This window comes from Rhinoderma darwinii, chromosome 7 (genome assembly GCF_050947455.1).
Source record: "Rhinoderma darwinii isolate aRhiDar2 chromosome 7, aRhiDar2.hap1, whole genome shotgun sequence".
Classification (NCBI taxonomy): domain Eukaryota; kingdom Metazoa; phylum Chordata; class Amphibia; order Anura; family Rhinodermatidae; genus Rhinoderma; species Rhinoderma darwinii.
Genome location: NC_134693.1, coordinates 44,233,536 through 44,353,876, shown reverse-complemented (window position 1 = coordinate 44,353,876; position 120,341 = coordinate 44,233,536). Strand labels below are relative to the sequence as shown.

The 120,341-nt window shown below is 41.7% G+C and overlaps 2 protein-coding genes across 2 annotated transcripts; both read left to right on the top strand.

Moving 5' to 3' along the window:
- Positions 1 to 5,088: 5,088 nt before the first annotated feature.
- On the top strand, positions 5,089 to 46,918 carry LOC142657150 (calcium-activated chloride channel regulator 2-like). The gene is made up of 14 exons (XM_075832199.1): positions 5,089 to 5,244; positions 9,112 to 9,249; positions 27,392 to 27,542; positions 27,731 to 27,839; positions 31,535 to 31,703; positions 33,096 to 33,323; positions 34,086 to 34,304; positions 35,740 to 35,917; positions 37,567 to 37,673; positions 37,758 to 37,982; positions 39,066 to 39,336; positions 44,383 to 44,547; positions 44,626 to 44,859; positions 46,445 to 46,918. Exons 1-14 carry the CDS (start codon positions 5,089 to 5,091, stop codon positions 46,816 to 46,818), a joined length of 2,724 nt encoding a protein of 907 aa, XP_075688314.1. The 3' UTR covers positions 46,819 to 46,918.
- An 8,278-nt stretch (positions 46,919 to 55,196) lies between these two features.
- LOC142657449 (calcium-activated chloride channel regulator 1-like) lies at positions 55,197 to 105,971 on the top strand. The gene is made up of 15 exons (XM_075832480.1): positions 55,197 to 55,352; positions 55,847 to 55,984; positions 61,929 to 62,079; positions 66,618 to 66,726; positions 77,309 to 77,492; positions 81,095 to 81,319; positions 89,810 to 90,031; positions 90,145 to 90,325; positions 91,356 to 91,462; positions 92,520 to 92,741; positions 93,132 to 93,402; positions 94,471 to 94,635; positions 102,074 to 102,304; positions 105,373 to 105,723; positions 105,865 to 105,971. Exons 1-15 carry the CDS (start codon positions 55,197 to 55,199, stop codon positions 105,969 to 105,971), a joined length of 2,820 nt encoding a protein of 939 aa, XP_075688595.1.
- Positions 105,972 to 120,341: the final 14,370 nt, after the last annotated feature.

Sequence of the window (120,341 nt, the reverse complement as noted above, 5' to 3'; positions counted from 1 at the left end):
TTTGTTCACTGTGTGGAAAATTTCTGCGTGGAAATTGAACTACAGTGTTTTTTGTTTTTTTTTAACCCACAGTATTTCAACTTCTGCTGTGGAATGGTTGTGGATTTTCCCCATTGAGTTCAATAAGAAAGTCATTATACGCAACCAATGCATATTTTTCTAAAGATCCACAGCAAAACGGCAAGTCCCCCAAAAAATCCCCTATTTTCTTCAAATTTAAATATAATAAGAAAAATACTACCCTCTCCTGGTGCTACCGTTGTAACGGGTCCCTGGTTGGTCTCTATAGAGTCTACCTCCTGTGATGACATTTAGTCACATGTGACTGCTGCAGCTGTTGTCAGGGATTATTACCATGTATATTGTTTGCAAAAATATTATCCTCACATATATGTATGTATATATCAGTATATTACACAAAGAACTGGAATCTAACAAAATGGAAAATGTATCGGGCATGCCTATGGAGACACCGCCCCTGGAATGCAAGAAGAGTGTACAGAAGAACTTACAGCTGAGGAGCCAATGGGGCTTAAGCACGTCCCACATCTCTAGGGAGGGAACTTTTTGTGTTTCTTTGTTCAAATAAAGTTAGTTCACTTTCTACTTGACTGAGGGAAAGATATCTACCAACACTTGTCTGTCTGGTGTACTTTTTTTCCATGCATGCTTTCAGTTTTCAATTTACAGAGGTGGTTATTCGGTGTGAGATAACAGGGGAAAAGGGAGTTTTACCCTGACATTGTCACATCTGCTGAAACATCATCACATGAAACTGGCTGTGTAGAGACCACCGGGGGACAAGGGGTGGTTAATACGGGAGCTTCAGGGGGAGCTGAGTGTAGTATTACTTTGGCTATATAATTCATACTGGTGTGTGGATTATATAGAAAGCCTAAGGGTGAATTCAGACGACCGTGATATACGTCCGTGTGATGGCCGTTAAAACAACGTCCGCCACAGGGTCGCATGTATTTCAATGGGACCGTATACACGGCCGATGTTTCAACGGACTGTGTGAAGGGTTCGTTGAAAAATAGAACATGTCCTATTTTGTACCGCTTTCCTGGATCCCTCGATAGACTCAAGTCTATGGGGAAGCGTGAAAACAGGACCCGCACGAGGGCAACTCAGACGAGAAGAACGTCTTTTTCACGTCTGATTTCCCCCCTTTCGTCTGAATTCAACCTAGCGGCAATTTCTGCAACAAAATCTGCTGTGTGTGAATCCATCAACTTCTCAGCTCCCCTTCTACTTACCCAGCTAAACGAACACTCTCACCTCACACACCTGCAACCCAGTCTGCAACAAAAATAAAACACGAGCGTTCTGGTAAAATCTGAAGGGCATATGCATGAAAGGTGAAGACTATAGATAATTTACACCTTTTATCATCTGATTTTTTTTTCCCAGCACGTGTAAAGAAAAATGTTAGCATAAAGCAAATGTTATTGCTCTACGCATACACACACCTGCTATTATGTTGTTAAATGTTGAGGTGTAGACAAACTGTCACGTTGATGAAACGCCTATAGCCTTGAAAATGTGTAGATTTAGAAAACACACTTTTTTTCCCCCAGGTATATAGATCCTAAAGCTGGCCATACACATTACAGGTGTTATGTGGGGTCCAAAAATTATTAGCAATGCACTAACTGCAGTATGTGAGTACACTCGCTAATATATGTTCTGGTCCCCTTTCGTGCTGATTATAAGATTTTAATAAATCTTTACAGTGCTGCCGCGGGAACCGTGGCACAGTCTTCCTTCATGACGACACGACTCTTTGTCATGTGACTGGCCCCGCTGTACTCTATGTACAAGCAGTAGCGGTAGTACAGCAATTACATGACGAGTCTTGTCGTCATGAAGTTAAACTGTGCCACTAGTCTGGAATGTATAGTAGCCGTGTACACCGTAAGTACACTGCTAATAATTTTCGGTCTCCGTATAACACCATTTAAGTAAATGTCGGCCAAACCTGTTTATTTCAGGCCCCCGCATTATCCCCAAACTGGAGATGGGGAGAAGACTAATTGGGCATGTTGAACGGCAACATTACTTTTTTTTTTTTTCCCCTCCTATGGGAGATACGGTTCTAAGAGTGGTTTCTGGCGTGTCTGTTAAAGTCAAATGAAATACCTGTCGGCGGAACAACGGTTTAACAGACAGCTATTGCATGTGTATGGTTGCCTTAAATCTGTTCTACCATGGGTAGAGCTTTGCTGTCCCATAACTATGTGCAACTTGTTTAAAGAGGACCTGCTGCTCCATTCATTCTCTATGGCACTGCCTGAGATAGCTGAGCATTATACTCGTCTACCTCCAGCAGTCCCATAGACAGTGAATGGGGTGGTTGTGCACATGCTCGACCTGCCCCTCCATTCATTTAGAGAAATGGGTTCCCTGTTCTCGTCATCAGTGGGGCTCCCAGCGGTTGGAATATTTAATCTTGGGACCACCGCTTTAAGTAATGAAGTAGGACTAAGAATTATTGTTAACAGATTAATATAGTATTCAGAAAAAACAAAACACAAAATTCTTTACAAAATGCTTGATTATGAAAAAACACAAAAAAAGGATAAAAAAATTAGCATCTGTAACGACCTGCGTGATCAAACTTTTATCCAGCATGGTAAACACCTTTAAGAAAAAAAAAATATATATATATATATATATATATATATATATACACTGTTAACCCCCCCCTCCCCCCTGAAAAAAGGAAAAAAAAAAGTAACCAAAAAGTTGCATTTACCCAAAATGTTACCAATGCAAACTACAACTTGGCTCCCAGAAACAGGCCCCATAAGGCTACGTCAATGGAAAATAGAAATGTTATGGCTCTTGGAATTCTCTGACACCAAAACAAATGATTTCCTGAAAAATTGCTTATATTGTGAAAACAAACGATTATTACCATAATCATAACGACCTGCAGAATAAAGTTATTTATACCACACCGTAAAAACAAGTCCCAAAACATAATGGCTGAATTGCTTCCCCCCCCCCCCCCCCCCTCCGTTCATAGATGTGTCCACCATTGAATTTGATTAAGAACTCCAATTTTTCATGAAACCAATTCAATACGATATGGTAATTAGAGAGATCAATAAATAAATTTTCCTTTTTAAAATGTTTTTTAATTAAATCAATAGTATTTCCTTCTGAGGTGATTAACACCAGTCATGCCTTAACTGTATAAGCGCGTCTCCACATCCATGTCCCACATTGTCCAGCTTTAGACTACCCCCTTCAAATAAATGTTTTATACGTCGTTTAACTCATAAAAGTGAGAGTTTACGTGGGGACCCTCCATTTGCTAAAAGCCAAGAAAAAATTGATATGAAGTAAATTTCACTAGAGGACCATTGGTAAAAAAAATAAATAGCACTATACCCTGAATGGCCACTTTATTAGAGACACCTGCCCTTTCACAATTGGAGGTTCTCCATATGGAAATTAGATACGTGACTGTAGTGAAGCATAAAGTTAAGGTAGCAAATTTTCCGTGGTTTCCGTTTCAGTGTTCATCTACATTAGAATGGGAAAATTAAGTGATCTGAGCGACTTTGACCGAGGCATTGTAATCGGGGCTACTATTTCAAAACCTATCATTCTTCTGGAATTTTCCAGTGCAACGGAGTCGAAAGTATACAGAGATTGGTAGGATCGAGGAAAAATATCCAGTGAAAGGGAATCCTGCGAACGCTAAAAACTCGTTGACAAAAGGGTTCAGAGGAGGATGTCCAGGATCGTTTGGACAAGCAGTCGGTTCGCAGTCGAGCAATTTGCAGCCGCATACAATGCTGGTGCTCGAACTAACATGTCCGAATGTACAACTCATTGTTCCTTAGCACGGATGGGCTATAACCGCAGACGACCTGTTCGAGTGCCATTGCTAAGACTGGAATCACTCAGCGTTTTGCTGCATTTTCCGGGGGATTGTTTGCTGCGGTCAGATATCTATAAAATATGTCTGTTAAAGGCTATAGTAAAATATTAAATGCGCTACATATGACTGCGTTTTGGTTTGTGACATTTTTTAAGCAATTTTGTGAGTCAGTGGTGTTTTTTTTGTTTTTAGCAAAACGCAGCATGCCCTTTGAGGTAGGGGTGGTCTGGACATACATGTAGTCTGCAGGACAGGGCAGAATCGTAAATTATCATGTGGCAACAGACTTGTAACACTGGTTAAATTGTGGAACCAATAACTGATATAATCATACCAATTACAGTTAAGCCCGGTTCACGTCTGCATTTGAGGCTCCGTTATGGGCCTCTGTCAGATCGAAACGAAATACCATAAAAATAGCACAGCAGGCTGCGCTACTGTTTCAGGTAACCATGCAGAAAGTCTAAAGTCAATGGGTTACTTCGGATGCCAATGGTGTCTGTCATACAACAGAACCTGCAATTCTGGTATTTTTGTTCTGCTTCAGTCTCGGAGAAAAACAACGGAAATAATGACGCAGATGTGAACGAGGCCTTAATGACTCCGTTCTTTCACCAGTTTTACAAGTGTGTTGCCTACAATACCTTTGATTCTGCCCTGTTCTTCAGACGACACGTGATGGGATGGGAAAAAGATGATGGATTTGGTTCTGTCCATGTTACGTTTTAGAAAGCTGAAAGAAAAGAAAAAGGACATAGCGGAATAGAACCTGCGTAGATCGTTCACCCATAAGATAAGATTCCTTTCTAGCTGTAGTAATTAATGATCTGTCTCTACTAATTCAAGGGTTTATACAACATCAGAAATAAATGCGCATTTCCAGCACTGTCTGTTTTAGATAAATGAACATAGTGCTTTTTAGAGATTATATATATATATATATATATATAGTCACCGTATAGTTTTCTTTATTGATTTATGAAAAGCATTAAATCTTGTGCATCACACAGCAGCCAGTTGTGCACATGGAGAAGGAAACTTTAGGTAAGAAAAAAAAAAAAAAGGAATGTAACTCCCCAAAAAAAAACAAGCCTAAAAACCGGTCTTTTACACTGGCACACCCTGAATTACACAATTCAATGCTGAGACAGAATTACCTTCGATACAGAACAGTATGAAGATTTCCAGGGATCATGCAGGCAGCCATTTATCTCCTGAGTTTGGTTTTAATGCACTTGAAGTTACCGACCGTATCAATCGTGCGGCTGAAAGACCATGGCTATGAGAACGTGATTATTGCTGTCCACCCACAAGTGCCAGAAAATCCACTAATAATCCCAGCCATTAAGGTAAGGAGCGGATATTTTGAGATTTCGTCACCGCAAATAATCTTTAAACTTTTTATATGCACAGGAAGGGCTGTAAATAAATTCTAAAACTAATATGCCAATAAAAGGAATTTTGGTTCTAGACGATAACACTTGAAAGGAGGCCCAAAGTGTTGCACCAGCTTCATCTATTTCTAGACCTATTGATGACAATGGTGGGTGGTTCTGTGACCGGAGTTGCTAGAACATAAGGACCCACGACACAGTGTCACTTACTTAACACGCTTATTTGGCTTTTGGCTCATAATTTTCTGAAACTCCGCGCTATGTTGACAATTGATTTTTAGCAGCGTGTAATCTATAGAATGGAGCTGTTATCAACATAGCTAGAAGATACACAACCTGCCACTATATTCTGATGATATTGGGGTCCGAGCTCGCAGACCCCCATGTATTGCTACAAACATTTTCTTATGTGGATATCTGCGGCCTGCATAGCAATGATACCCATATAATGGTGCTACTACACCGATCAAATGTTTCTTAACTTCCCTTACAACCATGAGCCACCGCCTCCACACACTCATCTAGTGTCTCTTCCATGTAACTTGTGGTGCCAAGGTGCCGGAGTCTATGCATCATAATGGCAGGGCTGTTACGTGGCTATGAAGGAGGGGCTGGTAGGGCATGTTCCCTGGTTGCCAGGAGATGTGCCTACAAGCCACTTTGCCTTGGCCAGAGTATTTAGAAAGCTAAACTATGGCTGTCAGATGAACTGGTGCTGTCCAGAAACCGTAGCAACTGGATCTTATTAAACACTGTAGGATGCCGTACTAATAATTTGCAGGTGAGGTTAGGGTGATGGAATCCTGATTTAGGCCCATGCTTCTGCAATCTAGTTGAGTTTGAACAATTGGAATGTAAAAACTGGTGGAAATTGGTCAAATATCACCGCTTTGAGGCTATGTTCACATATCACAGTCCATTTAGTCACAATTTTGAGAAAATCACAGCAAAAAACGGAATTTGACAGATGTGCGAACATTTATTAAGACTGGTGTTTCATAAGGCAGTCTAAATATATAGAGCAATGTAGTAAAATTTATTAAGAGGTGCATGTCTTTTAATAAATTAGACGCATCTCTGGCTGTTTGTGCGCCAGAATGTAAAATTTTTGAGCTGCGGTAGAATTCTGTTATAATTGACGTCGGTTTTTGTCGTAAATGATAGTGAATTTGTCTGGCCGTGAGTGGCCATGCTTATTCATACTAAGCCCCACACACTTTTAAAAAAAAAAAAAAAAAGACCGGAGTAAAAATCGCTGCAGAAAACGTAGTAAATCCCCCATAAGTGTCCATGTCCTTGTGAGTTTTGGATTTTTTTTTATCACTTTGCACAATAAATTTCTGAAGCACCTGTGAGTTAAAGGGTAGCTAAACTTTTCAAAAACTTCTGACATGTCATAGTGACATGTCAGAAGTTTTGCTCGATGGGGGGCCTGAGCTCTGAAACCCCCACAGATCCTTAAATAGAAGCTGCAGAAGTACTCGGGTGGTGTACGGAATCATAGACTTTCTACACCCTTCTGAGGAAAGCCGATCAGAAACGAAACGGCACAGTGCTCACCCAAGCACTTCTGTCGCTTTGTTTTAGTGATCGGTTGAGGTCTCAGTGTTTGGACCCCCATCGAGCAAAACTTCTGACATGTCAATATGACATGTCAAAAGTTCTTTTAAAAGTTTAGTTGCACTTTAATCAAGAGCATACTTCATACTCCGCTTAACCTTGTCCCCAGTCTTCCACCCATGTCCATCTACTCTGTTTGTCTTCATAGTTCTGTCAGCACTTAACACACAATGCTTACTCTCCTACAAACATGCTTTCCATTAAAAAATTGTTATCTTCGACATTAAATGCCCCCATTGACTGTATCATCAAGAAAATGTATTGGACCATTTGTAATAGGACCGTATCACAAGAAATATATTAAAGGAACACTCAAGGAAAAATGAATAGACTCTATTATGCCAAGTGTGAGGCCTAAGGGGGTGGTTCATGACTCGGAGGATTAAAGTAAACCAATGATCAAAGTCATGCATCAGACCCGGCACAAGGCATATCAGTTTTTCTTATAGTGTTCCTTTAAACACACATACTTCCTACTTTGATCAATTATTTGGCACTAAACAAAGCATGCTGTTGGCAGTCACTTTTTGTATTAAATCTTTTATAACACAAATTTTTTTTTTTGCAATTATGCAAAGGCTTGTGACTCATAAACTATATTTTATGAGACAGACATAAAGGCGCTATATCGCTTCTTACCATAACTTTATTTCTGTATAATATAATATTGTAATGTTTATGGTTATAATTGTGGATGTTAAAATCTAAAAAAAGAAAGGATACCAAGTGGCACATTTGTCTCCTATGATTCATCACAAGTGGCACATTATTTCGACTCGTGATTTTATTTCTCCTGGGTAATACATAGTTTAGTATGTTTCCTGTTGTTGGAAATGTCACATCTGAGAAAAAAAATAATACAAAAAAGTTAAAGTGTACCTTTGAACATCGTTTCATTATTTGGTCCTGAATTCTGTGCTGATTAATTACATAATATATCTTTAAAAGAGTTGGAGTCTTCTGTTTCTGATACAGAGCTACATAACAACTTCATAGTAATAGGGTGAGATTTACAAAAACTTGTAAAAAGAGAAGTGGAGTAGTTTCTCCTGGCAACCAATGAGGATGTTGCTTGCTTTTTTTTTTTTAGTACTTAACCATATAGAGTGAAGTAATTTGCCAAAAGCGGATTGCCATCTAAAACAAGATTCAGAAACAGACGCTCCCAATCTCTGAAGCCTGACCAGAGTATAGTAAATCTGGTGCAGAAAACGAGAGTCTCTTGAACTCTCTACTGAATCAAAAAAGGAGAGCTCCACCTCCCTCCACTCCTCCGCCAGTCAGGGATATCACCACGCCACTTAGCAAACGCCCTGTTAGACTATGACCACAAAAATGTATGCTTTGCTACACTTTCCTGAAGTCCTTAGGACACCAAGGAGCTTTTCCAACTTAGCTCAGGGGTTAAAGAACCAAATTGAGCCACACAGGCATGTCGTAATTGAAGGTAATGAGAAAAGGCCATTTCTCGAGACCCCATAGCGTTCCTCAAGGTCAGAAAAGGACACCAAACCAGTATCAGTAGAGTAAAGTTGACCCAAGAATTTAACCCCTGCCCGGCAGAGACTCCAGGTGAGCCAGACATGGATTACACCATAGTGGGGTTCTGGGTGAATATATTGTAGCAGTAGAGTCCTGTAACATAACCTGTGTGGTCCTCCAGGTGCTAGCTACAGTCTGGAGCGGGAGGAGTGCTAAGCAAGGATATTTAAATCTATATAAAAAATTCGTAAAGGCTTTCATATAAGCTCATTAATGCTCCCGCAAGAGCAGTAGCTGCATTGCTTCGATCAATATCGATCCACCAGTGGGCGTATACAAATTGGGAGGTCAGGTAATACAAGTAAAGATTAGGCGCCGCCATTCCACCCAGTTGTTTAGGGGCTTATTGTAGATTGAGAAGTCTAGGAGTACGGTCTTGCCAATAAAATGACTGCCTGTAGCCACCCCTAGAGGAAGCTCAGGCGCTTGCTGAATACAGTTTAATTGGGGCTGTATAAACCTTCAATAAGCTCCCCCCAGTGGCAATTTCAGGCAGCCATAGTTATGGTTGTGTGAAGGGTAACCGTGGATTTTGAGCTCTGTATCAGAAAAATAAAGTTTTGATCATTAGCTTTATTATCAAATTAATCAGAATTTTGTACCTGAAAACTATGTGGTGTTTGACGTGCACATTTCTTTATGATTTATTTCTGTTTTCAGGATATGGTTTCTGAGGCATCATTTTACATGTTCAATGCCACTAAGAGAAGGTTTTTTTACAGAGAGGTAAAGATTCTAATACCAAAAACATGGCAATCTTTACATTTCCAAAGACCGCAATATGAAGTACATCAAAAGGTATTTCACGGTTATGTTTTGCGCTTTCTTTTTTGTTCTATACATTGCCCCATAGATGCCCCCATACAGTATAAAGACAACACAGATGACCCCATACAGAATAATGTCCACACAAATTCCCCCATAGACTATAATGGCCCATATCTGCCCCATACAGTATAATGCCCCCACAGCTTCCCCTATATAGTATAATGCCCACACAGATGCCCATATACAGTATAATGCACACACAAATTCTCCCATACAGTATTATGCCCCCATAGCTGCCCCATACAGCATAATGCCTCATACATTATAAAACCCCCTTAGCGGCCACCATACAGTATAATGTCTCCTTAGCTGTCACCATACACAGGGGCGTAGCTAAAAGCTCATGAGCCCCGATGCAAAGGTTCTTCTTGGGCCCCCCAAACTTCTCATGGCCGACGGTCCGCAGCTTTCAGCTGCATCGCTGGGTCTCCTAAGTGACTAAACAATGAAGCACTAGCAGCCAGGGGCATCACTAAGGACTTAAAACATCAGGGAGAATAGCCACAACACATATGTGCCCCCCCCCCCCAAAAAAAAATTTGTGCGTGTATGAATATGTGCATATGTATATATGAGACAGTATATCTATAGCACTACGACCCTAAAGCTATGAATAAGATTAGATACAGTGGCTTAGCAGACAGTAGCACACATTATAGGATTAGATACAGTGGCTCAACAAAAAATATCACACATGATAGGATTAGACACAGTGGCTCAGCAGACAGTATCACACATGATAGGAATAGATACACAGCTCAACAGACATTATCACATATTATAGGATTAGATATAGGGCCCAGCAGACAGTATCACACATGATCGGATTAGATATAGGGCCCAGCAGACAGTATCACACATGATTGGATTAGATATAGGGCCCAGCAGACAGTATCACACATGATTGGATTAGATATAGGGCCCAGCTCGCTGACATTGCAGCTCCAGCACTGGACCCAGGAAAGGTAAGGATAATAATGATTTTCCTTTTTGACGTGATACTAATTATTTTTGTGTGTTTGTTTTTTTACAAGTTCGGTTGTTGGACTACTTCAGATTCGAGAACTACTCCGATAACTGCGTTTTTTTTATTCTCAATAAAATGGATAACGAGGGTTGTGTGGAATTTTTATTTCAATAACATATTTTTTCTCTGTCTTTGTATTTGTTTAAATTTTATAAATACCGCCCTAGTAATTGTCGCTGGCTGATTCACAATGCCCATTACTAAGGGGGGGAGGGGGGACTTATATGTTAGACATGAAGAGGTTAACACTAATCCCAATTATTACCCTGGTACCCAGCGCCACCAAGAAGAGCCGGGTATGATCTAGTACCTGACCATCTGTAGTGACAGAGGGGCACTGGGGCGGACGCAGTTTGGTATTATTAGGCTGGGAAAGGCCAAAAATTGTGACCCTTCCCACACTGGTAATGCTAGGCTGCTGCTGCTACTGCTATTTTGCATCTGGCTAGTTATAAAAATGGGGGAACCCCACATCGTGCTGTCCAATTATTTATAAAAAAAAATGACGTGGGGTCCTCCCCATTTTTCATAACCAGCCAGATACAACACAGCAGCAGCAGGCTAGCATTACCAGGGTGGGAAGTGCCGCTGTTTTTGGCCTTTCCCAGCCTAATAATACCAGCCTTTAGCCACCCCAGTGCCCGACCATCACTACAGATGGTTGGGTACTGGATCGTACCGGGCTCTCCCTGGCACCCCTGGTGGTGGTGGGTACCGGGGTAATAATGGGGGTTAGTGTTAGCCTTTTCACCGGCTAACACTAAGCCCCGCCTTAGTAATGGACGCTATCAATCTGTCAGCGGCCATTAGTAAGTTGGCAGTGATAAAGTTAAAAAAATACAAATACAAAGACATAGAAAGAATAGATTTATTGAAATAAAACACCCCCACACAACCCTCATTAACGATTTTATTGAGAATAAAAAAAGCTGTCATCGAAGTAGTCCTCAAATCCAACGTAGTCCAACAACCGAACCTGTAAAAAAACGCAAAAAAACATTAGTAAGGGCCTGTTCACATCACCGCTGCCCTTCCGTTGATCGGTTCCGTCGGGTTAACCTCTCAATAGAGAGGCAAACTGAAACCTCCACTTCAGTTTCCCTCACCATTGATCTCAATGGTGACGGAAACATTGCTAAAGATTTCCGTTTCTCACCGTTGTGGCAGGGTTCCGTTGTTTTGCATTGTCGACTGCGCTATTGATTCCGCCGAAACAACGGAACCCATACAAAACAAAATTGCCTTTACATAGAGGGGTTAACCAGACGGAACCCCTCAACGGAAGGGCAGCAGTGATGTGAACAGGGCCTTAGATACAGGGCCCATGTGCATGTGTGATACTGTTTGTTGGACCCTGTATCTAAGCCTAATGTAGGTTTAGATACCGGGTCCAGCAGACAGTATTCTTATGCAGTATAAGATGGGGCCCTGTATCTAAGCCTAACAGACGGTAGGCTTTAAAGGTTGTCCAGTCCCTAAACATTGATGGCCTATCTTCAGTATAGGCCATCAATAGCTGATGGGTCGGGGTCCCACTCCCGGGAGCCCCGCCAATCAGCTGTCTTGTAGGGGGTGCAGAGCTCGTACGAGTGCTGCTTCACCTTCATTTCCCTTACTTGCTCACACTGTGAATTGCTGACACGTCCGTGTCGGCGATTCAGTGTGAGAAAATGACCGGAATGAAGGGGAAGTAGCGCTCGTACGAGCGGCTGCAACCCGTTCAAAACAGCTGATTGGCGGGGGTCCCGGGTGTCTGACCCCAACCCATCAGCAAGACACTAAAATTAAGCTTACCTCCTCTTCGGCCGCAGGTCCTCACTCCAAGTGTCGGGATGCTGTGCGCAGCGCATAGCATCGTGACGTTATGCGCTGCGCATAGCGCTGTGACGTCAGAACCTCTGATTCGCTCCAGGAAGAGGAGGGGTAAGTACTGTCAGTTACTATAGTAACTGGGGCCAGTGTAGTTTATTACACAGGCCCCAGTTACTAAAGTAACTTTTCATTGATGGGGTGCGGGGGGCTGTGGGCCCCCCTGGCTTCTGGGCCCGGTCACAATTGCGACTGCTGAGACCCCTATAGCTACGCCACTGGCCATACAGTACAATGCCCTCTTAGCTGCCCCCATTCAGTGTAATTCCCCATAGCTGCCCCATACAGTATATTGCTGCCTTAGCTGCCCCCATATAGTATAATGCTCCCTTAGCTGCCCTTAGTGCCAGTGCCCATAAAGATAGTGCCACAGTGCCCATGTACATAGCGTCACAGTGTCCCTTGTATATAGTGCCCATAAAGTGCCACAGTGCCCATGTAGATAGTGCCACACCTCCTTGTAGATAGCACTATCCCCCCTGCAGATGGTGCCATTGAGGTTCTCTCTAGGAGAGGAGTCCATGGCCAGAGCATCGGTCAATCTGTGGCCGGGAATTCTGCTCCAGGAGGAGCCCCTGATGTCCCTGTCCATATATGGACAGTGATGTCAGGGGCTCGTTCTAGGAGTGGAATTCCCGACCAGAGCGTCGTCAAGCTCTGGCCAGGGATTCCGCTCCAGGATTAGCCCCTGATGTCACTATCCATATATGATAATTGGGGAAAAGTGAAAAAGGGAGGATCTTGTAAGGAGCTGCTACGTGGCTGTTAGAAAGTACGGGAAATGATAAACAAAATAATTAGAAATATATCTATTTATTGTAAACAATGGTGGCTACGCGTTTTAATGCTGTACCAGCGTCTTCCTCAGGCCATATATATAGCACGTACAATACATCATCTTAAATAACATAGGGTATTTGGATTCAAAGGGAGAAAAAAAAACGCCAAGAAGGAAAAAGGTGTGACTGTGACGTCATAAACGGCATTTGCGGTAAAATTAAAACATATCAATTCACTTAAAAACTGATAATATTGTTGGTGACAATCGTACCAATACACTACATTATAGAATGATATATAATATATAATATATAAAAAAATCTTAGTAATATACATTAATTAGAAAACAATCAGAAGAATGACCAGCCAACAAATCAATAAAAACATACATTATCTAAATATCTATAAAACATGTTTAGTAAATAATAATGAATAACTTACTCTAAAATGGAAACATAAGAATGATTCTTCGGAGCAAAAGAAAGGTGCCGCTGGTTGCTAGGTTACCCAGAGAACGCCAAGACTCGTCTAGGCAACCAAAGTGGCTACGCAAGCCGAGAAGGGTCAAAAAGACATACAAATTGACACAAAAAAAGCTGTTAATCGGTAAAAAATTTATATGTATGTGTATGTATTTCTAGAAGCATATATTGTATGATAGTATTCTTTGAAGATGTTTATTGTAGTTAAGACAAATGAACTGCGTGTAATCAAATAATCAAACAAGATATAGTAAAACTGTGTTTACACTTCAAATTTTAATGTTTTGGTGTAATCAATAGGCAGAAACTCATCTTTTCTCCTTAATCGTAAGGATGGAAGGTTAAGGGGTATACTTTTAGTTAAAATAGTGTTTATGAAAATTAAAGGTTTTTGTGTTACAGCCAGATAAAATGAATCGCTGATATACAATTAGATAAATAAATAAAATATGTATAGATATACATCAATCCAAAGATGATTCTGAGATATCATTTAAGCCTCCTGGATTTAATGTTTGGAGCTTGAAAATCCAGCAGTTCTCCCTTTGTTTTAGTTTGCAAAATCTGTTGGGAACATCAGACGGAATATGTTCAATGGGAGTGATGTTAATTGTTTCAAATTGTCGGTTATGTGCATAAGTACAATGCCGAGAGAGACTATGTTTGAGAAAGCCTGTGTTAACGTTAAACCTGTGTTTATTGATTCTAGTGCGCAGACATTGTGTCGTCCTGCCTATATGCTGTAAATGGCGGGGGCATTCTAATAGGTATATCACATAGCAGCTACCGCAATTGAGGAATGATTTGATAGGAAAAGATTCGTTAGTAACTGTAGATATGTATGTGTCTTTCCTATGAGTAATATTGTTGAACCAAAAAAATTAGGAAACATTTTCGGACTCGGTTGTTTGGACTGCTGGGAGCAAGAATATTCTTGAGTGTTTGGGAACGTCTAAACGTAATGTTTGGTTTGTCTGGTAATTCATTCTTTAGGTATGGGTCATTTCTCAGAATGCATATATGAGGACGCAGATACAGTTGACACCGGGACATACAACCCGGGGCAGCGGGACACCGCCCGGAAACCGGGACTGTCCCGCTGAATCCGGGACGGTTGGAAGGTATAGAAAGAATTATACATCACGTCAAATAAAAGTTACTATATTAACTGGGGCCTATGTAATAGACTACACGGGCCCCTGTTACTATAGTAACAGTGAACTTACCCTCCTCATTCCCAGCGCAGCAGAGGTCCCAATGTCTTTGACGTCACAACGCTGTGCGCTGCGCACAATGTCGCAACGTTGGATAGAGTCAGGACCTCTGCTGCGCCCAAAGCCGAAGAGGAGGGTAAGTTTAACGTTAACGCCTGCTGGGGCCTTGTTCCAAAACCTACCATGTAAAAACGCCCCGTGGGAACAAAACACTGTTTTTCCCATTGAAATGGGCAGATGTTTGGAGGCATTTAGTCCCCCGTATTTTCAGCCGTTTTTCAGGGCGTTTATGGCCCGAAAAACAGCTGAAAATAGGCCGTGTGAACATACCCTAACACTAACCACTAACCCCCATTATTATCCCGGTACCGACTGCCATCATTTTTCATAACCAGCCAAATACAACATAGCAGCAGCAGGATAGCAGGGTTGGAAAGGCAAGGTTTCTGGCCTTTCTCAGTCTAATAATACCAGCCTGCGGACGACCCAGTGACTGTCCATCACTACAGATGGTCGTGTACTGGATCGCACCTAGCTCTTCCCAGTAACCCTGGTGGACCAATAATGCGGGTAAGTGCTAGCCTTTTCACCGGCTAACATTAAGCCCCGCCTTAGTAATGGACGCTGTCAATCAGCCAGCGTACATTACTAAGGCGGTAGTAATAAAGTTTAAAAAACTACAAACACATAGAAAAAATATTTTATTGAAATAAAAAATCCCTACACAACCCTCGTTAACCATTTTATTGAAAATAAAAAAAGCTGCCATCGAAGTAGTACTCGAATCCAAAGTAGTCCAACAACCGAACCTGTAAAAGAACACACACACACACACACACACACACACACACACCAAAAATTTGTAACACATAAAAAAGCAAAGCAATTATTATGTTTACTTTTCCTGGGTCCAACACTGGAGCCGCAATGTCAGCGAGCTGGGCCCTATATCTAAGCCCATCATATGTGATAAAGTCTGCTGAGCCAATGTATCTAATGCAATCCATAGAGCACACAAAAAATGGCGACAGCACACTGCGAACACTAATGCCACCTAAGTAGGTAAATATAAATAAATATGCATTACTGCATTACTGCTAAATCTACTTACAATAGTGAGGTTTTTAGCGCACGTTTTGATTCAATTGTTCAGCCCACCTGCCACTACAAGGCGACCCCTAAGGTGGAAACCTACGCTGCACATACACCCAGAACTGGGACTAAGCCTACATATATCTGGGGATGGTAGGAACCAGCATGAAATAAATTAAAATCACACAGGGCAGAATGGGAGGAGTGCAAGATCAAAAAATGGAGGCAGTCACTAACCCCACATACAGTTAGGTCCAAAATTATTTGGACAGTGACAAGCTTTGGTATTTTAGCTGTTTACTAAAACATTTTGAATATACAGTTATATAAGAAATATGGGCTTAAAGTGCAGACTCTCAGCTTTAATTTGAGGGTATTCACATACTAATTTCAGGAAGGGTTTAGGAATTACAGCTCTTTAATATGTAGCTGCCTCTTTTTCAAGGGACCAAAGGTAATTAGGCAATTATCTCAAAAGCTATTTAATGGACTGCATGGGCTCTTCCTTCGTTAATCCATCTATTGAGCAGGTAAAAGGTCTGGAGTTGATTCCAGGTGTGACATTTGTATTTGGAAGCTGTTGCTGTGAACCCACAACATCGTCAAAGGAACTCTCAATGCAAGTGAAACAGACCATCGTTCGGCTGAAAAAAATTAAGAGATCCATCAGAGAGATAGCAAAAATGTTACGAGTGGCCAAATCAACAGTTTGGTACATTCTTGAAAGGGAACGCACTTGTGATCTCGTGAACTCCAAAAGGCCTGGATGTCCACAAAAGACAACAGTGGTTGGTGGATGATCACAGAATCCTCATAATGGTCAAGAAAAACCCCTTCACAACATCTACCCAAGTGAAGAACACTCTCCTGGAAGTAAGTCAGTGGCGTAGCTATAAGGGTTGCAGCAGTCGCAATTGCGACCGGGCCCCGAAGCCAGGGTGCCCACGGCCCCCCGCACCACATCAATAAAAAGTTACTATAGTAACTCGGGCTGCGGACCCCTGTTACTATAGTAACTGACAGTACTTATCTTCCTGGTTCCGGAGCGCAGCAGAGGTCCTGACGTCACAGCACTATGCGAAGCGCACAACATCGTGATCCCGGATAGAGTCAGGACAGAACTTCCGCCACGGCTGAAGAGGAGGGTAAGATTACTGTCGCTGTCTGCTGAAGCTGAATGGCGGGGTCCGACTCCCGGGAGCCGGCCAATCAGCTGTTTTGAAGGGGCCACAGCACTCTACGAGAGCTGCTTCCCCTTCATTCTGGTCACTTCATTCCGGTCACTTACTCACACTGTGAATCCGTGTCGGCGATTCACAGTGTGAGCGAGCAAGGGAAATGAAGGGGAAGCAGCTCTCGTACGAGTGCTTGCGGCCCCTTCAAAATAGCTGATTGGCGGGTCCCGGGAGATGGACCCCGACACATCAGCTATTGATGGCCTATCCTGAGGACAGGCCATCAATGTTTAGGGACTGGACAACCCCTTTAAGCCTACGATGTAGCAGGCTTAGAGGGCCCATGAGACAGGATCACAGATTGTGTGATGTTGTCTGCTGGGCCCTGTATCTAAGGCAATCACATGGTAGGCTTAGATACATGGCACATGTGTGATACTGTCTGTGGGACCCTGTATCTAAGCCTACCACACGCTAGGTTTAGATACAGGGCCCCAGCACACAGTAATCTTATACTTTATAAGATTACTGTCTGCTGGAACCTGTATCTAAGCCTACCTTGTGGTAGGCTTAGATACAGGGCCCCACAGACAGTATCACACATGGGCCCTGTATCTAAGCCTACTATGTGTTACTAAAAAAAAATTTGTGTGTTTTCTTACAGGTTCGGTCGTTGGACTACGTCGGACTCGAGGACTACTTCGATGACGGCTTTTTTTATTATCAATAAAATGGTCAATGAGGGTTGTGTGGGTTTTTTTATTTCAATAAAATATTTTTTCTATGTCTGTGTCTTTTTTTAAACTATATTACTACCGCCTTCGTAATGGCCACCTTCTGATTGACAGCGTCCATTGCTAAGACGGGGCTTAGTGTTGTGCAGAGGCTAACACTAACCCACATTATTAACCCGGTACTCACCGCCACCAGGGGTGCTGGGAAGAGCCGGGTACGATCCAGTACTTGACCATCTGTAGTGATGGTCGGGCAATGGGGCGGCCGGAAGAAGCTGATTTTACATCAGCGAAACGTACGTCGGGACTATACTGACTAGAGATAGGGAAAGTCACCAGTGGGAGAGAAATAGTGTAGAATTCCAACCTACCTGTCAACTGCTTTTGGCTGTAGCGAACATGAGCGAGGAACGGTGTGGACATCGCTTGCTCACGCCGTGTGAGCGGCGAGTCTTGATGACGTCACAGTCATCCACCTTCTATACACAAGCCGCTGGTTGCTAGCGACTCAGGACGCACTCGTGGCTTTAGTCCCGCTACTGGGAGGACAGGATCAGCACAGCGACGCAGTGAGACTTCACGGCTGACACTCAGCCACAATAGTGTTGTGCTGTAGCTCAGGTTTCACTATCGGGGAGATAACAAGAAAATTTTGTGCAGCGAGATTGTGTGATATCGCTGCATGTGCCTCCAGGTCCGAGCAACGATCTCGGTCCCTGGATGTGAGTTTACAACTGCAGTGAAAAAGATTGTCTACATATCTACATGACCCATTCACAAAGGTCAAGCCAGGCAACCTGATGTGGGTTTGGGTAATAATAAAAATAAATAAATAAAAAAATTATAAATACAAAACACACCATTCAAGCTATATTGAGCACTCCCTCTTTAGTCCTGGTGATACAGACACAACCTGCCACACAAAAGGGTGTCTAAAATCACTGGGAATTGAAAAATATAAAAATTACACAAAAAATTACATATATATAAATAATATAAGTTAAAATAAAAGCAATAAAAAAATAATAAAATAAAAAACTTTGAATACAAATGAAATAAATACTATTTAAGGTAATTTCCCAGTGAAATTTAAAGGGGACATTGCATTGGAATTTCTTTCCCTGTTAAATTGTTGGTATCAATACTTAATTGAAGGCGACCTAACATAATAACAGTCTTGCCCCCTTTCTTCCTTTCCCTTACCTAACATTTCATGATTTACATTGGTAGTGTACACCTGGGCAAGAACTGATATTTCAACGAAAATAATAGGAGGTTCTCTCTCTTTTTTCCCTGCCTAATACTACCAGCCTGTGGTCGGCCCGGTGCCTGACCGTCACTACGGATGGTCAGGTACTAGTTCGTATCGGGCTCTAACCCAGTACCCCTGGTGGTGGTGGGTACTGGGGTAATAATGGGGGTTAGTGTTAGCCTCTGCACCTGCTAACATTAAGATTAGACGCGAAGTCTCACAGGACATAGGTATAAAGGTGGGAGAAGAAATCTCAACCACCCATTTACACAATTAGAGATAAAGACTCTAACAATACATAATAAACCAGAGAAAAAGAGTCCGTATATATCCACATATGAAGAAATTACACATCTTTATTGATAATAAATACACAGAATAACAAAAAACAGAGAATCTAAAAATGAGTCCTTGACTAAGTCACAGTTACCAATATTGAACGGAATATTAAGTCACATAAGAGTATACAGGTTTAATTGATAATCAGAATTACTCCTACACAGGGTATATCTATAAAAATGTATAAATAATAAGATGTAAATACAAAGAGTACAGCAGACCAGACCATTAGACCGTTTGCCTAAGTGAACTAGTGTTCCTAAGGAAGTAGCAAGTGTCCCTATGAATCCAGTAAATGCACTTACCCATATTGAGGAGAATCGTGTGACCCAGAGTGTGGAAGTGCGCCCCGACGCGCGTTTCGCTTATAGCTTTCTCAAGGGGTGCCGGTATTATGGTTGTGCCTAGTTTAAGTAAAGGTCTTCGCTGTCCTTTAATCATAGTAAGCCAATCAGGCGCCGATATGAGCGGCGCCTAATTGACAGTGGTGGCGCCCAGGGATGACGCACAGGGATACACTACCGATGAACGTCACTATCCCACTGCGCATGCGCGAATCCCGGGACGCGTCACCAGGGAAACAGCGCAGGCGCAGAGCCGGAAAGACAGCCCATCGGCAGGAATCGGCGTCCCATCTACTTATTCTACCTAACGATCCCAGTAGGAAAGTGAGTATGTGTATGTAAAAGGCAATTAAAAGGAGAAAGGCCCCCCCAGAATTGCAACTCTCTTCATGAATCCATTATACATACAAAGTTACTCACTCTTAGGCTATGTTCACACGGAGTATTTTGGGGGAGGAATATCTGCCTCAAAGCTCCAAACGGAATTTTGAGGCAGATATTCCTCCCCCAAAATACTCCGTGTGAATAGCAATTATCGCGCCGTTTTTCGCCCGCGGCCATTGAGCGCCGCGGGCATAAAACACGCTTTCTCCTGCCTCCCATTGAAGTCAATGGGAGGTCGGAGGCGGAAGCGCCCGAAGATAGGGCATGTCGCTTCTTTTTCCCGCGAGGCAGTTTTACTGCTCGCGGGAAAAAGACGCCGACGCCTCCCATTGAAATCAATAGGAGGCGTTCTCGGGCCGTTTCTGCCGAGTTTTGCGACGCGGATTCCGCGTCAAAAAACTCGGCAAAAGACCCCGTGTGAACATAGCCTTATAGTCGGTCCTAAACAGTGCCATCTAGTGGATAAATTGAAAAATAAAAAGACTAACTAAATCTCGAGACATAGTGCATTGTGAGTAGATTTTAGGATATAAATCTCATTAATTGTATTCAAATTTAATACACAAGTGTTATTGTACATGATCAATAATACAAATAAATAATTAAATAAATACATATTGCAAGTGCATATACATTAGATAATATAAAGGAATTTTTGTTGTATACAGTGAATATTATAATAAAGTGTAATCATCAATTTCATAAATTAAATTAAATGATATGACCATAACATTCAATTTACGTTATATAAGAAACAAACAAAAAAACAAACAGTGAATAAGGCAATACAGAGTATGCAAATAAAGGAAGTGTACGAGTGCATATTAAAGCACAAATAAGAAATATATACATAATAAAATATGAAAAGTAAAATAGAATAATATAAAAAGCAACAACAAAGAAGCACAGACAACCACAATAGTGTTTATGACTAAAAGACTCAATAACATAAGTACATATATGCATGTAAAGTATAATAAATTACATTAGTAATAGAGAGTATATAGTAAAAAATACTACAAAATACTAAGGAGAGTGAAGATGGAGTGAACGCTTCTTATATCCATGATTCGTCCTGGACTTCACGTTGGTGGCATATATATAGGACAGAGATACCGAACTTTAATAGGTATTCAGATCTAGGCACAATCTAAAATAAGACAGAAAGCACTTTAATATCATATTAAAAAGTTAAAAGAATAAAAACCGGTAGAAATATCACAGGAAGGCTGCAAAGCTCAAGTTTTCATTTAAACCTATAGGCGTCATGGTGTTCAGAACTGAAATCCATCTGTATTCTTTTTGGGCCAACAATGTCTTCGCATCTCCACCTCTGACACCACAGTGTACCCGTTCAATCCCCCTAACCTTAAAGCTCTTAGGGTCTCCCCCGTGCCAGAGCTTAAAGTGTTTGGGGATGGTTTTGAGTGATGTTAGGTCCTCAATTTCCCTTGCCGCTATTATGTCCCTAACGTGTTCTCTGATGCGAATTTTCAATTGTCTGGTGGTCAGGCCCACATAAACTTTAGGACAACCACATGTAGCATAGTAAACCACGTAACTAGTATTACATGATATGTAGTCCAGAATTTTAAAAGTTCGTTCGCCACCTGTAGATGTGAACGTGGTTGATCTAACCACATTGACACAGGCCACACAGTCACCGCATGGGTAACAGCCCTGGATAGGGCCTCTGGTTGAGAAAGGGTGCATTTGTTTGGGCACGTAGTGACTTTTGATGAGGATATCCTTGAGGTTTTTAGACCTCCTAGCCGTCATCTGGGGTTTTTTGGCAGTGAGGTTGAAAAGGCGTGTTCAGTCTGCAGGACCGGCCAATGTTTCTTTAATATTGACCGCATTGTTTCCCATTGGTTATTAAAAGTTGAAATTAATCTAACCACGTTCTTGTCCTTAGTCCCGGTCTTAACAGGGTGTAAAAGTGTCGTCCTGTCAATATTTTTAGCCCGTCTGTAGCCGTTCTTGATACATCTATTACTATACCCTCTTTCTTGGAAGCGTGATTTTAAATCCCTAGCCTGCCTCTCAAAGCTGGCATCTGAAGAGCAAATCCGCCTCATCCTAAGGAACTGACCAACCGGGACAGCCTTAAAAGTGGAATGCACGTGTGCCGATGTGGCGTGTAGTAAAGAATTAGTAGATGTCTCCTTTCTGAACAGATCCATCTGCAGTATCCCGTGGGTATCTGCCTCGATGGATATGTCCAGAAAGTTGACCTTGTGTGCATTGGCCACATACGTCAATTTGATATTGCGGTCATTGACATTCAGTTCTTGCATGAAACCGAGAAGCATTTCCTCCGTCCCCTGCCAGATGAATAGTATATCGTCAATATACCGCAACCAGCACTGCACATGGTCCACGGCGTGGGCCCCGTCACCATGCAAAACCTGCCTCTCCCAAGCTCCGAGAAACAGGTTAGCATATGACGGTGCGCACGCCGCCCCCATGGCAGTGCCTTGTTTCTGTAAGTAAAATACATCCCTAAACACAAAAAGATTGTGAGTCAGGATGTACCTTAGCAAATCCACAATCAAGTCACAAGTTTGGCTGTCCCAGTTGCTCATCCCCAGGAAGAGGCGGACAGCTTCAATTCCATCCTCATGTCTGATGGAAGTGTAGAGGGACTCCACATCCGCCGTTACCAGGATCATGTTCGGTTCTAAGGTGATCCCGTCCAAATGGGTAAGTACGTCTGTGGTGTCCCTTACAAATGAGGGCAAGCATTCGACCAGTGGTTTCAAGTAATAGTCAATGAACTTACAGATTGGTTCACAAAGACCACCAATTCCCGACACAATCGGTCTTCCGGGTGGATTTGTCAGATCCTGTGAACCTTCGGCAGCAAGTAGAAAGTCGGGATTTTGGGGTAAGTCACAGTTAAACCTTCAAGGATTTTTTTAGAAATTATTCCCTTTTCAAAAGCCAAGTTCAAGATCTGTCCTAATTCAGAGGAAAAGGCCCCTATTGGGTTATATGTTATCTTAGAGTATGTCTGTTTATCCCTAAGTTGCCTAAAGACCTCTTTTTCATACAATGTAACGGGCCAGATAACGATATTTCCCCCTTTATCCGCTGCCTTGTATACGACATCGTCATATGCCTGTAATTCCTTCAAGGCAGTCCGTTGGGAGATTGTTAGATTATCGTAATGTCTATTGGTTGTAATGAGTTTAAAGTCACTTATTACCAATTTAGTAAAAATCTCCACTTGTGGACAGATCGTCAAAGGGGGAAATCTCGTTGAACGTGGTAATATAGATCGTGGGAACGTACCTTGTTCTGGGCTTTGTTCGAGTAATAAGTCCTCAAGGGCCAGTAATGCTTCGCGCTCCACATCGCTATTTAGTCCCAGATCTCTTTCACCCCTGCTGTGTAGTTTTTTTAAAATCAGTTTGCGTGCGAATAGGTGTAAATCTTTTAGTGCTGTGAAGAAGTCAAAGGGGTTACTTGGGGAGAAGGTTAGTCCCTTACTTAAGACGAAATGCTGTGTGTCAGAGAGGACATGCGAAGACAAGTTAATTACCTCTAGACTGTTCTTGTATTTCTTCCCGCCCTGGAATGCAGATGGCGTTTTCCGTTTCGTGGCTTGTCTCTCCCTATTCCGTCTAGGGAAGGCTATCTCTTGAGGGTTCTGGGATATGTCTCCATTGCGTCCACCCCTTACAAGCTCCTCATTGGAGGCCGCAGAAGAAACTGAACCCGACCTCGAACGAGAGAGTGAATGAGTCCTGTGTCGTCGCCACTTATAGACTCTATTTTGTTGAAAATCATTAGTATCTCTCTGGAATTTAGTGGTTTTAATTGAGCAAATTTCCTGCTCCCATTTTTGAAATTCTTTGTCGAGGTCAGTGTTCAGTTTCTCCAGCGCCTCATTTGATAGATCCTGTTTAATCTTGGTCTGGATTTCCTCAATCTCAATTTCCAAACCAGTTAAGGTTTTTGAGTTTGCTTGAATCAGCAGACCCATATAGCCTTTTGAACATGTGGAAGATAATTCTTCCCATTTGTTTTTAAAAATATCATCCTCTATGGGGAATGAGGGGAAGACTTGAACCCTAAGTCCTCTTGGTATAAGGCCTTTTGTAAGGTATTGGTCCAAAAAGGCCCTATTCCACCATACCCTGGTTCTTTGTCTCAGCAGCTCTTTCAATCTGTTGATATATTCCCTCATATCTCTACCGTTAGTATCTAAAAGCACATTTGGATTCTCTTTAAAAACCTCATTAATTTGCGAGAGCCAGGATTGGTCTCGCGTACGGAAGTCCATAGTGGGCCTGGAGCCAACTGCTGTGGGAAGCACACAGAAAAACAATATGATTAGACGCGAAGTCTCACAGGACATAGGTATAAAGGTGGGAGAAGAAATCTCAACCACCCATTTACACAATTAGAGATAAAGACTCTAACAATACATAGCTATACAATACAAGCTATATTGAGCACTCCCTCTTTAGTCCTGGTGATACAGACACAACCTGCCACACAAAAGGGTGTCTAAAATCACTGGGAATTGAAAAATATAAAAATTACACAAAAAATTACATATATATATATATAATATAAGTTAAAATAAAAGCAATAAAAAAATAATAAAATAAAAAACTTTGAATACAAATGAAATAAATACTATTTAAGGTAATTTCCCAGTGAAATTTAAAGGGGACATTGCATTGGAATTTCTTTCCCTGTTAAATTGTTGGTATCAATACTTAATTGAAGGCGACCTAACATAATAACAGTCTTGCCCCCTTTCTTCCTTTCCCTTACCTAACATTTCATGATTTACATTGGTAGTGTACACCTGGGCAAGAAATGATATTTCAACGAAAATAATAGGAGGTTCTCTCTCTTTTTTCCCTGCCTAATACTACCAGCCTGTGGTCGGCCCGGTGCCTGACCGTCACTACGGATGGTCAGGTACTAGTTCGTATCGGGCTCTAACCCAGTACCCCTGGTGGTGGTGGGTACTGGGGTAATAATGGGGGTTAGTGTTAGCCTCTGCACCTGCTAACATTAAGCCTCGCCTTAGTAATGGAGGTTGTCAATCAGCCAGCGGCCATTACTAAGGCGGTAATAATCAAGTTTAAGAAAATACAAGCACATAGAAAAAATATTTTATTGAAATAAAAAAAACACAACCCCCATTAACCATTTTATTGAGAATAAAAATACGATGTCATTGAAGTTGTCCACGAATCCGAAGTAGTCCAACAACCAAACCTGTAAAAAAACACAAACACACAAAAAAAATTAGCAACACATAAAGAAGCAAAACAATTATTATTCTTAGCTTTCCTGGGTCCAGCACTGGGGCCACAATGTCAGCGAGCTGGGCCCTATATCTAATCCAATCATTTATTTTAGTTACTTATATAGCACCAACATATTACACAGCACTGTACAGAGGTCCTCTTTTTTTTTTACTGTCCCCATTGGGGCTCACAATCTAAATCCTCTATTGGTATGTTTTTGCAGTGTGGGAGGAAACCAGAGTACCTGGAGCAAACCCATGCAAACTCCATGCAGATGTTGTCCTTGGTTGGATTTGAACCCAGGACCCCAGCACTGCAAGGCAATAGTGCTAACCACTGGGCCACCGTGCATGTGTGATACTGTCTGCTGAGCCCTGTATCTAATCCTATAATGTGTGATACTGTCTGATGAGCTACTGCATCTAATCCCATCATGTGTGATACTGTCTGCTGAGCTTTGTATCTAATCCCATCATGTGTGATACTGACTGCTGAGCCACTGTATCTAATCTATCATGTGTGATACTGTCTGCTGAGCCACTGTATCTAATCCTATCATGTGTGATGCTGTCTGCTGAGCCGCTGTATCTAATCCTATCATGTGTGATACTGTCTGTTGGGCCTTATATCTAATCCTTTCATGTGTGATACTGTCTGCTGAACCACTGTATCTAAGCCTATCATGTGTGATACTGTCTGCTGAGCCGCTGTATCTAATCCTATCATGTGTGATACTGTCTGCTGGGCCTTATATCTTATCCCATCATGTGTGATACTGTCTGCTGGGCCCTATCTCTAATCCTATCATGTGTAATAGTAGCTACATCATGTGTAATAGTAGCTACATCGACTTACCTGCAAACGCTAATGCTGCTGCAGAATCAACTGTAGCCTCTGGTGCCGGTGTCCTCGCTCGTCTGACACGATGCAGGACCTGTGAGTGACGACACAGCGTGATCTGCCAGAAGCTGGGCGTTCCGAAGAGAAGTGGATGATACTTCTCGTCAGAACGCCCAGCTAGTAAAAGTAGTAAACACGCCCCGATGTACGCACATAATACATGCCCACTTGGACTTTTACTTTTCAACACGCCCAGTTGTACTTTTGCAAGCCTCATTTGCATAAATACAAAAATGGTCATAACTTGGCCAAAAATGCTCGTTTTTTAAAAATAAAAACGTTACTGTAATCTACATTGCAGCGCCGATCTGCTGCAATAGCAGATAGGGGCTGCAAAATCTGGTGACAGAGCCTCTTTAAGACAAAACTTAAGGCAGAAAGACCCACAAACAAAGGAGGAAACCCAGCGTGTGGTGTTGTCCATGGGTTCCAGACTTCAGGCAGTCATTGCCTGCAAAGGATTCTCTACAAAGTATTAAAAAAAACATTTGATTTATGGTAATGTTAATATGTCCAATTACTTTTGAGCCCCTGAAATGAGGCGGCTGTGTAGAAAAATGGTTGCAATTCCTAAACGTTTCACAGGATATTTTTGTTCAACCCCTTGAATTAAACCTGAAAGTCTACACTTCAATTGCATCTCAGTTGTTTCATATCAAATCCAATGTGGTGGCATGCAGAGCCCAAATCATGAAGATTGTGTCACTGTCCAAATAATTCTGGACCTAACTGTATATGAATCACATAAACAACACAAATGTTTGAAAACTACATTCAATGAAACAGAACGTGAATACAGGTGCAAGAACGCCTGTGACTGCAAATCCTATCCATGGCTATAGGGTTGTAGTGCTATAGATATGCTGTCTCCCCTCACCTTTTAAGACCTTAGTGACGCCCCTGGCTGCTGGTGCTGCGTCGTTGGGTCACTTAGGAGACCCTGTGATGCAGCTAAAAGCTGCGGGCCATCAACCATGAGAAGAAGTTGGGGGGGGGGGGGGCAAGAAGAACTTTTGCACCAGGGCCCATAAGGCATTAGCTACGCCCCTGTGACAGAGGGACTATTGATGACGTGGGAGCATCAAATATTACGACAGCTGCATAGGAGCTGTAGTGAAATTTGGACAAAGTATGGCAGTATAAAATATTTCTATAGCTTTGGGGTATAGCCCATCTTCAATTCAGTGCAGAATTATGTTGTCTTTTTTCTATAATTTACTAATCATTTTTTATACATTACTTTTAAGGCAAGTGTGATTATCAGCAGCCCTAATGTTAATGATGGAAATGATCCTTACACTTTACATTATAAAGGATGTGGGAAAAAGGGAAAATATATACATTTAACACCTGAATTTTTAACAAATGATAACCTTCTTCCAGTTTATGGACCAAGAGGTAAGACTTTAAAATTGACTAAAATATTATCTTGCAGCATTTTCTGTCTGCGTATAGTCCACTTTGGATGAAATTCCAAGCATCTTTTGTATAAATGTATATAAGTTCTTTTAATTTTTTATTCTTGTGTTTTTTTTCTTGGACTTTACAATTTTTTTTTTATAAAGTCTATTTGTCACTTTCTTCAGGGAAGGTATTTCTCCATGAATGGGCCCATTTTCAGTGGGGTGTTTTTGATGAATATAATTATGAAGAGCCCTTCTTCGTTTCAGTTGACAATAAAATTAAAGCAACACGGTAAGTTGTTTAGTTGTACATTGATAGATAAATAGCCTTTATGGCATTGTGAATGATTTTGTCCTTCATTGACGTAGTTACATAGTATGAAAACAGACACAGGTCCATCAAGTTTAACCTTTCTAATGAACCATTATTAATTTTAGATAAAAAGTTTTAAGTAATTAACATTGGGTTAAACATGTGACACACAACACAACACAACACAATCATATTGTAGGACCGCTTTTCATTGACGGAAACATTTAGAATTCAATCACACCAGAAGTTATAAATAACGCTATCGACACGTTTTACATTCGCTTGGGACACTGTCAAGTTGTTGAAGGACATCAGTAACACTTTGTTTCACTGAAATTCTAGGGAGTGCTGCCTGATTATTTTTCTTTATATATATATATATATATATATATATATATATATATATATATATGTATAAATCTTTTCCTTTTATTAGCCAGTCTCAGATATGGCTTTTTCTTTGCCACTCTGCCCTGAAGGCCAGCATCCCGGAGTCGCCTCTTCACTGTAGACGTTGACACTGGCGTTTTGCGGGTACTATTTAATGAAGCTGCCAGTTGAGGACCTGTGAGGCGTCTATTTCTCAAACTAGAAACTCTAATGTACTTTTCTTGTTGCTCAGTTGTGCAGCGGGGCCTCCCACTTCTCTTTCTACTCTGGTTAGAGCCGGTTTGTGCTGTCTTCTGAAGGGAGTAGTACACACCGTTGTAGGAAATCTTCAGTTTCTTGGCAATTTCTCGCATGGAATAGCCTTAATTTCTAAGAACAAGAATAGACTGTCGAGCTTCACATGAAAGCTCTCTTTTTCTAGCCATTTTGAGAGTTTAATCGAACTCACAAATGTAATGCTCCAGATTCTCAACTAGCTCAAAGGAAGGTCAGTTTTATAGCTCCTCTAAACAGCAAAACTGTTTACAGCGGTGCTAACATAATTGCACAAGGGGTTTCAAGTGTTTTCTAATCATCCATTAGCCTTCTAACACAGTTAGCAAACACAATGTACCATTAGAACACTGAAGTGATGGTTGCTGGAAATGGGCCTCTATACACCTATGTATATATTGCATTAAAAAACAGACGTTTGCAGCTAGAATAGTCATTTAGCACATTAGCAATGTATAGAGTGTATTTCTGATTAATTTTATGTTATCTTCATTGAAAAAAACTGTGCTTTTCTTGCAAAAATAAGGAAATTTCTAAGCGACCCTAAACTTTTGAACGGTAGTGTGTATATATATATATATATATATATATATATATATATATATGTAGCTTGAGAAAGGTTCAGGTGTGAACCGAAACGTCGCTCATTCTTTCCACCTGGTGGTGTATAAACCAACATCTCCCCAACATTGAAGTCCTGGTGCCGTTACTTGTTCTTTATTCCTGCTATATATATATATATATATATATATATATATATATACACAAAAAAAAGAACGTGAAGCAGCACTCAAATAAAGTGAATTTGTTCATCCAACATAGAACCACAACGTTTCACCTCCTCTGTAAAGGCATTCTCAAGTAGTGTGTGTTAGGAATACATACGTATATATAAGGGGTACAATCCAAAACAATCAGTGCAATCAATCATTATACAATAAAATAATTTTTTGTCATCATACAATGATATAAAGTGACTAGTGACATAAGTATCAATGGTGCAAAAGATACAACATGATATAACATATTGCTTTTCATAGAGTGTAATATCCTCGTGTTACAAAAAGTGTTAAAAAGTTAATTAAAGAGGCTCTGTCACCAGATTTTGCAACCCCTATCTGCTATTGCAGCAGATCGGCGCTACAATGTAGATTACAGTAACGTTTTTATTTTAAAAAAACGAGCATTTTTGGCCAAGTTATGACCATTTTTGTAATTATGCAAATGAGGCTTGCAAAAGTCCAAGTGGGTGTGTTTAAAAGTAAAAGTCCAAGTGGGCGTGTATTAGGTGCGTACATCGGGGCGTTTTTAATACTTTCACTAGCTGGGCGCTCTGATGAGAAGTAACATCCTCTTCTCTTCAGAACGCCCAGCTTGTGACAGTGCAGATCTGTGACGTCACTCACAGGTCCTGCATCGTGACGGCCACATCGGCACCAGAGGCTACAGTTGATTCTGCAGCAGCATCAGCGTTTGCAGGTAAGTCGATCTTACCTGCAAACGCTGATGCTGCTGCAGAATCAACTGTAGCCTCTGCTGCCGATGTGGCCGTCACGATGCAGGACCTGTGAGTGACGTCACAGATCTGCACTGTCAGAAATTGACTGCCTCGGCAAAGAAGTGCAGGACACTTCTTTGCTACATAATTTGAGCCGTTCTTCATTGAAGTCAATGAAGAGCAGCTCAAGATTTACGAGCGTCACAGACGCCTCGCATAATACGAGGAGGAGCGAGGACGAGCGAGGACACATCGGCACCAGAGGCTACAGTTGATTCTGCAGCAGCATCGGCGTTTGCAGGTAAGTCGATGTAGCTACTTACCTGCAAACGCTGATGCTGCTGCAGAATCAACTGTAGCCTCTGGTGCCGATGTGGTCGACACGATGCAGGACCTGGGGCAGGAAGTGAGTGACGTCACAGCGTGATCTCTCGAGAACACGGCTGTGTCTGCACTGCCAGAAGCTGGGCGTTCTGAAGAGAAGTGGATGATACTTCTCGTCAGAACGCCCAGCTAGTAAAAGTAGTAAAAACTCCCCGATGTACGCACATAATACACGCCCACTTGGACTTTTACTTTAAACACGCCCACTTGGACTTTTGCAAGCCTCATTTGCATAAATACAAAAATGGTCATAACTTGGCCAAAAATGCTTGTTTTTTAAAAATAAAAACGTTACTGTAATCTACATTGCAGCGCCTATCTGCTGCAATAGCAGATAGGGGTTGCAAAATCTGGTGACAGAGCCTCTTTAAGGACATAGCCAGTTTTGTTCTTGAGGGCAAGAAGCATTGTATTTATTTTTGTCTCCTGTCTTATCACAGTAATAACCTAGTTCTTACATGTTGTTAAAGTGTCCCTATCATTTCGTCCACACCCGATCTAAGATCATGCATGGAGAGTCACACATAGCACCCTGCATTAATATTCCGATTAATATTGAGCAGGAAAACGAAATGATAAGAAAACTTAAGTCTGGTTTGCATTAAGTGGTAAAGCCTTTTATACATTAATATTACAATAACAAAGGATAATTTTGGTGGACTACTTTATACCTAAACAGCACCACATTGGACCATGACTGAAGACTGTGGCAAAACAGAGGCCCACATTTATTATTCAGTGTACGCCTGACTTTGGTGGAAATTGCACATGTTGAAAGGTTGCTTTCAAAATTGTGCCAAATTTGCAAAAAAAATTTCTCACTCCATAAAAGAAACATTATCCCGGTCAAGCTGTAAATATACTTTTAGACTCTTTCTTCAAAGGCAAAGGTTAAAAGAGGCACAAATTAGTCGTGAAAATGTGAGGCTACTTATAGCAGGTGTAAAAAAAATATGCCAATATTAATAAATGTAGGCCACAGACTCTTTTTGTACATTAGCGCCAATAGCGAATGTCATGTTACTTGCTCGCAACTTTTGACATTTTTATTGATATAATTTTTGCTCAGTCACATGAAGATTTCATGCATTAACATTTTCCGTTTCTCTTTTGTTGTATTTTGTTCTAGGTGTTCCTCAGACATGGTGGGCATGTATATTTGTAAGAAACGCTTCTGTTCTGATGGAGAATGTATTATTGACCCTCAGACTGGGAGTTTGGAAGAAGGCTGCATGTTCCTAGTTGACAGTACTCAAAAAGTGAAATCATCGATAATGTACATGCAATCTTTATCTTCAGTAAGTCACTACAATGTATGACGTTTTGGTTTAAAAATAGAATGCATCTTCTCTCATGTGTTTTTGTCCCTGGCACAGATCTTCGAAAAAATAAACCATGTGCTAATTCTTTGTGTTGACCTATTTTTTCCACATTAATGGGGTTTTCCAGGACTATAAGTTAAGCTAAGTTCTATTTACTTGCATGGGACTGGGCTGCAGTATCAGACCCAGTCATTATCAAATGTATACTAGATCGCCACTGCTCTTTCAGTCAGCTGGTTGGCCATGTGCCAGGAGTCGGACCCTCACCAATCTGATATTGATGACCTATTCTAAGAATGATTAGAGATTTCAGCTTTGAAGCATGCAGAATTGTGAAAGCAGTTTTGGATTACGATACAGGCTGTAATTCAGTAACAGCATAACAGTATGGAGGTAATATTCATCAACTGTATGGTGGTAATATTTACTGTATGGTGGTAATATTTACAAAGTTACTCTACTTTGTAAGTAACTTTATCCCATATGCACCCTAAAAAACACTGTATTCTGTTCACATTGTTATTATCATCAATGAAGAATAACCACCAAAAAAGCAGTAGACCCAAGCAGGATTTCATCTCAATGTGCGGTTATCCTCTGCTAGACTTCATGTGCTAGGGCTGTTCTTTTTGATGCTCTGGTGGGCCAGTGTGACCCTGATAATTACCCAACAAATTTATCTTCCTGAGTTGAAGGTGGAAATGTCTTTCAGTCACGTTGGACATTCTCCGATGACTTGTAGCAATAGTAGTTGGTCAGAGAGTTTTCCATACTGTCCTCTGTCTTTTGTAAAAAAGGATAAGGTATACATTTGATCAACTCTGTAACTAGTGTAAATAACCCATATTTGTTAGGGGCTTATTCACACCGACGGGAGTCAAATCGGACATAAAAAATGGCTGTTTTTTACGGCCGATTGCATCCATGCGGGACTTGCTTTCACGGATCCCTTATAGACTTGAATCTATTAAGGGATCCATAAATAGGCATGTCCTATTTTTTCACGGGCCGCTCCCACGGTCCGTAAACAAAATGGCTGTGTGAATAGCCCCATAAAATAGCCCCATAAAAAACAGTCGTCACACGGCCGATTATGCCGTTCGTGTGAATAACTTCTAAGTCTTCCCTTATAACTTCAATCTTCTTCTCCTATTATTAATGATAAACATGCCCATTTCTGAACTCCAGAACACCAGCTCTGTCATATTATTACTTTTATTTCCTTTATATAAATTGGATTTGGCAGCAATATCCTGAAATTCACCACTACTAGGACACATCTTGAGGTCTCTTCAAGTGCACACTCTTAAAGAATGATATGCGTTTTATCAAACTGACTTACAAATCTCACTATTACATTATTTGTAGGTTGTGGAATTTTGTTCTGAACTTGACCACGATAAGGAAGCACCAAATATGCAGAACAAAATATGCAGCTATCGTAGCACTTGGGATGTTATTAAAAGTACAGCTGACTTTAAAAGCACAGGACCAATGTCAGGCACAGATCTTCCACCACCTCCTTCTTTCTTATTGCTACAGTCCAGACCAAGAGTGATTTGTCTGGTTCTGGATGTCTCTGACAATATGGCCACGGTAATTACCACTATTATTATTACTACCACTCTTACTGTTTCACATGTGAAAAAAAAAGAGCATAGGTTAGGCCCTGTTCACATCATATTTTTACCCTACATTTAGTGTATACGTGTAGGACAGCTCTGATGTACACGCTAAATGTGCCCATAGTGCTCCATTAGCCGAACGGAGGTCAAAGGAGTATATTTTTGGCGTCCATCAGGCTGGTATACGTCGTAATACCTTTTTTTCTGAGGTATGGAATAGTGTGGTAGACTATCCAACGGGATCCTGCAAAACAAGTACATTGGGCTGTATGAGCCTATGAGTGACGTATGGCACTTTATGGCATATGTCACAGGTATCTGTTTAACGAAACGTCATGAGATTTAAAATAGCTTTTCATGACGTAATACAGTGTTGCTGATATCCTTTACACATATCTATATAAAGGTAGAGGCATGGAAGATAGTGATGCCCACTTGGATGAGGATTTCATAGTTACATAGTTATTTAGTTTAAAAAACGACACTCATGCATCAAGTTTGCTTCAGGAAGGCCTCAAAAAGAACAAGTATCCACTCCAACCCCTGGATCCCCTGTTGAGTCCAGTGACATTAGCTGGAGGAAACTTCTCCATACAAAGCGTTAGGGGTAACTGGCATATGTATATTTAGACAAGATAAGTGGTGAGCTGATCTTAACAATAAAGGTTACGATTTATCATTGCTTTATTACTAATTCACATAAAATGCTTCACTATTCTATAAGTAGGGTCAGCGATTCCACCGACTACGGCAAGCAGCAGCCATCTTCATTCAGCAATTGGTAGAGCCTGGCTCTTATGTTGGAATTGTCACATTTAATGAAACAACAGATGTCAAAAGTCCCTTACTTCATATTGTCAGTGACGATGTACGATGGAATCTTACTTCAAATCTTCCAGATAAATTTAGCGGGGGTCTGTCTATCTGTGGAGGCATCTCAGCTGGCTTGCAGGTAAATATCTAAAAGAAAATGTGTCTGCTTATGAAACAAAAAACAGACCTCCTGTCAACTATCTCATAAAGCTCTGTCACTCCATCATTCTTTTTTTTTTTTTAAATAGCATTTTAGCAGATCACATTGCATTTTGCTATTATTTTTGTCATTTATCCTCCATGCACATAATGGTTCCTAATAGATGTCCTCCGTTTTCATTCATTGCTCCATTGACATCAAAAATCTTCTACAACTGAATATATCACAGTATGTAGACCTTGCTTTTTACTAAAACAAACAGAGGAAAAGGAATAATTTCAACTGGAACCTAAAGTTGGAGGTCACATAAGTCATCCTGATACATGACGGTGGCACCATAAGTAGGCAGAGAGAAGTGTGATGATTTCTCACGCATTATATAATAATATTCGATGGAGCCATCTGACTATACTAATCTATATTTAATTTTTACGATGTATATACTGTACATCCTGTGTTGAGATGTATTTCACATATATGGTTCTTGTGCTTTCATAGCCTTGCCCCTGTAAACAAAATACTACTTCTTATACATTTACATATTCATTTATTTGCTATATTTTACTTATATAGCACCAACACATTCCGTAGCATGCCTTTGGAGAGTGCAGGGCTGGATTATAGGGAGAGGACAATGGGCACATTTCTCCACCACCTTAGGGACCTAGGGGTCTCTACCATCTACCCTCCCTGACCAGACTGGTTCTGTCTGTCTGTCTGTTAATCAATCAATAATTTTTTAGTTACACTCCTGGCAGTCACTATTTATGTAGGTAGTGTATACACTGCTCACCCTTGAGACCCCCACCTCTCTGGAACATCAGGATACTCCGATGGCTATTCGGCAATTCAGCCAAGAAGAGGTGGAGATGCATGTGTATTGCTCGCTCTCTTGAAGTTTAAGTGTCACTGGCTCAACTTTCTCCATAACTTCAGTAGACTTCAGTGTAGAGGGCCATGTGCATGCGTAGCCACCTTTTCTATATTTGGCTGCTATAAAGGGTCAAGTGGTCCAGGTTCCGGTGGGGGGATGGGGCTCCACCAAATTTTCGCCCATGAGCCTCCATCAGCCTTAATCCATTCCTTGGAGAACCTGAAGGAATGCACACAGACATAGGGAAACCATACAAAGTCCAGTGTGAGCCATGGAGCCACCATGCTGACCAATGTTTCTCTTTTTATTTTTCCTAAGGGAAAATGTAAGTTTTTATTTCAGATGTGAGACACACCAGTGCACACGTAGTTAATATAAAAAGGAAATTCTTGTCTTCTGGCTTGCAAAACCTTCTAGTCATAAAAGAATAAAAATAAAACACAGTATACCATAAACATCATGAATTGTGAAGTAAAATAGGACAAATGTACATTTAATAAACAAAGAAGGAAGTTATCAACCGATATTCTGTTTTTACAGGTGACCAAAGGTCTTGATGGAATTACAGAAGGCTCTGAAATCATCTTGGCAGTCAGTGGAAGTGATTCAAATTTTTATACGTGTTTATCAAAAATTTCAGGGAGTGGCTCAGTTATTCACACCATTGCAATAGGACCCAATGCTGACCTTGAACTGGAATCCTTAGCACAACGCACAGGTGTGTTTGTAGATACAGACGATTATTCATACTGCTGGTAAGACTATAGCCTGCAAATTCCGGCTCCAATGCTAAGCTATGAATGAGCGAAAAGATAATCTTCCCAGTATAATGATGGCACGGAAGCCAGTATTGGATTATATAAATATTTCAATGCAACATTCCGGAAATCTAGCATCCTGTATATAAAACACAACTTTTGACTGTAAGATCGGCAGGTCATGCTTACAATTAGAATTAATATAGACATGTTCCAAGCTGGTAAGGGAGCAACATGCAAGCTGCACTGTCAAAACTATTGTTGGAAGAAGCCTTCTTGGGGTCATTTTTTAATACAAATGACACTAGCGAAAGAATAATTTGAATTAATTTTTATAAGATTTCCGTAATATAAATAATTACATATTTTATGAACTCTTTATGTATAGTGGTATTGTAGTCAGTGTAGTTTTAAAACTGGCAGGGCTATATATATATATATATATATATATATATATATATATATATATATATATATATTGTATGTATACATATATATTTGTTTATATATAGTATATGTACGCGTGTTTTTAGGTTCAGTAGGAAAGACTGTTTGTAGGTGGGGGAAAGTGGTCAGCTCACACATGAGGAAATATGAAATATACAGTAAGAGCAAGTCTTCAAAGGGTATGGTTATGACCCCTAGTCTAAATACCACTGCTCATAAAGACTTAGGGTAAGGCCCCTTGGAGCCGCATTGAACCGACAGCTGCAAAGGTACCCTGTTCGGCCCGGTTGTCAAATTGCTCGTTAGTAGCCATGCGTTGCTGCTGGTAAAACGTCTGTTAACCTGCAAAATCGTGTGCCCATATATTGACGCACGCGACCATTCGCAACGAATTTGACAACCATGTGCCAGTTTGGCTGTTGGCTTCGTCAATGCAGCTCTCTGGGGCCTTACACTCATGCATCTGGGAGAGAAAGCAACTTGAAGTTCCATAGACTTTTTCTGTCTTCAGATGAGTGGTTGTTGCAACTAGACAACCCTAAAGTAAGCTGCACCAACAAAGCCTCTAGCAATCATCTGCCATCACCAAGGGAGGTTTCAGGTGGCCTGACAGTTAAAGGAGTTGGACAACCCACTCCTATCAGCCCTGGCAATCAACTGATTACCTAGGGTTCAACGGTTGTTACCACTAGTGTTCAGGTGTAAATGCCAGAGGAAGATGCGAGGGGCCTTGCTTAAATGTCATCCATTTAAATGACAGAGAAACCATTTATAGAGGCTTTGGCTAATAGTGGGGTCCTTGTATACCATCTACTTCCCGTAAAAGGGACAAACCACTTGGTCTCCTTATGTTTATTAGAGAAAGAACCGACCTTTACAGCACTCCATTCACCTCCCTTTATGAAGTCCATGTTCCCTAATGTAGCATATGGATAGGGGATATTCAGTTGGGACAACACCTTTAACTTTGATGCAATCCAAACTTTCTTTCTTTTTCTCTCTCTCTCTATCTCTCTCTTTTCTGTAAATTACTTCTTTAATTAGCAACACACAATTCTCAAGCTATGATAAGATTTAGGTTCAAGGTGTACTATGTGTACTATGTGTATGAAGAACTCACTCTGTCATATACTGAATTCTGTTCTGTATTTATTGAATGTAGGAGGAAAAATGTTCTTCGCCTTAGACAGTAATGATTCAGACAATTTGATTGGAGCTTTTACTGAAATATTTCCTGTAATTCAAGACACACCAGATCCATTTATAAAGGTGAGGTCACAGAGAAGTATCAGACCCATTCTGTTATGAATTCATGTTTTTATCATAATAGTGATTGTATTTCTTTGGTTGCAGATTACAAGCGTCCAGAGACTTATCCAGGCAGAAGGTCGGTTATCTGGCTCTGTCATTGTGGACGGGACTGTGGGGAATGATACAATGTTCATTATTACCTGGCAGGCTGTTAATCCTCCTGATGTTATTATCCAGGACCCATCAGGATACAATTATACCAATAAAAACCTTGACAACGACCTAATATCTCAAGTATCTTATCTAAAAGTTACAGGTGATTCACAGGTAAAATGACATTCAACCCAAAAATTTTTATTTAAAATTATTGTTAATTCACTTGGTTTTTATCTTATATTTAAAAAAAAATAAAAATATTCCCACCAAAAACATAACACTAGGGTATACAGTACACTCCCCCTCCAATTAATTTTTATGCATCTACTTTATATTGACTATGCAACGAAACATCCCACTGTGATTGTTGCCTATAATTATATTTCCTTTATTTTCATTTAAAGGGATATTTCCAAGATGGGATCTCCTGACAGAAGATCACAGTGATTTCGGTCAGGTTTAGATTATAGGGAAGGCAAAAGGGACTATTTCTCAGAGGCCTTCACCACTTAGGGGCCTTCACAAACCACTTCAACCCTACCCAACAGCAAAGCAGGGGACTTTGAAAAGATTTAAAGAACAATATAAACATTTTACTATGTGGAAGAAGAGGTTATTATACAACTTTTACTAATATTTAATACTAGGGGTCAAAGCTCCATAATACTGCCTGCACTGTTAACGAAAAGAAATCTGGTGGCCAAGCACGTATGTTTATTGCCATAGTGAGAGAGAGAGATAAGCAGCTACAATATTCATCTGTTGATACTTATCCCCTGGTTGAAGTACAACTTGGGCATGTTAAAACCCTACATGCCAAACCTTGTTTCTATCATTAGCAGACACCGGGGGACAGTGGCATTGCTCTCATACGCATTCGATTGTCGTCAGGTCCTGTTGATGCCAGAAGAATCTTCAGATATGATATGGCCAGCATTAGTATCCATGCATTATAAAACACTGCTACTGGGGAAGGGGACCTTGCCATTGACCTCTACAAATCGTGATCTGGCCCTGGTGGATGCTCATGATCACTATGACAGTTCTCCAAACATTTTATTGATATTCTCGCTAAGGTAATTGCAAAGTAATGTGTAAATATTAAATCTTCTGATCCTACAAAAAAATTGCACCATGTAAGGCCAGCCTAAAGCAAAAAGATACGTTATTCAATCTCAACAAAAACATTTTTTATCTCCCCTCTACAATTCTGATTATGGTCACTTTCAATCCATTTCTATTTTTCTTATTTAGGTCGGCTCTTGGTTATATATAATAACTAACTCTTTAAACAGCAGCCAGGTTCTTGGTATTTTAGTGACCTCAAGACCATCCTCATATACTATACCTCCCGTGACTATTGCTGGTGAAGCGATTGATGAAAGGATCACTTCTCCACAGCCGGTGACTGTCTTTGCAGAACTTAAACAAGGAAACAGAGCAGTACTGGGAGCTAATCTGACGGCTGTCATTGAACCAGAATCCGGAGATCCTATCATTTTGACACTTAGTGATAATGGTGCAGGTAAAGCATCTCATTGACACTTTAACCACTAAAATATTTGTTGCTGACAGTGGCATAGCTATAAGTGAGGAGCAGACATTGCAGTCACACTAGAGCCCTGGTTCCTCTAAAGCACCTATTTTACAATAGGGGATATCTGTAGTATAAAGGTGGACAGGGGTGTGATCAGTGCCGCACCTGCCATGAGGCGAGTTGAGCTGACAGCCACAGGCGGCGCCACGTGTGATCATGTGTCATGATAAAGACAATATAATGTAATAACTGCAGACAGAAAGTTCTATGGGTATGTGCACATGATAACGTCAATTACGGCTGAAATTACGGAGCTGTTTTCAGGAGAAAACAGCTCCTGGATTTCAGACATAATTGCTCGTACTCGCGTTTTGCGAGGCGTCAATTCCGGCCATAATTTGGAGCTGTTCTTCATTGAAGTCAATGAAAAACAGCTCAAATTACGTCCCAAGAAGTGTCCTGCACTTCTTTGACGATGCTGTTATTTTATGCGCCGTCTTTTGACAGCGACGCGTAAAATGACAGGTCGTCGGCACAGTATGTCGGCAAACCCATTGAAATGAATGGGCAGATGTTTGCCGACGTATTTGAGCTGTGTTTTCAGGCGTAATTCGAGGCGTAAAACGCCTTAAAATAGGTCGTGTGAACCCAGCCTTATAGTGCAATTAAATAACTCACTTTTTATAATGTATATAGATGCTACATACAGTGGCGGATTAAGTAGACCATGGGCCCTGGGCTGTTACCCAAACTTGGGCCCCCCTTCTTCACCGCCGCCCTGCCGCGCCGTAACTATTTTTAACACTACCTTTTTGGGCAAGCATTAACAGTGTTACGATTTCCCTTGTCACAGGGCTGTGTCCATACATACTGAGAGTATCACACTGTGCAGGGACACAACCTCCTGACAAGGGGAATTGTCTATCAGTCCTGGACTGCAGAAAGACTTTTTGTGAAATACAAGGATTCCTATAATAAACATGTCAGGAGAGGTGACAGATTCTCTATAAATCTAGTGACTCACAGGTGACGACGTCTCAGATTCTAGTAGTTTTTTTCCTCTTTTCTTCTCCATCCGGTCCAGCGCTCATGACGACGTCTCCCGGCCATGACTCATTTCTGCAGAATTTGCCACTCAGACGTCTCCTCACTTTTCCAACATTTCCACACCTATAAACGAAAATAACGTTATCATGGTGCCACATACTGTGCCCCTAAATATAATAGCACCAAACACTGCGTGCCTGAATATAATAATACCACACACTGTAAAACACCACATACACACAGCCCCCTGTACATAGTGCCACACACAGCCCCTGTAGATATTACACACCCCCATAGATATCGCCATACACAGCCCCCTCTATATATCACACATCCCCCTCGTAGAGAGCGTTACACACAGCCCCATATAGATAGTGCCTTACAGCCCCCTGTAGAGAGCGCCACACAGCCCTCCCCCTCTTGTAAATAGCACCAAAAAGCCCCCCTATAAAGAGCGCCACACGCATACCACTGTGGATAGCACTACACAGCCCCCCCTTGTATATAGTGCCACACAGCACTCCCCTTGTATATAGTGCCACACAGCGCTCCCCCTTGTATATAGTGGAACACAGCGCTCCCCCTTGTATATAGTGGCACACAGCGCTCCCCCTTGTATATAGTGGCACACAGTGCCCCCCCTTGTATATAGTGCCACAAGGTTATGTACACATTTAAAAACTTTATATCATAATTTAGTATGTGTGTGATTGATTTTATTAAAAAATATTTTCACTTTTTGAGATACAGCTGCTTTGTATCCTGTATCCGTCAGGTCAGCAGGACTGACAGGATCAGTGACACGCAGGATCCACCTCAAATCTATCACATCTAAGATTATAATTTAGCGCAGGGCCCGTTTCACTGATCCCGTCAGTCCTGCTGACCTGACGGATACAGGATACAAAGCAGCTGTATCTCAAAAAGTGAAAATATTTTTTAATAAAACGTAATTACAAAGTTGCACCAAACACACATTTTTATAAAAAATAAATAAAAACGACGTGATTTTTGCGACGTTTTTTCCGTAGACAATGCAGGTTTCATTTTTTATCGTTTTCATACACACCTTTTTTGCTATTTTAGAATTTTTATTTATAAAGTTTGAAAATAATAGTAAAAAATAAGCTTTTTTACGTTTCAGCTATTTTTTTTGGGTAATAACATAGTTTTACCCTAAAATAGACCTTTTATTTGTGATCGTCATTGTCTATATAAATTTTTATATATTACATGTCTATATTAGGGTAATTGGGTCAGCGCTAGCGTTACCACAATGATTGGCGGGGGGAACGTTTTTTTTGGGGTGGGTATTTTATGTGTATTTATTATTAAATTTTTTTTTGCACTTTACTTTATTATTTTTTTATTACTGTGGTCTGATCCTCAAAGGTCAAAAAAGACCTTTGGGGAACTTTATATATACTTTTTCTTTCTTTTACACCATGTTTTTCCACTGTAACTGGAGCTGCACAGCAGCCCCAGTTACAGGGGAAATCAGCCCTCTCATAGTGACGATTGTCACTAATAGGGCTGTGCTGGGTCTAGTTAGACCCAGCAACAGTCTGCCACTAACGGCACCCGGCGATCATGTGACCAGTCACATGATCACCGGAGGAATAGAGACAGCGCCGCTGCTGCTGTCTCTATTCCTATACACAGCGCGCATTGAACGCTGTGTAAGAAGACATCGGAGAAGACAGAAGCAGCGAAAGCTGCTCCTATCTTCTCCTCAGGGTCCCCGGCAGTCACTGACAGCCGGAGACCCAACATTCAGCTGCCCGATCGCGCGGGCAGCAAGTTAAAACCCGAGCCGTAGAAAGTCTATGGCTCGGGTTTTAAGGACCCGTCCCTGACCGCTGGCCGTAAAAATACAGCCAGCGGTCGGGAACCAGTTGGGCAGGAGGATAAGCCAACTAACCTCAGCGCCGGTGACCGCCCGCCCGGCTCTTCTTGCAGCTTTGGAGTAACAGAACAGCCGTCCGTCGCTGTTCTGTTACTCAATGGCGGCGCCCGCACTTGTCAGGGAGGCGTGTCCTACCCCTGGATCCCGGCCAATTCCCTGCTCCTCCCCTCCTCATCTTCGGCTTGTAGCAGCGCTAGCGCGCTGAATAGGTTTGTAAAATGATGTGCGGTTCGGGCTGCCATGGGCCCCCTGGGAGCCTCGGGCCCCCGGGCGGCCGCCCGAATCGCCCATATGATAATCCGCCACTGATAGTGTAACGTCATTACACGTTACAGTTGGTGGTGGAGGGGTTGGCTACTACAGACTTTGCTTTAGGGCCCAGGAGCTCCAAGCTATGTCTCTGATGATTCAGTCTATTCAATTTAATACGCAGTGTGTTACCACTCACCATATATACTATATACAGTAGACTAAAACATTTGCTGTCAGGTAGTTTAATTCTCCAGTCATAATTTCTTAACTGGAAAAAGATTCTATTCTTAAAGGCTATGTAAACCTTTGAAGACTGTTTTAGTAAAAACAAAAAAACTCCCACTGTATTTTAGTTTTTAGAGCAACTTTGCAATTTGTTTTTATTAAAAATTATTTTAACTTTTTCAGATACAGCTTTATATGTATCCTGGATACATAGATGCTGTACCTTGCTCTGAAACCTAAATTCGTCAAGTCAGCGGGACTGACGGCTTCGGTGACAGCAGTTGCTGCTGTCAACGAACGTGATTGATAACAGGTGGATCCTTCGTGTAAAAGACATGCAAGACCTACTGTCATTGAAGCCGTCAGTCCAGTCAGTCTTCAAAGGTTTACATAGCCTTTAATATACTGTATATCTGATACAGCCCCCTTTAAAGTATTTGCACTTCCATTGTCTTTGAATATCTGTTCCTGAGGAGACCATGGGCTGTTGAGCTGCCTTATGCACTGCCTGTATACTATGCACTTCTTTTTTGGACACAAGCAGAGACGAGGAACTTTTTTTCACTTCTTGACACTCCACTATATGCTACACAGTCATCATTAGGCGACGCCACTTCAGTTATTCCCTATGGAAAAACGAGTTAAAACATTTATGATATTAGCATGATCAGACTATCTTTCTCATAATAAACAACCGTGATTTTACCGCAAATCATGCACAACTTCATGTCATTACGTAGCCCAAGCCTAAGGTGCATGAGCAGAGTAAGTGTTACTTTTCTTACCAGAGAAATGGATCATTTAAGACGCAGTTGGTTGGTATTGGCTAATTTGAGGTGCAGAGTCTAAGGAATCACCTTGTTTTTCACTCTTAACACCCTTACAAGGGGGTATGTTCTTCCCCAGTCGGATACCCAGGTCTTGATTTCCAGAGTAGTCACAGATTAGCGGCAGGTGCGCTTAGGTAATGGCTAAAGCATAGTCAGGAATGGAGCCAAGGTTTTTCATCAGAAGAGCTGGATGAGAAGAGGATATAGTTAGAGGACGGACCAGGTGACAAATCCAAAGGAACGAAACCAGAGCAGAATCTAGTAACAAGGTCAAAGTCAAGGTCTCAGTCAGAATCAAGATTAGTCAGGAAAAATACAGAAAAATAAAGAAGGTACCTCAATGCACATGCAAGGGATTACAGACTGGGATCCTCTTTAAATAAGCTGCCAAGCCTATATTAATCAATGGGCGCTGGTTGGCATGGCAACCTGACGTGGCTGGTAGGAGGGTGCGGCGACTGTGAGCAAGAGGACAACACTGGAGTTAGGTGGAGTAAAATAGACTCCTTAGCAACCAGAAAGGACCAGCAGCTGGAGGCAGGAGACCTAAATACAAGCCTAAAGGTTGCCTTCTTCTGACAGTAAGAGGCAGTGGTAGTCAAATCAAGTCAGTTTTTATTTTTTAATTTTGTCGGGAAGTCTCCTCTCTGTTTAAAAGAAATAATTATTAGCAATAATATATTTATAGTATAATTAGCAGCCATTAATATGTAACCAAAATGGCAGAAGATTTTGCGCTATTAATATGAACCATTATTCTTATATGCAATTTAGGTGCTGACGCTGTCAAGAGTGATGGTATATATTCCAGATACGTATTTTGGTTTCCTACAAATGGCAGATATGCACTAAAAATTCTTGCCACATGGACAAATACTACGTCACTGGTGCCTGCATTTAATAGCCAAGCAATGTATGTTCCTGGACACATAGAAAATGGTGAGCATAGAACACTAAGAAATTCTGTTACACTTATGATAAATATGTGTTGTACTTTATCATTTGTGTTTACTGCAGGCACCATCAACATGAATCCTCCTAAACCACTGATCAGTAATGCACTAAGTGTCCAACAATCGTTCAGCAGATTCCTCTTTCTTCAAAGTTTTAGCGTGACTAATGTCTCAGAGAATACAGTGAATAAGGATGTTTTCCCTCCATGTAAAACAGTTGACCTTGAAGCAAGACTAGAAAATGACGATGCAGTGTTATATTGGACAGCACCAGGAGACAACTATGACCAAGGATCTGGTAGGTTTTCTTTAATATGCTATTTTTATACATAGACATATATTACATTTTTTAATTTGTAGAAGGTTCGAATATTTTTATTTCCCAGATCATGTATCTGGATGCCGCCAGCTTTAAAAGTCGATTTGGGTAACTGGTAATCACAAATATAGTGAATATTTTAGAAATATATAACAATATTACTATAGAAAGGTACAGTAAAGCCTCATTCACATCTCATTTCTTCCTTCCGTTGGAGGTATATGGTGGTAAGAGTCCGAACGTACGCCTTTGAAGGAAGGTAGTGACGTAGCCCAGTGTAAAGACATAAAGTAGGATACTTTGCCCGCGCTTCCTGTGCAGAGCAGTACCTGAACACTATCCCCACGGAAGCATCTGATGTCACTGTCAGCTACAATGCTTTGGTCAGATCATCGCAAGCGCTCTGGCCGGGGACTCTGGTCCTGGGGAAGCCCTTGACTTCAACGATCCACATACTGTATGGCATCCACCACACATAGTCTGTCATCTTAAAAAAACTTACATCATGTGGTGTACGTTTTTTTTGCGGGATCCCTCAGGATGGAGAGCAAATTATTTTCAAACACAGCAGGGAAAACTGGGAGATTTTAGCTGAGCAGCCATAATTTTACATGCAGCAGAAGAAAATATCAGGCCCTTCGAAGGAAAGCAATTTAGGTAGCTATACCATATATACAACTGTTAAATAGGGTTCAAAGGTGAACCAAAACTGTAATGCAAATAAAAGAGTTATGCTAGCTGGCGAGGTCAGGGGAAATACTGTATCTTAAAATAGTACTTCAAACCATTAAAGCTTTAGGTTGGGTTAAAGTAGTTCTCCCAGACTTAAACATAAATGGCCTATTCTTAAGCCCATTGGCTTTTACATATGGGTAGCTGTGACTAATAATTCAGCTCATCCCATTCACTTGAACGGGACGAGCTAGAGTACCAGTCACAACCGCATTTATGGATAACTGATGTGCCTGTGTAAACAATAATGGTGGCGTGACTCAGGAGCACTGCAACCCCTTCAATGGGCTGATCAGCAGGGGTCTCTGAGGTTGGACCCAAAAAGATCAAGCAGTGATGGCCTATCGGTCGGTACAGCAGCTCATCCATACAGGTGGCTGTGCCGTGTACTGCAGCTCACCCCAATCACTTGAACCAGACAAGCTGCAGTACAGGCTACAACCACCCATATGGACATGCCGCTGTACCTGCGTAAAGAATGAAGAGGACTCCGGTGAGCGCCACGACCCCTTCAATGTGCTGATCATTGGCTTTCCAGGTCAGATCCTTAACATCTAAACATTAATGGCCTACCTAAGGAGAACCCTTTTATTGGGTGAATTTAAACCCCTCGTATGTTCTTACTTGGACTATAGCAAAAATTTACATTTTAAACAGGCAGTAAATGGGGAAATAAAGCCTAAAAAAACACATAGTTCCCTGATCTCTGCCAGGGCAGGCCCAATGTGAGTTAAAATTTGGGAACTATATCGGAATGAAGTGGATATATACTGGAATGTATACCGCATTTAAATAATCAATATTATAAGCAGCAACTTATTTTCTTTTTCAGCATCCAGTTATGACATCCGAATGAGCAGTAGTCCATTAGATTTACGGCAACACTTTTCCAGGGCTGTGTCCGTTAATGCCTCATCTCTACAGCCAAAGAATGCCGGCAGCAGAGAAACTTTTTCATTTAAACTTCAAAACATGACTGAAGACAGGGACATCATCATTTACATTGCAATCCGCTCAACAGATAAAGCATCGCAACAATCAGAAATATCGAATCTAGTTCATGTGACTAGACGTATGCTCCAGGAAGAAAACATAGACTTTGCTCATTCATCAGCTGTTGCTAAGTATAATACAAGAACTGTCATTGTTATTATTGTATCTGTGCTTTCTCTATATCTTACATTAGGCGCTGGTCTGTACTGCTAGAGGAAACAAGACTCATTTAACTCCTCCCCTCCTCAGACATTTTTTGGTCTTTCATTTTCGGCTTTATTGTACCATATAATGTACTGGGAAACTGGAAAAATTATTTATTTGTGGGGTGGAATAGGAAAAACAACAGTGATTACTCCATTGTTTTTTAGGTTTAGCTTTTACTTTTCGTTCACCGTGCGGGTCAATACGATTATGGCGATACCAAATTTATACAGTTTATTTGATGTTTTACTACTTTTAACAAGGAAAAACTTATTGTTAAAGCTAAAATGTATTTTGTGTCGCCATAGTCTGAGAGTCATAATTTTTTAATTTTTCCGTCGTTTTTAGCAGTGTAATGGCTTGTTTTTTGAGATAACCAAAATACAGCTTTTCTGCAGTTTTCTGGAGTAGAGAACAGCTGCAAAGAGAGAGCGGGGGAGAGAAAGAACGGCATAGACACGTAGAGACACTGCTGCTTCTTCTTCTAGTAAGTGTTCTACTGTCTCACCCCAGAGCTGGATTCACAGCAACACTGCTCATTACATCTATATAATATCATCTATGTTCTCCCCTAGCGACAGAAAGGGGAGCAGGATCTCCTCATCTCCCTGTGCTATGTATGGGAGATATCATCTCATAGTCTCATCTCCACTGGAGCTGAGTTCAGGGATAACTGTACTTAGTATCAGAAAACGGAGACGCTCCTAAAGGATAACTCTTAATAATGTGCAATAAAATGTAATTCAAATACACAAAGCACTAATATATCAAAGAGTTAAAAACAATCTCATACAAACACTGGATCCTGGAATTACACTCTTCAGATCAGATAGTCATATCCAGTAATCAAAGGAAGGGAACCGTCCTACCGGGGTTCAGTCAAAAGCGCAGAGTTCTAGATCCAAGGTTTAATAAGTGGGGACGTCATAGTTCCATATGCTACACCCTAAAAAGAGTATAATACTCTGGTATTAAGCACTTTACATTGGTTGCTATAAAAAAAACAAAAGAAAAGAGAGAGATGGCGCTCCTCTAAGGTGATAACGTACTTTAAGAGAATAAAATCTGTACAAGTGAATCTGATTGACTCATCTGATAATGTTATGCAGGATCGTCGGCACAACTCAACTTTGATGCATATCGGGTGTATTCACTCTGGTATCGGCACACTGAGCAAGCACCCGGAGCAGACCCTCGGTGTGTAGCTCCAAGATTGGAGTGCCGTAGTCAGGTAATTGTCAGATGAAGAACGTAAAAAAGATACTCCCTTTATCGGGCGCTCTTGTGTGGATAGTTCAGTGAGTCCACATGTCCTGGGGACTCACTAAACTATCCACACAAGAGTGCCCGATACAAGGAGCATCTTTCCTACGTTCTTCATCTGGCACTTCACATTGGGTGAGCTGTTAATTTATTGTACCAAGGTCTCTCTCTAAAGAGAGGTTTAGAAGTTAAAGCCCGTCCACTCTTCCAGCAGAACTGGCTGCACCAGACTATAAGCAGTCAGGACCTTTGTTTTGGCCAACTGATTCTAGCAAGCCGTGCCATAATGAGCATCTCTAATTCCAACTTACCTCTCCATCTGGAGGTGTGTGTGATTACGTGGTACCTAATAAAAGGTACAATGCGCACCAGAAGTCGTTATTCAAAGATAGATTTTTAATATTAGTAATTATGCCAGTATAAGTGCGACGTTTTGGCCATGTCTCTGACCTTCATCAGGCACTGTAATATCCTGGGTCCTGCGTAATGGCGCTTAGTGTATGGCGGCTTGCCGCATGTGGAGGCGCTTCCACATGCAGAGACATGACCGAAACGTCGCACTTATACTGGCATAATTACTAATACTAAAAATCTATCTTTGGATAACGACTTCTGGTATGCATTGTACCTTTTCTTATACTATACGGGTTGGGCCCCTACGCATGCACCCATACGAAGACCTAGTGAGGCCTGAACACCTTCAAATTACGTGGTACCTGTTATTGGTCCAAGGTGGAGGTCGCCATTGGTATGGCAGTGTGTCCTCCATCTCGATCGCTGTCCACACTTCCCTGAGAGTACTTCTGGAGGCACAGTTTTCTTTTTATTGACCAGGTCCTTCCTACTTGGGATCCAGGTAATAGGATATCTATATGTTACTTGGGACCAGCTCTTGGTACTGGTTAATAGACGATCGTGCCCCACTTAGTTTGAGTGGTTCAAGAGCTGCTATTTATTGCTCCTAATTTGTAATATTATTAATAATATTATTGTTATTACCACTAAGGTTCTGAGTGTATGTTTGCAAAGGAATTTATCCTTAAACTTTGTATGTTCAATACCACTGGGGAAAATACATTTACATGTTCTTCAGCATACACTGTGTACAATTCATTGTATGATTTATTTATTCATAAAGAATGGTCTTAAACATTACCCATAAAAAGTTGATTGTCCAATTTTATCAGTTGATTGGACAATCCATTATGCAGAGCATCTCACAAAAAACATTGATAAAGCATTAGCTCATTCAGGTCCATCAGGAGCTATCGTATCAAGCCTAAAGATCCATTCAGTTTCTCTTTGTAAAAGCCTCTTATCAAAATTACCTCTTCTCGGAGAGTAAAGACGTTTATATGCCTACAAATGTTAATACATCTGGGTTCCCATTATGATATTGGTGGACATGCCTTGACAACGATGTATTGGATTTGTGATTAATATAGCTGACATTTTCTGCAATGCACCTCTGTAGTTGACTAGTTGTTTTACCTATTAACTCTGATCGACATGTGCACATCTCACAGTAAACAACTCCAGTTGTACTGCAATTTATAAAATCTTTAATATGAAATGTTTTCTCTATTTTCACACTTGTAAAGTTAATATCTGAACCAAAGTATTTACAGGCCACACAGTGCCCACATTTGTAACAGAGTGTTACTTTTTTGTATTTGTCTAACAAGGTTTCCTGTATCGTTTGAGAAGGGGAAAAATGGCCGTGGACTAGTCATTCCTCTCCGGTGTTTAATATGAGGTTTTTCTCCAACCACGCACCAGAGATCATGATCCATTATCAAGATATTCCATTACCTGGAAATAATCTTTGTTACTTCTTTACTCCCATTGTCGAATGTGGTTATCAATCTCATTGTATCTGATTGATCTGATTGTGTTTTAGGGATTTACATGGAGGAACGTTCTACATTAAGTTTTTATTACATTAATATCCAAAAATTGAATTTGTATTCCCCTCACCTCATAGGTAAACTTAAGACTGATTCAGTTGGTATTCAGGGATGTCACAAAGTCTATAAATTACTGTTTTTAACCATTCTAGTTGATTATTTTGTCATCTATGTACCGTGCCCATGGTGAGACTCTCTCCATTAGATCCGATCTTTCCTCGGTAAAAACCATCATAACCTCCCACCAACCAAATTTCCTAATGCATGTGCACAAGGACTGTCCATCGCAGTGCCACTGAGCTGGTAGTAAATCCTTCCATTAAAAAGGAATTGTTTCCTAGTTAGTATGAATTCTAAGAGTTCGATCACTAACTCTAATCACTAAACTGTGGATGTGGTATGGACAACCTTGGGATGACAAAAAGGAATCTACAGCCCTTTTGCCCCACTTGTGGGGAATTGATGAGTAAAAGCCTAGACATCTATATTCCCTAAGAGACGGATACCATACTATTGAGATATCATGTATTTTTCTTAGAGATCTATGGTGTCCCAAGTGTATGATGGCAGTCTTTATACAAATCCCCTTATTACTCTATCAGTGTATTGTAGATCCCTGCATTTTGGATGATAAAACCCATCCCTGATACTATGGAACATCCTCTTAGGGAATCTGTGTCCTTGTACACTTTAGGGAGGCTATACAAAGTGAGCATCTGAGGATCTGTGAGTAGTAGAAACTGGAACTCATTGGCATCAATTAACCTGTGTGATTTGGCTTCAGGTAATATCTGAAGGGGGTTTTACACTGGACGATTATTGAGCAGATGAGCGTTCATAGAACGCTCTTTGCCGATAATTGCCCTGTGTAAATAGGGGAACGATCAGCAGAAGAACGAGCAAACGTCTGCTGGACGTATCGTTTTAAAAAAGTGAAATATTATCATTGTCGGCAGCACATCTCCCTGTGTAAACAGGGAGACGCGCTGCCGACGTGATAATAATGTATGATCGGAGCAATGACTGCTTGTCCCCATCCATAGCTCTGTGTGACCGGAGCAAACAAGCGCGGATCAACGATAGCTCGTTGATCGGCGCTCGCTGCTCCTGCCAGTGTAAAAGGGCCTTAACTAAATTCCTTTGGATTCTCATGCAGTGTCTTTTATCCGACAAGATGGACATACACAATTTCTATATTGCTCATGATCCGTGATGTAATGATACTGGTCCTCGGGTCTGGAATCAATAGGCGAGGCAACGATACAGTTCACAATAGTCAGTAGAAATGCAGAGTTCGTAGCACTTTAGGAGTTGCACTTCAAGGAGCCGTAATTAAGTTGGCACAGGCTAACCTAGGGTGCAGAGTCTAGGTAATCTCTTGGTCTTCATCCTGAACCCCCTGACATATGATTATATTATTGCCCCCTTGTCAGATGATTTTATAACCAGAGAGCTATCACTCCAGGTTATTTACTTCTCTCGTGAGGTTCGGCCTCGTTCCATATGGTGGAACATTGTTGAGGTGAGGTCCGCAATGACCTTATTTGTTAAGACTAAAATGCCTTAACTATCCCTCTGTGGTTGCATTTTAACACATAAGTTACTCCCTAAGAAACATTGAGATACAATGAGATTGATAACCCTGTTCGACAGTAGGAGTAAAGAAGAAAGAATGATTATTTCTAGATATTGTAATATCTTGAGGATTGTTGATTCTCTAAGGAAGGTGGTTGCAGAGAAACCTCACATTGGTCTTGACAAATGTAAACATAGGGAAAACATTTGGAATGAAAGATTTTATAAATTGCAGTACTGAAGTTCTTTACCGTGCAATATGCACATGTTTTTTTATAGTATATAGGCTAAACAACTATACAACTACAAACATTGCAAAACTATTATTGTCAACGCATGTCCACCAACATTATAATGGAAGCTCCGATTTATTGGCATATGGATCATTGGCTACCTGCTTGTTGACTTATTCCACAGTGCAGGTGTTAAAGGAAGGGTGTCGCAATTTTTTTTTTTTTTTATATATATCAATTAGCTTTTAGTGTTTTATTAAAAAATGTTTTATTTATTTGTGTGTTTATGTTTTACTTTTTTTTATTTTTGAACTTTTTCTTGTCTATGGGGGCTGCCATTTTTTTTTCATCTCTGTATGTGTCGATTAACGACACATACAGACATGGAATACGGCACATACAGCCCCATAGTGAATGCGAACGGGACCCGTTCCATCCACTATGCTGTACGCCGTCTGTGTGGGAACGGCGCATGCGCCGCTCCCACACAGTCCAAATGGAAGGTCTTCGGCCGAGCGACATCCGGCGCCATTTTCTTGTGGACCGGAAGCCGCGGCCGGACAGTAAGATTACTACTTCCGGTCGCGGCTTCCGGACTTGTGTTCTACTGCAAGCACTTGGAGCGGAGGGAGCAGACGGAGCGGACGGACCAGAGGGAGCGGCGGCGGCAGGAGCAGGTAAGTTATTTCTGTGTATGTACGTGTTTTAGTGTGTGATTACTACTGTATGTAAACCTACTACACTGTGTGTGTTCGCTCAAAAAATTGCGACACACAGTGTAGGAGGTTTGAACGTTCAATCGCCTCCTTTCTCCTGGCACTAGCCAGGATAAGGGAGGGGGGATTCTGTGAGCTCACTAGAGCGAGTGTGTCTTCTCAAATTTTGCAGCATAAAGCAATGTGGTTGCTTTACCACATGCCAATGCTGCAATTTTGGGAATTGCTCCATCTAGTGACCAGCACTGGGAAATGTTATAAATTAGAATCTAATTTATAATATTTCCTGACTCGTGAAAAAATAAAAAAAATTAGAACAATGTTTAATCATTTATACACTAACTGTTTAACTAAAAAAAAATAAAAAATATAATAATTCTAGCGACACATTCCCTTTAAGAAGTTTGTTTTCTTCAGAGTCCATCCTTACCTCTCTCCCTCCTACCAATGCCTTTCCTTGTCCTCCCGCCCTAACATCCCTCCTCATGAACACATTATTGACGTATAGTGATCGTTTTTTTTTAAAAAGCTACGTCTTAACCCCCTCGTATCCTGAAGGACTACATAGGTCATTCTTCTGCTCTCAGCCTAAATCTTCACACACAACCATCTGCCACATTTTGAATTGATGCCTTACTGCGTCCTTGTTTCAGACGAGACCACTGGTGGAGTTTGGCTTCTGCACCAGCAGCTAGTTTATATCGCTCTCTATTACCTAACACACATCCTTTAGAAAGAATACGTTTTTTTTTTAACAACTTTGCACTCAGAACAATTTCTCCTCGGTCTATGGATTGCTGAAGGAAGAGCCGACTAAGACTGAACCCCCTGTCCGGACTTGGGGCACACCTTGAATAGCTGCTGAGTGGGATAGGATCTTTCTTCTCACGCATAAATCATCTATCTCTGAATACATGCAGGAAAATAACTATCTGGCATTATGATCTGATACATAAAATATACACTTCCATCTCTGGTATTTGTTGGTGTTGCAACAACGTCTCGGGCATGTATTACCATATTTGCTGGGAATATCCTAATATCCAAATTTTATGGAAAAGGGTCTTTTCACTCTATAACACATTCTCCCCAGCTGTTTCCTTATTTTCTAGATATCTCCATGCTGTGTTTGATCTCTCGTCCCTTACCTTTGGCTAAAAAACGTTTGTTAAGACATTTCCTGGCAGCAGCTTGGCAGACTACAGCAGGTCACTGAAAGCAATTTGGGATCTTGTAACTGTGGCCACTTTTCCTGGAACGTTTTAATCACATACTGAGAATGAAGGAGTTGACCCTTACTGAGGCGGACAAGTTCTCTTTTTTCTTATCAGCGTGGCAGCCCTGGCTTCTGTTTGGAGATTCTAATGGGGTCGAGTCATGTCTGGCCTCTAATTGCGCATAGGCGACATGTTCACCAGAACCTCAGCTACAACCTTTTTTATTTTTTTGCATTTATCTCCCTTCTCATTAGTTCTTTCCTCCTATGTCTTTTTATTGTTTGTTGTCTTTGACAAATAAAAAAGGTTGTAGCTGAGGTTCTGGTGAACATGTCGCCTATGCGGAATTAGAGGCCAGGCATGACTCGACCCCATTAGAAACTCCAAACAGCAGCCAGTCCTGCCACGCTGATAAGAAAAAAGAGAACTTGTCCGCCTCAGTAGGGGTCAACTCCTTCATTCTCAGTATGTGATTAAAACGTTCCCCCGAAAAGTGCCCACAGTTACAAGATCCCAAATTGCTTTCAGTGACCTGCTGTAGTCTGCCAAGCTGCTGCCAGGAAATGTCTTAACAAATGCTTTTTAGACAAATAGTAAGGGACGAGAGATCAAACACAGCATGGCGATATCTAGTAGATAAGGAAACAGCTGGGGAGAATGTGTTATAGAGTGAAAAGACCCTATATATTGCAGTCTCATTCATTTCTATGGGCCCATGCACACAACCGTGGTTTCCACGGTTCGTGCATTGCCCGGGAGTCTGGACCGCAAAATGATGTCTTGTTACGGAAGCATTTTGCGGTCCAGGCTCATTGAAATGAATGTACACGGTCATGTGCACGGCCCATGATTTGCGGGCGGCCCTTAGGTGACACTCCGCGGCCGTCCGAGCCGCAAATCACGGGCCGTGCACACCACTACGGTCATGTACATGAGCCCTTAGAGTGCCAACACTCATACTATAGAGTTTGCGGTGACTTTTCTTTACTACCGTAGACTTCATTTTTCAGCTGTTATTGGACGGACTCCCAATTTGCTTTAAGTGGTTATTGCATAGGTTCTGCTATTTTTAAATTTAAATACGTCAATATTTCTTGCATCGTTTATTGTTCTCTGTGTAAACTACTGTATAAACTTTGAAAGTTTTGAATAAACACTGATTTAACCTGAAGGCCTCAGTATATCCGGAGCTCCAAACCCATAAAAAAATATGTTCATGGGCACTGTGTTTGCAAAGTTACTCACCTTTTTTTATGTAATTCCTATTCTAACCAGTAACATGAAAGTTACGTTCAAGCGAAGCAATAAAACTGGAATTTATAGCAAACATGTAATAAATTTAGACTCAACAAGTAGAAACCACCAATAGTAAAAAAGATTATATATTTGACCACCGGGAGGTGGTTCCCAATACATTAACAGAGGAGTACATAAGCCACCACCAGACTGAGGTTCCAATCCACCATCAGACTAAGAATGGGATTCTGGTTGGTTGCTGTGATCTTCCTATTTCAGGTGTTCTCTCCTGCTGAAAGTTCTATGATTAAACTTAATGATGGAGGGTATGAAGATATTGTTATAGCTATTCACCCTGGACTACCTGAAAATGTCAAGATCATTGAGAAAATTAAGGTAAATATTATTCTTTAAAGTAGATAATAATGGTGTATATAACTTATCCCACAGACATAGTGCAGCCGCCTTTCAATTCAGTCTGTGATTAGGTGAGTCTGCCTCACTTGGTGAGGGTACCTCCATTCTCCCAATAGGTAGAGATCTCTGTATATATCATCAATGTCTGAAATGGGAATACCCCTTTAAGAAGCCAGAAGTGATAAAAAAGGCTTCTGGTCTTGTCTCTAAGGAGTCTACCACTGCACATTCCCTCAAGGCTAAGAGTGGACTGCTCAGATGTATGTACTCTATGGGCAGTCCGGAAGTAGCCAACAAAATAACGTATACACAGAGTGATATAAATTTTAACCTTCTATACAATTTCCCTTTCAGATATAGTGTACTTATGCCACATGTGCTTGTATTCAAATCTACAACCACAATAAGAGAGGTAATTCTACTTATAGTAATCCTCTGTTAATCTAAAATTTGGTCTTATTTCCAAATAATAGGATATGGTGAATGAAGCTACACATTACCTGTTTAATGCTACACAGAAAAGACTTTTCATAAAAAGTGCAAAAATCTTACTTCCTTTGACTTGGTCTAAGGGAAACTATGCCAAACGAAAAACAGAGACATATGACAAGGTAAGAAACGAAATAAAAAAAAACATATTAGATATGAAACATTAATAGGTTAATCTTTATTTTATTTCTTCATGATATATTTTTAGTACTATAACTTGCATGGACATCAATTCAGAGTAATAACTGAGACACATACTGTAACTTTAAATGTAAAGTCTATTATAAACAATGGAGTAATAAGAATAGATATATATAAGATTTAGGAATAGGTAGATATAAGATAATACATATCGGCTGCATTTCCCCTTATCTAAAATGACGGATTTAGGTAAAGTTTTGGAAGAAAAGGGTAATGACAATTTTATTTTGGATATTTTTTGCTACACGTTACACGATTCATTATGCTCAAGCAGGGCCAGTAAAAGTTATTTTATTGTGCAAAAAGTTGTAAAACATAAAAAAGTACTATAAATTAGGTATCGCTGGAATCGTACTGACCCGCAGTATAAAGGTAACATCTAGTTTATAACGCATGGTGAACGCTGTATAAAAAAACGAAGTAACTGTGCCAGAATTGCTGTTTTTTGGTCACCTTGCCTCCCAAAAAATAGCATAAAACGTGATCAAAAAGTCGCATGTACCCCAAAATGGTACCAAAAATAACTACAGCTCGTCCCGCAAAAAAACAGTCCTCATACCACTACGTCTATGAAAAAAAAAATTAGTTAAGGCTCCAATAAGTCAGGAAATAAAAAATATGCAGTTGTGCAGATCAGAGGGGAACATTTCTTCTGTTTCAAGAGGCGATATATCAAGGCCCTAAAATTAGGGAGCCAGGAAGGGTTGGGTCCAAACATATCTGCTGGAAGCGAGGGCGCCCATATTATACCAGGACAACACTTCCCAGCAAAATTCCCCAAACTGCAAATGTGCGGAGTGTGGACCAAAAGGGGGATAAGGACACAATTTATCAGTGCGACCCTAGCCTGTGCATAAAGGATTGCTTCACAGTGTAACACACATCTATGGACCCATTATTATACCAACTGACTATGCCCCTGATGTACTCTGCCCAGCTTACATATGCCCCCACATTATAAATTGAAATACCAGCAATACTCCAAACAAAACTACTACCAAGCAAAATCCACGCTCCAAAAGCCAAATGGCGCTCCCTCCCTTCTGAGCCCTACACTGTGCCCAAACAACTGTTTACTTCCACATATACGTCATCGCCATACCCGGGAGGACCCTTTTAACAATTTTTTGAATGTCTCCAGTGGCAAAAGCTGGGCACGACATATGTGCCACTGAAATGGCATACCTAGGGAAAAATGAAATTTTTTACTTTGCACCATCCGCAGCGCAATCATTCAAGGAAAAGGACTGTGGGGTGAAAATGCTCACTACATCCCTTAATAAATGCCTTGAGGGGGTGTAGTTTCCAAAATGGGGATCTCTTCTCAGGGGTTTCTTTTATTATTTCACATCAGAGCCTCTGCAGTTGTGAACCAATACTTTGTAAGTTGCCAAATTAGGCCTCAACTTCGCATGGTACTCTCTCGCTCCTGAGGCTGGTTGAATGTCCAGGCAAAACATTAGGGCCACATGTAGGTGTTTCTAAAACCGGGAAATACAGCATAATAATTAGAGAGCTGTCTTGTTATGGTGGCACAAGCTGGGCACCACATATTGGTATATCTATGGAAAAAAATCACATTTTCACTCTGCAACATCGAGTGCACACTAATTTCTGCAAATACACCTGTGGGGTTAACATGCTCACTATACCCCTAGGTGAATACCTTGAGGGGTGTAGTTTCCAAAATGAGGTTTCTGGGGGGTTTCCACTGATTTGGTCCCACAGGGGCTTTGCAAATGCGATATAGCGACCAGAAACCAATCCAGCAAAATCTGCACTGCAAAAGCCAAATGGCGCTCCTTCCCTTCTGCACCCTACTGTTGCCCAAACAGCAGTTTATGACCACATATGGGGTATTGCCATACTCGGGAGAAAGTACATTACAAATGTTGGGGTTATTTTTCTCCTTTATTTGTTGAGAAATATAACATTTTTGAGCTAAAGCTACGTCTTATTGAAGCAAAAGGATTGTTTTTAGTTTCACTGCCAAATTCTAATAAAATCTGTAAAACTCCTGTGGGGTCAAAATGCTCCCTACACCCGTAGATGAATTCCTAAAGGGGTGTTGTTCCCTAAATGGAATCACTTTTTGGGCTTTTTCTCTGTTTTGGTCCTTCAGGGGCTTTGCAAATGCGACATGGCCTCCGCAAACCATTCCTGCTACATTTGAGATCCAAAAGCCAAATGGCGCTCTTTCCATTCTAAGCCCAGCCATGTGTCCAAACAGCCGTTTATGACCACATGTGGGGTATTGTTTTACTCGGGAGAAATTGATTTACAAATGTTGCAGTGTTTTTTCTCCTTTAGTCCTTGTGGAAATTAGAAAAATTAGCTAAACCTACATTTTCTTTGAAAAATGTAGATTTTAATTTTCACTGCCTAATTCCAATCATTTCTGCAATAAACCTGTGGGGTCAAAATGCTCACTATACCCTAGATAATTTCCTTGAGAGGTGTAGTTTCCCAAATGGGGTAACTTTTGGGGGATTTCCACTGTTCTGGCACCGCAAGAGCCCTTCAAACCGGACATAAAATAAATTCTAAAAAAAGAAGACCCCAAAATCCACTAGGTGCTCCTTTGCTTCTGAGGCATGTGTTTCAGTCCATAAGCACACTAGGAACATATGTGGGATTTTTCTAAAAACTGCAGAATATGGGAAATAAATATCGAGTTGCGTTTCTCTGGTAAAAATGTCTTTGTTACAAAAAAAAAAATGGATTAAAAATGAATCTCTGCAAAAAAAAAAATAACATTTGTAAATTTCACCTCTACTTTGCTTTAATCCCTGTGAAACCTCTAAAAGGTTAAGAAACTTTCTAAATGCTGTTTTGAATACTTTGAGGGGTGAAGTTTTTAAAATGGGGTGACTTATTGGGCGTTTTTAATATATAAGGACCTAAAAACCACTTCACAACTGTCTTACAAGCAGATACATTTAAACGTATAAAAATGCAAATTTTTGCAATTTTTCGCAAATTTTTATTGTTTTTCACAATTAAATACTGAATGTATCGAGCAAATTAAATTAAAGTCCAATGTGTCAAGAGAAAACAGTCTCAGAATCGCTTCGATAGGTAAAAGCATTCCAAAGTGATTACCACATAAGGTGAAAAATGTCAGATTTGAAAAATTAGGTTCTGTCAGGAGGGTCAAAAGTGGCCGAAGCAGGGAAGGGGTTAATAGAGTGTATGGAAAAAAAGGGGATTTGCGCATTGTTTTGTATTTTTTTTTCCAGAAATTTAAACTTTACTTTGCATTTTTTTAGTCTCAGGGGATTAGGGAGCTTTTACCTTTAATCTTTTTACTATCTGTACTGGTATTTCTCTATATGTCTCTATGTATTACTTTATTTCTATTATATTATACAGTATAATATGTCTGAGAATAATAATATTATTAGGGAATTTAGACCTTATTCACATGAGCGTATTTCATGTCTGCGTGCTGTCCGTTTAAATAACTGACAGCACAATGACCAATGCGTTTCAATAAGGTTATTCACACGTCTGTGTTTTTTCACAGAGCGTGTGTCCGTTGGGTGAAACTTACTGCATGTCCTATTTTGGACCCCGTCGCCCATTGAAGTCAATGGGTGCGTGAAAACAACAGACATCACATGGACTGTCCCATGTGCTGCCCATGTTTCACGCATCAGTTGCTAAAGAGATGCAGAGAAAAAAAATGTAAACCAGGAAGTGCTTGCAGAGGAGAAACACGGGTGAATAAAACGGATGCCTCAGGGAAACCGCACTGACGCCATCCAGACAGTCATGTGCGTGAAACACGGTACATTTTTTGCGCACGGAAATCGGACACTCATGTAAATGAGGCCTTAGAGAGAGAACATTTTCTCATTAATATCAGTGCAGCCTGTGGTCACTACTAGCGATTCTGCCTCTCATAGACAAGGTTCTGACTAGTTTGTAACTCAGCTGGGACAAGGACAGGTTGAAAATAATTAAATATAGAGAGGCATCCCCTGAGCACTGAGAAAGTGCCTGAAGTGCCCCCCTAATGTGAATTAGGTGACAGGTTCCCCCCTACCCCAATGTCAGAGAAGTGTCAGGGCTCCAATCTCTTGTGCAGGAGATAAGAACACTGCAGCCTTCTCATTGCTATCAGGCATGGCGCCATACATTCGGTAGTGGCTGTGCCTGGTGCTGCAGCCCTTCGCCTGATAAGCGATGAAGGGGCCACAGCGCTTTACCTTTAATCAGCTGATCGGTGGAGGTGCTGGGGGTTGGACCCTCACCGATCTGATATTGTTTACCTATCCTAATGATATGTCATTAATCTCAAAATCCTGGAAAACCCATTTAATAATAGGGTCCTTGTTTTTGAACTAGTATTCGTATAGTAAAGGGTCCTTGATACTTCTCCAATTCTACAGGGTGAGTGATAAATATTTTTATGTAATTGATATCACCCAAATTCACTTGTACAAGACAGTCAATGAGAAGCAGATGTTAAAACACTCAACACAGACTGTCGTGAATTGGGCTAGCCATGTAGTCAAAAAGGGACATACTCCAAGGGGAGCCCCTACCTGATTGTTTCTTCAACAATTCACTATACCAGTTGGAAAGTAAATCTAAAGTCAAGTTACTCATTAAGTTTCTTTCTGTGTAAGTTATGTTGTTAGTCTGTATTGTATTATATGAATTGCCACTGTCCTTCCAAAAATTTAAATTTTCAAAATTGCAAATTTCCATTTTTATTTCCTGCTATGGGATTATACATCTTCTTCTCTTCACTCACTGTTTTATGAGGAGCAGTAGCTTTTTACAGCAGTTTCTTCTGTATAATCTTATACAACCTTTGCTATTGCACTGATTTATGATCATTTTCACACACATCTGACCTTGGTCAACCTTCTTTTATTGCACAATTTCTTTAAAGATCGACCTGTAACCTACTATGAACATTATGTAAAAATTGTACATGTCTATTGATTAGCATCTTATTTGCTGCTTTCTAGAAATGTGATATGAACATATATAAAGTAATATTAGTAAGCGTAGTAAATCCACAAAACATATCACATATTTTCACAGTAGGAAGGAAATAAATAAATAAATCACTTGCATCAAATGTTGGGTCTATTTAGGTTGAAAACAGTGTATAAAAATGCAAGTGATGATAAGCTGTGCAGGGATTCCCTCTCCACAGGATCTAAGAACAAGAATATGGGGCATTAACCAAAGAATCATGAAAAGCAGATGGGGACGAACGAGCACCAAGTCCTCCTGCGCCTGGCAGTTAGGGGGAGGATAGTATTAACCAGCAACAGAAGTAGGCCCCATTTTAATCTTTACTATAGGGGTCCCTCACCACTATGCAACCTATTGTATAATTAGGATAGGGGTGGTGGTAGATAACCTAATACCTTAACCCCTTCAGTTGAGACAAAAGAAGGAACCATTAACAAAAAAGGAAAATCTTTTTTCAGCTTCAAAAGGTTGATCAGGTTTCAGTTATTGTTCATTTGCTATTCATCTGGAGGTCAAAGTTTGGTTGCATATCTGGGTAGCTCTCAAGGGACAATGTCATGCCCAGAGGTTTAGTTGTATACTTTATATTCTGTTGCTTTTGGTGGGTCAACTGAAAATGACTAAAGACATTAGTTCCGGAAATAAAGGTAGAACGATGATCACTTTCTTCCCTTAGTAAATGTTTGAGCACTTTTTGTGGGCCAAATTACTACAATATATAAGTTGGAATATTTTTTTTTAAAAATGTCTATATATTCAAAAGACTACATAGAGAAAAAAAAGGTAAACATTTTAAACAGTTATTGTTTCAAAGATCTCTAATCTGTGTATTGGGCATGTGTAAAATATGCTGAACCTTTTGGATTTTAGGCCGACGTCATTATTGCCAACCCATACCTGAAATTTGGAGATGATCCATACACTTTACAATATGGAAGCTGTGGAGAGCCAGCCAAATATATCCATTTCACACCAAATTTCCTGCTAGATGACAACCTGATGTCAGTGTATGGACCGAGAGGTAATAAAATACATTTTGTTTGACGAGTGTAGGACTTGTAGCCTTTGCATTTAATATTTCATTTTGCTAGTGTAAAGGAATAAGTAAATTCTGTTTTTGATTTATCTGAATCTACCACAGCCAGGTATTAATGTTGGCATTGTCATGTGAGGTAAATTGAAAAAAACTTGTATACCTTGTCTTGTTCTGAGTTTTAACTTAGAGTAAAATATACAATAAAACAACCTACGTCTGCCGGTTATCGGCAGGGGAAGGGCAAGAATTTTAAATTAATTTGCAGATCAGCAAGTAGTGGACCGCTTCAAAAGTTACAACGTCAGTGAAATACACCGTTCTGCCATAACATTAAAACAAGTGAATTATACATATTAAAGAGGCTCTGTCACCAGATTTTGCAGCCCCTATCTGCTATTGTAGCAGATAGGCGCTGCAATGTAGATTACAGTAACGTTTTTATTTTTAAAAAACGAGCATTTTTGGCCAAGTTATGACCATTTTTGTAGTTATGCAAATGAGGCTTGCAAAAGTCCAAGTGGGTGTGTTTAAAAGTAAAAGTCCAAGTGGGCGTGTATTATGTGCGTACATCGGGGCGTTTTTAATACTTTTACTAGCTGGGCGTTCTGATGAGAAGTATCATCCACTTCTCTTCAGAACGCCCAGCTTCTGCCAGATCACGCTGTGACGTCACTCACAGGTCCTGCATCGTGTCAGACGAGCGAGGACACATCGGCACCAGAGGCTACAGTTGATTCTGCAGCAGCATCAGCGTTTGCAGGTAAGTAGCTACATCGACTTACCTGCTAACGCCGATGCTGCTGCAGAATCAACTGAAGCCTCTGGTGCCGATGTGTCCTCGCTCGTCTGACACGATGCAGGACCTGTGAGTGACGTCACAGCGTGATCTGGCAGAAGCTGGGCGTTCTGAAGAGAAGTGGATGATACTTCTCGTCAGAACGCCCAGCTAGTAAAAGTATTAAAAACGCCCCGATGTACGCACATAATACACGCCCACTTGGACTTTTACTTTTAAACACACCCACTTGGACTTTTGCAAGCCTCATTTGCATAACTACAAAAATGGTCATAACTTGGCCAAAAATGCTCGTTTTTTTAAAAATAAAAACGTTACTGTAATCTACATTGCAGCACCTATCTGCTGCAATAGCAGATAGGGGTTGCAAAATCTGGTGACAGAGCCTCTTTAAGCAGCAAGTGAAATGTCACTTCATGAAGTTGATGTGTTGGAAGCTGGAAAAAAGGGCAAATGTAAGGATCTGAGCAACTTTGAAAAGGGTCAAATTGTGATAGCTAGACAACTGGGTCAGAGCATCTTCAAAACTACAGGTCTTGTGGGTTGTTCCTGGTATAAAGTGGTTAGTACCTACCAAAATTGGTTCAAGGAAGGACAACCGGTGACAGGTTCATGTACCCCTCCAAGGCTCTTTGATGTGCGTGGGGAGCGAAGGCTAGCCCATCTGGTCCAATACCACACAAGAGCTACAGTAGCACAAATTGCTGAAAAAGGTACAGGGTTATTCCCATCTCCATAAATGTAGCTATTAAGCTCAACCTGTTAAAGTTATTCATTTTTGTAAATACCTTTCTTTATGCAAACAATGTCATTTTCTTGATATCCGTGCTCCATGTCGCTGTCAGTCCCTTTTTGTTTATTGCTCGTTGTCTAGGGATCCGGCCGCCATTGTTTTCCTATAGCAGTGGCCGCGCTTGCGCAATGATATCCTCTCCATCCTTAGGAGAGGATGTCATTGTTATCGTGAATGCGCATATCAGCACATGCGCATTAGATACCGGCCTAGCCACCTCTCGTGTGAATACATTTGTCGTCGGCTCTAGGTACTGCATGGGGGAAGTGTTGCCGCGATGGGGGGAATGCAACTTATTGCGACGGGGGGAAGTGGGTTACAGAGAAGGGTGACGGGGGGTTGCAGTGAGGAGTGGCGTGGGTGCGTTGAAATTCAAGGTGTTAGTATAAAACTATCTAGGGAATTGGGGGGGTGGTTCGTCTCAGCCACGCTTACCATGCCTAGTTGAGACAATCGTTCGCCCGATTCTGCTAGAGCTATATTATCTAGCAACGTCGGGAGCACGCACAGTGCAGATCAACTTGATTGACATCGAGCCGCTCACGACCCTTTTTATAAAAGATAACCAGCACTAGCTGAGTTATCTAGTTTGAAAAAATGTTGTTAAGGAAGGAATTTTTCAAAATTTTAACAACAATAGTTTTATAATTTAATTTCGGATTAGGATAAAAAAAATATAACCCAATTTGGGAATAACCCTTTAATGCTGGCTGTGATAGAAAGTTGTCTGAACACACAGTGCATCACAGCTTGCCACGTTTGGTAGAGTGACCCTTCTGACCACTGTCCACTACCAAAAATGCCTACAATGGGCATGTGAGCATCAGAACTGGACCATGTACAGAAGGTGGCCTACTCTGATGAATCACATTTTCTTTTACATAATGTGGACGGCTGGGTGCATGTGTGTCGCTTACCTGGGGAACAGATGGCACCAGGATGCACTAGAAGCCAGTAGATGCAGTGTGATGCTCTGGGCAATGCTCTGCTGGGAAACCTTGGGTCTTGGCATTCATGTGGATGTTACATGAAGGCCTCATCACACAAATTTACAGGACTAAAATGAACCGCTGCTAATGTATTAGTGCCAGAAACCACAGGACACCTTCAGAGGTCTTGTGAAGTCCATGCCTCGACGGGTCATAGTTGTTTTTGCGGCACGAGGGGGACCTACACAATATTGAGCAGATAGTTTTAATGTAATGGCCTAACGGTGTATATCATTATGGAATTATGTAACTTCCTAATATATTATTTCAAAGTGTGCTATGCTCTGGATAGTTAGTGCATTTTAATAAACACACTATTTTGTAATTTGCTACTTTTGTACTATGGTCCCAAGTCAAGACCTCAAGGACCTTGGTGATGTATGAGCAGGTTAACCAATGTTCGCCCATACTGTATGGATGAGCAGTACACATAGATCTCTGTGTTCTCAGCTCTCTGAATGGAGAAGCCATGCACAAGTTGCATACATAGAGACGATTTATATACGTGCTGCTAGAGCATAAGGTGATAATCATGCTCCCCATACAGCACTAGTCCACAAAATCTCAGCTCAGGGATTAATTTTTAATAGCAGTAAGTAAATAAATAAATTGTGGAACATGAAGTATTCTCTAAAAGATGGAGCTTCTCTTTTTATAACATTTGCTTAGTTCCGCATGGTACTAATTTGCTGTACTGCGCTTAAAGAAGCACTCTGTAGATTTGTTTTGCCTATATAGTGCAAAATAGGCTATTACTAAAGAATAATGTAGAGCGTATGCCTTGTTTAGCATTTACCTATTTTAGTTAATGTGCCATTTGTGGGTTGTTTGTCATCTTGGTTCATTCTTCAGCTCTGATATGGTTCCCCTAATGCAGCCTACATATCCCATGATGTTTCTAGATTTACAGAGGTAGATGGGGTGGAGTCTCATCACATGGCACTTGCTTCGCTCTCAATCTTATCTAAGTACAGCAAGTGATAGATCAGTGAGATAGAACTTCTGTCCCCTAACTGAGTCTCAGTTCCTATGTGATGCAGTTTCACACTGCTCCCCCTGCCTCCTGTTAGTGATATATTTCTCTCAGTTTTTACACAGGAGACAGTGAGGAGCAGCATTTCATAGAAATACACTGGACTCTCTGCACACAGCACTTAGAGATAGATAGTACAGACAGTCATTGTAAGTCACAGAAGATTTATAACTCTGCTGCTAATCATTGCAAAGACTCACCTATTATATCAATGCACTCCTGTTCCCTTATATAGGGCAGAAAACAGCAGCACTATGTGCATGGGGGGACATACAGAGGAACAAGGAGGGTTGAGCTGTGAAGGTGGGAGATGTCTCATAGCTGCCAGGAGGGATTTGATAAGTGATGTAATCCTGTAGTTCACAGGAAGTCATCTACATAGGGGGCAGTGACCTCCTGTCTACACATGAGAGCACAATCTATTTTGGTGGTTGGTCAGACTGAGATCACATGACACAGCTGCCCAAAATGAAAGGGCTCAAAATGTATAGTTGCAACTCAGCTGGAAAGAAACAAATGACACTGCTAGACTATTTTGTGTGAGTTAGCAGGATGTGTGCAAAAAAAAATAACAAATTGCCGTAGTGCTTCTTTAATTGTGATGCTTTCTGAGTTGCCAATATCATCCCTGAATTACTTTTTGTGCCAAACATATTCATACATGTTTTGTTCTAAATATATGTAATTTTCCCAAACCTTAACATTTTGCCCCAACTATATTGTGGTGTAATATTATCGTTCTTTTGCATTGAAAGGTTTGACTTTTCAGTCTCAATGTATTTGATATCCTTGCAATTACAATGCTTTATTCTCGAAACCCATAATACTATAATCAGTGATTAAACCGGTAATGATGTATGAAATACAGAAATAATGTGTAGACTTCAATTTCTCTATTTAAATATTTCTCAGGAAGAGTGTTTGTTCATGAATGGGCTCATCTTCGTTGGGGAGTATATGATGAATATAACCTTGAGAAACCCTACTATGTATCAACGGACCTCAAAGTAGAAGCAACAAGGTAAGATGTTATAATGTTTTCAATCCACCTGATATTGATCACATCTAAATTGATCAACTTAGAGGTAATCAATATTAGGTGGATTATGTGTGACAGATTCACACATTACCCATTCTTAGTCAAGTTATCAGTTCAGCTAAACTGACAGAATCGACTGAGAAAGAACAATAATCTCCTATGTATATAGGATACATAGAAAACCAAATTGTACACATGCAGCAAACGTATGCACTCCCCATCAAAAAAGATACTATAGATATATATCTTGGTAAGTACCGGTAACAGTCAAAGTGACATAAATAACCAAGATTATGAGGTAGGAGGAACATACATGTAAACCCAACATGACCTGGTACTCTGACCATGAATATATACTGAGAAACCTAAAGAAAAAGAGGTCAAGTACATTCAAAATAATGTGTAATAGAAAAACTTTCTTTATTAACAGATAGAAAGACAAACAGTTAAAAATGAGTCATACAGTGTAAAAGGGCGTCAGCCCACACGGAATACATGAAAAGATACTGATGATGGTATTAAATAACAAAGACCCAGGGTTAAATGTTAATTCGGTGAACAGCTCAGTACATGTAGCATAGGTGTAAGGGAATAAATCAAGTGATTCTAGTGTCTATAGCACCATTAGCTGGTATATATTTATTGATTACAATTACCAATACCAGCCAATGGTGCTATAGACACTAGAATCACTTGATTTATTCCCTTACACCTATGCTACATGTACTGAGCTGTTCACCGAATTAACATTTAACCCTGGGTCTTTGTTATTTAATACCATCATCAGTATCTTTTCATGTATTCCGTGTGGGCTGACGCCCTTTTACACTGTATGACTCATTTTTAACTGTTTGTCTTTCTATCTGTTAATAAAGAAAGTTTTTCTATTACACATTATTTTGAATGTACTTGACCTCTTTTTCTTTAGGTTTCTCAGTATATAGGATACATAGAAGATGTATTGTAAAAGTACATGCACCTGCATATTTTTCATTTTGTTAGGATGTGCTGACTAACATTCTTGTGTTTTGTATTGTTCATTTTGGGGTGGTAACCAGTAAAGCTGTTTACTACCTACCAAAAGGATATTCAGCAGGCTTAGTCCCAGAAAAGTGGTGTATTTTTAGGTTAGGGATCCACTTAAAAGAAGTCGCGTTGTCGTGGCAGGTGGACTCACATAATTTGATCAAAATGTGCGCTAAGAACCTCATATTTGTAATTAAACCTAACAATATTGCAAATTAACCTAGGTACAGTGCATTCGGTAGTCTCAGCAATTGCAGTACTTTTGAAATGTTTTTTTTTGTTGTTTTTCTTACGTGTGTTGTTTGTAGTCACAGCGTACATGCACCTGAACATTTTTCATTTTATATATATACATTTTTTAATATATATATTAAAAAATACACACACACACACACACACACACACACACACACACACACACACACACACACACACACACACACACACACACACCTGCTTCAGTAGGCACTTACATCCTCCATTTCTGCTCAGACATCGAAGCTTCTTGGGAAGATCTTCCCATCTCACTGGTTCCTTAATTTTTTGCTTCCTCAATTCCTGTCTTGTCTCCGGCCTGTGTGGACAGGAGCAAAGTATGAATGTTTCCCTGCGGAAAATCGACAACTAAACCACAGGTAATTTCGCAGGTAAAATCCGCACTTAATATTGTGTTTTTAGATGAGTTTTATATTTTGATGTGGAAACAGGTGTGGATTATCTGCTGCGGAATTTAATATGTTTTTTTAACCCCTTAAAGACCAGGCCAATTTGAGTTTTTCATTTTTGTTTTTTTCCTCCCCGTCTTCCAAAAGCCATAACTTTTTTATTTCTTCGTCGACATAGCCGTATGAGGGCTTGTTTTTTTGCGGGACAAGTTGTAGTTTTTCAAGGCACCATTTATTGTACCGCATAATGTACTTGGAATCTGAAAAACAATTATTTGTTGGGTGAAATGGGCAAAAAACAGAGATTACACCAGTTTTTGGAGGGTTTTGTTTTTACGGTGTCCATCAAGCGGTTAAATCTACACATTCACCTTATTCTACAGGTTGATACGATTACAGCAATACCAAATTTATATGTTTTGTTTTATGTTGTACCACTTTTTTTTTAAACATTACATTTGTATTTTTTTTAATAGAAATTAAATGACCAAATAAATGTACATATACAAATGGATAGTGTTTGGTTTACATACATATGATCGGAAAACATTTGCAATATCAGTTCCATTTACATCAAAATTGCATGTATTATAAGCAGTACAACTAGATGAATAGAACAAGAAATAACAAGAGAACATAAACTTGTTTACCATGGTATGGTATGGTGTAAGAAAACCTGAATTTCAATTATACTGTCACATCCATTTTGGACATCAATGGTGAACATCGGTAGGGTTTTATACTATCAGATTCTAGGAGAGTTGGTGGAATGGTTGTATTTACTCCTGAGCCAAACGTCCCATCTTTTCTGAAACATGTCAGATTTTTTAACTACAGATGCAGAGTCAGGGCCGCAATCAGGGGGGTATTACTGGTACTCCCGTCAGGGGCCCGGCCACATGGATGAAGAAAAGGGGCCCGCCGGGCTGCCGTCGCCCCCCCCCTCGGACTGTTGCCCCCCCTCGCAACGCTCACGGGCCCCCCCTCGCAACGCCCGCGGCACCTCCCTAGCAACGCCCGCGGCACCCCCCTAGCAACGCTCGCGGCGCCCCCTGCATACCTGTTGAAGATGCAGCATGTGCAGAAGCTGTGTGTGGAGATCCCACCCCCCAGCCAGCTCCTCTACACTGCCGACAGGACTTGCAGGCTGGTGAGTATTTTCCCCTATCCATCCTGCTTCCCATCCCCCGGACCCCGTTTGTAGTATGTATAAAGTTGGTTAAAATGTTTTTTGGTATTTTTTCGTCTTCCTAGCGTTTTTTTTGCCGCGATTTTCGTAATCGCGGCAAAAATGGCGCAGTTTATATTATATAAAAATCGCGGCAAAACCGCTTGATTTGTGCCCCAATTACGAAAATTGCATAAAAAAAGGATTCAAGACATGAAAAGTGCTGTTAGGCTATATTCTCACAGTGCGGTCGAATCACGTTTTTGCCGCGATTTTGCAAAAATTGTGGCAAAAAAATGGGATTTCACCGCACTGTGTAACTAGACTAAGGTCTTATTCAGACGGCCGCGTTCGGTCCGTGACACACTGAGCGTGTATCGGCCGTATTTCCCAGGCTGACCACAATTCATGGAGCCAGACTCCTAGCATCATAGTTATCAATGTTGCTGGGAGTCCCTGCCTCTCCGCGGGAATACTGCCCCATACTGTAATGATGCTTTCAGTGCGGGACTGGGGACAGTATTCCGACGGGAAGGGAGGGACTATGATCATAGATAACTGTGATGCTAGAAACCCGGCTCCCTGAACTATGGTCGGTCCGGGAAATATGGCCGATACACGCTCCGTATTTCACAAACCGAACATGGACGTCTGAATAAGGCCACTTACTTGACTCCTATTTTTGGTGCGGATTGCGCACTAAAAATTCACTACAAATTACAATATAAGGCCTTATTCACACAAACGTGTTATACGTCCGTGCAACTAGCGTGATTTTCACGGGCATCGCACGGACTTATGTTAGTGAATGGGACCGTTCAGACTGTCAGTGAATTTCACGCCGCGTATGTGCGCTGTGTAAAACTCACGACATGTCCTATACTTTGCCCGTGTTTCGCGCAGCACGCACCCATTGAAGTCATTGGGTGCGTGCAAATCGCGCACGGCACACGGAAGCGCTACAACTGGTAAAGAAGAGAAGGGAAACATAAAAGCCCCTCCTTCTTTACTGTGTTGTAACATCAAAACAGAGTGTCATAATGATGCCGGCTGCGCGAAAATCACGCAGCCACGCACCATATGCTGCTGACACACCGAACTTTTGCTCGCGCAAAACTCAGCGTTTTTTGCGCGTGCAAAACGGACACGTTCGTGTGAATAAGGCCTAAGGAGATATTCAGACCAACGTGTGTAAAAACAGACGTGAAGAACGGCCGATTTGCAGCCGTTCGGGACCCGTTTTCACAGACTTGAGTCTATTGAGGGATCCGTGAAAACGCACAAAAATAGGACATGTCCTATTTTTTTTACAGGCCCTTCACACGGTCTGTTAGAACAACGACCATGTGAATAACCCCATAGAAATACATGCAGCCGTGTGACGGCCATTAAAAAAAACGTCCTTCACACGGACGATTAACACGTTAGTCTGAATAAGCCCTAACTCATGTGAATGGGGTTTGTCAGAACGTCATGCACGTGCAGCATTTCACCCCACAAATAATTTATTTTCAGCTTCCCAGTACATTATGCGGCACAATAAATGGTGCCATGAAAAACTACAACTTGTACCGCAAAAAACAAGCCCTCAAGTAAAAAAATTATAGCTTTTGGAGGGTGGAGAGGAAAAAACAAAAGTTAAAATCCAAAAAATGGCTGAGAAGGGAAGGGGTTAAATAAGCTGCATGCCTATTAGGGTATGTTCACACAATTAGCAAAAACAGTCTGAAAATACGGAGATATTGAAGCGAAAACCGCTGATTTTCAGAAGTTTTTTACGGCCGTTTTTGGAGCTGTTTTTCTATAGAGTCAATGAAAAACGGCTCCAGAAACGTCTGAAGAAGTGACCTGCACTTCTTTTTCGCGGCCGTTTTTTTATGCGGCCGTTGTAAAAAGAACGGCCCATCGGAACACAACGCCGTTTTTTTCTCATTGAAATCAATGGGCAGATGTTTGGAGGCGTTCTGCTTCTGATATTTCAGACGTTTACGGCCAAAAAAACGGCAGAAAATAAGCTGTGTGAACATAACCTAATGTTGCAGAGTTACAATGTAAAGGGTTAATTTGCTGTAAATCCCCAGCAAATTCTGTAACGCACACATTGAGGAATTTGGTGCACAAAATCCGTATCAAAACCGCAGGTAATTCCGCAGGTAAAATCTGCACCTAATAGTGCGTTTTTTTATAACTTTTTAGGTGCGGTTTTTACTTTTTGATGCGGAAATAGGTGCAGGTTTTATGCTGCAGATTTTTTTTATTATTTTTTAAACTAGTCAGAAACAATTCGCAAGCGGAAACGCAAGATAAAGTGACATGTAGCATATTTTCAAATACGCACCGCAGGTCAGTTTTTGTGCAGAAAATGCGACATGTAAATGAGATTTCTTGATCTCATTTACTTTGCTGGTCCTGTATTACACTGAGGATTTGCCGCACGAAAATACCCGCGACAAATTTGCACGTAATAATTATCGTGTGCATTTGGCCTGACAGAGATTTTTTTTAACTCCCACTAAGGCCCCGTTCACACATGTTGGATTTGATACGGATTCCGATGACATGTCGATGATTCTGCATCCCATGCATATGAGGTTTTCGCAACCCAGTTCACATGCTGTGAAAAATTTTCCACGTGTATTTTTGTCCGCACCATGAAAAGAAATCCGCCACCGCAATAAGTAGCATGCGACTTATATTACATGGAAAAGCCGAGGATGAGCAACTTTGAATGACAATGGGACTTAGGCCTTGTTCACACAGCTTTTTGCAGGCAGAAAAATCTGCCTTGAAATTCCTTCAGGCTTTCTCTGCCTCCCATTGATGTCAATGGGAGGTCAGAGACGGAAATGCCTGAAGAAAGAGATTGTCGCTTCTTTCTCTCGCAGGAAAAAAACACCTTTCGGACGTTTTTTGCCGCGGTTTCCGCTGAAAAAAATGTGGCAAAAAAACTCTGTGTGAACAGGGCCTTATTCTCGTGCGGATCTGCTACACGCTTGTAGCATCTGTGCCAGGAATCAAAGGGAAAGCCTCCGATTTTTGCTGTGGAAAAACACATTGAACTTTAATGGCAACGTAAGAGCGGAGCATTAGTGCTCCTTACTTCCTCACAAGCGCTTCCCCCTCCCTTCCCCCTTCACATCGTGTTGTTGCCCTAAGTTTATCGTGTAGTCAGGAAATCTCCTACCTTACAGTATAAACAACGTAGATGATAATTCACAGGGCTCCATTATGTCCTTTTAGCCTCTGTCGGGCTGGTGGACGTCGGTTTACCTTATTTTTGAAGGATGAAATGGCGTAGTAGACTTTGTTATTCCGGAGTCCCCAGGCAGCATCACGAGTGCTCTACCCGTGGACTTTGTCCCTGGGAAAGCTCCTGACATCACTGTCCATATGTGTAAAGTGACATCAGAGGTCTCGAGGGCCAGAATCCCTGGCCAGAGCATTGTCGACGCTCCGGACGTGTACTCAGGCTTTGCAAAGCTTCGAACGTCACTTTATGTATATGGACATCCCTGGGCAGAGCGCTAGTAGAAGGCTCCAGCTCTGTTCATGGGCAGTGACTTCAGGAGTTTCCCCTGGGCCATTCCCCAGGTGACGTATCCCACTGTATGCCATACAGTCGGATACGTTTTAGCTAAATAGATCAAAATCCGGAGCATTAACCGGTCACTGTCGGCTCCATGGTTTCCTTCACTGTAATTTTAAACCTACAAAGAACCTCAAAACAGGGTAAAGCGAAAAGGAGAATCCCCAATATGACTCTGAAACAACCTACAAAGTGCGAAAGCGCAAGGGACATAGCATCCCAATAGAATATGAAGATAACTACCATGAATAGTAAAAAATATACATCTTTATTATTACATAACGATACATGGTATTACAATAATAAATACAACAAGAGTAAGGCGGGATTCACACGACCGTGTCCCACCCGAGCCCGAATATCGGCCGGTAAAATCGGCCATTTTTCCCGGCCAGTTTGCATTATTTTTGCATCCGTTCCGGGCCGGGCAGATCTGGACAGTGACATCAGCGGCAACTCCTGAAGGGGAATCCCCATGTGTTCGGGGATTCCGCTTCAGGAGTTTCCCCTGATGTCACTGCCCAGATATGGACAGAGACATCAAGCGCTCTGTCCAGGAGCGGAATCCCCGAACACACAGGGATTCCGCTCCTTCAGGGAGCTAAAATGGAGCTAGCACATAGCAGAGCGGGAAGATACCTCCCTGCTCTGCTATAGTGGCGTCGCTAAAGCAGCCGCAGCAGCAGCAGCTGCTAGCGGCGCCATGGAAGGTGTCGCCGGGCCAGGGCGCTTTTAAAACAAGCAGGGGAAGGGAGCCAGCGCAGCGCTTCCTTCCACCTGCTGTACACCCCGGCCCTGCCACACAGTGTACAGCCATTTGTCCGAATGGCATAAACTCCTCCTCCTCACATGCACTCTGCGCTGTGAGGAGGAGGAGATAGAGCGCAAGCGACGGAAAACCCGGCCATCACTCGGGACACATTCCGGTGATGGCCGTGTATTACCCGGCCCCATAGACTTCTATGGGAGCCGGGCGGCCGGGTACCCGGTCGAAAATAGAGCATGTCCTATTTTTTGACGGCCGGTTTTCCCAGCCGTCAAAAAATCGGTCGTGTGAATAGCCCCATTAGGGGTCTATTATTCCTAATGCAGCCGGGTACCGGCCGATTTATGAACGGCCGGCACCCGGCCGGGAAACCCTGTCGTGTGAATGAGGCCTAACGGATCATATATCAGGAGAAATAGCAATCAGGTACAGATGACAACATACCATGAGGGAAACAAGAGACAACCAAACTCTGAAACATGTCCCAATACTAGACATGCCATGCGCACAAGTATAATATAATGCCAATAGGGTATACAAAATATATGTATATGAGGCTACATCTATAAAAGAAATGCTGCCCGTTGCAAAATGTGCATAGCAAGTGCCCGCTACAGATCACTGGCGCAGATACAGGCAAAAGTTACAGATATATGCCAAAAAAGGTAGTGTGAAAACGGATATACCTGTGGACATGATGGCAGCACGGGACGTGGAGAGACGGCACAGGAACGCCTCGACGCGCGTTTCGCATGCGACCTGCTTCATCAGGCGAAACGCGCGCCAGTGATCTGTAGCGGGCACTTGCTCCATTTCTTGAGTAAGCGAGCTGCTTCTTTGGGAGAGGAGAGAGTGAGTCATTCCATTGTTCCGAATTATCAATTTGACTGGAAAGCCCCACTTGTAGGGTATGTTATGTTGCCTCAAAATCTGAGTGGTTGAAGCAAATTCTCTTCTTCTAGCCAGTGTGGCTATGGATAAGTCTGCATATAGTGAAATGTCTTGAAATCGTTCAGGAAGATTTTTTGTAGTAGCTGCAGCCTTAAGCAGCGCATCTTTGAAATAAAAAAAATGTATTCTAGCCAGAACATCCCGAGGAATTGCAGGAGCCAGGTGTCTGGGTTTAGGGACCCTTTGGGCCCTGTCGATGAGTAGATCTCTTTCTAAGGCGTTGGGAATCAATGCTGTGAATAAGTCAGTTAAATATTCTCGCAGTTTGTCATCTGTGATATTTTCAGGGATGTTCCTGAATCGAATATTGTGCCTCCTAGAACGGTCTTCTAGGTCAGCTAGTTTCAGCTTGATAAGTGTTAGATCATCGTCTGCAGCATTATGAGCGTCCACCAAACTGTTGTGAGCCGTGGGGAAATCCTCCATCTTGTCCTCTAAATGTGCTGTTCTTTCTCCTATAGCGATCAGCTCAGTGTGGAGAGATGATATTGCACCATGAATATCTGCGTGTATGGTGTCTTTCAACTCTTTCAACAGACATTTCATGTTAGAGACAGTTATAGGGAGCTCTGCAGAGGACATGGACTGTATGGGAGTATCCCTGTATGGGGAAGATGTTGTAGCAAATTCCCCCATGGATTTATTGCAGCGTAATTTGATAGGCAAAGGATATTGACTGTAGGTCTCACCTTGGCTGGATTTCTGAAGGACCGGGTTCGAGATCCTCACATTTCTGGCCGCGTTGGAGCGAGGCAGTGACTGGGGGCTTCCCGCCCACAGCGAGGAGGCCGAAGCACCATGTGGTCCGACGCCATCTTGATTCTGTGCCGCGCTGGAGAAGAAGGAGGTAAGTTTGGTCGGGCTTCCCAGCTTACGTCTCGTCCTGGGCATGTCGGCGGGTGCACTGGGCTAACAGCTTAGTAGCGATGGTATGTAGGGTTCTTTTTGGTCAGTTACGTGCCTGCTTTGAGCCGATTTATCCCCCTGATGCATGGAGCTAACATTTCTTGCTGCAATTCGCATGTTTATATATTTATTTTTTTACGTCGTTCACCGATATCGCTATATTGTGATAGTTCGGACTTTTACAGACGTGGTGATACCAGTTATGTTAACTTTTATTTTTTTTAACATTGCCTTAGGGAAAAAATGGGAAAAGGGGTGTTTTTGAACTTTTAATATTTTTTTTTTTTTTTTAAATTATTTAAATCTTTATTTAACAGTTTTTTTACTTTTTTTTATTAGTCCCCCTAGGAGACTTGAAGTAGCGATCGTTGGATCGCTTGTATGATATACTGCAATACTAATGTATTGCAGTATATCGTGATTCTGACAACCTCCTTTGAGGAGTACAAAGATGGCAGACCTGGGGGCCTTTATTAGGCCCCCAGGCTGGCATAACAACCACTATAAACAACCGCTCGCGTGTTTGAGGGGGTGCCGCCCTGATTCTAACTATTTAAATGCCGCGGTCTCGATTGAGACCTGATTTAAGGTGTTAAACGGGCGGAATCATAGTGAACTTTGATTCCGCCCATTGCAGTGAGGTGTCGGCTGTGTAACACAGCCGTCACCCACTGTGTATGGAGCTCGCTCCATACATCCCCTTAACGGCTTCCGCGCACTAGTATGTGACATGTAGTTAAATAAAACTTATTAGATACAATTCTTAGACAAAAACGCAAGATAAATCGACATGCAGTAAATTATAAAATATGCACTGCGGTCAATTTACTTGCAGAAAAATTCTGCAACGTGTAGATGATTGCTTGAAATCGTATTTTAATTTCTCGTACTGTATTACTAGCAAATACGCACGTAATATGCATCGTGTGGATGTGGCCATAATGGCCAGCTTGCAGGAAGCAAGAGAGGAAGCATTACCATGCAGAGCAGAGGTAGACGTACTATTGGTGCACAGGGGCCCACTGCGTAATGGGGCCCACTGCTACCTTATAAGCAGCTAGCATCTTCCTACTGTCTATAGCTCACAATTAATGGTGTATTGTTAGAGACATAAGGGGGGTGCTCTATGATGAGTTATTAGAGAGCGAGGGCCCAAATACTGTTGTTTCTTAGGCGCCCTCTGAGGTTTGTGTCCGCCCCTAATGCAGCACCCCCTTTTATGCCAGAAAGTGCAGCGTCCTGTGCAACTTCACAGGTCGCACATGCTTAAGACCTGCTTTGCCTATAATTTACCGTAGAGGGTACATAGTCTTATATATAAAATGTACATTTTGCAGTATGTGGTCTTCTATAATAATACTTTTTCCAGTGCACTTGTATGTCCAAACTTTTTCAATGTATTTTATATACAAAGTAGATATCATAGGCTTATTCTTGTTACCACCAGTATTCACATTTTTTCAATACCTTGATGTTATCTGATTTCTCCACACTAGGTGTTCTCGTGACATTCTTGGCATCAATGTGAAAAGAACAGACCAATGCCAAGGCAATTCCTGTAAATTGCAGCCCTGCTTCTTTGACCCCAACACTGGTCTGTACGAGGAGGGATGTATTTTTTTGCCTGAGAAAAACCAGTTTGTCAAACAATCCATTATGTATTTGCAAGCTCTACCTTCTGTAAGTATTAACTGCCTTCTGACCTCAACTATTGGCAGTAGCAGTAGTATAAAGAATCTTATAAAAAGTACATTTAATATATTTTAACAGTTGTGCAGGAAAGTGTATAACTTTTGTAGAAATTTCGTATGTAGATTGGTATAAATAAGAGGAGTAGAAGGAGGGGATCTGGGAAAGAGGTGCAATAAGGAGAAAAGGTGAGGAAGATAGAACTGAACAGCAAGATCTAACAAGTGTATTTACATTGACAGCCGTTTTCAGCATTAAAGGGGTTTTTCACGAAAATGTTTAATATACCTCCCTTATTGATTCTGTGCTGTTCCTGCGCCTCTCTCGTTTTCCTGTTTACAAAGTGTATTTAATAAAATGGCATCCATGTAACATCATGTGATTGCAGCTACCAATCGAGGCCTGATGTCACATCATGTAGTGAAGATTGGCCGCCATTGTCACATGATGTAATGTCACATCATCCTGTACAGTTTGTGAACAGGAAGGACTGGCGGAGACCAGTGGTATAGGAATGGTAGAGGATCAATAAGGTTCAAAGTAGATTACAATATTTAAAATTTTAAGTATAATAAATAGAGATGAGTGAATCGATTCTAAACAAATCAAATTTGTTATGAATTTGCCAAAAGTTTTGAATTTTCGCAAATCCAAAACTTCTGGAATTCGTTCTGCACAAATCGCTCAAAATGGTGGCCTCCACTTTACAGATCAGGAGAAGACAAGAAGACGGAGAAGAAGGATGACATGACTTTGGGCGGTGGCCTGGCAGACTTCTCCATAAAGTCTTGTTGGCATCCCTTCCTCTAGCACAGCCAATCGTTAGGGTATAGGTGTGAGTCACTGATGACTCAGTGGATGACAGTCATATGAGTCATAACCACTATAAACAGCCAAATCAGGAAATGCTGCTGCTTTGTGAGGATACAGATAAAAGAGAGAGGACGTCAGACAGACATGAAAGATAGTAAAACACAGAATAGAGATAGATAGTGGATTAGTGTCAGAGAGTGTGTTTCATAGTGAGGGAAAATAGAGAGGTAGGAGTCAGTGTCAGGGTGTTAAGGGGGTTTTACACAGGACGATTATCGGGCAGACGAGTGTTAATATATCGCTCCTTGCCGATAATTGCCCTGTGTAAACGGGAACGATCATCTGCTGATCGTATCGTTTTAAAAAAGTAAAAGATTATCGTTGACTGCAGCACATCTCCCTGTGTAAACAGTGAGACGCGCTGCCGACATGATAATAATGTATGTGGATGAGCGATCGGAGTAACGACCGCTCGTCCCCATTCATAGCTCTGTGTGACAGGAGCAAACGAGCGCCGATCAACGATGTCTCGTTGATCGGTGCTCGCTGCACTGGCCGATTGTTGGCCGTTGTGAAAGGGCCTTTAGTTAGGCATCCAGAGGCAGCCATTGCTGTGAGTGAGTGCTGCTGCAACTATACAATTTTTACATTCATTTGTGAATCACCAATTTTCGTCACATCATTCACAAATATAAATCCTGGTGCCAATATCGTGCTATTGCTTCCTGAAACAAAAAATCAACTACGTGATCTCACTCATTGATTTGCATACATCTAATAGTGCCACCAAAAATTAGCGTATTGTTTTTCGGCAAGCATTTATACAGCGCCGTTATACTTCAGTCTGTGTCCAGCTGACAATTTTTTTATAATAAATAGATTTTAATATAAAATTAAATTCTGGTGCTGATAACGTTCTCCTGCCTGCCGATATAGATGTCACGGATGCAATTTCCCTCATTGTTTTGTATATATCTAATTGCTAATAACAGTGCCACCAAAAATTGGCGTGTTAGTCTGCAGTTATGAGTTATAAAGCGTCATTATATATCAGTCTGAGTCCAAGTGACAAGTTGTTTTAAAAAAAAACATAAAATAGAGTAAAAAGCCATTACTTCTTCACTTTCCAGGATAATCAGACTACTTCTTCCGATACCTCCGTGTGTCTGTTTAAACACCGGCAGGCATCTGCCACCAAAAAGGGATAATCTTTGGACCGCTTGGTAAAAAAGCCATTGCTTCTTCTGATACCATCATGTGTAATTTTTAGACCATTTTTTAATTTGAAAAAGCATAAAAAAATCTGTGTGTTTTCAAACAGGCTGTTTTTTTTTTTTTTCCACCACTGACTACCATGCGTTTACCCATAGCCATGTATGTTGCTTACACTTTGATGTTACTAATGTTGTCTTGGCATTAAAGAGCTTGAAAGGGGTTGGATACATTCCTTGAGGACCTCAAAGTGTCATACACGACTTTTCAGGGCAATTGGGGCACTTTCGATTTGTGACTAATTTATTAGATCCAAATTGTATCTGACAGCCGTTTTGAGACTCAATCGGACCTGAAATGATTTTTGGGAAATTCGCTTATATCTAAGGGCTCATTCAAACGAGCGTGTATCACGTCTGTGTGACGGCCATTAAAACAACGGCCGTCACACGGACTCCTGTATTTCAATGGGGCTGTTCACATGATCGTTGTTTCAACGGAGCGTGTGAAGGGTCCGTAAAAAAATAGGACATGTCTTTAGTCTATTGGGGGATGAGTGATTGGTCTATCCCCCCATAAACAAATAAGGAGAGACCTGTCAATCGAGCTGAGCTGGGTGGGGAGAAGCCAGAGGGGAGCCCCCTAACAGACTCTTCTCCCCAAGCCTGGCACTTATTAAAACGACAATTTCTCTAAAACATTGCAGCAGTGTAGAGTAAAACAGAGTTTAGTGTAATCACGGCACCGGTCACTATATCATTCTACCCGTAGTTCAGGCAGCATGAATGTGCTACAGGTTCCATTTAAGAGTGTTAAAGCAGTTTTCTGGGACTTTAAAATTGATTACCTATCCTTAGGAAAGGCCATCAATATTAAATCAGTGGGGACACAACTCCTGACACTCTCACCAATCCCATTCTTTGTTTACCAGGCACAGCTCCGCACATTTGGTTGTGATCGTGCCTGGTATTACAGCTCACTATGGTACAGTCCTATTCACGTGAATGGGAGTGAGCTGCAATGCCAGACACACCCGCTACCAAAGCCGGAGCTCCACATCCTCTTAAATCATCTGGTTGGTGGTGGTGCCAGGAATTGGATTCCCACCAATCTGATATTGATGACCTATCCTAAGTATAAAGTAGAGAGTTACCACAGCACCGAACCGCCAGGAGGGTGCACGCCTCTTCAGAACCTGGTCCAAGGTCCTCAATATCAGGCAGAAAAATGGACAAGGAGGCAGCACTTCCAAAATGTAGAAAAACCTTTATTCACCCATGCAACGTTTCAATCCCTCAGGATCTTTCTCATGCTTGAGAAAGATCCTGAGGGATTGAAACGTTGCATGGGTGAATAAAGGTTTTTCTACATTTTGGAAGTGCTGCCTCCTTGTCCATTTTTCTGCCTATCCTAAGTATAGTCCATCAATATAAAAGTCCTGGAAAACAATTTAAGAAACAGTAAGGAGTAATTTTCTTCATGGATGTTTAACCATATGATTCTGCCTTACCAAGTCCACTAATTGCGTTGCCAATGTATTAATATTTGTTTTTACCCGTTATTCCAAGGTTTCAGAATTCTGTGATTCCAGTAATCATAATATTGAAGCTCCAACATTACAGAACAGAATGTGTAACTCTCGTAGTACATGGGACATTATCAGGAACTCCACTGATATAAACTCCACCCAACCATCAGAAAATACCACAATTCCTGTTCCCACCATATCTGTCATACAGTTTAAAGACAGGGTGGTCACTCTTGTACTGGATGTGTCAGGCAGCATGTCAGGTGTAAGTTTTCTTTATTATGCAAATTATTTTAAAAGAGAAAGTGTGACATTTTAAATAGGATGAAAATGAATCATTTGTTACATATATGGTTTATTGTATATAGCGAATTGCCAATTTTCTTACATTTAGGCTATGTTCACACTGAGTGTTTTGACGAGTTTTTTGACGCGGAAACGGCCCTAAAACGCCTCCCATTGATTTCAATGTGAGGCGGAGGCGTCTTTTTCCCACGAGCGGTAAAACCGTCTAGCAGGAGAAAGAAGGGACATGCTCTATCTTCGGGCGTTTACGCCTCTGACCTCCCATTGACTTCAATGTGTATTTCTCTGCGTTTTATGCCCGCGGCGCTCAATGGCTGGGGGCGAAAAACGCAGCGAAAATCGACGTGGAGGGAGAGGAAAATTTGGCTCAAACTTCCAAACGGAATTTTGAGGCAGAAATTCCGCCTGCAAAAAACTCTGTGTGAACATAGCCTTAAGGATGCAACCTATATTAGGCCTTCGGTATGCATTCATTTTTGACATTTTTTTTCATTCAAAGAGCCATAACTTTTCCCATTGACATAGCCATATGAGGGTTTGTTTTTTGCAGAGCGAGTTGAATTTGTTCAATGGCACCATTTTAGGGTACATTTAATTTATTGATTAAAGAGGTTGTCCGGTTGTTGAAAAAATAATAAAAAAGGCACCAATGTTATAAAGTAACAAAATAAAACACGTCTCAACTCTTCAAACCCCTGCCGATCCGGTGCAGTAATCAGCTTTGTGTAAACAAAGATGGGTGGGGGACCGCCAGATCATCTGTACTGAATCGGCACGAGAATGAATAGTAGTAACGAGTAGTGATTTTTTTGTTGCTTTAAAAAAATACTTTTTTTACAACCGGATAATTTCTTTAACTTTTATTTTTTTTTTTTTTCTTATTCAAATTTTTATTGAGTTTCAGAACACAAAATTTACAAAACATAGTGGAGGGAAGGCCTCCACACCTAAATAAAAACAAACAAGGTCAGTGGACCAAAGCAAAAACAAACAAAACACCAAAAGGAAAATCAATAATGTGCAACACATCTCAACATGAAAAAGAGTGGTCGGTGTACAACAGTAGCATGAGTAATCCTAGAGGCATAACAACAGAATGTACAGCGAGACCACTTAATTCAAACAGAGAAGAAGAGGCACATTACCCTAGACAGGGGAAGAGAAAGTATAGAAAAAGGCCCCAAGAGAGGGAGGGATAGGAGGGAGGGGAGAGGACAAGGGGATCCTGGACTCCAGTTCTGGCGTATTATGAATGAAAATCAGCAGCGCGCAAAAGCCATAGTACATTTCACAGGGGCATAGGCCGACTCAGGTTACCGCCGTGAGGTAGGAAGGAGAAGAAAGAAACACTATCCAAGGAGACCATGTAGACGTGTATTTTACCACAGATGCCGGGGAGTGAGCCACCAAGTGTTCCATTCGCTGTATCAAGGCAACCTCCCGAAACCACTCATCTAATGTTGGGGGTATTGCCGTTTTCCACCTGCGCGGGATTACTGACTTTGCTGCCTGAAGGAGATGTCTAACTAGTGAGCTTTTATAAACTTGTATTGGCATCGGGAACATGAATAAAAGAGCTGCTTCCGGAGAGTTGGGGACATAGACTCCAGTAACCTCCAATATTAATTTAAGCACCGCATCCCAAAAACTCCTCAACAAGGGGCAACTCCACCAAACATGAGACATAGAACCTCCTACAGCACCACAACGCCAACAATTGTCAGGCACAGACGGATACCATTTATGGAGCGCAGCCGGGACCCTATACCATCTAGAGACAATTTTGTAACTAGTTTCCTGGGCCCTAATGGCTATAGAGGCTTTTTGTGAGAGGGAGAAACACCGCTTCCATTGTGCATCAGTAAATGTAGTATGTAATTCTCTCTCCCAGGCCCCGCAGAAGGAGGGTAGTTGTTGGGAACGCTGTGAAAGGAGTAATTTATATATTGTGGATATGGTATGGGTAGGTGGCTGGGAGGAGACACATAGGCGCTCAAAGTCCGTCAACAACCTGTGAAGGTGTGCGCGTCGGTTAACTGTTCCATAAAAATGTTTTAACTGGGCATATTCATATATATGGCGAGTGAGGGGCACGGCATCGGGGCAGATGGAGGTTAGGGGGAGAAGAGAGGAAGCGGAGAGGACCTGAGCAAAATACATGGGGCCAGTGGGCGGCCTGCCTAGGAAGGAGCGACCAGCCTTACCAGCAGGAAAGGCTGGATTATCTGTGATAGGAGTTAAAGGACCCAGGGGGTCTATAAGCGAACATCCAGGCCCTAAGGACCTCAACGCCATGAGGGTATGGTAAACAACAAAGGAGGCTTGAGTCGGTCTGTTCCCGGGCAGGATCCACGGCAGGGATGATAGGGTACTGGGACATAGTTGTTGAGCCAAACGGACCCATAGTTTTGATTCTTGGTTATGAAAAAAATCTAAAACACGTGCGTGAGTTGATGCCAGATAGTAGAGCCGACAATCCGGCAGACCAACCCCACCCGTACCCCTGGAACGAGTCAGCAGAGCCCGGCTCAGACGTGGACGACCAGTCGGCCAAATGAAGGAGCCGAAGCATCGCTGAAGCCGCAACCAATAGGAGGATGGAATAGAGATGGGGATCGTCTGCAGGAGATAAAGTAAGCGGGGGAGGAGAGACATCTTAATAATATTGATACGACCAAACCAGGAAAACTCAGTCTTATGCCAGGAATTAAGATCAGTGCGAAACTTGGCCAGTAGGGGGATAAAATTATTTGTAAACAATTGTGTAAGGTCCCCACTTATACGGGCACCCAAATATGTAATACCCCTGGAGGGCCATGAAAAGGGGAAATTACTTTGGAGAAGCGATACTAACGGGCCTGGAAGAGAAACATTTAACGCCTCAGACTTAGAGAAATTGATTTTGAAATTAGACCATGTTCCAAAACGAGACAACTCGGACATCAGTGAAGGGAGAGAGACATGAGGGTCTGTGAGATAGACCAATAGGTCATCAGCAAATGCCGAGCACTTGTATTCCTTCCCTCCAATGTTAATACCCTTAATATCCGTGTTGCTCCGAATGGAGGCCATGAGGTGTTCCATAACCAGGACATACAACAGGGGGGATAGGGGACAGCCCTGTCGTGTGCCATTGTAAATAGGGAAAGGTGCCGAGAGGGAGCCATTTATTTTTATTTGGGCCGAAGGCGTGCGATACAATGCCATAATTTTTGCCAAGAGAGAAGGTCCTATTCCCACATGCCGAAGGGTTTGGTAAAGTGCAGGCCACGATATTCTGTCAAATGCCTTTTCAGCATCCAGGGACAGGATCATGAGCGGGATTCGGTTAGTCTGGGCGTGGTGAATGATATCGAAAGTTTTAAGGGTGTTGTCACGGGCCTCCCGACCAGGCACAAACCCCACCTGGTCCGGGTGGATTAGTTCAGGCAGGTATTTATTCAATCTATTGGCGAGCAATTTAGCATACATTTTTAGGTCTACATTGAGCAAGGAGATGGGACGATAACTGGAGCATAATTGAGGGTCCTTACCCGGCTTAGGGATCACTACGACATGAGCCAAGGTGGAACTAGGAGGAAACAGGACCTCCGGGGAAATAGAGTTAAAAGCTAACAACAAAAGCGGTAGCAACCGGTCCGCCAACACCTTGTAGAACTTGGCAGTGTAGCCATCCGGGCCAGGACTCTTCCCCCCTGGGAGATCGGTTATAACCCTGAGGAGTTCCGAGGAAGTGAAGTCCGAATCAAGTTCCTCAGCTATCTCCCCAGACAACGGTGTGAAGGGGGATGAGAAAGAATCCCGGTCCGGCGGATGGGAGGGGGCGGGGGTGGGAGGGTCAAGGTTGCAAAGATCAGAGAAAAAGCTATGGAAGCACTCCGCTATCTCTGGGGTCGTGTGAACAACTTGGCCAGAAGGAGCCTTAGTATTTGGGATGTGTGACTGGGCAATTCTAGTTTTTACAGCTCTGGCCAACATACGTCCGCTCTTATTGCCAAACTCGTAGAATTTACTGCGACAGACTTGGAGAGCGCGCTGCTGGGCAGAGTCCAACAGCCGTCTGGCGTCCTGTCGGGCAACCTGTAACTCCCGTAAAATCGGAAGAGACAGCGCACGTTTGTGAGCCAGTTCAAGAGCGCTAATTTTTTGGAGAGCAATTTTAAGGGAGTGGACCCTTTCTCTTTTAAGGCGCGCCCCGTGTTTTATGAGGACCCCCCTGAGAACGCATTTAAGGGCTTCCCAACGAACCAAGGGGGACGTGTCATCTTGGGCATGATCAAGTGTGAAATGTTCCACAGTTTGAAGCAAATCAGCATGGCACACCCCATCCAGGAGCAGGGACTCATTCAGTCTCCAAGTCCAGGGGCCTTTAGTGATGAAGGGGAGATGTAAAGTACAATATACCGGGGCATGGTCAGACCACAGGATACTGCCAATGGACGTAGAGGCTACCCAGGGGAGAGCATGTTGCTGAAGGAAAATGTAATCCAAGCGACTGTAGGTGCCATGCGGATGGGAGTAAAAACTATAATCCTTATCCGTGGGATGTTGAATGCGCCATGCATCACACAGTTGAAGTTGTAGGAGAGCTCGCCTCGCCCGCCTAATAGCACCGTATGCAACACTAGAACGACCAGTAGAATTATCCACCGTCGGATCCAGAGTAAGGTTAAAGTCTCCGCACAGCACCACAGTCCCCCGGACCACCGGAAGGGCGGTTTCTATAAGTTGAAGAATGAAGGGCACCTGACCCTGGTTAGGAGCATAAGCGTTAATCACCGTGAATTCCCTCCCACCAATATTAAGCACTAAGATGAGGTATCTCGCCTCGGGATCCACAACAAGATTGACAACCTGATGGGGGAGAGACTTGTGAAGGGCTATGGCAACTCCACACGATCTGGAGAGGGGATTATTACTGAAATGCCACGTAGTGTAGTGTTTGTGCTTGATAGTAGGGGCATGTCCCTCCTTAAAATGTGTCTCCTGGAAGCATGCGATGTGTACCTTACGCTTGTGTAGATGGTGTAAGATTTGCGCCCGCTTTTCAGGAACATTCAGCCCCTTCACGTTGAAGGAGGCAATATTAAGGTCAGCCATGGATGCAGACTAAACGGCTCACTGAGGTATGCCGGGTAGCGCACGAAGGATCGGAGTCCAGGATCACCAGGAGGGAAGCAGAGGAGGGAAACAAGCTAGGAGTAAAGAACAGAGCATTAGAGAAAAACACAGACATAAAATCAAACAAAAAAGGCAGTACGAAAACAACTGCCGCACAAACTAAGCGCACAATTGCGGAAGACCAAAAATTCGGTCCAAAACCTACAGGGGGAAGGTGACAACTATGCATAAGAGTTATCCGCACTCCCTAGCGTACAATAATATAAGTATTAACAGCTTAACATCATTTGCATACTTTAAATAATGAGAGAGGAAGACATTGGAAGGCATCTGAAGGTAATACTCAGAGCAACAAGCAATCTTGAAATCAGACATCAAGTAAGTAAGTAACAGGAGGAATTCCAGGAGCGACAGTCCGGATCATCATGCCGAACGGGCGGTCTCCATGGGTGGAGTAGGATCACGTTCTTGTCAGCGTCTAGATCGTCTGCGAGGTCCACGCGGAGGACGACCCTCCGCCACAGCCAGGGGCCCAGAGAACGGGCGTCTCCCCCGCGATCCCCCGCCAGCAGAGGATAACAACGAGGGCCACTCCGGTAATGCAACATGAGGAAGGTTCAAGTCCCGCAAGAAACCAGGCAGGTCGGCCGGGGATCGCACAGTATAGGTACGGCCCTCCTGTCGAACCATCAGGGCAAACGGGAAGCCCCACCTGTAGATGATGTCCCGGTTCCGGAGCACCTCCAGCAGGGGTTTGAGAGCAGCTCTTTGCGCCAGCGTGTGTCGAGATAAATCCGGCAAAATACGCAACTGCGTGCCTTGGTGGAGAATGATGGGCTGCCGTCGGATTTTTTGGAGGATAGAGTCCTTGATTGCGTAAAAATGGATTCGGCAGATGACATCCCTCGGCCGAGGATCATCAACACTTACAGGGCGGAGAGCTCTATGTGCCCGGTCGATCTCTATATGGGTATTCGGCGGACGGCCTAGTAAAGTATTGAAGATGGTGGAGAGAGTCGAAAACAGCTCAGACGCAGGAACAGATTCGGGCAATCCTCGAACACGTAGGTTGTTCCTCCTATTACGGTTTTCAATATCATCAAGGTGCTGCTGCAAAGTGAACAACTGAGCTGAGTGCTGCTGAATAGTGGATTGGATATCTGCAATAGTGGCATTATCAGCCACCCGGTCCTGCGTAAGAGTGTCCACCCTCGTAGAAAGTGAGGAAAGTTCAGCACGAAACTGTGTAAACTCCAGCTTGCATTCTTCAACGATCTGTCTGGCGAAGGACGTCATATCAGCCCTAGTAGGCAACAATTGAACAAGCTGGCGGATATCTGAGAGAGTCGCCGGCCGATTTTCACATATAGATCCAGACGACGGGTCAGTAAAACTTAATCCCCTACTGGCTGGGGTGTCCACTTCAGGCGACGGGAGTGGGTGCAATTGAGGACCTTGGCCACTTGCAGGTAGTGCAGGCATAGCCCCAGGGTGCTGGGGAGCTCCCATAGGCAGGGTCGAGGCTATGGTTGTTGGGGCATTGGGGAAGCTGTGCCATGCAGAGCCAGAGGACCAAGAGGGAGAGGCCCCCACCAGCCCAGGGTCCCTGGGTGGGAGGGGAAGATCTGGAGCTATCAGTCCCACAGCGTGTGAGGTGAGCTGGGTGATGGGAGGCTCAGGGCCTCGGTACTCACTGTGCCTCCTAGCTAGCTCCTCCAACTGCAGCACTGCAGGCAGGGCAGGTGTGGTGTCTCTCACTCCCGGGGATGGTAGTAGGCCGCTGTCGGGTCTCGGAAGGAGAGGGCCTGCAGGCCATGAGAGCAGTGACGGGGGAGGGTGGTGTCCTGGCATGCGCAGGCCCTCCGGAGAAAGCCGGCCGCCATCTTGAGAGGCCACATGGTCCTGTGACAGGGGAACGGCGTCCGCCGCTTCAGGGGCCCCTAATGCCTCCCAGCTAGACCGGGGATCTGGTGCCTCTGGGTCCGGTACCTTCTGCGTTGGCACACTCTCTTCCGGAGCAGCTGAAAGGAGGGCCGTGCTCTCCAGAGCAGGCCCGCATCCGCACGCCTCATGGTCCCGGCGGCCATCTTGGAGATCGGCAGGCGCTGTCGGCCGTGCCGCAGGAAACATCACAGCCCGGGAAGGAGACAGAGGACCGGGGACCCTCAAGATCTGCACCTCAGAGGGTGAGTGGACGTGTCCTTCTGCCATCCCCGGCCCCCCTGTGCACTGGTCCGTTGGGGATGGAGAGGTCGGGCGGCCATCTTGACCACCGGCCTCGGCCCGCGTCGCAGCCCGCAGCTGCATCTGGGGCTGTCGCCCAAAATACTCCCCGATATCGCGCTGGGGCGATGAGGGGCATGTAGGGGCTGCTGCCTTCGTTTTTTTTTGATTCTTCCCCATAGCTGGGAGCGGATGTCAGCCGATTTCGGGAACGCTAAGAGAGGAGCTGGAGAGAGCACGTCTTCACTCTCCCATAGCTGGCCACGCCCAAAACAACTTTTATTTTTTAAGAGGGTGGGATTCTTTTACGCTGTTTACCATGTGGTATAAATAACATGTTTAACTTTATATTTTACAGGTTGTTACAATTGTGGCTATACCAAATATATATAAAATATAAATATATAGTAGCCTTGTGAAGGCATTCCCCCCTCCCCCCTTGCTGCTTTTACTATTTTAGTGCACATAAACCTGGAATTAAAATTAATTTTAAATTTGATTTTATGTTATGGACCTGACAAAATAGTCCAAAGTGTTACAGTCAAAAAAAAATGAAATGTTGTGAGTGCATATAAAAGCCCTAAATGCGGTCTGGTCGAACCAATTCACTTTAGAAGTCACATCATTAGTTGAATAAGATTCCCCCTGCGTGCAATCAAAGTGTCATGTGACCTGTCTCCAGTAGAGGGCTGCGGTTTCTTCCGAGTACCGAGTGCACAGTATGTTTTTCTGCGCATGCGTGTCCCCTTGAAAGCCTCGCTAGAATGACGTGCATGGACCCACATCAAGAAACAGCATTCATGGTATTTTCAAAAGACTTTGTCAACAAGAAAGGTTAAAGGCATTGACGCTTTTTCTGGCCCTCTTCTTTACTGTTCAACCTTTAATTCCATAAAGACCTAAAGAATCAATCTGTTTAGTTCAGACTAGTAAATTTTAAGGCTTATTTAGATGCCATGTGCCAATTCGTGCCATATTTTTTACCGCTAGGTCGTTTTTTGTTAAAGAGTTTTCTGGAACTTTTATATTGATGTCCTATCCTTAGGTTATGTATGTGCAGTCTGCTAAAGCCTTATGATGGGAATTTATTTTCCTCTTTCTGTAGAGTCGCATTAATCAACTATACCAGGCAGCAGAAATATTTGTTATTCAGATTATAGAAGCTGGATCTTACGTTGGAATTGTCATATTCTCGAATTCTGCTACCATAGGTTCACCACTACTGCAAATAAAAAATGATCGAGACCGTGAGAAACTTAAATCTTTTCTTCCAAAAACAGCAAATGGAGGAACAAACATATGTTCAGGAATCTTGGCTGGCATTGAGGTACAGTGCGAAATATTGATTTGACATTTTCTAATCATGATCAAAATGATTGTGTTTATTTTTCTCACATTGTTATTACTCGTACTGTAACATCATATCTTTACTACTATTAGGTTAATAGAGGATTTGATAATTCATCACATGGCACTGATATAGTATTATTATCGGATGGAGAGGACAACTATGACCCAACTCTATGCTTTCCCAAAATATATGAAAGTGGAGTTGTCATAAGTTTTATCAATCTGGGACCAAATTGGGTCAAATCACTAAAAGATGTGATAGAAAAAACAGGTGAGTTGTATATTCTACTAACTATCCACAACTATAAGGGTATGTTCACAAGCAGATACAAAAAGTCTCAAAATACAGAGCTGTTTTCAAGAGAAAACAGCTCCTGATTTTCAGGCGTTTTTTGTGCCACTCGCGATTTTCGCAGCATTTTTTGCGGCGTTTTTACGGCCGTTTTTGGAGCTTTTTTCACTAGAGTCTATGGAAAACGGCTCCAAAAATGTCCCAAGAAGTGTCCTGCACTTCTTTTTCGCGGCCGTTTTTTTACGCATAAAAAAACGCTGCGAAAAACGCTCCGTTGGAACAGAACGCCGTTTTCCCATTTAAATCAATAGGCAGATGTTTGGAGGCGTTCTACTTCCGATTTTTCGGCCATTTTTCGGGCGTTTACGGCCCAAAAAACGGCCGGAAATAGGCCGTGTGAACATACCCTAACTGTACTATAATATTCATAGGTGTTTTTAAAATGATATAATTAGAATTGAATATATAATTGTAATTAATTCAGAATTGAATAATAATTATTGAAAAATAACAAATACAATGTCAATAATAATAGCTACAATAACTGCATAATATTAGGCTATTACAATAAGAATCCTGTTAGTCATGCACAATATATAGCCCCTAATGAAGGCAGTACACAAGACTACAATGGAGCCCAATGCAGAGAATCTGCTGGTAAATCATGGTTGGCCAATAAGCACAGTAAGATGAGATTTTCTTTAGACCTGGGCTTCTTCTTCCACTCTCCATTAGTTCCATGTGGCGCTGACTGCGTCTGCGTCGGACTCTATTGTGCTGAGGTGGTGACAGCGCTTTATTGTAAACATGGTCACTCGCTGTGTAGTAGTCTGCATAGGTAAGATTTGGGAGTAGGGGCAATTCTTACTTTTTCTTTGGATCCGTAAATCAATTTGAGGGTAAGTTTCAATTGATGTGGTATAGATTTATTAAGAATTTGGATTAAAAAAAATCAATGTAATGAAAAGATAAAAAATGTCTTTCATTAAATTATCAACAAATTTTCCAGGCGGAAGTCAATATTCAGCAAGTGAAAATTTAGATGCAAATGGTTTAATTAATGCATTCACTGGGATTTCAAGTGGAAATGGAGATATCTCTCAGCAGTCAATCCAGGTAATTTATTTCAATATTATTCTGTCGGCAATGTACAATAGTTACTCAGTTAACATTAAAAGGGTCCAGTTTAGAAAATCTCTTTTGATATACCCTATTAGGGTATAAATCTGAGTTAATAGAGTGGGTCCTCTATTCTGGATCCTCATGTCTTTGTCATTGATTTGAATGGGCACGCCACTGTGCAACTCACTTTGAAAAAGGTACACACGAAACGAGTGTTGAGGTTTTCTGTGGTCTGTCCGGTTTCTTTAGGGAATTGTTTTTTTATCTGGTGACTATTAATCTTGGCATCAGTTGTCTGGAAGCAGTTGCAACAGTTCAGTTTGTTGTTCATTGTTACTGTACCTGTCAGCCAGAGGCGTAGCTAGGGGTTTACTACAGGGGGGATGACACATCTCAGTGGGCCCCAACACAGTGGGCCCCCAATGCATGTTTACAACTGCAGAGGTGCATCCGGCGGGGTCAGGCTTACGTAAACAGCATAGTGCCCTCCACACAATTTCATGCACCTATAGTGGCCCCCACACAGTAAAATGCCCCATAGCTGCCCTTATACAGTATAATGCCCCATAGCTTCCCCATACAGTATAATGCCCCATAGTATAATGCCTTATAACTGCCACCATACAGGATAAAGCCCCCATAGCTGGCCCACACAGTATAATGGCCCCCTTGGCTGGCCCACACATATGATGCCCCCATAGCTGCCCCATACAGTACAATGCCCCCTAATGGCCCCCACACAGTATAATGCCTCCATAGCTACCCCCTATACCAAGTATAATGCCCCTATAGTGCCTAATTGAATAATTACTCACCTATTCCCATTCCCACGACGAGTGGAGGAGATCCCTCTGCTCCTCCGGTCTGTTCTTTGTGTGTCAGAAGTATTTTGTCCCCATAGAACTTGTTGTTTTTCTTCACAAATTTCTCTTGAGCATATTGTTCACTCCAAGGCTTCCCACTAATCCATCCATTTAAATATTTGGACAATTTTTTTTAAATGTATTCTTATTTTATACTATGTATTACTACTTTTATGTTTCCATTACAGCTGGAAAGCACAGCATCAATACTTAAAACTAAAGAGTGTTTAAATGGCAGCGTTTTCATCGACACAACAGTGGGAAATGACACTTTCTTTGTAGTAACCTTTCAAACCTCTGTACCAAATATTAAATTACAAGATCCTAAAGGAAATCTATACACACAGGCAAATTTCACCAGCGACACCACTTCTAAATCTTCTAGGCTGGCAATCCCAGGAACAGCAGAGGTAAGGTATACTTGTAAGAAGTGGTATGCCTCATACATACTGATTGGCTGATCTGATAAATTGGCATATAACATCCAATCAGAGCATGAGAATCAATTGAGAAGAGTGAACTGACTACAGTGTGAGAATGACCAGGAGGTGATTCTCATACTACAGTCTACTGTCTAATATTCCTGCATTGCAGAACACAGTGTGGTGAAATTAGTTCTTCTCACTATTGAAATTTAGAAATCTAAAAGAAATAGATGACAAAAAAAAAATCTGTGGTGTAGCAGCAGATTTCTAGTTCATTAATGTCGCTGGTTATCTGTTTCTGATTTTTTTGTTCCCTATATATTAATAAAGACTTATAAATGATGCATAAAGTGATCTGACTTTTTGTCTTTGTAGATGGGGCAATGGGAATACAGTCTATGTAATTCTCTTGCATCAAACCAAGCCCTAGGTATAATTGTGAGCTCTAAGGCAGCAGATGTAAATGTGCCACCAATTACTGTTAATACCCATATGAACACTGTCACAAACAGTTACCCAAATCCAATGATTGTATATGCAGCAGTAAGTCAAGGATTGTTACCTGTGAAAGGAGCAAAGGTAACAGCAACAATTGAGCCAGCGTCTGGAGCGCCAGAGAATCTGGAACTTCTGGATAATGGTGCAGGTATGTTATATAGTGTATATTATGCTCTGTTTTTAGCAGGCTTCCACTATTACAATACATTATTATCTCATCAGGAATTTTTTTCCCATCTGCCATGCTTTACGACCCACAGCCAACCTATTTACAGTCTATAAAAATCCCTGCATAAGTAGGATGTAAGAGGGTAAATACTGATATCTATAATGACTATATCTATAGCTGTTCTTCCATAAAGTAATTGGGGGAAATTATCAAAAACAGTTACATTATAAGGGAGGTGGATTATAATCATTAAAGGGAATATCTAACAGTGGTTAAACATCTCAGTAATCTAGCAGTTAGGGCTCATGCACATGGCTGTATTACGGCTCTGTACCAGTTCCAAGTGGTATGAAGCTGTAATGCAGTGGTAATGTTATCCTATGGAAGTTCCCATACCTTGGTGTGAAGCTGTATGTTTGTACAGAGATGTACTCTGTATCAAAATATCAGATTCTGCGTAAATTCTCCCTCATAAAAGTCAATTGAGACAGGTACCGTATGGGTACCATTTTCCTCTACTGGCAAGAAGGAATGGTTTTATAGCAGGAAATTTGGCACCTGTACGGAACACATTGAACTCATACAGTAATAACATACAGAAACCTTCACGTCTAAATATATCCGTACAGAGAGCTGACCGGTATCTAATTTTTATACCTTTCGGATGCATGAGGCTTTACTGCTTTCTATTTACCACTGGAGCTGATGAAAAATTGGTAGTACGCTCTCAACATGAACAATTAAAGGTGGTTTCCCATATAAAATTAATTTCTTATAATCCCAACCCATATTAAAATATACCTTTTGGTGCTTCTGTGGTTGCTCACCATGGCCCACATTTCATTTCTGCATTAGCACTAAATAGAATGGTGACTACTAAGAAAACATACAATTTTACATATGGCGGTCCATCAAGGGAAATGTTCCTTATGTCTTAAATTATTAAAAGAAAAATAAATTATAAAAAAAACTTATTGAACAAACTTATTCTTGGCATAAAATGTTATAATTCATTTATATTTATTAATCTTTTTTGCTTAATTTAAGGTGCGGACATTGTTAAGAATGATGGTGTCTACTCGAGGTATTTTACTGCATTTAAAATAAATGGAAGATATAATCTAAAAGTGCGCGTTGAAGGTGTAAAGGGCAAAAGCCGTTTGGCAGTGCGCGGAAGTCATGCATTTTATATCCCAGGATATGTTGATAATGGTATGATTAGATCTAATTTATTTATTTAAATAAATATTTATCTTAGCTGAATTCTGAAAAACATACATTTTCGGTCTTGAAATCCACTATATTTTTATTGGCAGACTGTTTTGCCTCTTGTGTACAGTGCTATAAAAAAGAGAAAACAGGCAGAGCACCTCATAGGACAGTATGTAGCAACCCATGAAAAAATAAACGATAGGTGAAAGTATGCTCACTTGTATGGGTTGTGTTTGGGACACAACAACCAAACTGAAATGTGATGGGTAAAAATTCAGTGTGCAGCCTTCTCCGATTTTTGCGGGTACAGACCTCACTGTTTTCTTAGAACTTCAGAGCAGACCCAAATGGATGATAAAATGCACAAAGCTCTTGTGTATAATGAGCAAACTTTATTGTCTCAAACTCATAACACATTTCAAGGTACACACTTCTTCATAAAAGGCAATGAAACAAAGAGTACCATGTATGGTTAAAATAACCTAAAAAAAAAAGCCAAAATTGGGAAAGGGGGCGGGTACTGGAGAGGCTGGTATAGTGGGGACAAATACGTTTGTGAAATTAGTTATATAATTCATAAGTATATTAAAAAAGTGTGTACAAAAATGATCATTCAGTATTGAATGAAAAATGATTGGAATTTATAACAGAATACAGACGTTAATAAGTAGATGGATTACGTGCTGAGGAACGGGTTGGCATGGTAATTACATGCTCATGCCTATGTATTAGGGAAAGTTAAGGCAGGACTCCTGGTTTGCTAGGCAATGGGACGACGGTGCATGCACATTAAATGGAGTTGTAGCAGGGTAGGGGGTTGGGATGACAACCCAATGCTACCGTTTGCGCACTGGGTATAATGGTCAGTTGCTAGGTGACAGGACGCTAACATGGGAAGGATGCAACATGATAAACTATGAGGCGTTATGTGGATGGCCGTGATGAAAGTTATTTAAACTGTATGGGCATGTGGATGTGTGGATCAGTTGGATTTATGTAGTGTAATAGCTGGCTGTCAAAAGACGTAATGGTAATTGATGTGTTATTGAAGTGCAATTGATGGGCAAGTGGACGTTGTGGGCATTTATTTGAGTTGGAAAGCTGATGTTTGTATGTTTTGGAGGAGCAGCAGTGGGTAACTGGATATTGTGCAGCACCACTGAGGGACTGGTAGTGGTCGGCCTCTCAATGGGCCGGAAAACAGCTGACTTATAAAGTGGATGACAGTTTGGTAGGGGAGGGGTTATGGGACATCAGAAGGAGGGGGATTAGGGAGTGTGGATGGCACATAGGGGTGATGCTGATAAGTGGCTATTGGTGGGTGTAGCTGAGGGAAAGCTGAGGGAAGCATGGGGACTAGAGAAAGTAGTGTTATGGATGTCGGTGAAGATTTATAGTATATGTGTAATACATCTTGTTATTTATATATCTGCGGGAATTGTTGATGCTGGGGACTTTAGCTATGGGATGAAAATTGGGGATTGATAAAAAGTTTCAATAAACACACTGGTTGGAAAACATTCAAATTGATACTGTTGCATGAGATAATAAAAAAGTAAAAATGGTGTACAAGGTACAACGTTATAATGAAACTCATGCAAAGACATATGGCAACTAACCGTGCATAAGTATAAAAAACAAATAAAACACATAAATGTTTATCAATTGCATGACATTAATGATATTGGTCAAATAAAAGGTCATTTGATTTTATGATTAGACTCGTACAGAACCCTATGATAAATGAACATGCATAGATATATACAAAACATGAAAAAACTTTAATAACATGAATGAAGAGTCATTGAGTCCGCTAGTAGACCGTCAATAACAGTGAAGTTATGTACAGTTGATGGATCTAATGTGCGGTTATACAATACACCGAGGCTTGAAGACCAACTTTGTGGTATCTACTTCAAACTGACAGATATCAAAGGTGTTAGGGGTCCATATTTAGTTGTAGACGTTCTCCAGAGCTTTGTTCAACCCTGTAGGTATAAGAGTGATAAGTTTGAAAATCCTGAACATCTCCCTCCTTTCCAGTTGTTCAAACCTATAGCTGGATTTAGGTGGAATTTGTTTGATATGTTTTATCTTGAAATCCTGCAGTCATGAACTATAGCTTCTAGTCTGGATACGCTGTGTTTTAATTAACCATTTTTTACATTGTACTGGAGTTTGTTGACCCTGAAAATAAATTCTGTGTTATTCTACCTACATGCTGTAATTTGTATGGGAATTTCAGCACATGATTACAAAATCTGAGGAACCCGTCATTAAAGAGATGATGTTGAAATATTCTCCTGTGGCACACTTTTTAAATTTAATTAATAATTATATAACTACTTTTTCAAATGTACTTGTCCTCACTACGGCTTCCACTCCAGGACCTGCCCTCTTTCACCAATTTTGGCTTATTTTAACCACACATGGTACTGTTGGGTTCTTATGTCTCGTTTCCTCTGATGAAGAGGTGTGTACCTTGAAACGAGTTATTAATTTGAGACAATAAAGTTTCTTTGCTAATGGTAGACTAGAGTTTTGTGCATTTTATCTACCATTTGGGTCTGTGCTAATGCTTTAATTTCCCTGGAAACCAAAGTTTTGTCTCTTGAGACTCTCAAGAATTTAAATGGCAGCCATATTGGGTAAAACGCTTAATTTCTAGATCCAGATATGATTACAAATGGCTGAATAGAATAACTTTACACCCCAATGATGTATATCCAGTGCCAAGTCAGCAGATCTGTCTGGATTACAAATGACACTTACACAGATTGTTCCAGACAGTTTTTTGTATTGCAAACCTTTGTGAACTTAAAGAAAATGTTCAAATATAACTTAAATAAAGTAAAATTACAAACTGAAATAATGCATAAGTATTCAACCCCTACAGATAAGTATTTGAACTACCATATTCTGCAATAACATCTTCAAGTCTGTTGTAATCTAGGGGGTTGAATGCTTTTGCAAGGTATAGTATAGTGGCTGTACATGTGATATAGGTGGGGATTAATAAGTACTGTTAGGCCTTATTCACACGGACGTGTCAGTTTTGCTCGTGCAAAAAACACTGCGTTTTGCGCGTGCAAAAGGTCCGTGTGGCATCCGCATATGGTGCGTGGCTGCGTGATTTTCACGCAGCCGGCATCATGATGACACTCTGTTCTTATGTTTACAAACAGAAAAGCAGGAGGTGCTTTTCTGTTTTCATTCATTTATTTTACTACTGTATCGCGCATCACGTGCGGCACCCGGAAGTGCTTCCGTGTGCTGCGTGTGATTTGCACGCACCTATTGACTTCAATGGGTGCGTGCTGCGCAAAACACGGGCAAGTATAGGACATGTCGTGAGTTTCACGCAGCGTACATACGCTGCGTGAAAATCACTGACAGTCTGAATGGCCCCATTCACTAACATAGACCCGTGCGAGTTATGAACTTAGATGTGATTGTTATTAGGTGGATCCTGTATGTCAGAGACACGCAGGAACAGCCTTCAGTCGACCCATTAGTTCAGCTGAACTGACGGACTCGGCTCAGACAGAACGATACAGCTTCTATGTATATGTGCATTCATATTAGGCCTTATTCACGCGAACGTGTTATACGTCCGTGATACGCGCAATGATTTATTTAAAAAAAAATAAATAAAATCCTTTCAAAAGGGGTACACAGCCTTAAAAATCTTTATTCATACAAACATTACAGCTATTCTATAACTAGCATTGCATTTTCTGACACATGACAACCACAAAACTATATGAATAAGGTGGAAGGTGTGTGTGGCAACACAAGCCAGTAACAACTACAAGTGAAGTTTGTTTGGTACAGATACTGACTATAGTTCAGATCTGGGTCAAGTAGAAATACAAGCAGTTAATAAAAAAGAAGCATAGGGCAAGGAATTTCCCGTCTTTATCACACTGCTTTTTTATATAGAGATTAGTTTTTGTCATTTATGAAGATTTGTCTCTACCTAACAATTTTCTAAGTGATAGCAAATAATCCCTGTGACGTTTGCTATCCTTAGTTTACGTCATTGAAAAGGCCTACCAGATTTATCACACAGATTCACACTCACCTAGGTGACAATCTAATGCTAAATCTCGTTACATAAACATCAGACACCTATACAGTGGCGTAACTACCACTGTAGCAGCCGTAGCACATGCTACGGGGCCTGTAGCATGAGGGGGCCCGTGCTGCCTGCCGGCACGGCCCCCCCCATGGCCGGAGACTCCACTAGCAGCCGTTATGACTGCTACAGCTCAACGCCACTGAAGGGGTTGTTCCTACAAAAGATATGCATCCCCTATCCACAGGGCTGTATGGCGTTATCTACAGGGGGGGCTGTATGGCGTTATCTACAGGGGGGCTGTATGGCGTTATCTACAGGGGGGTTGTATGGCGTTATCTACAGGGGGGCTGTATGGCGTTATCTACAGGGGGGCTGTATGGCGTTATATACAGAGGGGCTGTATGGCATTATCTACATTGGGGGCTGTATGGCGTTATCTACAGGGGGGCAGTATGGCGTTATCTACAGGGGGGCTGTATGGCGTTATCTACAGGGGGCTGTATGGCTTTATCTACAGGTGGGGGCTGTATGGTGTTATCTACAGGGTGGGGGCTGTATGGTGTTATCTACAGGGTGGGGCTGTATGGTGTTATCTACATGGGTGGCTGTATGGCGTTATCTACAGGGGAGACTGTATGGCGTTATCTACAGGGGGGGCTGTATGGCGTTATCTACAGGGGGCTGTATGGCGTTATCTACAGGGGGCTGTATGGCGTTAGCTACAGGGGGGCTGTATGGTGTTATCTACGGGGCGCCAGTATGGCGTTATCTACAGGGGGGCTGTATGGAGTTATCTACAGGGGGCTGTATGGCATTATCTACAGGGGGGCAGTATGGTGTTATCTACAGGGGGGCTGTAAGGCGTTATCTACAGGGTGGGGCTGTATGGTGTTATCTACATAGGGGCTGTATGGCATTATCTACAGGTAAGGGCTGTATGGCGTTATCTACAGGGGTAGGACTGTATGGCGTTATATACAGGGGGAGGCTGTATGGCGTTATCTACAGGGGGGCTGTATGGCGTTATATACAGAGGGGCTGTATGGCGTTATATACAGGGGGATGTACGGCGTTATCTTCAGGGGGGCTGTATGGCGTTATCTTCAGGGGGGCTGTATGGCGTTATCTACAGGGGGGGCTGTATGGCGTTATCCACAGGGGCTGTATGGCGTAATCTACAGGGGGGGCTGTATGGTGCTATCTACAGGGGGGGCTGTATGGTGCTATATATAGGGGGCTGTATGGTGCTATCTATAGGGGGCGCTGTGTGGCGGAATCTACAGGGAGGCACTATCTACAAGGGGGGGGGGTTGTGTGATACCCAGGGGAGGGGGGGGGGCCCAGTCAAAAGTTTGCTATGGGGCACAGTCTTTCCTAGTTATGCCCCTGCACCTATATGTAGTCAAGACCACTGCGACCACCTAGTAAATGATTTAACGTAAGCAATAGAACCTCAAATAAAACAGGTTTAACACTTTGCCATATATCACTAAAAGTTAAAGGGGTTTTCCAGTCCCAAATATTAATGGCCTATCCTCAGGATAGACCATCAATATGTAATCGGTCAGGGTTTGACATCCAGCACCCCCACCGATCAGATGTTTTGAACAGGCCGCAGCGCTCGTACGAGCACTGCTTCCCCTTTATTTTCTTTACTGCTCACACTGCGAATCGCCGACACACTTGTAACAGCGGTTCACAAGTATTACAGCCTTCTCCCATTGAAGTGAATGGGAGAAGGTTGTAATACTGTGAAGCGACGGTACGAGTGTGCCGGCGATTCACAATGTGAGCAGTAAAGGAAATTAAGGAAAGCAGCGCTTGTAAACAGCTGATCAGCAGGGGTGCCGGGAGTCGGACCCCGATCGATCACTTATTGATGGCCTATCCAGTCGATTATGATGTCAGGGGCTTCCCCATAGCAGGAGTCCCAGTGATGTCAGGAGCACAGCTGGAGTCCCAGGAAGAGCCTACTAGCGCTATGCTTGGAACTCCAGCTCTGGGGTTGCCCCTGACATCTCTGTCCATATATGGACAGTGATGTCAGGAGCAGAGCTGGAATCCCAGGCAGAGTGCCAGAAGCGGCTCTGCTCCGGGACTCCAGCTCTGGGCAAGCCCCTGACATCACTGGGGCAGCCTCTACAGAGGGCACTGGGGCAGCCTCTACAGAGGGCACTGGGGCAGCCTCTACAGAGGGCACTGGGGCAGCATCTACAAGTGGGTGTGTGGCAGTATCTGAAGAGGACACTGGCATTATCTAGGGGTGTGTTGCATTATCTACAGAGGGCACTGTGGCCTTATCTACAGAGGGCACTGTGGCCTTATCTACAGAGGGCACTGTGGCCTTATCTACAGAGGGCACTGTGGCCTTATCTACAGAGGGCACTGTGGCCTTATCTACAGAGGGCACTGTGGCCTTATCTACAGAGGGCACTGTGGCCTTATCTAGGGGTGTGTTGCATTATCCACAGAGGGCACTGCGGCAGCATCCACAGAGGGCACTGCGGCAGCATCCACAGAGGGCACTGCGGCAGCATCCACAGAGGGCACTGCGGCACTATCTAAAAAGGGGCTGCCCAATCTTGACATGTGTGCTAACTGAGCCGCCGGACTGCATTTAGCGACACTTAACCTGGAAAGCTGGATTGTTGAAATAAGCACGTGGAGAAATATCTCAAATTTTAAACCTAGCGCTATTATTATAGTAATGTAGAATTATTATTCTAGTAATATAGTGTTCTAGTAGTTCAAATAACTAATTGATTAACAATAATTTTGTATTGTATCAAATTTGAAAGTAATGCGGCCCGTCAACTTCCCATTTTTTCTATATGCGGCCCACTTACCCGGCCGAGTTTGAGACCCCTGGTTTAGTGTATACAGCTCCTATGCAGACCTATGAGTCTTCATGTGTTCCTCTCCTCCCTCTTTCTCTCTTCTTGCAAACTCACAGACAGTAGAAGAGCAGAGAGAGGAATAACACATGACTGCAGGATTAGATTACACACAGGGTTTATTTGTAATCTGTAACCATGCAGACACATAGGTTTGTATGGAAGATGATTGCAAAATAACCTGTAGAATTTTGAAACAAGAAAGTTTGCAAAATAATTGATATATAAATATATTTGAATAGCTCTGCAACCTTACTATCAAAATAGTTTTGCTTGGAAAAACTGCACAATTCTAAATCTATCTATACTATATGTTATATATGTTCGGTGTTTAAAAGAAAACATGCAATTTCTCTACAATATTTTCACATGTTGCAGGTCAGAACTATAATTGTCAATGATTATGTATATAAGACCTATATGATACATGACTTTGCTAAGTATGTCTATAATTTCACGGCAGGTACAGTCACTTTGAATTCTCCAAGACCAGAAGTGGATGATAATAACCTGAACCTGGGAGAATTCAGTCGGATAGCCTCAGGTGGAGCATTTGATGTGTCTAACATTCCCCCTAATATCCCACAAGACATCTATAAACCAGAAAAGATATCAGATTTATTTGCAAAAATTGAAAATGCATCCATTACGCTAACGTGGACGGCCACTGGTGATGACTTGGATCAGGGAAACGGTATGTCTATTTTTTATGTAATAAGCCATGCAAAACTGCTGACGGCGCTAGATTGGAACCCTGGAAAGCTGTTTAAACATACCTTTGTGTAGGGTTTCAGTAGCAGCATGAGCGAGAAACAGAAGTTTCAGATTAAGGCTATGTTCACACAGAGCGAATACGCTGCGTAAAAGCACACAGCGTATCCGCCCTGTGCGCCGCAGGGAATTCCGTCCGAAAAACCGCTACAAATTATGGTGCATTTTTTTGGTCTAAATGTCCGCTGCAGAAAAACTGCACAGAAAAACAAACTGGATATTTACAATGGCAACGCGTCTTTCCGACATCCTGTCGTCATGAGCCTCTGCAGCCCTGGGATGATGTTTCATCCCATGTGACCGCTGCAGCCTGTGATTGGCTGCAGTGGTCACTTGGGATGAAACGTCATCCCAGGAGGCCAGCCTGGACAAAGAAACACAGACTTCTGGGTAAGTATAAGATTTTTTTTTTTGGAGTTGCGTTTTTTTGTTGTGGAATCACTGCTATTCCGTCACAAAAAAGTGCAACATCTACTATTAAGCAAATAAGCAGTGTTTACGCAAATACAATCGACATGCTGTGGATTAAAAAGCCGTACCACATGTCAATTTCTGCGAATTTTCATGTAAATTTCTGCGTGTTTTTTTCCGCTTATCATTTACGAAGAGTGTGGATGACATTTGTTCAAATCTCATCCACTTTGCTACTACTGTATTATGCTGCGGATTTTACGCAATGAAATCTGCCTCTGCCTCCGTTTTCTTCCTTGCTGTCATCCCATTTTGATCCTAGTAACACAAACTATATTCTGCTGATGAATCCTGCCGGAAGAGTACGGAAGATTATTATTGCAGCGTTTAGATATCTAAAATGACCAATTTTAGTACTAACATGATATCAGTTATCTCTTTCAGAAAACCTAATCACACCCAGTAAAAAAAAAATGTGGAAAAATATTTTAGGGCATCTTGCAGATTTTTTAAAATCCACAACATGCTCTATCTCATGGATTTTTCCGAGATTTCTTCAGTGAATTTCACAATATGCAATGTATTTGCAGTGGATCTGCAGCAAATGGCACAATGATTCCACTACATCTGAACCTACCCTAAGGGTGCGCTCATATGGGGTATACATGCATTGTATTTCCGCAGCGTAAAAATATGCTGCGGAAAAATACAATGTATACCTATGGGAAAAATATTCCTCAGCTCAAACAGAATTCTTTAGCTCTTGTATGGGGAGAATATTTTTTACCGTAGGCATACATTGTAACGTTTTCTGCAGCATCTGTGGAAATACAGTACAAGTACGGCATGTGTGAGCGCAACCTTAAGACGAGTTCAAACATAACTAATTTTGTGTTACATGTGAATTTTGTTGCAGATTTATATTGGATTTGACCCAATAGATTGCATGGGTGAAATCCACAGGGAAAGTCCCCTGCATTTCTACAAAAGAATAAGCATGCTGCGGACTTGAAAATCTGTAGCACCCGATGATTCCATGCTGACCTGTTCCGCTAATGTAGATGGGATTTTGCAAACCCTGTCCATATGTACTGCACTTTAAATTGCAACAGATTTTCGGTGCAGAATCTGCACTGAACATCTGCACCAATTCTGCCAAATCTTACACAATACCATGGTCTTTTTCTTTTTTTTCTTTCATTATTAATTCTTTATTGAGATAATTCAATAAAAAATTGCAGATCAAATAATTGCAAAATATAACAATTCTATACCAATTTACCCACTATAACCCCTTCCCCATCCCGACCAAAAAAATGCTATGTTCTTTTTAGTGGAACATATAGTAAGAACGTGTAATTCACTCATCACTAGGTCTGGTGTCAGCTACACTTCTTGTGTCACTTGCTCCATGGTTAACAAGCTTATGAAATAAAATACAATTGTAATGTGTAAAAGAAATGAATTCCTCCCTAATAATTTTCACACTCTGTCAGCTTCGGAAGGCATAAAGGTTTTTTCATCTCTAGCTACTTTTGGCTGTGAAGAAACTTTTTGAAGTTTGTTACATTCTTATTCCAAGTGTGAGTTTACCTAGTGTGCAATTTTCATTTTCAGTGTTTCCCATCCGGGTTTCCCTGGAACCTGGTCAGAGGTTTCCCAGAAAACTGTAGCAGTAAGAACTGTCACTTTTATATTATAGACGTCCTTATGGATGCTTATCATGGGTTCAGGCAAAGCAGTCAACAAATCTTGGCTAGAATATAGAATGATTTACCCACCCCTACACCAAGCTTCTTTGAGATTGAAATAAGAGAAAGGGGATCATGGGGAAACATTTTTTTAATGATTCCCAACCTCATTACTATGGGGGGAATCACTGTGTCCGTTCTTAACAAATTCCACCGGAGCCTGACGGACCTCACTGACTTATAATGGTGTCTGTTGGTGTCCTGTTGTGGTGTCGATTATTTTGATAGGAAAATAGTGCTGCGTGCAACACGTTTCCTCCTATCAAATCTGACGGGGCTCCGAACTGAGACTTAGGCTCTGTTCACATCTGCGTTGGGGTCCCGTTGTAATGTCCAGTCGGAGCTTTCCGTCAGAACAGGACCCTAAACAGACACAAACTGACACAGATGGAAACCAGAGGTTTCCTTTTCCATCACCATTAATTTCAATGGTGACGGATCCGGTGCCTGTGGTTTCCGTTTGTCTCTGTTGTGCACCAGACCCGTCGCTTTGCCGGAAGCAATAGCGTAGTAGAATAAACCAAGGGTGGTGGAAACGGCAACCTCTGGTTTCCGTCTGTGTCAGTTTGTGTCTGTTCAGGGTCCTGTTCTGACGCAAAGCTCAGATGGAACGTCAGAACGGGACCCCAACGCAAATGTGAACAGAGCCTTAAGCAGGTTATTCCTAAAATCATTGTGTATATTCCAATTTTTTTATTAAACTATTTGTAAACTCCATTGTTTCATCATCAGGATCATTATCATTATTGTAATGTTACAATTTCTTTACACATGTAGTTGACATTAGTGTTTTATGTCCATTTTAATATGTTGTATTTTGTCTTTCCAGCTACAAGCTATGAACTAAGAATGAGCACCAGTCCCAAAGATCTCAGAGACAACTTTTCTGAATCATCTTCCATCAATATGTCTAGTGTTACTCCTCAGCCAGCAGGATCCACTGAGATATTTACATTTGTACCAGAAACTATAGTTATAGCAAATGGAACAATTTTGTATTTTGCCTTGGTTGCCGTTGATAAAATGTCTCAGAAATCAGAAATATCAAACATAGCCCAGGCAGCGCTTTTCATCCCTCCAACGCCAGCTCCTACTGATGCTTCTACTAATTCTACGACTGTTTATTCTACTGATGCTTCTACTGATGCTTCTACTGATGCTTCTACTGATGCTTCTACTGATGCTTCTACTAATTCTACTACTGTTTATTCTACTAATTCTACTACTGTTTATTCTACTAATTCTACTACAGTTTCTTCTGCTGATGTTTCATGGCCTACCCGAGACACAGATACCTCCCCACCACCAAATAACAGTAAACTTGATGCAACCGCAGTGACAGCTATTGTATGTGCAGCCGCGGTTTTGATTTGCTTAGTTATATGTGTGACTGTCTGCATAGTTAAGTGTAAATTAAATCGGAGGTAGAGATTGTTTCTGTATTTTTAGTGTCAGAACTCATGAGCACGGACTGAAGGTAGAGATGTATCCTTCCTTACCTTCCTTGATATCTCAGCATATCCTGAGATGTGTGGCGTAAGAATAAGAGCTTTGAAATAAACATGATTTTGCATTACCCAGTCACAAAATGTTTATGCTAAATGTGTTTATGTGTGGCTACCCAGTCATTGTGATAGAACTTGTAGCCTGTCATGGGTTTTACTAGTATGTCACGATATTGTATTCAATTTATTTCATGAGACATTGGTGTCATTAACCAAATTCCAGCAAAGGTAAGGGTAAACACATCAGAAAGCACAGAGGACCAGGGAGGGTACATACGTTTTCCTCATTTTGAAGGGAATGTATACTCGTAAAATGCTATATTAAATTAGGTGTTTATTAAATTTATTTTAAAAAAACAGTTTTTTATATTAAAGCGGACCTCAAGTCCCCACAAAAAAAAATAAGCTAGAGATAGTAGAATGATTTTTAACTTACTTAGTGTTCATCCTGTTGTTTCTTTTCTCTCCATTTCCTCGTTCTCTATCCCCACTGTCTCCTATCCAACATGGCCGCCGCTGTCTCAGACTTGCACAAGGAGTGTAGTCTGCATGTCTGAGACAGGCCCCTCCTCCTCCTTCACTGCCCTCTAATGGACCATTGCTGATGACGTCAGTGCTGGTCCATTGCTAATGACACTTCAGAGGGCAGTGAAGGAGGAGGGGCATGTCTCAGACAAGTAGACTACGCTCCCCGTGCAAGTCTGAGACAGCGGCAGCCATGTTGGATGGAAGACAGTGGGGACCGAGAACAAGGCAATGGAGAGAGAAGAAACAACAGGTTGGACACCAGGTAAGTTAAAAATCATTCTACTATCGCTATTATATTTTTTTTGTGGGGACCTGAGGTTCACTTTAACATAAAATATATATTTTTTTTAAATTGCAGTTTACATACTAGCCACTAGTGAAATCACACACAAAGCTTCTTGGTGAATTGTCACTTTATCTACTTGAGATGTTATGTTAACAAAATTGAAATTGGCCATCAGTCTCAAATTCAAAAGCGACAACCAATATGGCTGTACTTTCTGTTACATTTGCAAAAATAGCAGCTACAAAAAAACATAATAACCAAACCTCAGCTACTTTTCTAAATTCTAATAAAATTTTTACATATTGGGTGTAAATCCCCTAAGAATATTAGAGGTCATCTGTATTTGGTCACAGAACTTTTCAGGAACTACTTATAATTTACAGTTGGTTCAACCACACCCATTGCAAACAGATGCATAGAATCATTAAGACAAATATTGGTAGTAGTATGAGTTTTACTGGAGAGCTAAGTTACTCTAAATGATGCCAACGTGACTAGTGTATATGCTATTATTGTAAACTCACAGAGTGGGGCCGCCGAGTTCTGAATTGCTTGGTGCACTGTCATAGGATAATGGTCTGGGGCTGTTTATCCAGGGTATGTTCTAGGTTCCTTATATCCAATGAAGGGTTATGTTAATGCTACAACATACAAAGACAGCTTAGATAATTGTATGCATCCAAATTTGTGGGAACAGTTTGGGGTTCGGCCCTTTCCTGTTCCAGTATGACTGTGCCCCTGTGCACAAACCAGGGTCCATAAAGTCATGGTTTGATGAGTTTGCTGTGGAGGAACTCAAGTGACCATTGAATCACCTTTGAGAGGATTTGTAAAGCTGATTGTGTGTCAGTCCTTCTTGTTTAACATCAGTATCTAACCTCACAAAAGCTCTTTTGACAGAATGGGCCCAAATTTCCACAGTCATACTCCAAAGCCTTGTGCAAAGCCTTTCACGGAACAGAGGAGTCTGTTATAGCCGTGAAAGTTGGTCCAACCCCATATTAACGCCCATGGTTTTTTAATGGGATGTCCAACAAGCTTATATGGGTGTGATGGTTAAGTGACTTTTGGCCATAGAATGTATTTTCCTAAAATTAAAGGGCCCAGCTCAAACCAAATCATATTTCCTTTTCCATTAAGCTTTACTTTTGCCAATAAGCATTGCTTATGAAACCCAGTCGATCATTTGTTATCGTGGAGGGAGATATGTAGTATTACATGGCAACTACTCAAATGAAGCAGGGGACCTGCCTCTATCACATATTCTTCCCATCAAAATTATGGAGACTGCAACAGAACTCTGATAGACCCCATTATTAGACAATTTTTTTCCTTGTGCTCCACCCATTTGTATATAACATGCCCCCTACTCGACAGCATTTAATTTGCAAATATTCCATATGACCACCCATAGCAGACCCCAAAATTAATACAGACCACATATCAGGCCTCTAGAAACTCCTCTTATTCTGACCCCAGACAGACCCCGTTTATACAGACCCCAGACCAGTCCCCCATTTGCAGATCCCGATCAGATCCCCTTAAATTACAGGCCTCATATAAGACCTATTAAAACTTAGACCACAGATAAGACCCCCTAATAATTACAGACCCCAGATCAGACCAGCTAAAAATTACAAACCCCCAGATTAGACCCTCTAAAATTTACAGACCCCAGATCAGACAGAGGATTAGGGGAAGAGAATATTGATGATTGTAGCAGCTAGATGATTACAGCATACACATATATATATATATATATATATATATATATATATATATATATATATATATATATATATATACATATATATACAGCGATAGTGGGACCTTCACAGCAGAGGCAGTGATAGCACATTTACTACAGAAACAGAACAGGCACAGCGCGGGAGGAGATTGAGCTTCCTGAGTTGAGTGGGTATTAAGAACCCACTCATCTCTTAAGACCCCACGTTACTCTGTAGGCACATCATCTTGCAAGTCAGTGCCCTAACAACCAGTCAATGGCGCTTTTTTTTATTACTGTGTTTGTAACTACTAAGGCTGCGGTTTACACTTGGCTACGCGTACCCCTGATTGAGAGCTCCTGCTCTATGATTTCTGGCACTTCTTTGGAGAACCAGAGAAAAATAAGCACCAAAATGTGTTGTTTTTTTCCGAGCAATTAATAGCTTACACATCGATAGCTTTCTTCAGCGATGCTTGAGATGTGCCGAACGTCTGCTGAAAAAAATCGCATTTGGATGCAGATTTCCTCCATTACAAATTTATTTTCAAAACTTACAACTCTGCCCTCCAAAGAGCCAAACAAGTCTATTTCACTTCTCTCATCTCCAGACTATCTAATAATCCAAAACGCCTCTTTGATGCTTTTCATTTCCTCCTTAGTCCTAAAGTGCAGACGCCGATCACAGATCTCAATGCTGAAGACCTGGCCACTTATTTTACAATAAAAATTTACATCCGCCCTGATATTATCTCCCAGTCCCCTAATAACATCGATCCCCTTCCCTCTCGCACTCCCTCTTCTTCACTTTCAGCATTTGACCCAATAACAGAAGAAGTCTCTAGGCTCCTCTCTTCTTCCCTTCCTACTACCTGTCCTAGTGATCCTATCCCCTCACACCTCCAGTTCCTCTCCCCGGCTGTCACTAGTCACCTGACTAAAATTTGTAACGTCTCTCTTTCTTCTGGAATCTTTCCCTCCTCTTTTAACCCCTTCACGACCAGCCCACGTAGATTAACGGGCTGCCGTGCTGGGCTTTTCTCCTGCAGCCCGTTAATTCACGTGGTGCCAGAACAGAGTGCACAGCGCTCTCCCTGTGCTCTGAATCTCTCAGCACACGCTGCTACTAGCAGCCTAAGTGCTGAGAGAAGACATCAGGACCGGATTGGTGTCGGTCCTGATGACGTGATCACCATGATAAATCTATCATGGTGATCACAGCAAAGTTTGTTGCAGCAACAAACTTTCGTGCTGTTTGTTACACTGTTTCTCCTCCCTCCCTGTCAGATCGTTCTGAGACAGTGGGGGAGAAGAAGCTGTGCCGAGCAGCTGCTGTGTGTCTCCTATAAAGACACACCGACTGTAAAAACACACACAAATAACACCTCCACATAGTTTAGTGTAGGCAGCTAGCTATAGTTTAGGTAGATAGTACTCAGACTAGGACAATTAATTAGTTAATTAATAATCAATTAGGGCTTATAATGTGTGTGTGTGTATATATATATATATATATATATATATATATATATACACACACATTATATATATATATATATATATATATATATATATCTATATAATTTTATATAGATATATATAGAGAGAGAGAGAGAGAGAGAGAGACAGATATATATCTATCTCTCTATATATTTACATCTATAAAATGATATAGATATATATTTATATACTGTGTGTATGTGTGTATATATATATATATACACGTCTATATTATATATATATATATATATATACACACACAGACACACACGTAATATATATTATATATAGACATATATTTGAAATTTGTTAATACAAAAAATTAATAATTAGGGATGTTATATATCTATATCATCATATAGATATATACGTACATGTAATATATACGTATACACACATATACTTATATAAATCTCTTCATATATTTTACACGTCTGTAAATTCTAAATACATTGATTCATTGTTAGGCTGTGTTCACACGGAATTTTTTGCAGGAGGAAAATTCCTCCTGCAAAAACTGCTCCGGACGTTTTTTGCACAGTGGTTTGCCAAAAACTCGTCAAAACACTCGTCGAGGTGTTTTTTTTTACCCTTCTGACTGATTGAAATGGGGTTTTGGAGGCGGAAACCGCCTCAAGATAGGTCATGTCGCTTCTTTTTACCACGATGCGTTTTTTTTGCTCACGGTAAAAAAGCTCATCCAACTCCCATTGAAATCAATGGGAGACATTTTCGGGCGGCTTTTGACGAGTTTTGCGGAGCGGTTTCCGTGCCGAAAAACTTGTAAAAAAAACTCTGTGTGAACAGGGCCTTAGGGTTGTTCATAAATTTATTGATCAATGGATTAGTGGACTTTTTCTTTGTTACTTTTATTAAAACTGTTACAAAAAATAAGTTAAAAAAAAATACGTAAAAAATGGCACGCAAGTTATATACCACTTAAGAGGCATTTGCTCTCTTGGATTCTGATAGTGAATGGGGTCACTTTTGGGGGGTTTCTGCTGTTTTGGTCCCTCGAGGGCGTTGCAAATGGGACATGGCACCGAAAACCATTATAGCAAAATTTGAGCTCCAAAACCCAAATGGCGCTCCTTCCCTTCTGAGGGCTGTAATGTGTTCAAATATAAGTTTATGACCACATATGGGGTATTGCCGTAATCAGGATAAATTTCTTTACAAATGTTGGGGTGCTTTTTCTCCTTTATTCCTTGCAAAAATTAAAAAATGTCTATGTTTCTTCAGAAGAAATGTAGATTTTCATTTTCACAGACTAACGCCAATAAATTCAGCAAAAAACCTGTGGGGTTAAAATGCTCGCTATACAACTAGATAAATTCCTTGAGGGGTCTAGTTTCCAAAATTGGGTCACTTTTTGGGGGTTTCTACTGTTTAGGTACCACAAGACCTCTTCAAACCAGACATGGAGCCTAAAATATATTGTAATAAAAAGGAGGCCTCAAAATCCACTAGGTGCTCCTTTGCTTCTGAGGCCGGTGTTTCAGTCCATTGGGACACTAGGGCCACATGTGGGATATTTCTAAAAACTGCAGAATCTGGGCAATAAGTATTGAGTTGCGTTTCTCTGGTAAAACCTTCTGTGTTACAGAATTTTTTCTATTACAAATGAATTTCTGCAAAAAAAATTACATTTGTAAATTTCACCTCTACTTTGCTTTAGTTCCTGTGAAATGTCTAAGGCTGGGTTCACACGTGGCGGAATTTCACTTAAATTCCGCTGCGGACACTCCGCAGCGTTAATCCGCAGCGGAGCCGTTTTTGCATTGACTTCCACTTCTATTTAGAAGTGTTCGTTTAGACGATGCGTAACATTCCGCTGCGGAGCATAGGCTGCGGAGCGGAATTTGGTGTCCGCAGCATGCTCTGTCTGTTGCGGAGCAGTGGCGGACTCATGGCGGAATTTCTCCATTGACTTCAATGGAGATTCTAAGTTCCGCAATGAAGTCCGCAGCTGTCATGCACATGTTATGTGTGCTGCGGATGCGTCTTGCTTTTTTGCCATGACATTTCTTCATTCTGGCTGGACCTATGTATTTCTGGGTCTACAGCCAGACTGAGGAAGTCAATGGGGCTCCCGGAATTACGGGAGCGTTGCTAGGAGACGTCTGTAAATAGTCACTGCCCAGGGTGCTGAAAGAGTTAAGCGATCGGCAGTAACTGTTTCTGCACCCTGGACAGTGACTACCGATCACAATATACATGTATCTGTAAAAAAAAATGAAGTTCATACTTACCGAGAACTCCCTGCTTCTGTCTCCAGTCCGGCCTCCCAGGATGACGTTTCAGTCTAAGTGACGGCTGCAGCCAATCACAGGCCAAGCACAGGCTGCAGCGGTCACATGGACTGCCGCGTCATCCAGGGAGGTCGGGCTGGATGCCGAAAGAGGGACGCGTCACCAAGACAACGGCCGGTAAGTATGAAATTCGTTTACTTTCACTAGGGAAAGTGCTGTCCCTTCTCTCTATCCTGCACTGATAGAGAGAAGGGAAGCACTTTTCCCGCAGTCCGCAGCAGCTAGTCCGCATCAATTTACTGCACATTTTGTGCAGATCCGCAGCAGAATCTGCAACGCAGATTCTGTGCGGCATTGATGCGGACAGTTGCGGAGGAAATCCGCCACGTGTGGTCATGCCCTTAAGGGTTAAGAAACTTCCTGAATGCTGTTTTGAATACTTTGAGGGGTGAAGTTTTTAAAATGGGGTGAATTATGGGGAGTTTCTAATATATAAGGCCCTCAAAGCCACTTCAGAAGTGAGCTGGTCCCTGAAAAAATAGGTTTTGGAAATTTCTTGAAAATGTGAGAAATTGCTGCTAAAGATCTAAGCCTTGTAACGTCCTATAAAAATAAAAGGATGTTCAAAAAATGATGCCAACATAAAGTAGACATATGGGGAATGTTAACTAGTAACTATTGTGTGTGGTATTAATATCTGTTTTGCAAGCAGATACATTCAAATTTAGAAAAATTCAATTTTTTGCAAATTTTCTGTAAATTTTGGTGTTTTTCACAAAAAAATATTGAATTTATCGACCAAAGTACAATATGTCACGAGAAAACAATCTCAGAATCGCTTGGATAGGTAAAAGCAATCCGGAGTTATTACCACATAAAGTGACACATGTCAGATTTGAAAAAATCGCCTGCGTCCACAAGGCCAAAACAGGCTGTGTCCTGAAGGGGTTAAACATGCCATTATAAACCCATTACTGAAAGAAACAACTCTTGACCCATCCAGCTCTGCTAACTAATGACCGATGTCTAATCTCCCCTTCATCTCCAAACTCCTGGAACGCTTGGTCTACTCTCGCCTTATCCGCTATCTCTCTGCTAACTCCATTCTAGACCCCTTACAATCTGGTTTCTGCACTCTACACTCCGCAGAGACTGCCCTTACTAAAGTCTCAAATGATCTCTTGGCAGCTAAATCAGACGGTAAATACTCTCTCCTGATTCTTCTGGATCTCTCTGCAGCCTTTGACACTGTAGACCACAAACTCCTAATTAACATGCTCCACTCTATTGGCTTTAAAGACACAACTCTCTCTTGGTTTTCCTCCTATCTCTCTGACCGCTCGTTCAGTGTGTCATTTGCTGGGTCTACTTCTTCTCCTCTTCCACTTGCTATCGGGGTTCCTCAGGGATCAGTCCTAGGTCCGCTTCTCTTTTCTGTCTACACAGCGCCTATTGGACAAACTAGCAGCAGATTTGGCTTCCAGTACCATCTCTACGCTGATGACACCCAATTATATGACTCTTCCCATGACTTCACCCCTGCTCTAATACAGAACACCAATTATTGTCTTTCCGCTGTCTCTAACATCATGTCCTCTCTATATCTAAAACTGAATCTTTCTAAAACTGACCTCCTTGTGTTCCCACTGTCTTTTAACCTACCTAAACCTGATATCTCCATCTCAGTATGTGGCACCATCATAGCTCCTAGGCAGAATGCCCGCTATCTCAGGGTTAGTTTTGACTCCGATCTTACCTTTACTCCTCACATTCAATCACTTTCACGCTCCTGTCATTTTCACCTCAAAGACATCTCCAGAATCCGCCCTTTTCTTACGGAGGAAACAGCCAAAACTCTCATCGTCGCTCTGATTCACTCTCGTCTTGACTACTGTAACTCATTATTAGTCTGTCTTCCCCTCACTAAACTCTCCCCTCTCCAATCTATCCTCAATGCAGCAGCCAGGCTCATCTTTCTGATCAACCACTACACTAACGCCTCTACCCTGTGCCAATCCCTTCAGAATTAAATTCAAATTTATTATTCTCACCCACAAAGCTCTCCACAGTGCTGCACCTCCTTACATCTCCTCCCTCATCTCTGTCTATCAACCTACCTGTGCTCTACGTTCTGCCAATGACCTTAGATTAAAATCCTCCATAATCCGAACCTCTCACTCCCATCTCCAAGATTTTTCTTGTGCTGCACCAGTGCTCTGGTATGCGCTACCACAGACAATCAGATTAATTCCCAATATCCACAGTTTTAAACGTGCCCTGAAAACACATCTTTTTGGACAGCCTATAACATTCCCTAATCCGACTCCTTTCCATGGCCCCATTAGTCATCAGAATAGGATTCCCTCACACTCCTTGCACCGTACTGCATTTCATGTCCGTCATACACAGACACTGGCTGGTGACCGGCTCATGCAGCTTTATGTGTATCACCCCATGTGTCTAAAAGATGGCCGGACCATTGTACTGAACAAACACTTTTACACTTTGTGTCTCCCTTATTTCCTCATAGATTGTAAGCTCTTGCGAGCAGGGTCCTCACTCCTCCTGTCTGAATTGTAAATGGGCTTTGTCACTATGTAATGTCTGATATTGTCTCTTTATGTTCCCTCTAAATTGTAAAGTGCTGCGTAATATGTTGGCGCTATATAAATAAAGATTATTATTATTAGTGGTGTGTTTACTGCATGAGATGAAGTTATGGCTTGTTTTTCTGCAAGTTCTCTTCCTGTATACCATAGTGATGTGATTAATAAGCTGTTATGAGTATGGACACAAGACTGCAAACAGACTTCTACTAGATGACATGGTATTATGTCATACGCCTTGTTCTTGACTTTGTATACAGGTAAATACCGTGCAGACTAAAGGTGACAATACACATCAGGTGACAGTCTAACGAACCCACCTATTTTGGCTGGACCGTTCGACTATCCGACTTGTATGGGGGGCACAGCTTTTCCCCAACGGCAGTTGTCGAAGAGAAAGAAGGATTGGTATTTAAATTTCAACAAGCCTCATCCTTTGTTCCCGCCGAAGATAAGCCGCAGCCAGAGGTGTTTATCAGCAGTTTATTCCCCTCTATCCAATGAATACAGATGCACTCTCGGTCAAGTTATTAGGAAAAACTTTTCTTATATGGGCAGTCCATAGGGTTATTCCCATCACTTGAGGTGATGGCATATGGCTAGGATATGCCATAACTTTACAATTAGTAAGGGTCCATCCACTAGCAGTGTAGGAAACTGCAACACAGCTTAATTCAAGTTAATGGGGTTGTGCTGCAGTTCTCTGCACAGAAGGTGGCTGGGAGCACCACTCTGCTGGCAATAACTGAGAAGGGGACATAGTGCTAAATAGTGCCCCTTCATTCTCAGGATCGGTGGGGTCACGGCAGACGGACCCCCACTGATTGCAAAGTGATGTCATATCCTAGCCATATGCCATATGTGATAGGAATAACTTTAAGAGAAGGGAAATTAAAGGGGTTGTCCCACAAAACCCATGTATCCCCTTTTCACAGTGCATGACCGGCGCTCCATTAATTTCTATGTGGAGCTGCCAGACACAGGTCCCGGATGTCCCATAGAAATGAATAGAGCACTTGTCAGCGCTTCTCATGGAGCACTTCGGGGGACTTTTTTCCCCCGTTCTGCTTATCACTGGTCGGACCCGCAGCGATCACACATGTATCATCCTGTGGATATGGGATAGATGTGTTTTGTGGGACAACCCCTTTAATAGTGTGTCTTGAAATTTTGGCCATTATATCACTAATTAATAAAATTTTACTCTACAAGAATACCATACTAAGTGTAGGAACACACACAGCATAATCAGGGCGGATATGCTGCATCAAGCTGCACAGAATATCCGCCCTGAACACCTCAGGGAATGCCGTCCAAAAAATTGCACCACATTGTGTTGTGTTTTTTCAGGCAGAATTTCCGCTGTGTAAAGCAGAGTCGGAAAAAAAAAAAACGTTCATACCTAACCCCTCCCTCTCTTCTGGGTGTAGTCCGGCCTCCTTGCATGATGTTGCAGGCCATGAAACCGCTGCAGCCTGTGATTCGCTGCAGTGGTCACATGGGTTGAAACATCATTGCAGGAGGCCGGGCTGGAGATGAAGCGGTGAGCTCTGGGTAAGTATAACTTTTTTTTTCTTACTTGCGATTTTTGCGGCGGAGTCGCTGTGATTCAGCTACAAATTTCGAAAGGACACACCACTTTGTAGCGTGTTTAAGCACCCCATTGAATTCAATGGGGAAAACCTGCAACACAAGAGCAGCGATTCTGCAGCATTAACTGACGTGCTGCGGCTGAAAAACAAGCACCGCAGGTCAATTTATGAGCGTTTTTTTCGGCTGCTTTTTTCCGCTGTGTGGGGATGAGATTTGTTGAAATCTCACCCACACTGCTGCTACTGTAATACTCTGCGGATTTTCCACAATGACATCCGTTGTGGAGAATCCACCGTGTTTACGCTTAGTGCGTTCTTCAGGGCAGATTTTGTTGCAGAAATTTCTGCGACTGAAAATCAGTTCCATTCATCTGAATGGGGTTGTTTCTGCAGCAGGTGCATGGATTTCTGCAAGTTCTAATCAGATAAATGGAACTAATTTTCAGTGGTAGAAATTTCTGCAACAAAATCTACCGCGTATGACTGCACCATTACTATGGCCAATATGTAAGTATTGCACTAGAAACTGATTATGAAATAGAAAATATTTTTTATATTTTTGACAGTTTATTACATGGTTGTCTTTTAATATTAATTTTATTCTTGCAGTCCAACAGCTCCTATCTCTGATTATCGGGGTATTGAACAATCTATGTATCTTTGAGGGAGTTGCTTAACGAAAGAGGGGCTGTTCTAACTGGATAAGGCTTAATGGGACTCATATTGGCCACAATTGACAGTTGGAGTGTCATCTACATTCTCATCTATGCACTTCATTGGGGAAAGAATTTCTTCTTTTGGGTTTTAGACTAATATGTTGTTTTAAATCATGACCATTTCATACATTTTATAGAGTGTGTGAATGGGATGCATACATAAAATAGTATAGTCCACACATAGACTAAACACTGCAGAATTTCCGTCTGGATTTTCTGTGCTTAAATTCCACAGCATATTACAGTGGCAGCAAAGTAGATGAGATTCCAACACATCTCATCCACACGTTGCAGAAAAAAACACAACAAAAGACGTGCGGACTTGCTGAATGAATACAGATGCATGTCAATTTATGTTATAACACCAAAGAGAATGTGCCCCAATATAAAACTGATCAAACACCAAAGTCATAACTTAAACACCAATACAAACTCCATGCAGATGTTGTTCTACGTTGGATATATATGTCAAAAAATCTTAACCTAATTGGATATACCTGAGGCATGGTTGGAGCAATCGTAATTGCAGACCGGAAATGGTCTAATTGATAACAGTCATGGATGGACACACTGCCCAACCAATTATTCATCTTTTCCTTTCATGATGCACTCCCATACTGGATATAGTATGTAAGGTCTTTTTCCGGTCTTAGCATATCACTGACACTTACCTCATCAAATCTCTGTTGTTTTCACATTCACTGCAGCACTGGGGTTTTGGGTTCAAATCCAACGTATAACAACATCTGCATGGAGATTGTATGTTCTCTGTGGGTTTCATCTGGGCACTCCAGTTTCCTCCCACAGCCCAAAAACATACCAATAGGGAATTTAGATTGTGAGCCCCAATGGGGACAGTAAAAAGAGGACCTCTGTACAGCGCTGTGTAATATGTTGGCGCTATATAAGTAACTGAAATAAATAGATTTTTAGACATATATAATACCTTATTTGTTCCTTGAGCCATTACCTTTCCCCCTGACAAAGCCTGGTGGCGAAACGCGTTGGGTGTAAGTCGGCTCCTGGCACATTGCTACTCTTTACCTCATTGTGTATCTGCATGGTTTGTTATTTTATCCTATTTGCTCTTATTTCTTGGTTACTTTACCATTACTGTCTATCTACTATGATGGTCAAATTCATTAGTTCTAAATTTGTTTCTTGACTTACCATTGCTGATTATCTACAATGTACTATACTATGGTATAGATGTTATGGCCAGTAGCCCACTCAGTATTTCCTCACCGTGTGGACGCTCTTTTTTAAAATATACTTTTATGCTACTATTTGTATTTTTAAATCATGTCTCAATAAAATATTATTTTATTTTGAAATGTTTGGGTCATTTAACACTGGAAGTTCGCATCAATGTTTATGTCAATTTATGTTGCAAAAACGCTGCAGAATTGGGTGATGGGATGACAGGGGATGCTAAATACATTAGTCAAACAACTAGGTTCTACGACTTCTATTGACTGTGGAATCTAAGAGGTTAAATGCCTGGCATCTGAGTTATCGTTGACCCTGGCTGTTACATTGGGATGTCGGCTGTCAGCACTGTGCCCGCCAAAATGTAATAGTACAGGTGTTCTTCGCAAACTATTATGTCCTGAGACAGAAAGGAGTTAAATACCCTCAAATAAGATGTGTTCTTAATCAGAGAACACCCAAAGAAGGTTCTGTGTGTCTCACAACTTTCTGCACCACGTAAAACCCACAGGACAAGGGTAACTTTCCTGTTAACTCCATTCCCTCATCATACATATGTGAAAATGATCCCAGTCCACTGCAAACCTCAGATTGATTATTAAATATACAAGGTTTCCTGCTTGGCAGCTTTTCTCCTTTATGTACAAAAAAGAGCAATTCTTCCCATGCAAATGTGTGCGTCCAAACAGAGAAATGCCAACAGCACTGATGTGACACTACGTTTATGTTTTTTTTGTGTAGTACAATGACCCCAATGAAATTCACAGTACTAGAATGTAGTACACAAACTGGTAACAAGGAAGTGCTATAAGTAAGATATTGTTTTGCACAAAAACACAGAACACAAGCCGTGTATTTGAATTTATCGCTGTTTGAACAGCTCAAAGCAAAAAATGCAAAGAAAATAAAATGTATGACATTGCCAACTATAAACGTCTATGTGCTTGGATTACACACACAGTTTCGATAGAGTTTTTCGCTCAGTTTCTGAGCCAAAGCCAGAAGTACATAAAAAAGGAAGGAAAGAAATAAAGAAAAGACTGATGCATCTCTTTTCATTCGTGTCCATTCCTGTGTTTAAATACACGAAAGAAGGGAAATAGCCCAGTAGACAGTGGGTATAATTAAACTACACAAACACATTTGCCAAAAGGCAAAAAAATTACCCTATTTCCGTACTACTTATCCAGAGTAAGGGTATGTGCACACGCTAGCTTCCTTTTATGCCTGAAAAGACAGACTGTTTTCAGGAGAACACAGCTGCGTCGATTCAACCGTAAATGCTCCTCCTCGCATTATGCGAGGCGTCTTTGACGCCCGTAAATCTTGAGCTGCTCTTCATTGACTTCAATGAAGAACGGCTCAAATTACGTTGCAAAGAAGTGTCCTGCACTTCTTTGCCGAGGCAATAATTTTACGCGTCGTCGTTTGACAGCTGTCAAACGACGACGCGTAAATGACAGGTCGTCTGCACAGTACGTCGGCAAACCCATTCAAATGAATGGGCAGATGTTTGCCGACGTATTGTAGCCCTATTTTCAGACGTAAAACGAGGCATAATACGCCTCGTTTACATCTGAAAATAGGTCGTGTGAACCCAGCCTAACAATAGGAACCATAGAATAATTCTAAAACGTCACTTTTATCTAGTATATTTAGTAACCTCACACGTTTTAAAAAGCATATGAGTTCTGCATTATGACAGTTAGCACTGTGGTGTATGAATGCCGACATAACAGTATAAGTATTGTACAGAAGCTGAATATTGAACTGCACAATACGAGGATAGGATTATAGAAGGGGAGTGCATCGGCAGCAACCTATGCCCTAAGTATTAACACAGTTAGGCCAGACGATTGTGGGGAAACTCAGACGTGA

What these genes read in the sequence shown, in the direction of transcription:
- LOC142657150 (XM_075832199.1), top strand. Translation starts at nt 5,089, where the DNA reads ATGCAGGCAGCCATTTATCTCCTGAGTTTGGTTTTAATGCACTTGAAG. An exon ending in AAGTTACAGGTGATTCACAG is followed by an intron (nt 37,983 to 39,065) that starts GTAAAATGACAT and finishes TTTCTTATTTAG; the next exon opens with GTCGGCTCTTGGTTATATAT. An exon ending in CAACTATGACCAAGGATCTG is followed by an intron (nt 44,860 to 46,444) that starts GTAGGTTTTCTT and finishes TTTCTTTTTCAG; the next exon opens with CATCCAGTTATGACATCCGA.
- LOC142657449 (XM_075832480.1), top strand. Translation starts at nt 55,197, where the DNA reads ATGGGATTCTGGTTGGTTGCTGTGATCTTCCTATTTCAGGTGTTCTCT. An exon ending in GTCAGTGTATGGACCGAGAG is followed by an intron (nt 62,080 to 66,617) that starts GTAATAAAATAC and finishes AATATTTCTCAG; the next exon opens with GAAGAGTGTTTGTTCATGAA. An exon ending in TGACTTGGATCAGGGAAACG is followed by an intron (nt 102,305 to 105,372) that starts GTATGTCTATTT and finishes TTGTCTTTCCAG; the next exon opens with CTACAAGCTATGAACTAAGA.